Source organism: Danio rerio, chromosome 16 (assembly GCF_052040795.2).
Source record: "Danio rerio strain M-AB ecotype USA chromosome 16, GRCz13ab, whole genome shotgun sequence".
Lineage (NCBI taxonomy): Eukaryota > Metazoa > Chordata > Actinopteri > Cypriniformes > Danionidae > Danio > Danio rerio.
The window spans coordinates 2379880-2507500 of NC_141036.1; the positions used below are offsets into that span (position 1 = coordinate 2379880).

The 127621-nt window shown below is 38.7% G+C and overlaps 1 long non-coding RNA gene and 1 pseudogene across 3 annotated transcripts; one reads left to right on the plus strand and one right to left on the minus strand.

The window, feature by feature from the left end:
• Positions 1 to 40395: 40395 nt before the first annotated feature.
• LOC147840101 (uncharacterized) lies at positions 40396 to 114747 on the minus strand. 3 transcript variants are annotated; one of them, XR_015510790.1, is made up of 5 exons: positions 114592 to 114747; positions 49337 to 49510; positions 45224 to 45318; positions 44949 to 45117; positions 40920 to 43860 (listed from the first exon to the last, which is right to left on the minus strand). It is a non-coding gene; the product is annotated as an uncharacterized LOC147840101 (long non-coding RNA). The 3 variants fall into 3 exon arrangements; XR_015510789.1 differs by lacking the exon at positions 114592 to 114747 and adding an exon at positions 51536 to 55997 and having other exon boundaries at positions 40966 to 43860; XR_015510788.1 differs by lacking the exon at positions 49337 to 49510 and having other exon boundaries at positions 40396 to 43860.
• On the plus strand, positions 109756 to 109874 carry LOC137488007 (5S ribosomal RNA; annotated as a pseudogene).
• Positions 114748 to 127621: the final 12874 nt, after the last annotated feature.

Here is a 127621-nt window from a genome sequence, read left to right on the forward strand (position 1 = left end):
GTTGCGATTTGAAAGACATCCACTGCATGAAACATATCCTGGATGAGTTGGCGGTTCATTCCTCTGTGGTGACCCCTAAGAAATAAAGGAACTAAGCCAAAGGAAAATTAACGAATGTTTCATAGGGCATGCAATGGTATTTCCTGTTTTTTTGGGGGGGTTTTTTCTGGAGAAAGACTTATTTCTTTGTTTGGACATACATATATATATATATATATATATATATATATATATATATATATATATATATATATATATATATATATATATATATATATATTTTTTTTTTTTTTTTTTTTTTTTTTTCAGGGACAAATGTTAGCAGGAATGGCGCTACCCACTGCACCACTGCGTCGCCCGTGCTTTCATCATAGCAAAGATAAAAGAAATCAGTTATTAGAAACAGAAATCTGGGAAAAGGGCTATGCAGTGGCGCAGTGGGTAGTGCTGTCGCCTCACAGCAAGAAGGTCGCTGGTTCGAGCCTCAGCCAGGTCAGTTGGCATTTCTGTATTTAGTTTGCATGTTCTCCCTTCGCATGGGTTTCCTCCGGGTGCTCCGGTTTCCCCCGACAGTCCAAAATTGGCTAAATTGTCTGTAGTGAATGAGTGTGGGTGAATGTTTCCCAGACATGGGTTGCAGTTGGAAGGGCATCCACTGCTTAAAAAAATAATAAAAATGGGGTGGATAAGTTGGCGGTTCATTCCGCTGTGGCAACCCCTTATTAATAAAGGGACTAAGCCAAAAAAAATAATGAACGAATGAATTTTACAGGGGGGCTAATAATTCTGACGTCAGCTGTTTATCTTGTGTAAAAGCATACACAGCAGCATCATAATCACTTTCAACTTTGACTTGCATTGTCGCACGGCCTATAGCATGAACAGAATCTGAAATATTGTTGTGGATACGTGAAACAATGTGCGCCATGGAGTCCATATAGGATGAATGTGACTCCATTGCTCATTAGTACAATCCTTGAATAATATGTCTTTATTTCAGGAAGGCTGTTTGAGAAACCTGCGGGGCCAGAACGCATTGTTCTATAGTTCATTGTTAGTGGCTCTTTTGAACAGCGGTGCATTCAGCCCTATAGTCCACATTCCTCAGTGTATCCTTCATCATTAAGAGCACACACTTCTGCGGGTCCGACTGCTAAGCTTTTCTTTCTTCAGAGTCATTTGCGCTGCCGGCGGAGAGCTCTATTCATCATATTTGCCTAGAAATTATCGCATGTTCACGTTCTATTGAGGTTGCTTTGCATAGTGATCAAGGGGTCAGCGGTGGGAGTATTACCTACAGCAGTCATTATTGCAAAAGTGAAACATGCTATAATGAATTCAGCATCGAAGCACTGAATGTTGCACAACAGGTTCTTGATGAAACGGTTTTCATTGTGAGCCAAATGAAACTGCAGCTTTAAAGTCAATTGTATAAGGTTTACTGACATTATTGATTTTGACATGGAGATTAAGGGCCTTATCATACAATCTGCGCAATAAGGCGCAGGAAGCATTTGCTGCAATTTTTTGGTTTCGTTTGGCATGATTTGTTGCTATTTTCATACCAACGCAACCTTGATTTGTGGGGCGTTGTTTAAATAGTAAATACATTTGTGTTGCTTTGTAGACTCATAGGTGTTCTGGCCTTTAAAGGAGGTGTGTTAAGGCACATTGTTGGTGCATTGCTATTTTGAGGAACTGAATTAAACTGAGCAAACTGAAAGCTGCTCTACAGTCCAGCACAGAGCATGCTAGTTGTGCGCCTTAAACACTTACGCTGTGCTTAAAACACGCAGGATGTACAATAACACAAAAATATCTTTACAAATGAAAAAGAATTAAAAGATTTAAATGTTACACAAATTATTAATTTCTACACAAATATAAAAACCACTGCCTCCATGCCTTCTTCATCTGGAGGAGCTTTTTTCAGTTCATTCACAATGACATGACAATCTGCATATATGTATAAAATAGTATTATTATTATTATTATTATTATTATTATTAGCATTATTATTATTAGCATTATATATTTTATTAATATTATTATTATTATTACTACTACTACTACTACTACTGTTATTATTATTAAATATTATTGTTATTATTATTATTATTATTATTATTATTATTATTATTATTGTTGTTGTCATCATCCTTATTATTATCATCACATATTTTATTGTTATTATCTTAATTAGTATTATTATTAATATTATCATTATATGTTTTGTTGTTATCATTATTATTACCATTATTATTATTATTATTATTATTAATATTATTATTATTATTGTCCTCATCATTATTATTATCATTACATATTTTATTATTATTATTATTATTATTATTATTATTATTACTGTCTTCATCATTATTATTAATAATAATACTAATAATAATAATAATAATCATATTAATAATATTTTTGTTATTCTTATTACACATTTTATTGTTATTATTATTATTATTAGTAGTAGTAGTATTATTAATATTATTATTATTATCGTTATTATTGTCATCATCATAATTAATATTATCATTATATATTTTATTTTTATTATCATTATTATTATCAGAACGTAAAGAGGCTGAATGGAGGAGGCTCGTTCTTTATCCTCGCGCTGCAGATGCTCTGTTTAACTGTTTTCTCGCTGAACTGAAGCGTTCAGTTTTTACACTTATAAACCATTTAAACCGCCATGTAAATAGCAAATGCGCCATGGCTGCACTGACTCTTAAAGGAAATGGGAGATGAGACTGTGATTGGTTTAATACACGTTATTCTCAATGCACACCCAGAACTCATTAAGAGAATAAGCACAGCCCTGTTAGACCATGCGCCGGGGCACAGATCGTATTTTTCTGTCCTTTGAATAGCAAAAGTGGATTCGGACCCGCCCTAATGCTTTTGCACCCTGCGCTTTAGACTTTGCACCTAGAACATCAAAATAGAGCCCTAAATTGTCACCATTGTCTTAGTTACTGAAAAATAGTAACTAGTTACAGTTACTAGTTACTTCATTCAAATAGTAACTCAATTACGTTATCGAGTACTTACACCAAAAAGTAATGCATTACAGTTAAAACGTAATTTTGAACTTTTTTTAATCTCCCATTAATGCCCTTTATAACGTCACTTCAGCTCTGCATGGAGAATAAACTGTTCATCAACTTCATTCATTCATTTCCTTTTTGGCTTAGTCCCTTTATTAATCAGGGGTCACCACAGCAGAATGAACCACCAAGTTATCCAGCATATGTTTTACGCAGCGGATACCCTTCCAGCTGCAACCCGTGTTCAGGGTTTTGGACCTTGGATCTTGTGAGAATCATTGAAAAGGATGAAAGATCGCTTCCTAGTGAATTATAACAAGTAAAGCTATTAGTTATAATTCACCTGCAGCCGCTTGTAGCCTTCGACTGGTCTTTAAGGTCACACATCAGGATCACAGTGAGAATACACAAGAGTCTCTTGTCTTTAAGTTGCATAATCACAATAAGCTCCTCTCAAACTGTACAAGTTACCACATTTGTGTTTCCTAGAGCAGTGTTTCCCAGCCTTGTTCCTGAAGGCGCACATATAGCACACATTTTCAAGTGTGGTGGATTCGCGAAAACAAATACTGCAAAAAAAAAAAAGCGTACATCTAGGGGCGAATTTGGTGCTCATTATTATATAGAGGGGTACAAAATTAGAATGAGCCTGCAATGGAACCATGCAATGATTACTTGTTTCACAAATATCACAAGAATAAATGAAAAGTATTTTATTATGATATATTTTTTTCTGACAAATGGTGTTCAACGTAGTTTGAAGAAGACTGGGAAAGCCTAAAGTAGCATAAAAAAGTACAATAAAAAGGACATGTATTGTTATATTATATAGGTCAAATTTTACAATAAGGTTTCTTTAGTTAAAGGTGCTGTGTGTAAGTGTTTGACTGTTCTAAATCATACAAATACCATAATATGTTTGCAGATATTACAGAAAAATGCTGAGTGAGCATTCTTGTTTATCTGAAAAACAATGCTGGAGTCAGATATTCTGCTTTGAACGTGTGCGTTACGTGCCGGAATGGCTGTCTTTTAGCCATTTTAACCTGCCCAATGCCAGTTTAGCATTATATTTCAGCACCCGGGTTGCCTTGGTGGAAAACTGCATATTACGTTCAGTCAGTCAGAAAGGCTCTGAAAGCATGCATCTGTGACCAAAATGCAACCTCAATAGATAGTAGCAGACTCTGAAATGAGATGGAGATTCAGAGTTCCACATGAGGTTATTAATTAGCAATTTATATGAATATTACGAGCGTAAACATTAGGTGAGCAGGTTACATTGTAACCCCGTGTCCTAACAACACGCTACGTGACCAGTTTTGGCTGTTTGCAGCTGGCGAAACATGACAAAAATGTAAAGGTTTTAAAGGTAAATGGTGAAGTTTATAATCTAATGAGTTCATATTAACCCTCTTTACATTATTAAATGTACATGCTGAGTCACTCATATGTGTTTAGTTCTAAAGTTCAATTTCAGACGTTTATTTTACATTAAACTCAAGTGCTATTTTGGGATTTCCGCCTGGATTTTGCCTACCCACATTTAAAAGCTTCCCAAATCCACATGCAGAGGTGTAAATGCAAAAATTTGATTTCATTTTAAAGAAAACCATTTTCATAAAACACCATTGAAAGTGTTTAAAATAACTGTATGTGTCGCCTGTGTTACAAAAAACACCTAAAAAAGAGGCGCTTTTTGTATTTTTTTTATAAACTCAAATTTGAAAGTGTACTTGTTAGGTTGTGTGTGGTCTAGCGTGCTGTAATTAATTTAGTTGGTTCCTGCACGTGTCTGTAATCATAGGAGAAAAGAAAAATAACTCCACCATAATCTATGCAAAAGTTATTGTATTCCAACTGATGAGAGGTGCTGTACAAGCCACAGGGATCGATCATTGTTTGCATTTTTCACTATTCCTTTGTTTCATCAAACATAATTCACTGTGTTTGGAGCACGTCAGACATATAAAAGGATTACTTATGCTCATGCACAGCATAAGGTAAGAGATGAGCTGTCTGTGCTATCTGGGGCTGCTTATTGATCATAAATGTATTGTTTTCACTTCTGCGCCATGGAAACACTGTGATTAATTCAACTACTGTTTAAATTGTGAATATAATTCAGTCAAAAGAATGCAAGAACTGTATGAGCACCGGCAAGAGCTTTCATTTGAGCTATAACTTGTACATGTGTCATATGAAAAATATACAAATGAACCAATGTAAAATACCCAGCTTGGGTATTTAAAATACTGTGTATTTAAGTGTAAATAACTTTTGTACAGTAGAATAAAACCCAAAGTGATGCATATGTGCATAAAATATAGATTCTACACTTTCAAACGAAACCACTTAAGTGGGTCTGGTGCAATGCTAGGCCTTTAAATCTTAAAGCGAGAGTCGATGACGTCACGGACCCTGGTTTTTAATGCACCGTGAGTTAACATGAACTAACAATGAACAACTGTATTTTCATGAACTAACATAGGGAAGTACTGTAATAAATGTATTGTCCATTGTTTGGTCATGTTAGTAAATGCATTAACTAATATAACCCTAATGTATAATGTTAACATTTTAAAGCTGTATTGTTTACAAACCTATCTTAGGAGTCTTTGACCGCTTCATGATTGATCACAGAGAGATTTTCCTAGTTTGTTTGTTGAAATCCTCATGGCAATCTTTCAGCAATAAACATTTCCAAGGATTTGTCCCAACAGCTGGACTGTTCCTTCAAACACATTTATCCAGCTCTGAAACACATACCAGTAGCTTTTGATTTCAGTGATCCATGTTATTAGCTTCCACTTTCTGTGACAGGCTATTAATCTTTTTTTCTTCTTCTTCTTTTGTATTTATTCTATTTTCCCTCCCTCCAGCGTTACCTCATTCAAACAGCAGCTAAACTAGAGTTCCCGTGTCCTCACCTCTTTCTAAAATCCAGCATCATTGCCCTATTCATCATTTTGAATCATTTGCCAGAGGGTCAAAGTCTAACCGTTTAGCGCAGTAAAATTAACCCCAGTTGAAAAATTCATGCTGTTTCTTGCATTTAAAAAATAACATGCAGTTCAGTTGCTAAATGCATAGTTAACTCACCGTTTTCTAGTTAGAATATTTAAAGTCAAACACAAAATATGCCTAGTTGAAGAAGCTTACTCTCTAAAACACAGCAGTCAACTTTATCAAATGAAATGAGTGTAGTTAAGTCAAAATTGACTGAAAGTTAACTCTACTTATTTGAAAAGAGTTTTCCCTGCTGAAAAATCCAGCTTAAACCAGCCTAGGATGATTGGCTGGTTTTAGCTTGTTGACCAGTCTGGTTTTAGAGGGGTTTTGGCCACTTCCAGGCTGGTTTCCAGCCTGGTCTTAGCTGGTCAGGCTGGAAAGTGAACAGCTAAAACCAGCTTGACCATCCTAGTTTAAGTTGGACATAGTTGGTTTTGGCTGGGCTCCCAGCCTGGCTAGACTGATCAAGCTGGTTATCTCCCAGCCTATCCAGCTAAAATCAGGTTGGAAATGGCTGAAAACCAGCTTGGAAGTGGCCAAAACCCCTCTAAAATCAGGCTGGTCGACCAGCTAAAACCAGCCAACCATCCTAGGCTGGTTTCCCTACTAAAAAATCCAGCTTAAACCAGCCTAGGCTGGTTGGCTGGTTTTAGCTAGTCGATCAGCCTGGTTTTAGAGGGGTTTTGGCCAATTCTAGGCTGGTTTCCAGCCATTTCCAGCCTGGTCTTAGCTGGTCCAGCCAAAACCAACTATGTCCAGCTTAAACCAGGCTGGCCAGGCTGGTTTTAGATGGTTTAACCTGGTCACTTTCCAGCCTGACCAGCTAAGACCAGGCAGGAAATGGACAAAACCCCTCTAAAACCAGCCTAGTCGACCAGCTAAAACCAGCAAACCAGCCTAGGCTGGTTTAAGCTGGATTTTTCAGCAGGGTTGAACTCAGTGTTAAGGGTTATGAGTTAATTAAATACCTTATTACTTCAACTTAAATGGAGTAAGTTCACAGTACTCATATAGATGAGTTTTTTTAACTCAAATGATTTGTAACAATTGGTTTTCTCAAACGGTTTGAGTTGCTTTAACTTATCGGGTTTTACAGTACTCAGTTGGTTTGAGTTCTCTTCATTTATTGGGTTTTACTGTGCTTAAAATACTTTGTTTACTCAAATGGATTAAGTTCACGGTACTCAGTAGGATTGGTTCATTCATTCATTCATTCATTCATTCATTTTTCGGCTTAGTCCCTTTAATAATCAGGGGTCGCCACAGTGGAATGAACCGCCATCTTATCCAGCACGTTTTTACACAGCGGATGCCCTTCCAGCCTCAACTAATCACTGGGACATCAGTAGCATTAGTTTTTGAACTTAAATGATAAGCAACAAGCAGACATACCTAAGATTACGTATTTCGTTGTCCCCAGAAATGTAGACCTGGGGCCTCATGTATCAACGCTGCGTACGCACAAAAACTTTGCGTACGCCAGGTTTCACGCTCAGAATCGCTCACGTTTGGATTTACTAACAATGAACTGAACGTGGGAATTTGCGCAGGTTCACGGCAGGTTTCTGGCAGGCGTACGCACATTTTTTGTGCGTGTCTGTTTTATTTCCATTGGCGACTCCTAGAGGCAGTTGTGTTAAATTCTTCTCTACAAAGTGTCTGAGCCTTGCAATGGCAGCTGTATGAGACGGGTTCATATAGTAGGTATGTAAGATTTCCATACGATACAGTTGACCAGCTAAACATTAAAGCACAATTTGCAGCGGTCGCCTGTTTTCCCAATGTAATCTGAGCGATCTACTGCACGCACATTGCTATAAAGACACTATCTGAAGATAAATTTGCATGCGTGAATCAGAAACATTTCCATTCAATAAATGTGCAAATAAAATATGATGCACAAACTTATTAATGATTCCTACTTGTCTTTCTCGTGATAAATTGTGGGCAAAATCTGATATGTAGCGGGAAAAAAAAAAGACAGAATTCATCAGACGCTGGATTCGAACCGAGTTTGTGCTCGAACATGCCAGTACATGATCATATGCTTCTTATGAGGTGCGCCACTGAGACTGCTAAGAGAACTGCAACATTTTGCAGATATAAACCACACTATTTCTTTTTTAAATGCACTCAGTGCGATGTTCAGACCCAACTGTGTTAACCGTATCAGCTAAACTCTCCCACTCTATTTTTTTCTTTTGTTGTTAATTCCGGAGAACAAACTTGCAAATAACACCGCTTTTCTCCGTTCTACCTCCGAAAGCAGCACCTCCAATTCACATTCTGTTCAAAGTTTCTCTTTTTGTTTGATTTTGCCTTTGCTTTTTCGTTGGGTTTTTCCATTAGCATAGTCATTAGCATATTCATACGGGGGAGGAGGCAGGGAGGGGTTTTGCGCTCGTGCATGTTGCGCGCAGTTTCACGTTCATTCGGATGTACAAAAGAATATGCGTGAGATTCGGCGTACGCAGTGTTTCATACATCTGAATTTTTTTCTGCGTACGCACATTTACAGCTTTGTGCGTACGCAATGTTTTAGTAAGATTTCCACGCAAGTCTTCGTACATGAGGCCCCTGGTTATGTATCCGCAATGAGCCTGGGTTGGTTTATACAATCGGTGGCACTTTATTAGAAGTCACAATTCCGGCTATTAACTAACTAAGATTTTACCTCAATAAAATACTAATTAGCTGTTTATTCTTAGTTAGTAAGGTGGATTTAGGTATTGTGTAGGATGGGAGATTCCTTATTACTTCAACTTAAATTGAGTAAGTTCACAGTACTCATACGGATTAGTTTTTAACTCAAATGGTTTGTAACAATCGGTTTCCTCAAACTGTTTGACTTGCTTTAACTTATTGGCTTTTACAGTACTTGGTTGGTCTTAGTTCTCTTCATTTATTGGGTTTTACTGTGCTCAAATTTCTTCATTTACTCAAATTTATTATGTTCACAGTACTCATTAGGATTAGTTTTTGAACTAAATGGTTTGTCGCAATTGGTTTCCTCAAATAATTTGAGTTACCTTAACTTATTGGGTTTTACAGTAATAGTGTATGAGTGTGTGTGTGTGTGTGTGTGTGTGTGTGTGTGTGTGTGTGTGTATGAGTGTTTTTCAGTACTGGGCTGTGGCTGGAAGGGCATCTGCTGCATAAAACATATGCAGGACTAGTTGGCGGTTCATTCCGCTGTGGTGACCCCTTATAAATAAGGGACTAGGCCCAAAAGAAAAAGAATGAATGATTTTATATACACTCACTATTGCATAAATAAAAAATCATGCTGATTCTGACTTTCTGACTAGATTTATTTCTATAATTTTATTTAAGAAGTGGAACTTGTGTAGTGAATACATTCATTCCACACAGACAGACATATTTCAAGTGTTTATTTCTGATGATTTTGATGACAACTAATGAAAACCTCAAAATCAGTACCTCTGAAAATTAGAATATAGTGATTAACATATTGTCTAAATTTGCATCTTATTGGTCCTAAGAACAGGCTTTCCCCAGCTGAGGCAGCGAGCAATAATAATGCGCAGCACTGTACCTTTAGCACGCAATTAACCGAGGCTCTGCGAATTCATTCTGCCAACAGTTCAATATGATGTTAAGCAATAATCAAAGTGGAGGTATCGATCAATGCTCTGAGAGCTGGCCCTGCATGTAGTTCAATCTGAAGCCAGATTAAAGCTGGCCCGCGTGCACCGCTGATGGGCCTTGGGAGAGACACATTAAAAGCGCTTCCATTCAATCGCTGCTTCTATTTGCCCAGGGTTGAAGCACAAGGCTTTGAGCAAGGACAAAACGCCTATAAATCTGAACATGGGTGAAAGCTGTTAAAAATGAATAAAGTCACTGCTGATGACAGATAAGGCATTTCCACACTGTGACAGATAAGCTCCCGGAGAATCACCTATATGTGGCGTCCGGAGAAAAAAAATTCCATTTCTTCTCTGCGATAGTAGACAAGTGATAGAAGATAGCAATCTGTGTCAACACAAACTAAATTAAAAATGGGGAGACTTAAGGATTGATACTATTTTTGGCCTGTGATGCAATTTATTGTGCAGACACAACATGTTTAACTTGCAGACGGGCTGGCGAAGTTCAGCAGATTTTTTTTTCTCTTTTTTTTTGTATTATTATAATCCTAGATCTATCTATCTATCTATCTATCTATCTATCTATCTATCTATCTATCTATCTATCTATCTATCTATCTATCTATCTATCTATCTATCTATCTATCTATCTATCTATCTATCTATCTATCTATCTATCTATCTATCTATCTATCTATCTATCCATCCATCCATCCATCCACCCACCCACCCACTTATCCATCCATCCATCCATCCATCCATCCATCTACCTATCCATCCATCCATTCACCCACCCACCCACCTACTTATCCATCCATCCATCCATTCATCCATCCATCCATCCATCAATCCATGCATCTATCTATCTATCTATCTATCTATCTATCTATCTATCTATCTATCTATCTATCTATCTATCTATCTATCTATCTATCTATCTATCCATCTACCTATCCATCCACCCACCCACCCACTTATCCATCCATCCATCCATCCATCCATCCATCTATCTACCTATCCATCCATCCATTCACCCACCCACCCACCTACTTATCCATCCATAAATCCATCCATCCATCCATCAATCCATGCATCTATCTATCTATCTATCTATCTATCTATCTATCTATCTATCTATCTATCTATCTATCTATCTATCTATCTATCTATCTATCTATCTATCTATCTATCTATCTATCTATCTATCCTGTAAACAAATATCTGTTAATTTACAGTTTTTGTATTTTGTGATTCACTAGCAGTTTCTTTTTGTTTACGGTTGTGAATTGTATTATTAATGCCGGCAGCTAGCTCTCTGCAACTCCCACATGGTCGCCCACTGAAGCTAAGCAGGGCTGCGCCCGGTCAGTACCTGGATGGGAGACCACATGGGAAAGCTAGGTTGCTGCCGGAAGTGGTGTTAGTGAGGCCAGCAGGGGGCGCCCAACCTGCGTTCTGTGTGGGTCCTAATACCCCAGTATAGTGATGGGGACGCTATACTGCTCAGTGAGCGCCGTCTTTTGGATGAGACGTTAGTGAGACGATGTGGTCATTAAAAATCCCAGGATGTCCTTCGAAAAAGAGTAGGGGTTTAACCCCGGCATCCTGGCCAAATCTGCCTACTGGTCTCTGTCCATCATGTAGCAACGCCAAGGTCATGAGTTTGATGATCGCATGAGATGGTAAAGTGTAAATCTTTAATGCAATGTAACTTGTTTTGGATAAAAGTGGCTGTAAAGTACTGCAGGTAGAAAAAAATAATTATACTGTGCATAAAAACTCGTGGTTTGGTTTGGTTGGCTGGTGGGTGGGTTGGATTGGGTTGTTAGGTGATTTGGTTTGTTGTTTGATTTGGTTTGATTTGGTTGTCTGGGTTTGTTTTGGTTTGGTTGGTTGGTTGGTTTATGTGTGGGTGGGTTGTTGATTGGTTGATTTGGTTTGGTTGTTTGGGTTTGGTTTTGTTGATTGGTTTATGGGTAGGTTATATTGTTGGGTGGGTGGTTGGGTTGATTGGTTGGTTTAGTTTGGTTGTTTGGGTTTGGTTGGTTTGTGGGTGGGTGGGTGGTTGATTGGTTGATTTGGTTTGGTTGTTTGGTTTTGTTAATTGGTTTGTGGGTAGGTAATATTGTTGGGTGGGTGGTTGGGCTTTTTGGTTTAGTTTGGTTGTTTGGGTTTGTTTTGGTTTGGTTGGTTTGTTGTTTGGTTTGGTTGTTGGTTGGTTGGTTGGTTGGTTGGTTCGGTTTGTTTTGATTTGTTTGGATTGATTTTGTGGGTGGGTTGGATTGTTGTTTGGGTGGTTTTGTTTTGGTTGAACATCACAATTACATTGAACAAACCATTTGTTTAACAGACTTACTAAGTTTCAACTAGTGTTCAGTGGATACTTGTTGTTTAACACATTTATTAAACACAATACTTAAAACTTCAAAACATAAACAATACATAATATTTTAAAAATATAACAATATACATGCATAACTATAATTATGTACATGCAAAAACCTGTCAAAGGCTGCTTGATCAAACAATAAAATAATAAGACTATTTCTGTATAAAAACTGCTGTTTTGTTTTAACCACATTTGAAGTACTCTAATAAAGACATTTACTTTATTTTCTAATTTCATGATAAGAGGGTTTTGAGGAAATTCACAAGAGATTGTATCAGTTTTCTAAATATGTTTAATGAAAAAAAAATTGTCTCTAAAGGTAAAATGTAAATTCATGTGTAACTCACGCCTTTACCCAATGAAACGATAGCCCGAGTCTGACATGTAAAAAGAGTTCACATCCTTGTAGAACTTATAATTACTTGCAAAACCTTACACTTCCTCAGAGCTTGTTTTCACACGATCTTAATTTGACCAGTCTGACCGCACCAACGTCATGCAAAATACTTGAAATGGCGTGTTGCTAGGCTCCCATAGGAATGAACTGAAAACAGCCACTCCATTCTGTTGAATTCATGTCAGTGTGAATACTGAACTCCTTATATATACATTCTGCTCCATCTCACACACTATACTTCAGTGCATGACCATGGGTGGATGTGTTGACTGAAATCACATTATCAGGGCTTTGCAATTTCAAGATATACAGCTGAAGTCAGAATTATTATCCAATCCCCCATAATTATTAGACCCTCTGTATTTTAATATCCCCAATTTCGGTTTAATGGAAAGAAGATTTTTTTCAACACATATTTTAAATATGATAGTTTTATTAACTCGTTTCTGATAAATTATTTGTTTTATCTTTGCCATGATGGTGAACTTATTCAGTCTAACACAATAAAATGTTGAGTTTGTGTAAGTTGCTTCTATTAACATCAATGAACTTTTATTAAAACATTTAAGTCAAGGGAACTGGTTTCATTAATTAATTGCACTGCTAAATTTTACTGTGTGATTATTTACCCCTGAATCGTCTGCTATTAAAAACATCACTGTCTGTAACAATGTTATCTCTTGTTTAATCAATGGTGGACAAGGTTCATGTATTGTACAGAGTGTTCCAGATGGGTTTTGCATTTCTAAGCACACAACAGTGAAATGACAAGAAATGCAGTCAAACGCTGCACAGTTACTGATTCACATCTGCTGACACAAAGATGCAATTTTAATGTAAAACATTGTTTGCTGTGCGAGATTTTAACTTGTGACCTCTTGCACTCCTCTTGACTCCTTTTTACAAGGTGTAAAAATAAATCTCAGACGTCTTCTGTATGTTTCTGTGATGTTTGAGCTCTAAATACCTTACGGATATCTTTAGTAGGCTGTAAATGTGCACTTCTGAATAATATATATGTATATATATATATATATATATATATATATATATATATATATATATATATATATATATATATATGTATGTATGTATGTATGTATAAATATATATATATATATATATATATATATATATATATATATATATATATATATATATATATATAATGTATAAATATATATATATATATATATATATATATATATATATATATATATATATATATATATATATATATATATATAATGTATAAATATATATATATATATATATATATATATATATATATATATATATATATATATATAATGTATATATATATATATATATATATATATATATATATATATATATATATATATATATATATATATATATATATATATACACACACACACACACACACAATATATTTATTTATACAACAGTTCTGTCTAGTTCTTGAATCTGATTGGCTGATAGCCGTGCGATATTCTGCCGGTAACAGCACTCGTCCAGCCTCTAAACCCTTCACCCTTGTGTATTACTTCGCCCACATACAGCAACAAGCAGAGGACACTCTACAGTTTGACAAATATTGCAGCTGTGGGACAACATAATGCACTTTTGAGGCTTTTTTAGTCGAGAATGTAGTTATTTAGATTGCAGCCATGCAATTTATTTATAAGAATAGTGCCTACTTTAAATATTTATAATTTCGGAGAGACAGCTCGTCAGTGGCCATTATTCTATCTAATCCATTCATCCATCCATCCATCCATCCATGGTTCTATCTATCTATCTATCTATCTATATATATATATATATATATATATATATATATATATATATATATATATATATATGTGTGTGTGTGTGTGTGTGTGTGTGTGTGTGTGTGTGTGTGTGTGTGTGTGTGTGTTTATTTCATTTATTTTTTTTATTTTATGTTAGAAAACCACAGTGATGTAGATCAATGTAAGCCCACCAACTTTATACGGTGGGTGTTTGCTGAAATGGTTGAGAATAGTGTTCTGGGTTGTTGCTCAAGAGTTCTGAATGCCTGACATTTAATATTCCAGTCTAGATATGACCAAAATCCCATTTAAGGAAAGTCTATATTTAAAAAAAAGCCTCCAGGCAGGCAGCTATTCTGACATCCTCAACCAAGTCCAATCTAATTTAACTCAGAAACTCTGGATTCTCAAAAACTGCTTGCCTCAAATACATTTGAGTATCATAAGAAGGTGTTTCTTTATAAGGTTTGAATCCTAAATTATATGAGTGGACTATCTTTAAGTCTTTAATTTGGTTCAAATGTGGAAGAAATTACATGGGAAGTAGGCTGGGTTTGGTGTACTGTAGTAGGCATTAAATAAAACATACCAGGTTACTGTGAGGTGGGGTTAAGGGTTGGCGTTGGTGTGGACATTCATAAAACACTATACTGTAGGTTAGACTACATTTCACGTACAAGTAATTAAATAAGTGAAACCTCCAGAAGGTTTGTACAGCCCACTTGGAGCTCAAGTCCCACAGACTTGAAGCTGGATATACCCTTCTCCATATATAGTTTTGGCTGGCAGCTTATTATGAAATATTGTTGGGTTTTTTTCATTAAGTGTTTTCTAGTGGCAGTAATACCATTAAAGTTGTATGATGTGTGTATTTTGCAAGGCTTTGAAACATGATTTAAAGGGGACCTGTTGTACCAAAATTACTTTATAAGAGATTTAAACAAATTGGTGTGACAATATCGTGTGAATATAACCAGCTTCTTATCGTAAAAATGTATTACTTCGATTCTTTATAATCACACTTGATAAAAAAAACAGTCTGCAAAAACACTTTGATTGACATTCTCCCCTTGTATGATGTCATCAGAGGGGGAAAGCCCAGTGTCTGAATCTGCCACTATGCTGAGGCATCTGCATTTGTAGCTCCGCCCTCTTTTGAAAAGAGCACAATCTCATTTGAATTTAAAGTGGCAGCCACCAAAACGCCACTATTAGGATCAAAGCCTAAAACAGTCAGATTCAGAGAGTTATAAAACATTATTAGTGGTGTATTTTGAGCTGAAACTTTACACACACACACTCTCTAGAGACACCAGAGAGTTATCTTGTAAAATAAGGCATAATAGGTGCCCTTTAAGGCTCTAATATACTTCTGATAATAAGTATATTAGGGCTAATTTACTGAAAATTGCATTGAATCTTTCAAGACAAGATTACAAACATCCATTAATCATTTTAATGACTAGAGACTTACAATGCCAGAAAAAAAATCCATATGCTTTCCTACCTAGACACCTACTGTTATCCTTACAAAATCTGAAGCGATTTCAGACACTTTCTCGCAAATAGATCTCTTGAATGACTGCCCAAATGATGGTACCAGAGGGCCCACTGAAGATACAACAACACAAGCGAACACACACAAACACCGACGGCCCAAATTGTTTTTCTCCTGATAACCATACTGTCTGAAGCTATTTTTTCAATCAGACAGCGAGATGAGAACTGTAAAGGTGGTCATTTCCTCCAAATGGACTGCCACACAAGTGTTCTGAATGGAGTGCTGAAAGCAGCGATTTAAAATTGGGGGAGCCAAAACACCCAAACTAAAAACAGAGTAATAAATAAAAAGGCACGAAATTGTACATTCGTCCTTGGCGATGATTGGGAAGGTCTTGGAGGAATCGCAGATTGACAGCTAAACTACTTTTGCACAGTCTGCAGTCATTTTATAATTGCATCACTGGCGTTTTTCTCCACTCTCTTGCTCTCGCACTGATGGCTTTTGTTTTTAATCTGAATTTTGAAATTGCCTTAACTGCACACTCAGCCCCTCCTATTTCTCTCCTTTCAGTCTCCTTCTCTGTCTCTGTATTAGCCCAATGTGAGCCTCATAAGCAGTGCGTCATGCTGCTTTCTGCTGGGGATCGATCCAGGAGGCATGTTAAAGTCTCAACATGACTTTATTACATGAAGGAGAGCCTCGTGTTCAATCCACAGCAAAAAAAAGGCCTTCGCTATTCAGCACAGTTGCGCTTTCAAGTGTGTTCAATTTGAGTGAATTCAACTCCATATGTAGGATAATCTTGATTTGTTCATTTGACTTATCTGTAAAGTTTCAAAGCTGGGGTGTCAGATTCAGTTCCTGGAGTGCCACAGCCCTGCTGAGTTTAGCTCCAACCCTGCTTTAGGTTTCAAGCAAGCCTGAAGGACTCAATGAGTGTCTATGTGTTTAGAGGTGGCCGTTTTGACCATAAAATAAACTAAAATCCATATAAATATTATACCCTGGCTTTCCCTAAATCCCTAAAACATTGTTATTATTAAAATGACAAAAGAGTTCTGAGTACTTCTACCTTAAATTACCATAGCGGTCTAATTGACAGCGTGCATTTCAGTGTTCGCTACTTATTCCTGTGCCTTTGAATATGCATGGCTCTGTTGCCTAGCAACTTCTTGTTAACAAAGACATAACTTTTAGATAGTGAAATGTTAGATATGTACACTAGATTTTGCATGAAGGCCCTGAGCATGCGTCCTCACTTAGCAACTGTGCTCACAATCTTAGATATGTATATATGTGTATATGTCTACAGTATGGCTCCCTGTACCAAGATGGTGGTTCTGTTGACAGATTCCTTCCAATAGACAATAATAGACTACGCAACATATATATTATATATATATATATATATATATATATATATATATATATATATATATATATATATATATATATATATATATATATATATATATATATACACATACATAAATACATATATATACATATATATATACATACATATATATATATATATACATACATACATATATATGTATGTATGTATGTGTAAATATATATATATATATATATATATATATATATATATATATATATATATATATATATATATATATATATATATATATATTTACACATACATACATATATATATATATATATATATATATATATATATATATATATATATATATATATATATATATATATATATATATATATATATATACAGAAAACCCCCAAAATAATTTCGCATAAATCTACAGATTTTACCAAGATTCTGTGCTGAAGTGATTTTTATTTATAAACTAATTTTGAGAGGATCACATGCTTATGATTGTCCACAGCTGGTCCTGCATTAGCTAATCCGTGATGCACAGGGCCGGCGTGTCCATAGAGGCGACCTAGGCGGCCGCCTAGGGCGGCAGTATAGAGAAGGCGGCATCCGCTACACCTCCCTTACCTCCCGCGTCCTCAGATATATTTGTGCATAGACGACAGAATAGAGAGGGCGGCATCAGCGACACCTCCATCAGCACCCGCGTGTCCTCGGTTATATCCGCGCATAGGGTGGCAGAATTGAGGTCTGCGACACCCGCGCGTCCTAAGTTATATCCACGCATAGGGCGGCAGAATAAAGAGCGCAGTGTCCGCGACACCTCCCTCCCTCAGGACCCGCGCGTCCTCAGTTATAAAAGTGTCGGAAAAGAGGTCCGCGACACCTCACTTCATTTTCATCATCACTTTCGTTTTCACATTGGGGTTGAGGGCGCCGTGATCATCCTCTGCCTAGAGCGGCAGTTCAGCTTGCTCCGGCCCTGGTGATGCACCAAACAGATGAATCATTCTAAGGCGGCACGGCAGCCCAGTGGTTAGCACTGTTGCCTCACAGCAAGAATGACACTGTTCCAAGTCTCTAACAGGCCAGTCAACGTTTCTGTGCAGAGTTTACACATTCTCCCTGTGCTCGCGTGGGTTTCTCCCAGGTTCTCCGGTTTCCTCCCACAGTCCAAAAACTTGCGACATAGGTGAATAGACCAAACCAAATTAGCACCAAAAACGAGCTCTTAATCAGCAGTATATCTCTCTGTAGCATCCCTAATTTGTCATTAGCCATAAATAACGGGGGAGATCTCGAAACCCTCAAGTTCAAACTCCCCTCTCGCTCTATAAATGGGAGGGAGCCCCTGACTCGAAGATCTTATGAGCTCAGGGCTCTCTACTGGGACAGCATGCCAAACACGCTTCATTATCAATCATTAGCTAAGGGTGAACTCTTGAAAACGCAAAAAAATGTCTGCAGATTCTGTCTGGCCCTGCTTAAAGTATATAATAAACTACAAAACTAAATTCTGTAAAGCAGAAATGGCTTTATTTCTTGTGTAAAGCTGCAGCTCCGTTACGCAACATAATGTCTGTCAGCATGAAAGCACAACTCCTGTAGCAGTGACGCTTCGGGCTGCAGATGTGCTGCAGACGCACTGGTGCTGATGCTTCCTTAAGTCTATTAACCGGAAACCGTTCAAGTATGTGTTTTAAATAAGGCATAAAACCTACCTACTCCAACAGTGCGCTTTATTAATATTTATTAAGAATGTCTTAATTAACAAAACATAACAGAGGATCCCTTAAGCACACTGATGTGCCTTTGAAGTGGCGCTTGAGCAAGCAAGAATATTCTGTTTTACAAATGTGTCTTTGGTTCAGTACCTCCATCCTCATCCTAGCACCCTAAGAGGGAAGGATGGAAAGTAAACAGGACTGTACAATACACAATGAGACGCAGTCGTTCACCCATTCACAATACTGCAGTTCATGCCAGGTCTTGAATCTGATTGGATGAGTGGTCTTTCTATCCACCTTTATGTGGTTTATTCATAAACTAATTTCGAGAGGATCACGTGCTTATAATCAACACGGCTGGCTCCTTGTTAGCTCCGTAATTAGCCCTATTAGATGATTACGGAAGCATTATAAATAACCTGACTTTTTCACTCCAGTTATCTTCGTCTTGAAGCTCCCCCCCTTTCCACCCCTACATCCTCTCACTTTTTCTGATCGGGCGACACGGTGGCCCAGTGGCTAGCACTGTTGCCTCACAGCAAGAACACCGCCAGTCCAACCCATCGGGCCGGTTGGTGTTTCTGTGTGGAGTTTGCATGTTCTCCCCGTGTTCGCGTGGGTTTTCCCCGAGTTCCCCGGTTTCCTCCCACCGTGCAAAAACATAAACCATAGCCAATCGACTAAAACAAATGATCACCCAATACAACCTGAGTTTACACTTCTTACGGTGACAAGCAGGGGAGTTCTCGAGACCTACCTGACCTTGAATTCCCCTCTCGCCCTTCTAACGGGAGGGAGCCCCGGGCTCGAGGATATTACGAGCTCAGGGCTCTCTCCCGGGACAGCATGCCAAATACGCTTTATTGATTATCAGCTAAGTGTGAACTCTTGAATAGTAATAAAGCATAAACATATTTACTATTTTATTTACTCTAGATCAGTGGTCCCCAACCTTTTTATCACCGCGGACCGCATCAAATACAAAACATCTGTGCCAAACATTTCAACTGACGAACATATTAACAATAATACAACCGTATAGCCGAATTAAATGTGTGCATTGGCATGTTACAGCCCTAATAAGTATGATTATGTGAAACTCCATATGGATACACATTGCAATGATTTCGGGTACTTACTTAGCAATGCACGCACACATATGTAACCCCGCCGGTCCTACGCCACCCAACCCGCTCCGAGCTGGTATCGAACCGGCGACCTTCCGCAGTTGGGTGCTCTACCAAGGAGGCTAAAGACCACAAGTGGTGCTCGCTGCAGAGCCATTTGAGGAGAGCTGAGCTCCAGCGAGGGGGAGCTTAAGCTTGAGCTCCACCTTTTTTGCATTTCTTCTACGAGTGATGTCACTGGGGGTAGGGTTAGGGGTGGGGTTGGTGTGCGCATTAAAACAGCTTACAGGAGGAGGAGCGACAGCTCATGCTCCCCCTCGCTGGAGCTCAGCTCTCCTCAAATGGCTCTGCACCCTCTCAAAGACCATGGCCTCTAGTGACTGTCGCTAGAGCACCTTTAGAGGTCAGAGGAGTGAGGTTTACCTGCACAGCACTTACTAGCTGGCCTACGTTACACATATATGCACAATCCTTAAATGCTCTGCTGATTTGGACTCTATAATACCTGTTTTATAACTTTAAACTATCAACAACCACCACTGAGCTATATTCCAGCGATCGTTCTTCCCGCTCCGTGGTGGATTTTGGCATAGTCCATTTCACGTGAGATGGTGGGGCTGAGTGGAAGAAACCAAGTCGCGGGGGGAATATTTTCTACAGAAATAATTTATGATTTCTTATGTGGCCCGGTACCGGTCCGCGGCCCTGTGGTTGGGGACCACTGCTCTAGATACCTCCAATCTTGTATTTGTTAATGAGGATACTTTTATTTGAACATTTGTGAATTGTGTTCATGAATATTCATTATGAGCAAACTGTGTGTGAATGGGCCTTGACTACTAACAGCATATGTATTCATTTTACATGATTTCAGTTGCACTCAGAGTAAACAGATTTGCTGAGAGTGTACACAAAAGCTGAAAAGTGTTGATTATCAACAAAATATCCTATTGTGTATGTGCGAGTGTGTATGTGCAAGTGTGTGTGTGTGTGTTTTGGTACTGCTCTTGACGGGCCTTTTAAGTCTGATTACCAAATGGGCTTATTTTCATTGCTTTATACTCGTGTATTATTGAATGTTTTTGAACACGGGCTTGCAAGGTGACATAAGTGGCTATTCACAGGCTTTTAATCATTAAAATGAGCTCTAATGAATCTAATTTTATTGTTCAATGGCATTTAACGGGAGGCAGGAATCAATGCTGTCAACTAGAAACACTCTAATCATCATGAAACAAAGCAACTTTTGTGTGCCAATTCAAAGTACATCAGAGGTTCACGTATACAGAATCCGTATGTAAATTCAAGCCTTTCTCTGCTCCACATAAACGAACAGTGACCCACTTAGGAGTAAATAACCGCAGTGTTATTTAGTTGAAGATTAAGGGCAGTGTCTCCTGTAATAAATAGATATGATTGATTGAATCAACCCAGGCTCGTTATGGATATGTACCCCTATATAGATTTTTGGAGAGCGCCAAATACGTCCCAGGGGGTGTACATTTTTTGTGAATCCGCCAGAGGCCGCTGTGTACACTTTTTGAGATCCTAAATTTCTCTCGCGACTGCCATCTGTGCCTGCTGTTCTTATGTAAATCCACCAGAGGCCGCTGTCCACTTACTGACTGACCAACAAACCAATCCCTTCACCCACCACCATCCTTAAACCCAACCGATAATGTTTCCAGAGATGTATATAGGAGTACGTATTCATGATGAGCATGGGTTTCCTATTAGATACAAAAAGAGACTGTGTGTGTGTTTGTGTGTTTATGTGCGTCATAAACACGCTTGCCCTAACATGTTTTTTTAAGTGACTAATGCGTTGCTAAAATCTGCATTTTTTATGAATGGAACCATAGTTTATATTGGATTTTACTGGTGAAGATTGTACGCTTCTCTCTCTCTCTTTATCATTTGTTCTTCAGTGAAGCTGACCTTGAGAAAGTCCTCCGTTTCTCTAGCCTAGTTTTCAAACACCCACTCTCTCTTCATGCTAATGTCTTACACAAGCACTCCATTCAAATAAAAGTTGCTCCATTTCCTTCTTTCTCTGTATCTATCGTTTTTTTGTTCCCATCCCTGCTCCCTGTGAAGTTCTTTCGTGAAGCATCAAGAGCCATATATTCATTATCTGGCATCATATTCATTTCTATGCTAATGAGGACCATACCCACTGAAATCTGTCCTTCAGATAGGAATAAGTGGCAATCAGGTTTTGTTTGTTTTCAGACTTCTTTCTGGAGCGAGAGAACATATTTCCTGCATTATTTTTGAAAAATATGGTTCCCAGCCTGGCGAAGCAGTGGCGCAGTAGATAGCGCTGTCGCCTCACAGCAAGAAGGTGGCTGGGTTGCTGGTTCGAGCCTCAGCTCAGTTGGCATTTGTGTGTGGAGTTTGTATGTTCTCCCAGCGTTGGCGTGGGTTTCCGCTCCGGTTTCCCCCATAGTCCAAAGACGTGCGGTACAGGTGAATTGGGTAGGCTAAATTGTCCATAGTGTGTGCGAATGTGTGTGTGGATGTTTGCCAGAGATGAGTTGCGGCTGGAAGGGCATCCGCTGCATAAAAACTTGCTGGATAAGTTGGCGGTTCATTCCGCTGTGGCGACCCCAGATAAAGGGACTAAGCCGACAAGAAAATGAATGAATGGTTTCCAGCCCTAGTATTGAACACTATAACCCTAGTTCAATAGTTCAATGTTGATTCATTCGATAATGTAGAGAAACTATAACGTCACCTTATAGGCTAATCGGCTGCTTGCATAAAACTGGTTCCCGCGTTAAAATCCCTTTAGGATTCTCCCATAGGCTTTTTAAAGATTGCAAATAATAAGCTCTGTGTTCAAACACTGTTCATAACACTTACATCAGGGGTGTCCAAACTTTTTGGGCCGAGGGCCAGATACAAAAAAAAAAAACGTTGTCCCGGGCCAAATTTTACATACATCACACAGACATGCATATATATATATATATATATATATATATATATATATATATATATATATATATATATATATATATATATATATATATATATAGATGGATGGATGGATAGATGTGTGTGTATATTATTATGGAATTATTTTATTTCGTAATCTAACTGTGTCTCTAAAAAGACCTAAGTTTTTAAAAAACTTGAATCTTCTCTGGGCAAATTACAGTTGCAACACTCATCCTTTATAAATTCTCCTTCAGTGAAGGGTTTTCTGTGCTGTGCCATTAGCTGAGCTACCTCATAACTAGCCACACTGCAAAAAATGCTGATTTTTTTTGTCTTGTTTCGAGTCCAAATATCTAAAAATTCTCAAATCAAGAAAACTTTTCTAGACATGCAAAACATATATTCTTGTTTTGAGAAATATTATGCTAATATTAAGTGAGTTTTTCCTTAAAACAAGCAAATGAATCTGCCAATAGGGTAAGCAAAATAATCTCATGTCAAAAGGAAAAACAAGATTATTTTGCTGACCCCATTGGCAGATGGACAAGACATTGTCTCAGAAAAATAATTCCAGAAATTTAATTTTGCATGATATTGGCATCAAATTCAAAACATATACTCAGGAGATGTGTAGCTTTTGATTGTGTTGCTCCAGAACAAATTTCACATATTTGTTTATGAAATAATAAAATGTTTAGTGCGGTGAATTTTTTTTTACATTACTTAAGCATCTATAACTTTTTTTCATTTTGAGTATTATAAACTCTACATGATGGATAACAAAGCCCAGAGTGTCTTCTTTCCAAAGATGCATAAACTTTGAATGTAGACCAAATTATTCAGCAACTGTACATGTTTAAACTTGGGAAGATGATTTTTGAGAAAGTGCTTCTGACGGTGAGGAAGAGAAGGACATCGACATAGCCTCAGAAAACTTTTTACAGTAATCTCATTTTGCATGCTATCTTCATCAAATTTAAAATGTTAACATATGAAATACTTGGCTTTCAATTCATATGTTTTCTAGGACATTACATTAATGTTTTCCTGTGTTTCTATATGGAAAACTAAAATTAAACACAATAAAAAAAAATTTCCTCATGACTTAGTAATGTATAACTTTTTATATTTTTTAACATACTTCTCCTTTTACCACAGTAAAGCTCAAAGTGTCTTCTTTCCAATGATACATAATTTGTGTTTGTAGCTTACTGCAGTCAGGAACTGTTACTATTTAAAGTTAGGTAGGTGTAAAACCCCAAAATTGAGTGCTGACTAACAGGTTTTAAGTACAAATGTGTACCTTAAGAAAAGATACCACCCTAGTGACAGCTAATGTACCTTGATTACTGAGAGTGTACCTTGATAAAAAATGTTCCAGATTTAACTTTCTAGAAAAGCCCAATAGATCAAACTGTCTTTACAAAACACAACACAAGTGCTGTACAGAAGTCTACGACTCAACAGGACATAAAAGACGTCAAATCAAATAAATAAGTAAAATGTCAACAGGTGTCAAAGGCCAAAAAGAAGAGCTGGGTTTTAAGATGTGACTTTAAAAGCAGACAACGATGCTCTGCTGGATATGTACTCCCCGTGTATCTTCACCTATGAAAAGTGCAAGTTGTTTGTATCTCTCGCCAAGCAGAAAAGTCTAACTTTTCCATCGACGCGCCTCCTCGAGCTAAAGCGTCTGAAACGTGACATTTTCACAGCACGACGAGAGCTGCCACTCTCTCTCTCTCTGTAATTATTTCAGCGGCGCTCGCTTGCCCCAAATTGAAAGAATGAATATCAGCCTATATTTCCTCTGAATCACATCATTTAAGAGGCTTTTTATATGTTTAATAAAGCACAGCCGCCTGCCTCTGTCACTAAGGAGCGAGTGATTTCCTGGGGAGGGAGAAACATCTGTTCCCAATTGAAGGGCTTGCTGAGGGGAAAATAAGGCCTTTTTTGCTGTATTATAATTGAGGATAGAATAGTTTTAAACGGCACATTAGAGGCAGCACAATCTAAAGGATTGAGAGGCGGGAGTCAACGCTCCAGCAGAGGTGAGGACATGTGTATAATACTGACCCACCTGTTCACAATCATTAGACGGTATTTATAGGGTATATGCACTAGTGATGGGAAGTGCAGATCATTTTACTGACTCGGATCTTTGAGTCTCGTTCATCGAGATGAACGAATCGTTTTTCGAGTCATTTCGTTCATTTGGTTCAATTTGCCAAAATATTATTCAAATGTTACGAGTTGCTTCCAAACACATCTACAACTAGCCCAAAAGGTTGATCACATGACAAATAAGTCATAAATAGACTATAAGAAGGAGAAAATAATAATTCAGTGTTTGCCTGCTCTTTTGTCTATATAGGTAATGTTGTCTTTTTGCTCAGCTCACCTCTACATGTCTTCAAATGTCAGTGGTTTGTTCACGTTACACTGACAGTCACATATAATCTGATAATCTCGTTTATCACGTGACAGAATGACTCAAACCCGAGGACTCGAGAGTTGAACGGTTTAATTCTTTTTCAGTCTCTAAACGCGTATGATCGGCTTCTGCCTTTCCGCGATGAACGACTCAAAAGACTTGAAATGAACGATACCAACTGCAGAAATGTGCGCACGCACGGATGAACAAATCACTCCCTGAGAGGACTCATAGGCTGCGTCCGAAACCGTATACTTCCATACTATATAGTACACCAAAATCAGTATGCGAGTCGAGTAGTATGTCCGAATTCATAGAATTCGAAAATCAGTATGCGAAAAGTACCCGGATGACTTACTACTTCCGGCGAGATTCCGGAGTGCGCATCCCATGCATGCTGCACTATCCCATGATGCCCCGCGAGCGAATTCATGAATGGAAGTAAAGCAACGCAACTGACGCACGTAGGTCACGTGACCATGACAAAATGGCGGATGTAGTACGTCCGAATTCCATTCATACTTTTCACATTCATACTGTATAGAGCGCACTTTTCTAACGGCCAAGTAGTACGTTTAAATTCAAATGCAGCACCTACTGAGTAGTAGGCGGTTTCGGACGCAGCCATGGGCTGTTTCTCAATATGCGTTCTTCAGCGGTCTTGCGTCCTCGTGTTCTCGTGCAACGTCATCATCAGCTGCCTAAGTTCTGTTCCAATACTCAAGACCGCAAGTACGGAGGACGCGTGAAACTTCCCGGATGTGTTCTTGATATCGAGGACGCACTGATGCAGACTTGAGCACCGAACTCGCTCTGGAAGTCCCAGAAGTCATTGCGACTGGATGTGAGAAGCGCTGCAGTTTAATTTAGATTTATTATTAAAGTTCAGAGATATCACTTATTTACCTCAGGAGTTTCCCTAAATGAAACAGTAAAAGTAAACATTACCATGAACAACTTAATGAAGAAATAAACACATTAAGGGTGTTTGTTTGCTGAAATTCGTATTAAAATGTGGTTTATTTATATTGTGCAGACTATATTTATAATGTTTTTATGCAAAGTATATATTTTGAAAAGGGGGAAAACAATAAATCGTTGTATGAAGGCTGTAATGTTTAAATAATTTACTATTTAAAACACATGAAGGTCATGTGACCATCAGGAAGAACGCAGCATCTCAATTCTCAAAGGACGCGTTGTCTGCCCTCGCAGTCTTCTGAGTTCGTTCTACCGAGGACACCTGGCAAGACCGGTCTCCACAAGAATGTAAGTCCGTTCTCTGCGTTTTTGGAATTGAGAAACAGCCATAGTTCCCGAGTCATATTAAAGAATCGTTGAAAATGAACGAATCGTTCAAGAACGACCCATCACTTATATGCACAGGTATTCATTATTCATCTACTGATAAACTTTTACCGAAATTTCCACACCTATGGCTGTTTCTCAATATGCGTTCTTCAGCGATCTGGTATCCTTTTGTTACGTTATTATCAGGGTCAGACGGGATCTGTGGACGTTTTTTGCTATTTCTGCAGAGAATTTAGGTAAAAATCGGTGGATTTCTGCTGAATTATTTTGGGAGTATCCAGCGGAGTATCATAACTAAAACCTTAATATATTAAATAAAAAGTAATAAATTACTGAATAAATTCAGATTTACACATTTACTCAAGTATATAAACAGAATTAATAATGGGCTAAAAATCTGCAAAAATTTCCGGAAAATCTGCAGAATTCTGCGCGCGCAGATTCCGTGTGGGCCTAGTCATTATTAATTATAATTAATTATTTATTTTGTATCATCCTTATTAACGTCATTTAATTCCAAAACTCAAGACCGCAGAAATTGAGGGTGCATAAAAACCTCCCGGATGTGTTCCTGATATCGAGGATTCACTGATGTAGACAAAACTCGCTTGAGGAGTCCCAAAAGTTTTTGGCCGCTGAATACAGAAGGTGGAAAGCACAGCATTTTAAATAGATTTATTTTTAAAGTTCAGAGTTTACACTACCTGACAAAAGTCTTGTCGTGGATACCAGTTGTAAGAGCAACAGATAATAACTTGACTTCTAGTTGATCATTTGGAGGAACCCGCATGGAGCCAAGATTCTCACAGAAATCAGTCAAGTCTGGTAAAGGAAAATTCATTGTTTGGGGTTAAATTCAGTATCAAGGCATGCGAGAGATCTGCAGAGTGCATGATCAACATCAACAGCCTGAGGTATCAAGACATTTGTGCTGCCCATTACATTACAAACCACAGGAGAGGGACAATTCTCCAGCAGGATAGCACTCCTCATACTTCAGCCTCCACATCAAAGCTCCTGAAAGCAGAGAAGGTCAAGCTGTTTCAGGATTGGCTAGCCCAGTCACCAGACATGAACATTATTGAGCATGTCTGGGGTAAGATGAAGGAGGAGGCGTTAAAGATGAACACAAAGAATCTTGATGAACTCTGGGAGTCCTGCATGTACGATGTGAAACTTCACATACATGCTCATCAGAGACTTGTTGTACATCATTTAAAAAGGCTTAATAGCTTATCTTTAACATCGTGTAACCATTCATTCATTCATTTTTTGTCGGCTTAGTCCCTTTATTAATCCGGGGTCGCCACAGCGGAATGAACCGCCAACTTATCCAGCATGTTTTTACTCAGCGGATGCCCTTCCAGCCGCAACCCATCTCTGGGAAAATTGTGTAACCAAATGAGCTTAATTGATTGATTGATTATCGGACTTATCTCTGCATTATTTACAGTTAGTGTGTTCATATTCAGCTCTAACATATAATGTCATCATCACAACATGCTTTAGGAAGATTGTGTGAAATCCCGGTACTATTTTCCAGTTTACATTCCTCGCCTGCCACAGTTGTTGGTTAAGACACCTGTGTTTCGCACCATAAGTTTGACATATTACGCTTCTCCCCGACGCTGTTGACAATTTTAACAGCGTCATCACTTCCTGTTGGCTCTTCCTGAATGGGAGTCCTTTCACAGCTGCCGCTACACTGGAGGAGGGAAGTAAATCCCACTCATATAAAAGTGCAGTCACACGAGAGGCAATCATTTTGCGATGGTCGGCTGCCCAGACTCTTGCATCGCCCCAGAGCCACACACGGACACACTCCCCCTCTGTCTCACTCCTCTCTGTGCTTCAGTTCCCACCTAAATTACAGTAGACTCCAGCGCAGAAGCTAAACTACACCTACAGGCTTGACTGCAAAAGGTCAACAAGCTGCTTAAAATGAAAAATAGTGCAGGAGTAATCTACTAGCCTATCTTCTTTCCCAGAACCGCCTCTCCCTCTCCTTTCCATTCCCCCTTTTCGATTCTCTCTGCTCTTTTATACCTTCTGCTCCTCCTTTTGTTAGGAAATAGTGGTGTCCTTAGAATCCATGACAATTGCAAAACACAGTTGTCTTCATAAATCTACCTGGATAGAAACATTCATGTTCCTGTACAGTTGAAGTCAGAATTATTCGCCCCCTTTTGATTTTATTTTTCTCTTTTAAATATTTCCCAAATGATTTTTAACAGATCAAGGAAATTTTGATAATATTTTTTCTTCTGGAGAAAGTCTTATTTGTTTTATTTCAGCTAGAATTAAAGCAGTTTTTAATTTTTTAAAACCCATTTTTGGGACAATATTATTAGCCCTTTTAAGCTATTTTTTTCCCGATAATCTACAGAACAAACCATCGATATACAATAACTGGCCTAATTACCCTGACCTGCCTAGTTAACCTAATTAACCTAGTTAAGCCTTTACATGTCACTTTAAGCTGTATAGAAGTGTCTTGAAAAAAAAAAAAAAAAAACAAGTAAAATATTATTTACTGTCATCATGGCAAAGATAAAATAAATGAGTTATTAGAAATAAGTTATTAAAACTATTAGGCTTAGAAATGTGCTGAAACAATCTTCTCTCTGTTAAACAGAAATTGGGGAAAAAATAAACAGGGGCGCTAATAATTCTGACTTCAACTGTATGTGTCTCTTTTTCTCTTTTACCCCTACACCAAGTGTTATTTGGGTCATTTTATCCTAAATTGGGTAAAATATTGACTAACCTTAACATTAGGTTAAATCTGCTTCTATACATTCACTCATTCATTCATTTTCCTTCAGCGTAGTCCCTTATTTATTAGGGGTCACAACAGCGGAATGAACCACCAACTATTCCGGCATATGTTTTACGCAGTGGATTCCCTTCCAGCCGCAACCAAATACTGAGAAAGTATGTATGAAGCACAATGTACTTTTCAGCATTAATGGTGCCATCACAGAAGTGCAAATTACCTTTGCCAAAGGCACGGACACAACCCCATACCATGACAGACGCTGGCTTTTAGACTCATTGCTGGTAACAGTCTAGATCAGTGGTTCTCAAACTGTGATACATGTACCACTAGTGGTACGCAGGCTTCCTTCTAATGGTACGCGGAGGAATGAAATATGTCATGTATGCTACACACATTTCAAAATGTATCAAAAATGATGTATATAATATGTCATTTATGACATATAACCTATATTTCTGATGTAATCTGCCACGTTTTTTAACTGTGCAGAGTTGTAGCTGCTTTACTGGGCCTACTGCGCTACTTTATTTCAACACTGCTCATTTTGGTGGTACTTGGAGAGACAATATTTTTCTGAGGTGGTACTTGATGAAAAACGTTTGAGAACCACTGGTCTAGATGATCCTTTTCTTCTTTGGCACACGGCGTCTATTTCTCTCTCTCAAAAAAACAACAACCCTAAAATACTGATTCATCTGACCACAGTACATGTTTTCCACTGTGTGATGGTTTATCCCAGATGAGAAGTCAACAGCGCTTCTGGACACTGTTAACATAGGGCTTTCCTTTTGGCACAGTACAGCTTTAATGGTCCTATTCTTTTAATAATAAAAAAATTAACCCAGTTTTTACTTTCAACATAAACGTAGTTGCTGACTGTAGAAAGGCTTGCTAAATTATATTTGAATTGGTCCACATTCTGTTTGTATGACCTTCCTGCCCTTCATCCTACTTGACTCTCACTTCAAAGTTCAGGTCAAGGTTGGATGAACCTTTTCTTTTTTGGTTCAGAGCACAAGGCATCTATTTTTCCCAAAAATACCAGAAACACTGATTCTGACCACAATACATGTTTCCACTGTGTCATGGTCCATCCCAGATGCCTTCAGATGCCATCACAGGTGCTTCTGGACACTGTTAACATAGGGCTTTCTTTTGGCACAGTACAGTTTTAATGGGCGTTTGTGGACGAAACTACAAAATCAAAACTCAATTCAGATTCACTTACGTCATAACAGCAACAATCCAACCACACTTGGTCACATTATTTACATGTGGTGAACAGTTAAAACATTGCAATAGGTAAAAATATTCATTAATTTTTTAGCATAAAAATTATACACGACTTTCAAAGTCGTAAATCATAAATCTACTTAAATACAAACCTTCATCTTACTGTATGTGTTCTCTTTTCCTCTTTCTTTTTTAATATTTCTTTTACCCATACATGGAGTGTTATTTAAGTCATTACAGCCCAAATTGGGTAAAATATGGACTAACCTAAACAGTAGGTTAAATTTGGTCCTATTCATTCATTCATTCATTCATTCATTTTCCTTTGGCTTAGTCCTTTATTTGTCAGGGCTTCACATGCTTTACACAGCAGATGCCCTTCCAGCCGCAAACAAGTACTTTTTTTTTTTTTACTTTCATCATAAATGTAGATGCTGACTCCAACGTTGTAGGAAGGGTTGCTACGTTATATTTTAATTTGTCCACATTCTGTTTGTATGACCTTCCCGCCCTTCATCCTACTTGACTCTCAACCTAAAGTTCAGGCCAAGGCAGTCATAAATTCCTAAAGTCCGCCCAGATGCTGTATATTCATTTATACAAATGCAGTGGCAGGAACAAAACAATAATAACAATAAATATGATACGTGTCCACACACTTTCTGCTGATATTCTTTATTCCTGTATTCTTATTGACAGCTATTGGTTGAACAATGGTACATATAAATAGAACCACTACTCCAAAACTTACAAGGTTCAGAGACTCTGCAAAAAGCACGGACAGCATAATTGTATGCACAGCATTACTGGGGCACTCATCAAGTTTTGTGAGTTAATTATGTTTCTGATGATTAAAAGAGTGAGGGATTCTGCTGGCTTTTCTCGAATGTGACGTTTGGAATCATTGGTGGCTTAATGAATAGTTCTGCTCTTTTTACCATATTTTATTTCATGGGTGTAAATGCATTGGTCAGTTTCACCTGCCAGACTTCAGAATGCATATTAAACAACCAAAAGTATATGTAGTGTGAATCAAAACTCAAGTTCAGTAACTTTATCTTAAAGTCTTCCTTTATGGTTCAGTTTATTCCCTTTCACATCACTTAACAGAAGTTTAGCGACTGATGACACCAAGGGATGAAGTTGTTTCAGGTGTAATTTGGTCCCATTCTTCCTGTAAACAAGTCTTATGCTGTGTTCACACCAGACGCGGAACGCGCGGATAAATCGCGATATTCTTGTGTAAGTAGCCGCGTGAACATTTGAGTTTACTCGCTTCATTCGCGTGTCAAATTCACTTCAGAACAGACGCGGATTCGCGTGATGGGCAGGGCTTCTGCCTGCTCGGTGACTCTAGCTTCATAGCTAAATGGCTAACATGGATTTTATTGAGAAAATAACAGTGTTTATGTGCTTTATGAAGACTGAAAAACAGCGTCGATACATTTAGGGTCGTGTCTGCGTCCACTTCATCCTTTCAGAGGTGCATCCAGCTCTGTGAGCTCATAGACTCCTCCAGAAACTGAACCTGCATGACGGAGGCTTTCAGCGGTGCTTCTGACTGAGCCCAGCCCAGTTTGATGAACTGTTGTCGGTGAAGGCTGGAGGATTTCCCCCGGGACACCAACAACAGGCCCTACGTCACAATCCCGCCCCCACAAGAGCAAGCTCCTGATTGGTTAACGCGGCGCGAATGTCCGCTGAAGTTCAGATTTTCGAACTCGAGTGATTTGCGCGAAACGCTCGTCAAACGCACAAAACGCTCAATTCGTGCCGTGCCATTCGCGTGTATCGTGCCATTCGCACCGTGCCATTCGCGCAATTTGCGTCATTCGCGCTGCGCCATTCGCGCCGCAGGATGTCTATCCAAGCGTTTGCATTGACCTAACATGTAAATCACTCGCGCTTGACGCACGTTCCGCGTCCGGTGTGAACGCAGCATTATGGTGGGAAACAGAATGAGGTCTTCATTGTCGCTTTAAAATGCGCCACATTTACTCTATTGGAGACAGGTCGAGACTGCAGGCAGGCCAGTCAAGTACCTGTACCTGTGTTGAAAAATATCATGGGCTTCCCTGGAAAAGAAGGCAGCATATTGTGCTCCAAAATCTCTTCAGCATTAATCATGCATCAAAGAAGTACAAGTTACCTTTGCCAAGGGCACAGACACAACCCCAGACCATGACGGACCCTGGCTTTTGGACTTGTTGCTGGAAACAGTCTGGATGATCCTTTTCTTCTTTGGTCCGGAGTACACAAAGTCCATTTCTCCCAAACATCACCTGGAATAATGATTCATCTGATCACAGTACACGTCTCCACCGTGTGATGGTGCATCCCAGGTGCTTCCGAGCCCAGAGAAGTTAACATTGCTCCTGGACACTGTTAACATAGGGCATCTTTCAAAGTTATTCGCAATACACAATACACACATTAGACCACAAAATCAGTCATAGGTGTATTTTTAGGGGTATTAATGTTTTTTTTTTTTTTTTTTTTAATACAGTCTTACATGTATATTTGGCTTTCCTTTGACGTATTTACCTATAGCGCATGTGTTTGAACTGTAGGGGAAACAGGAGCACCCAGTGGAAACCCACGCCAACACGGGGAGAACATGCAAACTTCCCACAGAAATGCCAATCGACCCAGCCGGGGCTTGAACCAGCGACCTTCTTGCTGCAGGCGTTGCTGATTTGCAACAGTTAAAAGCATAGATTTTGCCTGTTTCTAAAATTTAATTTGAGCCTGAAAGGGTTAAAAGTAGGGATGTAACGGTATTGTAAATACCGTCATACCGCAATATTAATTTTTTTCGATATTACCGAAGTCGCATGACTCGGTAAAACTATAGGTCTTCTGAGAAAATTTGCTCAGGCGAATGAAGCGAACGGGAGGTAGCGAAAACTACAATTCCCATCAGCCCATGCTTGACCATCATCCCTTGCGGTCTGTTGTCGCTACAGATCCAGTAATGCGGAAATGGAGTGTGCTGCTAGAAGCGGGGATGAAAAAGAGCTGGAAAACTCTAAAGCGGGTGTTGTCGCCGCGCGCGTACTGAATAGCGGTGTTGTCGCGCGCGTACTGAATAGCGGTGTTGTCAGCACACTGTTCAGATTGATGCAGACATGAGATCTCTATCTCACTCATGGTTTGTCCTCTTAAGTGGGGGAAAGACAATGCACAACGTTACCCACTGCTGTCAACCTGGGCCAAGTCATATCTCTCTTGTCCCAGAAACCTCAGTCCCAAATGAGAGGGGTTTTTTCTGTTGCAGGGGACATTGTAAATGCCCAGAGATACCAGCTTTTACCAGATTATATTTATATGATAATTTTCCTTTAAACCCATCTCTATCTAAGTGAGTGAGTGATTAAATGTTGAATGTGATGAGTTTTCAACAATACTAAATTGAAACTTTATTTTTTTTACATGGTTTAATATTTTTTTGTTATTAAAATTGAAGTTCCTGTTTCAAAGCTTACAGATAGATGACTAATTTGTATGTCATTGACACTTTTGGCACTTTTTTGGAGTATTTTCATAAGTTTTGTGTTTTCCTGTAAATGATTCAATAAATACCGTACCGTGACATTCATACCGAGGTATTACCGTACCGTGAAATTCTGTTACATCCCTAGTTAAAAGTCATTTAAAATTAAAAATGAAATGCCAACAGGTTGTTTATTTCACTCTCTGTAGGAAAAAAAAGAAACCTCCCCTACAAATCACCACAAAATAAACAAGAAGGGATTTCTTTGTCATCCAAATCAATGCATCTTGCTGCAATGTCACAGCTGAAGCACACAAACACACATTTCAAGCATTCTCAGTCAGGACTCAGTCTTGTACCATTAAAAGAAAAGCGACAGTGTTTTAATTAATTACAAATGAGCTAGATAAAAGTCTAAAACCAAACTTTATGTTATTAAGATGCACTCGTGTTGGCAAGAAGCATAGAATGATGTTGCCCCCTGGTGTCCGCTCGAGACTCTGCCAGCCACGGGAACAGCTGCTGGAAAATAAAGAATGCAATTTGTCTTTGTTACTTTGATATGAACATCTATTTCACTTTGGCGTGGACGTGGCATCGGTATTGACTTTGTATGAATTCCGACTACAAGGACAGATGAGGGAGCATTCAGAGGAGAAGAAAGAGAGGAAGGTAGAATCAGACTGTATGAATAAGTCATCGTGTGCTTCCACACCCTTTCTTCTATTTTCCAGTCCATGTGAAGTGTGAGAGAATCCTTCACCCTGCCCGCTAGGCGAGGTGTGATCTCAAAGGCACAAAACACACACTCGCCAACACAAACGCCCTCTCGACGGTAGTGTGATTTCACGAGTGTGTGTCCGTTTGAGTCTTTCGATCCAGTCGATTGAACAGATTGCTTCAAATGGGACGGCTGTTCGCTCATGTCACCCTGCGTTGTTTATCACTTTCTTCTACTCGGTCGGTCCACCTTCAATGCTGATAGAAGGGGGTTAAGGTTTGACTGGTTGTCAGTGGACGTTACAGGAACAGATCCGTTAAAAGTAGATATGCTGTTCAGAAATAGCCTCGTGTTGCTCCGATCCTGTCAAATATGTACAAGTCATCCTTCCTCTGTCTCACTATTAAAAAACAATATCTGCTTTTTTTACTGTAGCATCTGATTTTTATCAGAACATTCTACACACACACGCACACACACACACACACATACACACATACACACACATACACACGCATAGCTACAGTATCTTAAAAATTAACTTTAGGTTTATCTACCCCCTTTTTGCAAACCTCAGAAAATAAAGTTGGCTTTTTATTAGGCATGTCCCCGGGGGTGGATTTAGTGATTTGGCCCAACAGTCCTAAAATGCACCCTTTGTAGTTATTTTTTTTTATTTATTTATTTAGCAGTTGTTGTTGTTTTTTTCTGATATCACTGAATCTCCTTTTTCATATGTTATCTTAAAGGAATCTCAACATTTTAAGTGATTTGTTTTCTTAAAATTAATTTACAAAAAATAAATAAATAAATAAAAAATAATCATTTGTTTTTTAAAATTAAATCTTTACCTGACTTGACTGCTGAACTGCTTCATTATTGGGACAAATTTGCGTAGATGTTATAATTACGTTAAAATGTAATTTCTTAGACCCTTACCATACAAAGTATGACAGAAAATCATGTTGTGTGTATAATTTACACTTAAGGTATTTATTGTAGGCCCACAAATTTCCAGAGGCCCTAAGCGACTGCTTACTTTGCTTAATGGTTAATTCCGCCTCTACATGTAACTATAAGATTTTTTTCTGATACTGATAACCTTTAATATACGAGAGCTAATGACTAAAACATACACATATGCAATAAGTGTTTATATGAAGTGTTCAGATGTAAATACCCCTAAGTGCTGTCTGTTATTTTCTACTAAAAAGAGCATTTCTATTTTTATTTCAGTTTTTCTCTGTAAAAGTAATAAAAATAATCTATTCTTTGGCAAAAAAAAAAAAAAAATTGAAATTACTGAATCTACATACATAAGCCTACATATATATATATATAATGTACACTCTCAGAAAAAAGAAACTAAATTTTTCACTAGGATTGTCCACATTTGAACCTTAAAGGTATATAAAAATACTTAAATGTAAAAATTTGTACCTCATAGTACCTTAAAGGTACAAAAGTGTAGCGTTACTGTAAACATTGACTCAAACAATAGTTGACTCAACTTTAAACTGTAAAGCAACTTGCTTCAGAGCTTTTTTTAGTTGACTCAACTTAAATCAAGTCAATTGCAGTACTTGGGTTAAAAGCTGAGTTTTAACTGACTCAAATTGTTAAGTGCAGTAGTTGGGTTAAAAGTTGAATTTGAGTTGACTCAAATTAAAATAAGTCTAGTACAGAAATTAGGCTAAAAGTTTAGTTTTAGCTGAATCAAATTGGGTTAAGTGCAGTACTTGGGTTAAAGGTTGAATTTGAGTTGACTCAACTTAAATCTGGTAAAATCCAGTACTTGGCTTAAAAATACAGTTTGAGTTCAATCATCCTAAATCGGCTCAAGTGCAGTACTTGGGTTAAATGTTGAGTTTTAGCTGACTCAACTTAAATCGGCTCAAGTGCAGTACTTGGGTTAAATGTTGAGTTTTAGCTGACTCAACTTAAATCGGCTCAAGTGCAGTACTTGGGGTAAAAGTTGTATTTTACTTGACTCAACTTAAGTCAAGTCAAGTGCATCTGGCTTAAAAATTGAGTTCGAGTTGACTCAACTTAAGTCAAGTGCATCTGGCTTAAAAATTGAGTTCGAGTTGACTCAACTTAAGTCATGTCAAGTGTAGTACTTGGGTAAAAAGCTAAGTTTTAGCTGCCTCAGATTGGGTTAAGTGCATTACTTGGGTTAAATATTGAGTTTGAGTTGACTCATCTCTAATCGGGTCAAGTGTCACACTTGGGTTAAAAGCTTAATTTGAGCTGACTCAACTTAAAATAAGTCTAGTACAGAACTTAGGTTAAAAGTTTAGTTTTAGCTGATTTAAATCGGCTCAAGTGCAGTACTTGGGTTAAAGGTTGAATTTTAGTTGTCTCAACCTAAATCGAGTTAAGTGCCATGCCTGGGTTAAAGTTGATGTTTGATTGACTTAACTTAAATCAAGTTAAGTGCAGTGCCTGGGTTAAAGTTGAGGTTTAGTTGACTCAACTTAAATCTGGTTAAGAGCAGTACTTAGGTTAAAATTTGAGTTTTAGTTGACTCGACTTAAATCAGGTCAAGTGCAGTTTTTGGGTTAAAAGTTGTCAACCCAAAAAAAAAACTTTGCAGAAAGTTGCCTCACAATTTCTTTTTACAATGTATCAATAAGCACCTATTTTTGCAGATTTGGAAATCTGAGCAGAAGAAAAGACCAAAAAAAAATTTATTTAATTACTTATTATTATTTGGTATTTATTATTTATTTTTTATTCATTTTTTATTTGTTGGTTCATACTTTTGTTAATTTGCATATGTACATTTTATAAAAATTTGGAAATTTGAGCAAAAAAAACAAAAACAAAATATTATTGATTGATTGATTGATTGATTGATTGATTGATTGATTGATTGATTGATTGATTGATTGATTGATCTACTCGTTCTTTTTGCATATTCAAGTTTTATACCGATTTAAAAATTTTGTTTGTTTGTTTGTTTGTTTGTTTTTTGTCTGTCTGTCTGTCTGTCTGTCTGTCTGTCTGTCTGTCTGTCTGTTTGTTTGTTTGTTTGCTTGCTTGTTTGCTTGTTAGTTTGTTTGTATGTGATAGTGTGATAATGTCAAACTCTGTAATGGACTTGCCCAAATTATTTATAAGTTATGTTATATAAAAACAGTTATGACTGCAGTATAAAACTTAGAAAATATGTGTACATAAAATAAGTTTCAGTCTCTTGTATTGCAGAGTTTTGCACTTTGACTTTTCAGGGCATTTATTTGTCAAGAAATAAATGATACAAGTTAACCTTTGCTTTCTTTCATCCATTTTGAAAGCACGTGTACACTTATGACATTACCAAAGCAACCCATCCACATGCACTGGCTAAGTGTGGAAACACAAATCTGATTTGATCACTTCCAATTAATAGTGTGGGCCATCTGCCAGAAAAGGTTTGATATCAGGGGGAAAATTGCCTGCAGTCTTAACATAGCCTTTGGATGGTGTCACATTTAATTAGTTAAAAGGCCAGAAAGATCCTTTTTCTTCTAAACAATCAGTGGTTAACGTGTATTTTTAACACGGTTTCTCTCTGCAGAACAAACACAGCCTCATATTATCTTTTCACCATTTCTAACAACTTATTCCTGGAATTGCAGATCAATGCCTGACAGTGTGTAAACAGAGAGATTAAACGATAATAACATCACAATCTATTTATATGTGAAGTGTAATGTAGTAGCAATTATAGTTATAATAAAAAGCATCAAACATGCTTGTGAAATTAGTTTCCATCTATAAACATTTAACTCAAACTAAACAGGAAAAAAACTGATCTTTGATGTTTGTTCAACCACTTATTTAAAATGAGCTGAATCAACACAATTCTTGAGTTTGTTGGTGGTCAAATGAATTGTTTTATGTCCACTTAAATTTGTAAAATTAATTAATTAATTCATTCATTCATTCATTTTCCTTCAACTTGGCCACAAATGGGTCTTCCAAACAGACCATGACCCTAAGCATACTGCTAAATTAGTTAGAATGTGCTTTAAGGACAACAGAGTGAATATTTTGGAGTGGCCATCACAAAGCCCTGATCTCAATCATATAGAAAATTTGTAGGCAGAGTTTAAAAAGGTGTATGAGCAATACAAATCTGATTCAGTTACACTAATTCGGTCAGGAGGAATGGGCCAAAATTAAACTAAAATAAATACCAAGGAAATGTTTGTAAACTTTTGACTAGAAATTAATAAAAAATTCTCAAAAAAAAAATTTCTCTCATTATGTGAAGATTATTCATAAACTAATTTCGAGAGGATCACGTGATTATGATTGAACACGGCTGGTTCTGCATTAGCATGCGTGATCCACCAATCAGGCCATTCCTAACCTACTATAAAGAGCCAGGGTTTTTTCACTACAGTCATCTTCGATTTGAAGAATCCCCCCTTCCACCCCTACTTCTTCACCTTTCCCTCCATAGGGCAGCACGGTGGCCCAGTGACTAGCACTGTCGCCTCACAGCAAGAACGTCACCGGTTCTAGTCCTTTAACAGGCCGGTGGTCGTTTCTGTGTGTAGTTTGCATGTTCTTCCCGTGCTTGCGTGGGTTTTCCCCGGGTCCTCCGGTTTCCTCCCACATTCCAAAAACATGCACAACAAGTAAATTGATAAATCTAAATTTTGAATACAGGTAATCTCATAATGCAGCATATCTTTTAATAGCATTCAATTTTTAGTGAACAGCTCTTATCAAGGGTGAGTTCTACCTGAGCTCAAGGCTCCCCTCTCTTCCTCCAAACGGGAGGGAGCCCAGGGCTCAAGTACCTTCGAGCTCAGGGCTCTCTCCCGGTACAGCATGCCAAACTTGCTTATAATCAATCATCAGCTAAGTGTGAACTCTTGAAGAATCATTTAGGTAATCTTAACAGACCTAAAATAGTAAGCGTTTAGTATGATTTACCATCAGACTTTTTTTTTTTTATGTTTATGTTCCTTTTTTAAAGTATGTGTAAACTTCTGCTTTCAGCTGTATGTATGAACTAGTCTACCTGGACATGTTTGTATATTTTTGCAATTCAAATAAAATCAATCGATCATTTGGGAAATATTTGAATATTATTCTCAGGAGGGCTAATAATTCTGACTTCAACTGTATCTCCCAAATGAGCACCACAGCTTAGAGTGTCTGGAACATGTGTATGAACCACTAGGCTGCGACTCAACACTCTGGATCTTTCCTTTTTTTTTTTGGTGCAGGAAAGGATTTGGCACAAATAAAGGGGTGGCAGGGGTGCAATTTGGAGTGGGACACAGGCATCTTCTCCAATCAGATTGGCAATTAGCTAAGACTCTGATGCCAACAGTGACAAATTTTGCTTTTAACGTCCTGCTGTTCTGCATTAATTGTGTTTCGCTAGATTCTGAATGCCGTCACAGGGAGCGTCGCGCCGAGAGACCGGTTGCCGTGGCAATTATCGCCAGGCGGGATGATGCTGCGATCGGGCCTTGCGCTTGGCAGGGTGAGACTGAGAGCAGAAGTCATGTGAACCAGCATGTAGAGCAGGGCAGATGGTCAATAAACCAACAACAATGCTTCTACCAGAGTCTCGTCTCCCACTGCTTAAGGAACTAAGCGTGCCAAATTCTAGCTTTTGAAGGGGGCGCTTTTAAACATTTCTGGGCTTCTCAGTAGTAAAGTCGTCATAGTTGGTAAACTCAGAGTGAATGGGAGAGTACAACTAATCATTGGAGAACAGGCAAACTCAGAAATTAACAGACATTCATTCTAGTTTCTTTTTTTTTCTCAATTAAAAGCATTTTAGCATTTTGTCAGTGCAGTTCAGACCATTCAGACGGACTGGACAGAATCTTTCTTAAAAGAGAGGTTTTTAATGTAGGGAAAGAGTGAGTCAGAGACGTGCAATATGCCCATTATAATATCATACCCACTGTGAGATTGTGTTTGTTTATTAGTTAGTTAGAAGGCTTGTTAAGTCGTTAGATAGTTAATTGGTTAGTTCATTTGTTTATTAGTTCCTTAGTTAGTTTGCTCATTAGTGTTTTTTTTTTCATTTCATTCATGTACGGTTGTTAGTTACTTTGTTAGTTTTTTGTTAATTCGTTTGTTTGTGAGTCAGTACATTTGTTAGTTCATAAGTTAGTTATTTCATTAGTTTGTTAATTTGTACATTCATACATTAGTTCCTTAGTTAGTTAGCTCACTAGTTAGTTTGTTTGTTCATTCATTCGTTCGTTTGTTAGTTCGTTATTAAGTTCGTTATTGCGTTAGTTTGTTAATTTGTACATTCGTACATTAGTTCCTTAGTTAGTTAGCTCACTAGTAAGTTAGTTTGTTGGTTCATTCATTTGTTTGTTCATTCATTTGTTTGTTAGTTTTTTGTTATGTCATTAGTTTGTGAGTCAGTAAGTTTGTTAGTTTGTAAGTTAGTTATTTCGTTAGTTAGTTTGTTTATTCGTACATAAGTTCCCTAGTAAGTTAGCCCGTTAGTTTTTTTGTTTGTTTCATTCATTCGTTAGTTAGTTAGTTAGTTAGTTAGTTAGTTAGTTAGTTAGTTAGTTTTTTGTTAATTTAATAGTTTTATAGCCAGTAAGTCCGTTAGTTAGTTTATAACTTAGTTATTTTGTTAGTTAGTTTGTTAGTTAATTTGTTTGTTTGTGAGTCAGTAAGTTTGTTAGTTAGTTATTTCGTTAGTTTGTTAATTTGTACATTCGTACATTAGTTCCTTAGTTAGTTAGCTCACTAGTTAGTTAGTTTGTTTGTTCATTCATTTGTTTGTTTGTTAGTTTTTTGTTATTTCATTAGTTTGTGAGTCAGTAAGTTTGTTAGTTTGTAAGTTAGTTATTTCGTTAGTTAGTTTGTTTATTCGTACATTAGTTCCTTAGTTAGTTAGCGTGTTTTTTTGTCTGTTTCATTCATTCGTTAGTTAGTTAGTTAGTTAGTTAGTTAGTTAGTTTTTTGTTAATTTAATAGTTTGTTAGCCAGTAAGTCCATTAGTTAGTTTATAACTTAGTTATTTTGTTAGTTAGTTTGTTTATTTGTTAGTTAGCTCGTTAGTTAGTTAGTAATTTATTTAGTTTGTTAGTTATTTCAATAGTTTGTTAGTTAGCTCATTAGTTAGTTATTTTGTTTATTCGTACATTAGTTTCCTAGTTAATTAGCTTGTTAGTTAGTTCCTTTGTTTATTCAATAGTTTGTTTGTTTGTTAGTTAGTTAGATCGTTCATTATTTGTTCATTTAATAATTTTATAGCCATTAAATCCGTTAGTTAGTTTATAACTTAGTTATTTTGTTAGTTAGTTAGTTTGTTTGTTAGTTAGCTCGTTAGTTAGTTAGTAATTTATTTAGTTTGTTAGTTATTTCAATAGTTTGTTAGTTTGTTAGTTAGCTCATTAGTTAGTTATTTTGTTTATTCGTACATTTGTTTCCTATTTAATTAGCTTGTTAGTTAGTTCCTTTGTTTATTCAATAGTTTGTTTATTTGTTAGTTAGTTAGATCGTTCATTATTTGTTCATTTAATAATTTTATAGCCATTAAATCCGTTAGTTAGTTTATAACTTAGTTATTTTGTTAGTTAGTTCATTAGTTAGTCAGTTCGTTCGTTAGTTAGCTCATTAGTTTAGTTCGGCAGTTGCTAATTAGTTTGTTTGTTTATTAGTTAGTAAGTTAAATAGTTAGTTTCATTATTAGTTCGTTCAAACAAGCGCTACTGCTATGTATTTTGCTATAAAGTGTTGTTTTTATATTCATTAAACGTTAAAGTAAATGACATTACAGTTTGTATAATTTCACAATGTAGGTTCAGGGGACGGCACGCTGGCACAGTGGGTAGCATGATCGCCTCACAGCAAGAAGGTCGCTGGGTCAAGCCTCGGCTGGGTAAGTTGGCATTTCTGTGTGGAGTTTGCATGTTCTCCCTGTGTTGGTGTGGGTTTCCTGTTGGGGGTTCATTCCGCTGTGGAAACCCCAGGTTAATAAAGGGACTAAGCCGAAAAGGAAAAAAAATGAATGAATGTTCATGGATGTTTATGACAGATTTATGACAAGTTAAGATGCATTTGCTTATGTCAAGTTGTCATAACATCTCAAACAGTGTCATTTTAGAATGTCACGACTATAAGGGTGTTATAAAGGCTTGCTTCAAAGAAAAGCATTATCTTTATTGTTTAGCTGCATTTACAGTTTAAATTAAATGGAGTAACATTCAACTTCATTTGTTTGTTTCGATTAAGCCCAAATAAATAGTTTAAAAATGGTAGCAAATCCAATTAATCATATTATTCAAAGTGGGTCGTTAGACATGTGACTACTGTGCTTATCTTATACATAAATACTTGATAAATACAATGAATTAATAAATAAAGAAAGAAGCCTAAGTACTGAGCTGTCGCAGAGGTGAAATCATCTATGCTGATGTTTTCCTGCTGACATGAGAAAATTGAAGCTAGTTTGACGGCCGCAGATTCCTGGCTGGTCTTTTCTTGCAGTTCAGTGCACGCTTGAGATTCGGAGTGTCATGATTCGCTGTCAGTCGCAAACCAAGCAAACCACAACATGGACAAGGAGTGTGCATAGCTGGACATATTAGATGAAGAGAGCACATTTTCCATGCATACTTTCCTTCAAGCTCCATGGAGCTTCCCGGCGATGGTGTCAATAGTTCAAGTCCCCTGGAACATTTAGTCGGCGAAGCATTTCTCGCTTCTGGGACTCGATTACAAAAGCAAAGGGTGAATTTGATCAAAATGGGAAGAGATAATAACGGTGTTATGATACAGTGTTTTTGTTCTGCGGGTCAGTTTTACGCCCAGGAGTATTTGCCATCTTCTGCCTCTCGGTATCACAGCATGCCGATATCATTGTCATCATGTGAAACACACATTTTCATGCTTCCCTGTTTGATATCAAGCTGTAATTTGGCGTCCCAGACGGGATGAGCACCTGCAGAACAATTACTTTCTTCAGCACAGCAACCGTCTCGCAGCAGTTTCCTGTTGAAAAATGAAACTGTTATAAAAAAATGGATAAAACTGATAGCTAGCCGTTAGCGGATGCAAGAGAGTCTCTCAACTAGTGGGTCTTGACCTAAAACGAGCAATATGAGAACAATATAATGCAATTAACACATAAACAATTGTGCTTATATTACACATTTAATGAATAACAAGACATGAGAAAACACTTTTGCTATTGATGTGGATATCCAATCAAACTTGATGCTAATTTGGCCTAATCTGGGTGTTATTTGTACTAATACAATAATAACAACAGTTGCTTTGTTTAATTTTTGAGTGTGCATGTCATCCAACAGGCCAAAAAAACCCTGCTATAGTAAAGTGCACTCACCGGCCACTTTATTAGGTACATCTCTCTAATTGTTAGTTAAAGCAAATTTCTAATTAGCCAAGGCAGCAGCTCAATGCATTTAGGCATGTAGACATGGACAAGACGATCTGCTGACCATGCATCAAAATGGGGAAGAAAGGTGATTTAAATGTGGCATGGTTGTTGGTGCCAGACGAGCTGGTCTGAGTATTTCAGAAACTGCTGATCTACTGAGATTTTCATGCACAACCATCTCTAGGGTTTACAGAAAATGCTCCGACAAAAAGGAAATATCCAGTGAGCGGCAGTTCTGTGGGCGCAAATGCCTTGTTGATGTCAGAGGTCAGAGGAGAATGGCCAGACTGGTTCCAGCTAATAGAAAGGCAACAGTAATTCAAATAAGCACTCGTTACAACTCTTACGACTTTTAAGATTTGATCTTGGGCTTAACGAGGTAACATTTGATGATTGATTGTTTGTAGTGAGTTAGTGGCAAGATAACAAAATAACAACTAAATAATGCAAAAATAAACTTTGTTTTGAATTTAAAAAAATGTATAATTTATGTTATGAATAGGGAAAAGAATTTCAATTTGTGCCAAATAAAATAAAGCAACATTATAATAACCCCAAAACTAGCTGAAAATGACTCTCTCAACTACCTAATAAAAAATAAACTAACAAAACATCATCAGCATTTGCACGCTATATCTAATACTGCTCTTCTAACAAAATATATACATAGAAAACTTACAGCAGGTGGCGCTCACTTCCAAACTAGTGTGTTTAGACAGTGAAGTTATCTGCATGTTGCGAGGTGTGTGTCACGTGACAATTAAACTCATCGACTCCCAGGGGAATTCGGACACCAAAGATCAGGGATCGTAGAATACGCACATACAAAACGGTAACCGAGACCAAACCTGAAACAAGAACAAAATCAAACTCTAAAATCAAATCAACATAATAACTCACAACACAAGCCAAAACACAAACAAGAGAGAACGAGCTTCCCAACTTTGTGCTTACTCCTGATTGGCAGCTAAGGTGATGATGTCAAAGGGAGATTGACGTCTTCATGGGCGAAAAGAAAACCGGAGTGGTCCATTCTAAGAATTTAGACACTGAAAGAGAGAGCGAGAGCAAGCGTGCGAGTGAGAGAGAGCACACACACAAGCAAAACACACAGGCACATAGTTATGGCCGTAACACAACAGAGGTCTGCAGAAGAGCAACACACAACACATCCAAACTTGAGGCAGATGGGTTACAGCAGCAGATAACCACATTTCCAGTACCTTGCTGAATCTATGCCACAAAGGATTAAGGCAGTTCGGAAGGCAAAAGGGGGTCCAACCCGCTACTAGTAGGGATTTCTGAATTAATTTCATCTGTAAATATACATCCTTTCCTGTCGTTCAGACCTGCAGCACAGTCCAAAAAGACGTTGCGACAGGAGCCGTTTAGGGCTGGTAATCAGGTAAATTGGTTAAATAATGATGTGATTTGAAACAGGTTTTGTCAACAGGTGACTATATGTATGATTTGGTACAAAAGCAGCAGCATCCAAGAAAGGTTTAGTCCTTTAAGAGCAAAGATTCGCAGAGGATCGCCAGTTTGCCAACAAATATGTGAGAAAACGATTGAAATGTTCCCCAAAGAAAGATAGGAGGACATTTGCATATTTCAGCTTCAACAGTGAAAAACATTAATAAAAGATTGAAGAAATAAGGAGGAATTTCAGTGCGTAAAGGACAAGTGTGCAAGCCTAAGCTGAACAACCGTGATCCCCGATCCCTCAGGCGGCACTGCATCAAAAATCCTCATTTATATATGAGCCAGATCACCACTTGAGCTCACGACTACTTTGACAAACCTTTGTCAAGTACCACAATACAGAGTTAAATCCACAAATGCCAGTTAAAACTGTACTCTGCCAAAGGGAAGCCCTATGTTAACATTGTCCAGAAGTGCCGTCGACTTCTCCGAGCTCGGAGGCATCTGGGATGGACGTATTTGATTATTCTTTTATGTTGGATTAAAAATACAAGTCATGGGCAGCACGGTGGCTCAGTGGTTAGCACTGTCACCTCACAGCTAGAAGGTTGCTGGTTCCAGTCCCAGCTTGGCCATTTGGCATTTCTGTGTGGAGTTTGCATGTCCTACCCATGTTGGCGTGGGTTTCCTCTGGGTGCTCAGGTTTATCCCAGTTCAAACACATATGAGGTATAGACGAAGATGCGTGTGGGTGTTTCTCAGTACTGGATTGCAGCTGGAAGACCCTTTGCTGCATAAAACATATGTTATAGTTGTCTTAAAACATACGGAATAGTTGGCAGTTCATTCCGCTGTGGGACTAAACCAAAGGAAATTTAATTAATGAATGATAAATTGTCCACATTTTTCAGAGAAAATACGCCGCTAGAATCTGAGTCTTAAAGCAAACCCTTTGAGACTATAGCAGGCTACTGAAAAAAGGAAAAACAGTCACAAAGTAAAGCATGGAAGCTCTGCTATGACACGAAGCAAGAGATGCCAGCAACAGGAGATGTGACAATATAATCTAAGAGTGCTTTCGGATGTCAGCGAGAGTGTGCAAAGAGTCCTCCGCTTTATTTGTGATTGATGTCCAAGCTTGCAGTGGGATGAAGGACAGGCTTTGTCAGCAGCTTGCAGTGGCTGAAATGCGGTCGTACCCTTAGCTGAACGTCAAGGCCCACAGGCTGCGGATCAGATTAGCGCTCCATCCATCCATCCATCCTCTTTCCAGTCCCTCATTCAACTTTGCAGACCGATTCAATCTTCGCTCGGCCCATGAATGGCTCCAGCAACAGCAAACAGCACAAATCCCACAGACCAGCGGTTCTCAGTACTAAGCCTGGTTGCATGAAAATCCTTAAAGTACACATGAAATCAAAACTAGCCATTTTGATTTTGTTGGCTAACATTGCTAGATTTGTGCTGAACTATTCATCTGTGCATGTCATCTGTGCATATACATATATATCGCATACTTCCATTCAGTATAGTATGCAGTGTAATTCTACGGTGTGCGGAGGCGCAAAACTTGAACCCACATACCCCTTCAGTACATGTGCAGTTGCGCCCCTGTGTGTGTGTGTGTGTGTGTGTGTGTGTGTATATATATATATATATATATATATATATATATATATATATTCATTAATTTTCTTGTCAGCATAGTCCCTTTATTAATCCCGGGTCGCCACAGCAGAATGAACCGCCAACTTATCCAGCAAGTTTTTACGCAGCGGATGCCCTTCCAGCCGCATCCCATCTCTGGGAATCATCCACACACACACACAAACATACACTACGGACAATTTAGCCTACCCAATTCACCTGTACCGCATGTCTTTGGACTGTGGGGGAAACTGGAGCTCCCGGAGGAAACCCACACGAAGGCAGGGAGAACATGCAAACTCCACACACAAATGCCAACTGAGCCGAGGTTCAAACCAGCGACCCAGCGACCTTCTTGCTGTGGGGCAACAGCACTACCTACTGCGCCACTGTGTGTGTGTGTGTGTGTGTGTGTGTGTGTGTGTGTGTGTGTGTGTGTGTGTGTGTATATATATATATATATATATATATATATATATATATATATATATATATATATATATATATATATATATATATATATATATAATTATTATTATTTTTTTTTTTTTTTACCTTATAAGGAGCTGAGCCCCGCTAATTTGAAAATCCTAAAATTGTCGCTGACTGTCAGTGAGCGCCGTCTTTCTTATGAGAGGTTAACCCAAGGTCCTGACACTCTGTGGTCATTAGTAATCCCATGGCACTTCTCGTAAAGAGCAGATGAGTTTCCCTGGCCAAATTTCCTTCATCAGCCTTTACCCCTCATGACCTCCCGATCCACTGAAATGACTGTATCACTATCTGTCCAGTCCCTCAATGGTGGTGTGGAGAGATCCCTCTCATGATTGTGAAGCACTTTGGGTGTTTGGCCATACACAATAAATGCACTATATAAATACTAAGGGTGTCACGATCCTCCAAATCCTCGATTTGATTACGTTTTCGATTCTAAAGTCATGATTCGATTTTCGATTATGAATAATTAATTAATTATTAACAAATTAATTATTAGTAGCCTACCGTTTAAACTACCTGACTTGCATGGTCTTCGTTTTACCCATAAACAAATCATACAGTAAATGAATAAAGGTAAGTTACACACATAATTACCACCTGTCAATCACTTTTTTCTGCGGGACTCGTGAATAGGCAGTGACCTGTGTCGTTATAATGGCGTCGGTAAAAAAGGTGCACAACCAACAGGAACCAGCCAACAGTATCTGAGGTGTGCGCTAAAATGACTGAGTACTTGTGTGAAAGTAAAAGATGGAAGCAGTCTACTGACCCGCTGACTGCCTTGACCTGCTGTCTCGAGCGCATGACAATGTGTGTGCGTCTGTGTCTGTGTGTGAATGAGTGTGTATGGTCTCGTGATGTGCGTTTTCAGTGGTAGTGAGGAAGGAGGGCTGCTCAGAAATGCTGCACGCCAGTGTTGATGTGGATCGTCGTCGTTCTAAAATGCCATTTAAAAACAAAGACATATTAGTGTAAAGAGGGCCTGAGTGTGTATTTTTCGCGAGCGGATTTGCAACGGGTGCGGGGCGGAGGATCGCAATGCGCCCATCGTCTATCATCCCAACCGTAATACGTACATAGCAGAGCTTGCAAACTGTGTTTTTTTGTCGACAACACGAACGTTGTCAACATAACTAACTGGAAATCCAAAATACTTCCACACCACACAGGGTTTAAGCTCTGTCGACGCTTGCGTCTGCAGTTTAACAAGCACTTCAACAAGCGTGTTTTTTCCCGCTTGGCAAGCCAAGCTAACGTGACATGGGGGCGTGGCAGCATCGACGATTCTAGTTTTTGATTCGATAATCGAAGTTGAGCATAAATTTCGATCGATTTAGATTAAAAATGGAAATCGTGACACCCCCAATAAATACACATTACACTATATTACATTACAAGAATCTGCACCTTTTGTAAAGCCGCTTTGAAACAATAGTTGTGTTATACAGTACAAATAAACTTGAATTGAAGTCACATCTTTACTCTTTGAATTAAACACACTTTTCTGTGATATATCGTGATGTCCACTTTGCAGGGCACTTATACGGTCTACTGGAGCAAACCTCAGAAGTGGTAAGAAAAACATGCGAAATGCGCAAAGCGTGGACGAGGATTGAGAACCGATCCCGTAGACCAACCAAGAGAGTGTTGAGAGGTCCATCCATTATCCTGCCACTGCGGAGAACAGAAGAAGGGAAAAAAAAAATCAGGATTTGTGTTTCATTTAATCAGCGTGCCCATGGAGATCTGCAGAATGGAATGAACAGATGTGATTGAATCAGAGGCACTGTGCGGGTCTATCTCGGGTCGGAAAGGCAAGGAAAGCAGCCTGTGACAGCGAAAGCGTTTGGACGTATCCCTGCCGAGAGTTCAGGCCCATCAGTCTAATGCGCAGTGACATCACATTACCAGCAGCACTCAGCACCTCTCCTCTCCCGCTGCCTGCTCCATTAATTAGGTTAGGGCCTGCTAATGGCACACCTCACTGTGAGGGAATGCAAAACAGGAGCCGTTTCACATTTCCGGGTTTCTCAGTAGCGGAAGTCGTCATAGTTGGGTAAACTGGAAGAGCACAACAAATCATAATGTTACGGTTCTATTCGCCGAAATAATACAGACCCTCTAATTGTTGGGGGGGGGGGTTTGAGAGAGCCCTGAGCCCATAAGATCCTCAAGCCCTTGGCTTCCTCCTGTTAACAGGGCAAGAGGGGAGTTTGAGCTTAGGTAGATCTCGATGAACTCCCCTGACTTATTTCTGGCTAATAGAATGGCTAAGAAGAGATGTACACTTGCTAAGAACTTGCCTTTGGTATCGATTTGGTATGTTCAATTTGCTTCGGTTGCTTGATTTTGGACTTTAGGAGGAAACTGGAGAACCTGGGGAAAACCCCCATGAGCGTGGGGAGAACAAGCAAACTCCTCACAGAAATGTCAACTGGTTTAGTAGGGACTTTCAAACAGAGACATCTTGCTGTGAGGCAACAATGCTAATCACTGGGCCACCGTGTCATCTATCTGGAAGGGAGGGGGAGCAGGGGTGGATACTTCAAGACGATGATACTGATATAAGAATACTCTGGTTATTTATAGTGAGTTAGGAATCATATGATTAGTGAATCAATTGTGAGCTGATGCTGGACTAGCTGTGAGCAATCATAAGCACACAATCCTCTTGAAATTAGTGTATATATAGACTTCACTTGTGGTGGTAATTTACAGAAATTTGCAAACAATTTTGCATTTAAAAATATATAAATAAATATAAAAATTATATATATGAATATATGATATCTTATTTACCATGTTAGGTAGCCTGCAATGTTAGGTGTGCAATCTGACATAAATCACTTAAATACATTGCGTGCGCTGCATCTATAAGTCATGTAAAACAATTTGTTGCAAACTGAAATGAATATAATTTAATTATATGGTTTGGAATTGGATGTTTTATGAGATTATTAAAATTTTTGGCAATTATTTTGCGTTTAAATTAAGCATTTTGCAGGATTCCAAAAAATTGAATCTTTTTGTTGATTTTGCTTTGGATTTCGGAAAATCATGAAAAAATAGGGGGTCGGATAATAAAAGGAAACTCCACTATAGTGTTATCAAGACTTTCAGAAAAAAATGGGTGAGACTGATAATGGCAACCAGAAAAGCAACATAGGCTCATTCTGAAAATAGAGCTGTCTCTATAGATTGTGAATTATGCAGCCAGAAGAACGTATTTCACATTTCATCTTTAAAATGAATGATATGAGGCAGTGTGACGCCGTTCCTTTTTGCGATTACCAGCTGACCTCTTATATGGACAGCTTTTCTGCTGTTACAAGTGGCTTTGAGAACCCAGTGGCTTGCCATGTACGTCGGTGGGCTTGAGATGCAGAGCGAAGTTGACTGTCATTCGGTGCTTTTTAAAACACTATCGGTTGGGTTTAGGGAAGGAGGAGGGTGGGTCAGTCAATCGGTCAGTCCAACACAATCTCACAGCAATTCGTAACTTTTTGATTTAGTGGCTGATTCATATGAATTTGTACGATCTAATTCATACAATTTACTACAATTTGCTCATCCCCCAATGACGGTTGGGTTTAGGGGTGGGGTTAGATGCCACACCTCCTTTTTTAAAATCATACAATTTTGTGCAATTGAACTAGCCACTGAATTAGCCACTAAACTGACAAAACGTAAAATACTTACGTTTTCTCGTGAGATCAGGCTGGACAGTCAGTCAGTCGACAGTGGCCTATGGTGGATATACAAGGAAAGAGTAGGCATGAGTGGCGCTCGTGAGATAAATTTGAGATCTCAAAAAGCAAACACAGCGGCCTCTGGTGGATTCGCAAAAACTGCGAAAAAACGTAGCTCCTGGGATGTATTTGCCGCTCTCCAGAAATGTATATAGGGGCATGTTTTTTGTAATTTTATGCAAGAATGATAAAATACATACATAAACACATAAATATACGTACATTTTTATCTAAATCTTTAAAAATCTCCAGGATTTAAGATGCTGATGACCAAAAGCAAGTCTTGTGAAAAGGGTCCATGATTCACCTGCAAGTGCAAACGGCTCCGTCTTGTCTGCGCAGATGTGCTGGCAAACACCTACATTGAGTCAGCGTCTTATCTTCCGATTGTGCTTTAAAAGTTCTTGTGTGGTGAGAGGAGGACAACCAAGAAATCAATAGTCTATTGCTTGAGTTAATGGCCATTTTATCGATGAATTAAAGGCCTGTTGGGTGGGATTCTTTCAGCTCTGGTGTGTCTACAACTAAGGTTTGTAAAAGCCGTGGAGAACTAAATGTTGCGTTTTGTCTGCACACTGCCTTCTTTGATTGTGGATGATCTCTTATTTATTTTTACTAATATCTCTCCCAATTACGTTGTCATTTAGCAGACGCTTTCGTCGAGGAGGCATTCAATAATAAGAAGCAATACACAACAACAAATGCTCATTAAACAGAGGAACTGTTTGTGTTCAGAGAATTAAGAGCTTGAGATAAGAGCTCTTTTTTATAAAGAATGTCATACCCACTCACCTGTATAAAACACTTCATAAGTGCACAGTAATTTTTTAAAGATATGCATAATGATTGTAAGAAAGTGTCTGGTGTAAATGTGCAAAACTGGTGCAATTGTCAATTAAAGTAGCAGAGAGATGAATGAGTGAGCTTTCTACAGGTGGTTTGTCAAGTCCACTCGCCTGTGTGAGGCACACTCATTTTGAGTTTGTCATGTGGCGAGGTTAATTCTCAAGTTTCATAAAGAGGTCTCCTAAACTGATCCCTACACTGCAGAAAAATGCACATCACGCACTTTGTATTACTAAATTTTTCAATCGGAAAAATGCAATGGTCAATATTGATGGTCTCGCGAAGGAAGCCCCGCCTTCTAGTAAAGGAGCCAATCATTGATCACTACAGACTGGCAATTCTTTTGAAATCTCTAGTTAAACAAAATACATTCATTCATTTATTATTCGACTTAGTCTCTTTGTTCATCAGGGGTCACGACAGTGGAATAAACCGGCAACTTATCCAGCATATGTTTTACACAGCAGATGCCCTTCCACCTGCAACCCAGTACTGGGAAACGCCCATGCACTCCCTGCATTCACACACACTTATGCACTATGGCCTATTTACTTCATCATTTCCCATATAGCGCATATGTTTAGACTGGGGGAAACTGGAGCACCGGTATGGAGCTGATTATATGCCAAAACAATCTGAATTTGAATTGTGTTCATTTGAATTATTGTTGTAATTTAATAAATCTGAATTTGAATTTCTCAATTTGAATTTGAATTTCATAACTTGAATATTGAATATCTGACATTTAAGACAACTGAATATTTCAAGACAGAAGTTTCGCCTCCTCTTCCCTGTTGATCACCCCTGACCTACTTTCTGCTGAATCTGAATTACACAATCTGAATTTCTGTTTTTAATTTTAGAATATTGAATTTGACGTTAAAAATGTTGTTTTCTTAAATTTCTGTTGTCCAATATTTAAATTATGAAATTAAAATTCAAGTTAAGAAATTTAAATTCAGAATTTTTTAAAGGCATATAGAAATTCTCATTTATTAAATAACAAGCGTCAACAATTCAAATTCAGATTGTTTTGGCATATTATTAGCTCCATACACCTGGAGGAAACCCTCACCAACACGGGGAGAACATGCAAACTCCGCACAGAAATGCCAACTGGCCCCGAACCAGCGACCTTCATGCTGTGAGGCAACAGTGCTAACCACTGAGCCAACATGTTGCCTATCATATAGACTTGTCTTGATTGTTATTTTGCCAAAATGTTTCTTCAGCGAAAGCCAAAGATAAAATGTGAAAAATGCAGCAAGGCTAGAATTAGCAGGTAGGCCAATGCATTAAATCAGTCATTCTGGGTCATTTAGATAATGTCCTGCTCGTTTTAGATTGATGGCCTGTAATTTCACCCATGCCGGCTCCATCGACCGTATCTCTCAGCTTGTGACAGTTCTCTTCCTCCTATTCATTGATGTTTTCTTACTGGTTCATTTACTTCATGACAGTGTGGTATTCATACCTGGGCTATACTACACTGCTGCCAAAAAAGGCAACAATAAATAGAGGTAAAATGAGTGACGCCTCTCTGTCTAATTTATTTGAAGAGTTCACACTTAGCTAATGATTGATTACAAAGATTGTTTGGCATGCTGTCCTGGGAGAGAGCCCTGAGCTCATAAGATCCTCAAGCCCAGGGCTTCCTCCTGTTTGCAAGGCGAAAGGGGAGTTTGAGTTTAGGTAAATCTCAAGAACTCCCCTGCTGTAGAAGCTCATGAACAGATAGTGATCGCTCTTAAGAGATAACTACTTACTAGGAGCATGTCTATGGTGCTGATTTGGATTAGTCAATTAACTTCAGTTGCATGTTTTTGGACGCTGGGAGGAAACCGGGGACTCCGGGGGAAACCCACGTGAGCAAGGGGACAACGTGAAAACCCCACACAGAAACGTCGGCTGGCTTGGTAAGGACTAGAACCAGTGACAATCTTGCTGTGAGGCAACAGTGCTAACCACCGTGCCGCCCATCTAGAAAAGGTGGAGTAAGGGTGGAAGGGGGGAATCTTCAAAATGAAGATGACTTTTATATGGAACTCAGTTGGTATTTATAGCGGCTTAGGAATCGTCTGATTATTGAATCATAAATTGGATAATGCGCTAGGCTGGTTGGCTGGTTTTAGCTGGTTGACAAGCCTGGTTTTAGAGGGGTTTCCAGCCATTTCCAGACTGGTCTTAGCTTGTCAGGATGGGAGATGACCAGATAAGATCAGCCTAACCAGGCTGGGAGTCCAGCCAAAACCAGTTATAGCCAGCTTAAACCAGGCTGGTTTAGCTAAACTTGAGCTGGATTTTTCAGCAGGGAAGAAAGTTGAGGAGGAATTGTTAATTCCCTTTAAACCCAGATGAGCAAATATGTACATTTTCTACCCCATTGAAGGCTTCTTTCTCATTATGATGTTAATAACAAAAGATATGCTGCGTGTTTTTGGCTGTGAGACGTAGTTTGGACGAAGTTGTTGGTGATTTTTTCTATTGTAAAGTCATGCAATGTGAAAGCCCCTGTCGCCGATCCATCTTGCAGTGTAAACAAAGCAGAGACGAAACGCTAGCCCAGATAGTCATACAGTGTGAAAACATCTGTGACACGCCTACTTTGAAAATCATGCAGTCTGAACTCGCCATTAAGCTCTCTCGGTCACTGTAAATTCACCTATAGTGTGTGTCTTTAGACTGTGAGGGAATCTGGGATTCATATTAATCTTTTTAGAAGTTGTGAGGCTGCACTGTAGGGTTTTTTTTTTTCAGAAAGTAAGTCAGCTTTGAGCAAAACAATGTCGCCGTCTGTCTGCATTAATTATTGTTTTGTAAATAATATGCATAAAATTCCTAATCCTTGACCCGAGATGCGAAAGTTATGAAAACTGCTTTGTTTTTCTTTCTGCTAAGGGAACCAGACTTTGCCGTTTCCGCGAGCACCAGATGATTTAGATTTATCCTGCTCACAAACAACAAAAGTCACTCAACAGTCTGGGCTTTACCACTTAATTCCCGTGTAAATACACTACTGAAAAATAACACCTGCTGTCCCTTTGCCTCTCACACTCCAGACATTTTCCAGGAACGATTTTAGAAACAAGTCATTAAACAGCCAGTTCCCTTTCGCCCAATGAGAGTGGCATGCCAGCGCCGTGCATTCATTAGTTGTATTTTTGCCGAGGTCACAGTCAGATCTCCCGGTGTGGGAGAAAAGACTTCAAAGATGCAGGACCGCTTTCACTTAGAGAATGATCTCTTTCCCTCGTGCTTTTTCCGATTCATCTTAAAATAATTGAAATGCACAGCTTCACCGGTTACGTTTTTTGTTTACCTTTAGATTTCCCACTTTCGAGGTGAAGTGCGCAATTTCGCCTCCTCAACAGAATTGAAAATAATGAGCATTTTCAAACCGGCTCATTGGTCATTAAACCTGGCACCATCTCTTCATCCTGCTAAATTTCATGAGATTCTCAAGGTATTTTTGAAGAAGATGTAGATGATGGCATTTGATTTGTTGTTTGTTATGTGGTGTAGTAAAGGCTGATGTGTCGTTAGGAATGAAGCCATTGGCTGAGGGCGCAGGTAACATGGCGAGACACACGTGTCCCAGAGGCACTGCCTGTGATCTGCTCATCACAGAGAACCAGCCGCTGGATCCACTCGCTGTGCATTTATGTCAAATGGAATAACAGTAGGATAACATAACCAAGAGTGAAAAACACAAACAAACACTTGTAAAAGAGCTATTCTTGTTTCAAGCTACTTTAAGTTGGTATGAGCAGTTTATGCTGTGAGATGCTGGGGTCCACACAATCCAATTGTGTTGGGACAACATGAAGGAATTAAGTTCATTCATTCATTTTCTTGTCGGCTTAGTCCCTTTATTAATCCGGGGTTGCCACAGCGGAATGAACCGCCAACTTATCCAGCAAGTTTTTACGCAGCGGATGCCCTTCCAGCCGCAACCCATCTCTGGGAAACATTCACATACACTCATTCACACACACTCATACACTACGGACAATTTAGCCTACCCAATTCACCTGTACCGCATGTCTTTGGACTGTGGGGGAAACCGGAGCACCCGGAGGAAACCCACGCGAACGCAGGGAGAACATGCAAACTCCACACAGAAACGCCAACTGAGCCGAGGATCAAACCAGCGACCTTCTTGCTGTGAGGCGAACGTGCTACCCACTGCGCCACTGCGTCGCCCTAGGAATTAAGTAATTATAGTTATAGTTAATATAGTAATTAATTTATATAGTTTTGAATGGGAAAAAGTGTAACAGTTAATATGGGGACTGAAGTACAGGAGCCAATCAACGATCACTAGAGACCAGGGCTATTCAATTGGCGGGCCACGGGCTGAATCTGGCTCTCGAGGCAATTTGTTCTGGCCCTCTAAATAGTGCGACCAAAACATCAAAAATAAATTTAGTTCATTCAAAAACCGGACGCTATAGTTATGAAGTGACGTGCGTCTGTTCAATACAGCATGAGCTGCAGTTGAAGGCTACGCAGAGCGTGAGTCAGCTGACATTAAGCGAGTGGATATGTTTGTAGAAAAGGCCTTTTGTTCAATGCACTGATATTATCCGTAGCGATGCAATGATTAGCCGATTTCACTATTAACCGTGCTTTTAATTTAGTCGTAAAGGCTTCTCAACGCCACGTATCTGTTGCACAGAACAAAACTGCTGCAACTAATCAAAGTTAAACGTAGTCCCGCTGATGTTTCTGGAGACCGCAAAATACGTCCCGGGAGGTACGTATTTGTGTAGTTTTTGTGAATCCGTGCTGTTCTCGCATAAAGCCGCCAGAGGCCTCTGTCAAGTGACCATCTGTCCAACTGACTGAATGACTGACTGGGCGACTGGCCAATCGGCCGATCCACCCTTCCCCTCCTCCTTCTATAAACCCAAACGATTGACCCGTCCGCCCACCCACCCACTCGCTTGCTTCTCTAAACCCAAGCAACGATATACAAAAACCGTCCAGAAAAAGAAAAGCCCTCGTCTGATTTTGACCACGTTTTCGAATTTCACCACAATCTCGCCCCGTTACGAACTTGTTCACTTTATTTTTTGGATTCTGTTTTTGTCTTACCTGATTACTGATACCACTCTTCCCCAGACTTACCTGGTCTCCCTCCGGGCCACCGCTTTGCCAACGTACACGCTGAGCTAACCAGACAAACTGGTTGCTGCGGGAAAGCCCGCCACACGGAGGTAAGCTGTCAGCCGGTGAGCGCGAAGAGGAACGGTGTCACATCGCCCTGTAGAGTTCGATTAAAAAAATGAAATGCAGCCATACGTACCTCCGGCTATGTAAATCAGGGTCTCCAGAAACGTCTGCGGGACTACGTTTTTAGAATGAGCTTGGGTTGAAACCTAGGCTGCGTCCGAAACCGCATACTTCCATACTATATAGTACGCTAAAATCAGTATGCGAGCCGAGTAGTATGTCCGAATTCATAGAATTCAAAAATCAGTAGGCGAGAAGCACCCGGATGACTTACTACTTCCGGCGAGATTCTAAAGTGCGCATCTCATGTACGCTGCGCTATCCCATAATGCCCCGCGAGAGAATTCATGAATGGAAGTGAGGCGACACAACTGACCCAGGTAGGTCATGGGACCATGACAAAATGGCAGATGTAGTACGTCCGAATACCATTCATACTTTTCACATACATACTTTATAGAGCGTACTTTTCTAACAGCCGAGTAGTACGTTTAAATTCAAATGCAGTACCTACTGAGTAGTAGGCGGTTTCGGACGCAGCCATAATGTATTTGAATTGTACTTTACTAAATCCAAGCTGGCCTGCTTTGCATTCTTTCTGTTTTGGGAGGTGAACTCACTAAATAAATGTGAATATATGTTCTTTACTTGGATCCTGCTCTGGTCTGCTCTGTGGCTTGGTCATCTACTTTATAGTGCTTTCTGTGGATAAACGTTGCAGTGGTTTATTTGGGTCATTTTGTTTAGGTCAACCAACTGCTGTTCAAGCAGCCATTCTAATAATCCTAAATGTGTGCTCCAGAGCAGTCCCGCTGAGGAGTGATAGCTTTAGTAAGGGTTTAGGGAGTCTTGTGTTTTCATTCTCCCTTTTTTTTCTCAGCGTGCTGTTTGGTTTTTAGTGTGACACTAACCTTTGTGCACCTTTGTGATTGACTGATCCTAGACTTACCTTGCAAGTAATTTCACTTTCTATTGCTCTTTTTCCTCTCTTCTTCTGTCTTCCATCCAAGCAGCAAAGCAATGTGACACCATTTATTTTAAACCATTCAAGCTCGCTTGATTTCCACAATAGAAGTGTGGTTGACTATTAAGTGACAGAATGGATGCATCTTTAACTCTATGCAAATGAAGACTGACATGTTCATTTTGGGGAAATCTGATTACTTCGGATTACTTCAAAATGACTTTTTTAATTGTTCGCAGTGAGAGTGTTCAAAGATTGCTAAATCATTAACCAAATGAATGATATAGTGCACTAGGCACTACTGGAGCTTCTCTTTAAAATCAAAAATGAGTCCCACTTCATATTAAGTGGGCTTATTTACCATGTAGTTCCATCAAAAACCAAATACAATGTACAAACTGTGTCCATAATGTATTGCAGAACACTTCTGGTGCTCTTGAGGTTGGATACGGGTAGGGTTAGTGGCAGGTTTGGTGGTACGTTTAAAGGTGAGTTAAGGTGTAAGGGATGGTCAACAGAGTAATTAAAGATGTAATTATGGATTTTTTTTTACAGATGTAACTACCTGCATGTATTTATTCAATTGAACTCAATTAATCTTTCAAGATTCACACTTAGCTGATGATTGATTATTCAGCGGGTTTGATATGCTGTTCTGGGAGAGAGCCCCGAGATCCCTGATCCTAGGGCTCCCTCCCATTTGCAGTGTGAGACGGAAGTTTGAGCTCAAGTAGGTCAATAGAACCAGTGAAACCAGTGACATTCTTACTGTGAGGCAGTTATCATAAGCATGTGCTCCTCTGGGAGATTGTTTCTCTTCTGCTTTTACAATGTAGATTGTGCCAATGCAGCTTAACATAGAAGTTTTGGTAAATGTAAACTGTGTCAGTCAAGTTTTCAGAGATGATCCTGGACCATCAAGATGATAAATTTATTAATGTTGATCCTGGACCATCAACACTAAAATGCACCGATGTTGATCCTGGACCATCAAGATTAAAATTCACCGATGTTGATCCTGGACCATCAAGTTTATGAATTCACCGATGTTGATCCTGGACCATCAAGTTTAAAATTCACTGATGTTGAACCTGGACCATCAAGATTAAAATTCACTGATGTTGATCCTGGACCATCAAGTTTAAAATTCACTGATGTTGATCCTGGACCATCAAGATTAAAATTCTCTGATGTTGATCCTGGACCATCAAGATTAAAATTCTCTGATGTTGATCCTGGACCATCAAGATTAAAAATTCACTGATGTTGATCCTGGACCATCAAGATTATAAACTCACTGATGCTGATCCTAAACCATCAAGTTTATGAATTCACTGATGTTGATCCTGGACCATCAAGATAAAAATTCACTGATGTTGATCCTGGACCATCAAGATAAAATTCACTAATGTTGATCCTGGACCATCAAGATTGAAATTCACTAATGTTGATCCTGGACCATCAAGATTAAAATTCTCTGATGTTGATCCTGGACCATCAAGATTAAAATTTACTGATGTTGATCCTGGACCATCAAGATTAAAATTTACTGATGTTGATCCTGGACCATCAAGATTATAAACTCACTGATGTTGATCCTAAACCATCAAGTTTATGAATTCACTGATGTTGATCCTGGACCATCAAGATTAAAATTCACTGATGTTGATCCTGGACCATCAAGATTGAAATTCACTGATGTTGATCCTGGACCATCAAGTTTATGAATTCACTGATGTTGATCCTGGACCATCAAGATAAAAATTCACTGATGTTGATCCTGGACCATCAAGGTTAAAATTCACTGATGTTGATCCTGGACCATCAAGATTAAAATTCACTGATGTTGATCCTGGACCATCAAGATTAAAATTCACTGATGTTGATCCTGGACCATCAAGATTATAAACTCACTGATGTTGATCCTAAACCATCAAGTTTATGAATTCACTGATGTTGATCCTGGACCATCAAGATTAAAAAATTCACTGATGTTGATCCTGGACCATCAAGATTGAAATTCACTGATGTTGATCCTGGACCATCAAGTTTATGAATTCACTGATGTTGATCCTGGACCATCAAGATTGAAATTCACTGATGTTGATCCTGGACCATCAAGTTTATGAATTCACTGATGTTGATCCAGGACCATCAAGATTGAAATTCACTGATGTTGATCCTGGACCATCAAGTTTATGAATTCACTGATGTTGATCCAGGACCATTAAGATTATAAATTCACTGATGTTGATCCTGGACCATCAAGATTAAAATTCACTGATGTTGATCCTGGACCATCAAGTTTAAAATTCACTGATGTTGATCCTGGACCATCAAGATTAAAATTCACTGATGTTGATCCTGGACCATCAAGTTTAAAATTCACTGATGTTGATCCTGGACCATCAAGATTAAAATTTTCTAATGTTGATCCTGGACCATCAAGATTAAAAATTCACTGATGTTGATCCTGGACCATCAAGATTGAAATTCACTGATGTTGATCCTGGACCATCAAGATTGAAATTCACTGATGTTGATCCTGGACCATCAAGATTGAAATTCACTGATGTTGATCCTGGACCATCAAGTTTAAAATTCACTGATGTTGATCCTGGACCATCAAGATTGAAATTCACTGATGTTGATCCTGGACCATCAAGATTGAAATTCACTGATGTTGATCCTGGACCATCAAGTTTAAAATTCACTGATGTTGATCCTGGACCATCAAGATTAAAAAATTCACTTATGTTGATCCTAGACCATCAAGATTAAAATTCTCTGATGTTGATCCTGGACCATCAAGATTAAAATGCACTGATGTTGATCCTGGACCATCAAGATTAAACTTTTTTAATGTTGATCCTGGACCATCAAGATTAAAATTCTCTGATGTTGATCCTGGACCATCAAGATTAAAATTTTCTAATGTTGATCCTGGACCATCAAGATTAAAATGCACTGATGTTGATCCTGGACCATCAAGATTAAAATTTTCTAATGTTGATCCTGGACCATCAAGATTAAGATTCACTGATGTTGATCCTGGACCATCAAGATTAAAAATTCACTGATGTTGATCCTGGACCATCAAGATTAAAATTCACTGATGTTGATCCTGGACCATCAAGATTAAAATACACTGATGTTGATCCTGGACCATCAAGTTTAAAATTCACTGATGTTGATCCTGGACCATCAAGATTGAAATTCACTGATGTTGATCCTGGACCATCAAGATTAAAAAATTCACTGATGTTGATCCTGGACCATCAAGTTTAAAATTCACTGATGTTGATCCTGGACCATCAAGTTTAAAATTCACTGATGTTGATCCTGGACCATCAAGATTGAAATTCACTGATGTTGATCCTGGACCATCAAGATTGAAATTCACTGATGTTGATCCTGGACCATCAAGTTTAAAATTCACTGATGTTGATCCTGGACCATCAAGATTGAAATTCACTGATGTTGATCCTGGACCATCAAGATTGAAATTCACTGATGTTGATCCTGGACCATCAAGATTAAAAAATTCACTGATGTTGATCCTGGACCATCAAGATTAAAATGCACTGATGTTGATCCTGGACCATCAAGATTAAACTTTTTTAATGTTGATCCTGGACCATCAAGATTAAAATTCTCTGATGTTGATCCTGGACCATCAAGATTAAAATTTTCTAATGTTGATCCTGGACCATCAAGATTAAAATTCTCTTATGTTGATCCTGGACCATCAAGATTAAAATGCACTGATGTTGATCCTGGACCATCAAGATTAAAATTTTCTAATGTTGATCCTGGACCATCAAGATTAAGATTCACTGATGTTGATCCTGGACCATCAAGATTAAAAATTCACTGATGTTGATCCTGGACCATTAAAATTATAAATTCACTGATGTTGATCCTGGACCATCAAGATTAAAATGCACTGATGTTGATCCTGGACCATCAATATTAAAAATTCACTGATGTTGATCCTGGACCATCAAGATTGAAATTCACTGATGTTGATCCTGGACCATCAAGATTAAAAAATTCACTGATGTTGATCCTGGACCATCAAGTTTAAAATTCACTGATGTTGATCCTGGATCATCAAGATTGAAATTCACTGATGTTGATCCTGGACCAACAAGATAAAAAAATTCACTGATGTTGATCCTGGACCATCAAGATTGAAATTCACTGATGTTGATCCTGGACCATCAAGATTAAAATGCACTGATGTTGATCCTGGACCATCAAGATTAAAATTCTCTGATGTTGATCCTGGACCATCAAGATTAAAATGCACTGATGTTGATCCTGGACAATCAAGATTAAAATTCTCTGATGTTGATCCTGGACCATCAAGATTAAAAATTCACTGATGTTGATCCTGGACCATCAAGATTGATATTCACTGATGTTGATCCTGGACCATCAAGATTGAAATTCACCGATGTTGATCCTGGACCATCAAGATTGATTCTCACTGATGTTGATCCTGGACCATCAAGATTGATATTCACTGATGTTGATCCTGGACCATCAAGATTAAAAATTCACTGATGTTGATCCTGGACCATCAAGATTAATATTCAATGATGTTGATCCTGGACCATCAAGATTGAAATTCACCGATGTTGATCCTGGACCATCAAGATTAAAATATTCACTGATGTTGATCCTGGACCATCAAGATTAAAATTCTCTGATGTTGATCCTGGACCATCAAGATTAAAATGCACTGATGTTGATCCTGGACCATCAAGATTAAAATTCTCTGATGTTGATCCTGGACCATCAAGATTAAAATGCACTGATGTTGATCCTGGACCATCAAGTTTAAAATTCACTGATGTTGATCCTGGACCATCAAGATTAAAATTTTCTAATGTTGATCCTGGACCATCAAGATTAAAATTCTCTGATGTTGATCCTGGACCATCAAGATTAAAATTTTCTAATGTTGATCCTGGACCATCAAGATTAAAAATTTCTAATGTTTATCCTGGACCATCAAGATTAAGATTCACTGATGTTGATCCTGGACCATCAAGATTAAAAATTCACTGATGTTGATCCTGGACCATTAAGATTATAAATTCACTGATGTTGACCCTGGACCATCAAGATAAAAATTCTCTGATGTTGATCCTGGACCATCAAGATTAAAATGCACTGATGTTGATCCTGGACCATCAAGATTAAAATTCTCTGATGTTGATCCTGGACCATCAATATTAAAAATTCACTGATGTTGATCCTGGACCATCAAGATTAAAAAATTCACTGATGTTGATCCTGGACTATCAAGATTAAAAAATTCACTGATGTTGATCCTGGACCATCAAGATTGAAATTCACTGATGTTGATCCTGGACCATCAAGATTGAAATTCACTGATGTTGATCCTGGACCATCAAGATTAAAAATTCACTGATGTTGATCCTGGACCATCAAGATTGATATTCACTGATGTTGATCCTGGACCATCAAGATTAAAATTCTCTGATGTTGATCCTGGACCATCAAGATTGAAATTCACTGATGTTGATCCTGGACCATCAAGTTTAAAATTCACTGATGTTGATCCTGGACCATCAAGATTGAAATTCACTGATGTTGATCCTGGACCATCAAGATTGATATTCACTGATGTTGATCCTGGACCATCAAGATTGAAATTCACCGATGTTGATCCTGGACCATCAAGATTGATATTCACTGATGTTGATCCTGGACCATCAAGATTGATATTCACTGATGTTGATCCTGGACCATCAAGATTAATATTCACTGATGTTGATCCTGGACCATCAAGATTGAAATTCACCGATGTTGATCCTGGACCATCAAGATTAAAAATTCACTGATGTTGATCCTGGACCATCAAGATTGAAATTCACTGATGTTGATCCTGGACCATCAAGATTAAAGAATTCACTGATGTTGATCCTGGACCATCAAGATTAAAATTCTCTGATGTTGATCCTGGACCATCAAGATTAAAATTCTCTGATGTTGATCCTGGACCATCAAGTTTAAAATTCACCCATGTTGATCCTGGACCATCAAGATTGAAATTCACTAATGTTGATCCTGGACCATCAAGATTAAGATTCACTGATGTTGATCCTGGACCATCAAGATTGAAATTCACTGATGTTGATCCTGGACCATCAAGATTAAAATTCACTAATGTTGATCCTGGACCATCAAGATTAAAATACACTGATGTTGATCCTGGACCATCAAGATTAAAAAATTCACTGATGTTGATCCTGGACCATCAAGATTGAAATTCACTGATGTTGATCCTGGACCATCAAGATTAAAAAATTCACTGATGTTGATCCTGGACCATCAAGATTGAAATTCACTGATGTTGATCCTGGACCATCAAGATTAAAATGCACTGATGTTGATCCTGGACCATCAAGTTTAAAATTCACTGATGTTGATCCTGGACCAACAAGATTAAAATTCTCTGATGTTGATCCTGGACCATCAAGATTAAAATGCACTGATGTTGATCCTGGACCATCAATATTAAAAAATTCACTGATGTTGATCCTGGACCATCAAGATAAAAAAATTCACTGATGTTGATCCTGGACCAACAAGATTAAAAAATTCACTGATGTTGATCCTGGACCATCAAGATTGAAATTCACTGATGTTGATCCTGGACCATCAAGATTAAAAAATTCACTGATGTTGATCCTGGACCATCAAGATTAAAATGCACTGATGTTGATCCTGGACAATCAAGTTTAAAATTCACTGATGTTGATCCTGGACCATCAAGATTAAAATGCACTGATGTTGATCCTGGACCATCAACATTAAAATTCACTGATGTTGATCCTGGACCATCAAGTTTAAAATTCACCCATGTTGATCCTGGACCATCAAGATTGAAATTCACTGATGTTGATCCTGGACCATCAAGATTAAAAAATTCACTGATGTTGATCCTGGACCATCAAGATTGAAATTCACTGATGTTGATCCTGGACCATCAAGATTAAAATACACTGATGTTGATCCTGGACCATCAAGTTTAAAATTCACCCATGTTGATCCTGGACCATCAAGATTGAAATTCACTGATGTTGATCCTGGACCATCAAGATTAAAAAATTCACTGATGTTGATCCTGGACCATCAAGATAAAAAAATTCACTGATGTTGATCCTGGACCATCAAGATTAAAATGCACTGATGTTGATCCTGGATCATCAAGATTGAAATTCACTGATGTTGATCCTGGACCAACAAGATTAAAAAATTCACTGATGTTGATCCTGGACCATCAAGATTGAAATTCACTGATGTTGATCCTGGACCATCAAGATTAAAAAATTCACTGATGTTGATCCTGGACCATCAAGATTAAAATGCACTGATGTTGATCCTGGACAATCAAGTTTAAAATTCACTGATGTTGATCCTGGACCATCAAGATTAAAATGCACTGATGTTGATCCTGGACCATCAAGATTAAAATTCTCTGGTGTTGATCCTGGACCATCAAGATTAAAAATTCACTGATGTTAATCCTGGACCATCAAGATTGAAATTCACCGATGTTGATCCTGGACCATCAAGTTTAATATTCACTGATGTTGATCCTGGACCATCAAGATTGAAATTCACCGATGTTGATCCTGGACCATCAAGATTAAAATGCACTGATGTTGATCCTGGACCATCAAGATTAAAAATTCACTGATGTTGATCCTGGACCATCAAGATTGATATTCACTGATGTTGATCCTGGACCATCAAGATTGAAATTCACCGATGTTGATCCTGGACCATCAAGATTAAAAATTCACTGATGTTGATCCTGGACCATCAAGATTGATATTCACTGATGTTGATCCTGGACCATCAAGATTGAAATTCACCGATGTTGATCCTGGACCATCAAGATTAAAAAATTCACTGATGTTGATCCTGGACCATCAAGATTAAAATTCTCTGATGTTGATCCTGGACCATCAAGATTAAAATGCACTGATGTTGATCCTGGACCATCAAGATTAAAATTCTCTGATGTTGATCCTGGACCATCAAGATTAAAATGCACTGATGTTGATCCTGGACCATCAAGATTAAAATTCTCTGATGTTGATCCTGGACCATCAATATTAAAAATTCACTGATGTTGATCCTGGACCATCAAGATTGAAATTCACTGATGTTCATCCTGGACCATCAAGATTGATATTCACTTATGTTGATCCTGGACCATCAAGATTGATATTCACTGATGTTGATCCTGGACCATCAAGATTAAGATTCACTGATGTTGATCCTGGACCATCAAGATTAAAAAATTCACTGATGTTGATCCTGGACCATCAAGATTAAAATTCTCTGATGTTGATCCTGGACCATCAAGATTAAAATTCTCTAATGTTGATCCTGGACCATCAAGATTAAAATGCACTGATGTTGATCCTGGACCATCAAGATTAAAATTCTCTGATGTTGATCCTGGACTATCAATATTAAAAATTCACCGATGTTGATCCTGGACCATCAAGATTAAAAATTCACTGATGTTGATCCTGGACCATCAAGATTGATATTCACTGATGTTGATCCTGGACCATCAAGATTGAAATTCACCGATGTTGATCCTGGACCATCAAGATTAAAAAATTCACTGATGTTGATCCTGGACCATCAAGATTAAAATTCTCTGATGTTGATCCTGGACCATCAAGATTAAAATGCACTGATGTTGATCCTGGACCATCAAGATTAAAATTCTCAAATGTTGATCCTGGACCATCAATATTAAAAATTCACTGATGTTGATCCTGGACCATCAAGATTGATATTCACTGATGTTGATCCTGGACCATCAAGATTGAAATTCACTGATGTTGATCCTGGACCATCAAGATTGATATTCACTTATGTTGATCCTGGACCATCAAGATTAAGATTCACTGATGTTGATCCTGAACCATCAAGATTAAAATACACTGATGTTGATCCTGAACCATCAAGATTAAAAATTCACTGATGTTGATCCTGGACCATCAAGATTGAAATTCACTGATGTTGATCCTGGACCATCAAGATTAAAATTCTCTGATGTTGATCCTGGACCATCAAGTTTAAAATTCACCCATGTTGATCCTGGACCATCAAGATTGAAATTCACTAATGTTGATCCTGGACCATCAAGATTAAGATTCACTGATGTTGATCCTGGACCATCAAGATTGAAATTCACTGATGTTGATCCTGGACCATCAAGATTAAAATTCACTAATGTTGATCCTGGACCATCAAGATTAAAATACACTGATGTTGATCCTGGACCATCAAGATTGAAATTCTCTGATGTTGATCCTGGACCATCAAGATTGAAATTCTCTGATGTTGATCCTGGACCATCAAGATTGAAATTCACTGATGTTGATCCTGGACCATCAAGATTAAAAATTCACTGATGTTGATCCTGGACCATCAAGATTAAAAATTCTCTGATGTTGATCCTGGACCATCAAGATTGATATTCACTGATGTTGATCCTGGACCATCAAGATTGAAATTCACTAATGTTGATCCTGGACCATCAAGATTAAGATTCACTGATGTTGATCCTGGACCATCAAGATTGAAATTCACTGATGTTGATCCTGGACCATCAAGTTTAAAAATCACTGATGTTGATCCTGGACCATTAAGATTATAAATTCACTGATGTTGATCCTGGACCATCAAGATTAAAATTCACTGATGTTGATCCTGGACCATCAAGATTAAAATTCACTGATGTTGATCCTGGACCATCAAGTTTAAAATTCACTAATGTTGATCCTGGACCATCAAGATTGAAATTCACTGATGTTGATCCTGGACCATCAAGATTAAAAAATTCACTGATGTTGATCCTGGACCATCAAGATTGAAATTCACTGATGTTGATCCTGGACCATCAAGATTAAAATTCTCTGATGTTGATCCTGGACCATCAAGATTGAAATTCACCGATGTTGATCCTGGACCATCAAGATTAAAAAATTCACTAATGTTGATCCTGGACCATCAAGATTCAAATTCACTAATGTTGATCCTGGACCATCAAGATTCAAATTTACTGATGTTGATCCTGGACCATCAAGTTTAAAATTCACTGATGTTGATCCTGGACCATCAAGATTAAAATTCTCTGATGTTGATCCTGGACCATCAAGATTGAAATTCTCTGATGTTGATCCTGGACCATCAAGATTGAAATTCACTGATGTTGATCCTGGACCATCAAGATTGAAATTCACCCATGTTGATCCTGGACCATCAAGATTAAAATTCACTGATGTTGATCCTGATGTTGATCCTGGACCATCAAGATTAAAATTCACTGATGTTGATCCTGGACCATTAAGATTAAAATTCACTGATGTTGATCCGGGACCATCAAGATTAAAAGTTCACCGATGTTGATCCTGGACCATCAAGTTTAAAATTCACTGATGTTGATCCTGGACCATCAAGATTAAAATACACTGATGTTGATCCTGGACCATCAAGATTAAAATACACTGATGTTGATCCTGGACCATCAAGATTAGGATTCACTGATGTTGATCCTGGACCATCAAGATTAAAATTCACTGATGTTGATCCTGGACCATCAAGTTTATAAATTCACTGATGTTGATCCTGAACCATCAAGATTCAAATTTACTGATGTTGATCCTGGACCATCAAGTTTAAAATTCACTGATGTTGATCCTGGACCATCAAGATTAAAATTCTCTGATGTTGATCCTGGACCATCAAGATTGAAATTCTCTGATGTTGATCCTGGACCATCAAGATTAAAATTCACTGATGTTGATCCTGGACCATCAAGATTGAAATTCACCCATGTTGATCCTGGACCATCAAGATTAAAATTCACTGATGTTGATCCTGATGTTGATCCTGGACCATCAAGATTAAAATTCACTGATGTTGATCCTGGACCATTAAGATTAAAATTCACTGATGTTGATCATGGACCATCAAGATTAAAAGTTCACCGATGTTGATCCTGGACCATCAAGTTTAAAATTCACTGATGTTGATCCTGGACCATCAAGATTAAAATACACTGATGTTGATCCTGGACCATCAAGATTAAAATACACTGATGTTGATCCTGGACCATCAACATTAAGATTCACTGATGTTGATCCTGGACCATCAAGATTAAAATTCACTGATGTTGATCCTGGACCATCAAGATTAAAATTCACTGATGTTGATCCTGGACCATCAAGATTAAAATTCACTGATGTTGATCCTGGACCATCAAGATTAAAATGCACTGATGTTGATCCTGGACCATCAAGTTTAAAATTCACTAATGTTGATCCTGGACCATCAAGATTAAAATACACTGATGTTGATCCTGGACCATCAAGATTAAAATTCTCTGATGTTGATCCTGGACCATCAAGATTAAAATTCTCTGATGTTGATCCTGGACCATCAAGATTAAAATTCTCTGATGTTGATCCTGGACCATCAAGATTAAAATGCACTGATGTTGATCCTGGACCATCAAGATTAAAATTCTCTGATGTTGATCCTGGACCATCAAGATTAAAATGCACTGATGTTGATCCTGGACCATCAAGATTAAAAATTCACTGATGTTGATCCTGGACCATCAAGATTAAAAATTCCCTGATGTTGATCCTGGACCATCAAGATTATGAATTCACTGATGTTGATTCTGGACCATCAAGATTTATATTCACTGATGTTGATCCTGGACCATCAAGATTGAAATTCACCGATGTTGATCCTGGACCATCAAGATTAAAAATTCACTGATGTTGATTCTGGACCATCAAGATTTATATTCACTGATGTTGATCCTGGACCATCAAGATTGAAATTCACCGATGTTGATCCTGGACCATCAAGATTAAAATTCACTGATGTTAATCCTGGACCATCAAGATTATGAATTCACTGATGTTGATCCTGGACCATCAAGATTAAAAATTCCCTGATGTTGATCCTGGACCATCAAGATTGAAATTCACCGATGTTGATCCTGGACCATCAAGTTTAAAATTCACTGATGTTGATCCTGGACCATGAAGATTATGAATTCACTGATGTTGATCCTGGACCATCAAGATTGAAATTCACCGATGTTGATCCTGGACCATCAAGATTGAAATTCACCGATGTTGATCCTGGACCATCAAGTTTAAAATTCACTGATGTTGATCCTGGACCATGAAGATTATGAATTCACTGATGTTGATCCTGGACCATCAAGATTGAAATTCACCGATGTTGATCCTGGACCATCAAGATTAAAATTCACTGATGTTGATCCTGGACCATCAAGTTTAAAATTCAATGATGTTGATCCTGGACCATCAAGTTTAAAATTCACTGATGTTGATCCAGGACCATCAAGTTTATAAATTCACTGATGTTGATCCTGGACCATTAAGATTCAAATTTACTGATGTTGATCCTGGACCATCAAGTTTAAAATTCACTGATGTTGATCCTGGACCATCAAATTTATAAATTCACTGATGTTGATCCTGGACCATCAAGATTGAAATTCACTGATGTTGATCCTGGATCATCAAGATTCAAATTTACTGATGTTGATCCTGGACCATCAAGTTTAAAATTCACTGATGTTGATCCTGGACCATCAAATTTATAAATTCACTGATGTTGATCCTGGACCATCAAGATTAAAATTCTCTGATGTTGATCCTGGACCATCAAGATTGAAATTCTCTGATGTTGATCCTGGACCATCAAGATTGAAATTCACTGATGTTGATCCTGGATCATCAAGAGTAAAAATTCACTGATGTTGATCCTGGACCATCAAGATTAAAAATTCACTGATGTTGATCCTGGACCATCAAGATTAAAAATTCCCTGATGTTGATCCTGGACCATCAAGATTGAAATTCACCGATGTTGATCCTGGACCATCAAGATTGAAATTCACTGATGTTGATCCTGGACCATCAAGATTGAAATTCACTGATGTTGATCCTGGACCATCAAGATTAAAATGCACTGATGTTGATCCTGGACCATCAATATTAAAAATTCACTGATGTTGATCCTGGACCATCAAGATTAAGATTCACTGATGTTGATCCTGGACAATCAAGATTAAAAATTCACTGATGTTGATCCTGGACCATCAAGATTAAAATACACTGATGTTGATCCTGGACCATCAAGATTAAAATACACTGATGTTGATCCTGGACCATCAAGTTTAAAATTCACTAATGTTGATCCTGGACCATCAAGATTAAAATACACTGATGTTGATCCTGGACCATCAAGATTAAAATTCTCTGATGTTGATCCTGGACCATCAAGATTAAAATTCTCTGATGTTGATCCTGGACCATCAAGATTAAAATTCTCTGATGTTGATCCTGGACCATCAAGATTAAAATGCACTGATGTTGATCCTGGACCATCAAGATTAAAATTCTCTGATGTTGATCCTGGACCATCAAGATTAAAATGCACTGATGTTGATCCTGGACCATCAAGATTAAAAATTCACTGATGTTGATCCTGGACCATCAAGATTAAAAATTCCCTGATGTTGATCCTGGACCATCAAGATTATGAATTCACTGATGTTGATTCTGGACCATCAAGATTTATATTCACTGATGTTGATCCTGGACCATCAAGATTGAAATTCACCGATGTTGATCCTGGACCATCAAGATTAAAAATTCACTGATGTTGATTCTGGACCATCAAGATTTATATTCACTGATGTTGATCCTGGACCATCAAGATTGAAATTCACCGATGTTGATCCTGGACCATCAAGATTAAAATTCACTGATGTTAATCCTGGACCATCAAGATTATGAATTCACTGATGTTGATCCTGGACCATCAAGATTAAAAATTCCCTGATGTTGATCCTGGACCATCAAGATTGAAATTCACCGATGTTGATCCTGGACCATCAAGTTTAAAATTCACTGATGTTGATCCTGGACCATGAAGATTATGAATTCACTGATGTTGATCCTGGACCATCAAGATTGAAATTCACCGATGTTGATCCTGGACCATCAAGATTGAAATTCACCGATGTTGATCCTGGACCATCAAGTTTAAAATTCACTGATGTTGATCCTGGACCATGAAGATTATGAATTCACTGATGTTGATCCTGGACCATCAAGATTGAAATTCACCGATGTTGATCCTGGACCATCAAGATTAAAATTCACTGATGTTGATCCTGGACCATCAAGTTTAAAATTCAATGATGTTGATCCTGGACCATCAAGTTTAAAATTCACTGATGTTGATCCAGGACCATCAAGTTTATAAATTCACTGATGTTGATCCTGGACCATTAAGATTCAAATTTACTGATGTTGATCCTGGACCATCAAGTTTAAAATTCACTGATGTTGATCCTGGACCATCAAATTTATAAATTCACTGATGTTGATCCTGGACCATCAAGATTAAAATTCTCTGATGTTGATCCTGGACCATCAAGATTGAAATTCTCTGATGTTGATCCTGGATCATCAAGATTCAAATTTACTGATGTTGATCCTGGACAATCAAGTTTAAAATTCACTGATGTTGATCCTGGACCATCAAATTTATAAATTCACTGATGTTGATCCTGGACCATCAAGATTGAAATTCACTGATGTTGATCCTGGATCATCAAGATTCAAATTTACTGATGTTGATCCTGGACCATCAAGTTTAAAATTCACTGATGTTGATCCTGGACCATCAAATTTATAAATTCACTGATGTTGATCCTGGACCATCAAGATTAAAATTCTCTGATGTTGATCCTGGACCATCAAGATTGAAATTCTCTGATGTTGATCCTGGACCATCAAGATTGAAATTCACTGATGTTGATCCTGGATCATCAAGAGTAAAAATTCACTGATGTTGATCCTGGACCATCAAGATTAAAAATTCACTGATGTTGATCCTGGACCATCAAGATTAAAAATTCCCTGATGTTGATCCTGGACCATCAAGATTGAAATTCACCGATGTTGATCCTGGACCATCAAGATTGAAATTCACTGATGTTGATCCTGGACCATCAAGATTGAAATTCACTGATGTTGATCCTGGACCATCAAGTTTAAAATTCACTGATGTTGATCCTGGACCATCAAGATTGAAATTCACTGATGTTGATCCTGGACCATCAAGATTAAAAATTCACTGATGTTGATCCTGGACCATCAAGTTTAAAATTCACTGATGTTGATCCTGGACCATCAAGATTGAAATTCACTGATGTTGATCCTGGACCATCAAGTTTAAAATTCACTGATGTTGATCCTGGACCATCAAGATTGAAATTCACTGATGTTGATCCTGGACCATCAAGACTGAAATTCACTAATTTTGATCCTGGACCATCAAGTTTATGAATTCACTGATGTTGATCCTGGACCATCAAGTTTAAAATTCACTGATGTTGATCCTGGACCATCAAGATTGAAATTCACTGATGTTGATCCTGGACCATCAAGATTGAAATTCACTGATGTTGATCCTGGACCATCAAGATTAAAATTCTCTGATGTTGATCCTGGACCATCAAGATTAAAATTCTCTGATGTTGATCCTGGACCATCAAGATTATAAATTCACTGATGTTGATCCTGGACCATCAAGATTGAAATTCACTGATGTTGATCCTGGACCATCAAGATTGATATTCACTGATGTTGATCCTGGACCATCAAGTTTAAAATTCACTGATGTTGATCCTGGACCATCAAGTTTATAAATTCACTGATGTTGATCCTGAACCATCAAGATTCAAATTTACTGATGTTGATCCTGGACCATCAAGTTTAAAATTCACTGATGTTGATCCTGGACCATCAAGATTGAAATTCACCGATGTTGATCCTGGACCATCAAGATTAAAATTTACTGATGTTGATCCTGGACCATCAAGATTCAAATTTACTGATGTTGATCCTGGACCATCAAGTTTAAAATTCACTGATGTTGATCCTGGACCATCAAGTTTATAAATTCACTGATGTTGATCCTGAACCATCAAGATTCAAATTTACTGATGTTGATCCTGGACCATCAAGTTTAAAATTCACTGATGTTGATCCTGGACCATCAAGATTGAAATTCACCGATGTTGATCCTGGACCATCAAGATTAAAATTCACCGATGTTGATCCTGGACCATCAAGATTAAAAATTCACCGATGTTGATCCTGGACCATCAAGATTAAAATACACTGATGTTGATCCTGGACCATCAAGATTAAAATTCACCGATGTTGATCCTGGACCATCAAGATTAAAATTCACCGATGTTGATCCTGGACCATCAAGATTAAAAATTCACCGATGTTGATCCTGGACCATCAAGATTAAAATTCACTGATGTTGATCCTGGACAATCAAGATTAAAATTCACTAATGTTGATCCTGGACCATCAAGATTAAAAATTCACCGATGTTGATCCTGGACCATCAAGATTCAAATTCACTAATGTTGATCCTGGACCATCAAGATTAAAATTTACTGATGTTGATCCTGGACCATCAAGTTTAAAATTCACTGATGTTGATCCTGGACCATCAAATTTATAAATTCACTGATGTTGATCCTGGACCATCAAGATTAAAATTCTCTGATGTTGATCCTGGACCATCAAGATTGAAATTCTCTGATGTTGATCCTGGACCATCAAGATTGAAATTCTCTGATGTTGATCCTGGACCATCAAGATTGAAAATTCACCGATGTTGATCCTGGACCATCAAGATTAAAATTCACTGATGTTGATCCTGGACCATCAAGATTAAAATTCACTGATGTTGATCCTGGACCATCAAGATTAAAATTCATTGATGTTGATCCTGGACCATCAAGATTAAAATTCACTGATGTTGATCCTGGACCATCAAGATTAAAATTCACTGATGTTGATCCTGGACCATCAAGTTTAAAATTCACTGATGTTGATCCTGGACCATCAAGATTAAAATACACTGATGTTGATCCTGGACCATCAAGATTAAAATACACTGATGTTGATCCTGGACCATCAAGATTAAGATTCACTGATGTTGATCCTGGACCATCAAGATTAAAATTCACTGATGTTGATCCTGGACCATCAAGATTAAAATTCACTGATGTTGATCCTGGACCATCAAGATTAAAATTCACTGATGTTGATCCTGGACCATCAAGATTAAAATACACTGATGTTGATCCTGGACCATCAAGTTTAAAATTCAATGATGTTGATCCTGGAATATCAAGTTTAAAATTCACTGATGTTGATCCTGGACCATCAAGTTTATAAATTCACTGATGTTGATCCTGGACCATCAAGATTCAAATTTACTGATGTTGATCCTGGACCAACAAGATTGAAATTCACCGATGTTGATCCTGGACCATCAAGTTTAAAATTCAATGATGTTGATCCTGGACCATCAAGTTTAAAATTCACTGATGTTGATCCTGGACCATGAAGATTATGAATTCACTGATGTTGATCCTGGACCATCAAGATTGAAATTCACCGATGTTGATCCTGGACCATCAAGATTAAAATTCACTGATGTTGATCCTGGACCATCAAGTTTAAAATTCAATGATGTTGATCCTGGACCATCAAGTTTAAAATTCACTGATGTTGATCCTGGACCATCAAGTTTATAAATTCACTGATGTTGATCCTGGACCATCAAGATTCAAATTTACTGATGTTGATCCTGGACCAACAAGATTGAAATTCACCGATGTTGATCCTGGACCATCAAGTTTAAAATTCAATGATGTTGATCCTGGACCATCAAGTTTAAAATTCACTGATGTTGATCCTGGACCATCAAGTTTATAAATTCACTGATGTTGATCCTGGACCATCAAATTTATAAATTCACTGATGTTGATCCTGGACCATCAAGATTAAAATTCTCTGATGTTGATCCTGGACCATCAAGATTGAAATTCTCTGATGTTGATCCTGGACCATCAAGATTGAAATTCACATATGTTGATCCTGGATCATCAAGAGTAAAAATTCACTAATTTTGATCCTGGACATTCAAGATTAAAAATTCACTGATGTTGATCCTGGACCATCAAGATTAAAAATTCCCTGATGTTGATCCTGGACCATCAAGATTATGAATTCACTGATGTTGATCCTGGACCATCAAGATTAAAATTCACTGATGTTGATCCTGGACCATCAAGATTGAAATTCACCGATGTTGATCCTGGACCATCAAGTTTAAAATTCACTGATGTTGATCCTGGACCATCAAGATTGAAATTCACTGATGTTGATCCTGGATCATAAAGATTGAAATTCACTGATGTTGATCCTGGACCATCAAGATTAAAATTCTCTGATGTTGATCCTGGACCATCAAGTTTAAAATTCACTGATGTTGATCCTGGACCATGAAGATTATGAATTCACTGATGTTGATCCTGGACCATCAAGATTGAAATTCACAGATGTTGATCCTGGACCATCAAGATTGAAATTCACTGATGTTGATCCTGGACCATCAAGATTGATATTCACTGATGTTGATCCTGGACCATTAAGATTATAAATTCACTGATGTTGATCCTGGACCATCAAGATTAAAATTTACTGATGTTGATCCTGGACCATCAAGATTAAAATACACTGATGTTGATCCTGGACCATCAAGTTTAAAATTCACTAATGTTGATCCTGGATCATCAAATTTATAAATTCACTGATGTTGATCCTGGACCATCAAGATTAAAATTCTCTGATGTTGATCCTGGACCATCATGATTGATATTCACTGATGTTGATCCTGGACCATCAAGATTAAAATTCTCTGATGTTGATCCTGGACCATCAAGTTTAAAATTCACTGATGTTGATCCTGGACCATCAAGTTTATAAATTCACTGGTGTTGATCCTGGACCATCAAGATTCAAATTTACTGATGTTGATCCTGGACCAACAAGATTGAAATTCACCGATGTTGATCCTGGACCATCAAGTTTAAAATTCAATGATGTTGATCCTGGACCATCAAGTTTAAAATTCACTGATGTTGATCCTGGACCATCAAGTTTATAAATTCACTGATGTTGATCCTGGACCATCAAGATTCAAATTCACTGATGTTGATCCTGGACCATCAAATTTATAAATTCACTGATGTTGATCCTGGACCATCAAGATTAAAATTCTCTGATGTTGATCCTGGACCATCAAGATTGAAATTCTCTGATGTTGATCCTGGACCATCAAGATTGAAATTCACTGATGTTGATCCTGGATCATCAAGAGTAAAAATTCACTAATTTTGATCCTGGACCATCAAGATTAAAAATTCACTGATGTTGATCCTGGACCATCAAGATTAAAAATTCCCTGATGTTGATCCTGGACCATCAAGATTATGAATTCACTGATGTTGATCCTGGACCATCAAGATTAAAATTCACTGATGTTGATCCTGGACCATCAAGATTGAAATTCACCGATGTTGATCCTGGACCATCAAGTTTAAAATTCACTGATGTTGATCCTGGACCATCAAGATTGAAATTCACTGATGTTGATCCTGGACAATCAAGATTAAAAATTCACTGATGTTGATCCTGGACCATCAAGATTGATATTCACTGATGTTGATCCTGGACCATCAAGATTGAAATTCACCGATGTTGATCCTGGACCATCAAGTTTAAAATTCACTGATGTTGAACCTGGACCATCAAGATTGATATTCACTGATGTTGATCCTGGACCATCAAGTTTAAAATTCACTGATGTTGATCCTGGACCATTAGGATTATAAATTCACTGATGTTGATCCTGGACCATCAAGATTAAAATTTACTGATGTTGATCCTGGACCATCAAGATTAAAATACACTGATGTTGATCCTGGACCATCAAGTTTAAAATTCACTGATGTTGATCCTGGATCATCAAGATTGAAATTCACCGATGTTGATCCTGGACCATCAAGATTGAAATTCACCGATGTTGATCCTGGACCATCAAGTTTAAAATTCAATGATGTTGATCCTGGACCATCAAGTTTAAAATTCACTGATGTTGATCCTGGACCATCAAGTTTATAAATTCACTGATGTTGATCCTGGACCATCAAGATTCAAATTTACTGATGTTGATCCTGGACCATCAAGTTTAAAATTCACTGATGTTGATCCTGGACCATCAAATTTATAAATTCACTGATGTTGATCCTGGACCATCAAGATTAAAATTCTCTGATGTTGATCCTGGACCATCAAGATTGAAATTCTCTGATGTTGATCCTGGACCATCAAGATTGAAATTCACTGATGTTGATCCTGGATCATCAAGAGTAAAAATTCACTAATTTTGATCCTGGACCATCAAGATTAAATATTCACTGATGTTGATCCTGGACCATCAAGATTAAAAATTCCCTGATGTTGATCCTGGACCATCAAGATTATGAATTCACTGATGTTGATCCTGGACCATCAAGATTAAAATTCACTGATGTTGATCCTGGACCATCAAGATTGAAATTCACTGATGTTGATCCTGGACAATCAAGATTAAAAATTCACTGATGTTGATCCTGGACCATCAAGATTGATATTCACTGATGTTGATCCTGGACCATCAAGATTGAAATTCACCGATGTTGATCCTGGACCATCAAGTTTAAAATTCACTGATGTTGAACCTGGACCATCAAGATTGATATTCACTGATGTTGATCCTGGACCATCAAGTTTAAAATTCACTGATGTTGATCCTGGACCATTAGGATTATAAATTCACTGATGTTGATCCTGGACCATCAAGATTAAAATTTACTGATGTTGATCCTGGACCATCAAGATTAAAATACACTGATGTTGATCCTGGACCATCAAGTTTAAAATTCACTGATGTTGATCCTGGATCATCAAGATTGAAATTCACCGATGTTGATCCTGGACCATCAAGATTGAAATTCACCGATGTTGATCCTGGACCATCAAGTTTAAAATTCAATGATGTTGATCCTGGACCATCAAGTTTAAAATTCACTGATGTTGATCCTGGACCATCAAGATTGAAATTCACTGATGTTGATCCTGGACAATCAAGATTAAAAATTCACTGATGTTGATCCTGGACCATCAAGATTGATATTCACTGATGTTGATCCTGGACCATCAAGATTGAAATTCACCGATGTTGATCCTGGACCATCAAGTTTAAAATTCACTGATGTTGAACCTGGACCATCAAGATTGATATTCACTGATGTTGATCCTGGACCATCAAGTTTAAAATTCACTGATGTTGATCCTGGACCATTAGGATTATAAATTCACTGATGTTGATCCTGGACCATCAAGATTAAAATTTACTGATGTTGATCCTGGACCATCAAGATTAAAATACACTGATGTTGATCCTGGACCATCAAGTTTAAAATTCACTGATGTTGATCCTGGATCATCAAGATTGAAATTCACCGATGTTGATCCTGGACCATCAAGATTGAAATTCACCGATGTTGATCCTGGACCATCAAGTTTAAAATTCAATGATGTTGATCCTGGACCATCAAGTTTAAAATTCACTGATGTTGATCCTGGACCATCAAGTTTATAAATTCACTGATGTTGATCCTGGACCATCAAGATTCAAATTTACTGATGTTGATCCTGGACCATCAAGTTTAAAATTCACTGATGTTGATCCTGGACCATCAAATTTATAAATTCACTGATGTTGATCCTGGACCATCAAGATTAAAATTCTCTGATGTTGATCCTGGACCATCAAGATTGAAATTCTCTGATGTTGATCCTGGACCATCAAGATTGAAATTCACTGATGTTGATCCTGGATCATCAAGAGTAAAAATTCACTAATTTTGATCCTGGACCATCAAGATTAAATATTCACTGATGTTGATCCTGGACCATCAAGATTAAAAATTCCCTGATGTTGATCCTGGACCATCAAGATTATGAATTCACTGATGTTGATCCTGGACCATCAAGATTAAAATTCACTGATGTTGATCCTGGACCATCAAGATTGAAATTCACCGATGTTGATCCTGGACCATCAAGTTTAAAATTCACTGATGTTGATCCTGGACCATCAAGATTGAAATTCACTGATGTTGATCCTGGACAATCAAGATTAAAAATTCACTGATGTTGATCCTGGACCATCAAGATTAAAATTCACTGATGTTGATCCTGGACCATCAAGATTGAAATTCACCGATGTTGATCCTGGACCATCAAGTTTAAAATTCACTGATGTTGATCCTGGACCATCAAGATTGATATTCACTGATGTTGATCCTGGACCATCAAGTTTAAAATTCACTGATGTTGATCCTGGACCATTAGGATTATAAATTCACTGATGTTGATCCTGGACCATCAAGATTAAAATTTACTGATGTTGATCCTGGACCATCAAGATTAAAATACACTGATGTTGATCCTGGACCATCAAGTTTAAAATTCACTGATGTTGATCCTGGATCATCAAATTTATAAATTCACTGATGTTGATCCTGGACCATCAAGATTAAAATACACTGATGTTGATCCTGGACCATCAAGTTTAAAATTCACTGATGTTGATCCTGGACCATCAAATTTATAAATTCACTGATGTTGATCCTGGACCATCAAGATTAAAATTCACTGATGTTGATCCTGGACCATCAAGATTGATATTCACTGATGTTGATCCTGGACCATCAAGATTAAAATTCACTGATGTTGATCCTGGACCATCAAGATTGAAATTCTCTGATGTTGATCCTGGACCATCAAGATTAAAATACACTGATGTTGATCCTGGACCATCAAGATTGAAATTCACTGATGTTGATCCTGGATCATCAAGAGTAAAAATTCACTAATTTTGATCCTGGACCATCAAGATTAAAAATTCACTGATGTTGATCCTGGACCATCAAGATTAAAAATTCCCTGATGTTGATCCTGGACCATCAAGATTATGAATTCACTGATGTTGATCCTGGACCATCAAGATTAAAATTCACCGATGTTGATCCTGGACCATCAAGATTGAAATTCACCGATGTTGATCCTGGACCATCAAGTTTAAAATTCACTGATGTTGATCCTGGACCATCAAGATTGAAATTCACTGATGTTGATCCTGGACCATCAAGATTAAAATTCTCTGATGTTGATCCTGGACCATCAAGATTAAAATTCTCTGATGTTGATCCTGGACCATCAAGATTAAAATTCTCTGATGTTGATCCTGGACCATCAAGAGTAAAAATTCACTAATTTTGATCCTGGACCATCAAGTTTATGAATTCACTGATGTTGATCCTGGACCATCAAGATTAAAATTCACTGATGTTGATCCTGGACCATCAAGACTAAAAATTCCCTGATGTTGATCCTGGACCATCAAGATTATGAATTTACTGATGTTGATCTTGGACCATCAAGATTAAAATTCACTGATGTTGATCCTGGACCATCAAGATTGAAATTCACCGATGTTGATCCTGGACCATCAAGTTTAAAATTCACTGATGTTGATCCTGGACCATCAAGATTGAAATTCACTGATGTTGATCCTGGATCATCAAGATTGAAATTCACTGATGTTGATCCTGGACCATCAAGATTAAAATTCTCTGATGTTGATCCTGGACCATCAAGATTAAAATTCTCTGATGTTGATCCTGGACAATCAAGATTAAAAATTCACTGATGTTGATCCTGGACCATCAAGATTGATATTCACTGATGTTGATCCTGGACCATCAAGATTGAAATTCACTGATGTTGATCCTGGACCATCAAGATTGATATTCACTGATGTTGATCCTGGTCCATCAAGATTGATATTCACTGATGTTGATCCTGGACCATCAAGATTAAAATTCACTGATGTTGATCCTGGACCATCAAGATTAAAATACACTGATGTTGATCCTGGACCATCAAGTTTAAAATTCACTAATGTTGATCCTGGACCATCAAGTTTATAAATTCACTGATGTTGATCCTGGACCATCAAGATTAAAATACACTGATGTTGATCCTGGACCATCAAGTTTAAAATTCACTGATGTTGATCCTGGACCATCAAATTTATAAATTCACTGATGTTGATCCTGGACCATCAAGATTAAAATACACTGATGTTGATCCTGGACCATCAAGTTTAAAATTCACTGATGTTGATCCTGGACCATCAAATTTATAAATTCACTGATGTTGATCCTGGACCATCAAGATTAAAATTCACTGATGTTGATCCTGGACCATCAAGATTGATATTCACTGATGTTGATCCTGGACCATCAAGTTTAAAATTCACTGATGTTGATCCTGGACCATCAAGATTGAAATTCTCTGATGTTGATCCTGGACCATCAAGATTAAAATTCACTGATGTTGATCCTGGACCATCAAGATTGATATTCACTGATGTTGATCCTGGACCATCAAGATTGAAATTCACTGATGTTGATCCTGGATCATCAAGAGTAAAAATTCACTAATTTTGATCCTGGACCATCAAGATTAAAAATTCACTGATGTTGATCCTGGACCATCAAGATTAAAAATTCCCTGATGTTGATCCTGGACCATCAAGATTATGAATTCACTGATGTTGATCCTGGACCATCAAGATTAAAATTCACCGATGTTGATCCTGGACCATCAAGATTGAAATTCACCGATGTTGATCCTGGACCATCAAGTTTAAAATTCACTGATGTTGATCCTGGACCATCAAGATTGAAATTAAATGATGTTGATCCTGGACCATCAAGATTAAAATTCTCTGATGTTGATCCTGGACCATCAAGATTACAATTCTCTGATGTTGATCCTGGACCATCAAGATTACAATTCTCTGATGTTGATCCTGGACCATCAAGATTAAAAATTCACTGATGTTGATCCTGGACCATCAAGATTGAAATTCACTGATGTTGATCCTGGACCATCAAGATTGATATTCACTGATGTTGATCCTGGACCATCAAGATTGATATTCACTGATGTTGATCCTGGACCATCAAGATTAAAATACACTGATGTTGATCCTGGACCATCAAGTTTAAAAGTCACCCATGTTGATCCTGGACCATCAAGATTAAAAATTCACTGATGTTGATCCTGGACCATTATGATTATAAATTCACTGATGTTGATCCTGGACCATCAAGATTAAAATTCACTGATGTTGATCCTGGACCATCAAGATTAAAATACCTTGATGTTGATCCTGGACCATCAAGTTTAAAATTTACTAATGTTGATCCTGGACCACCAAGATTAGGATTCTCTGATGTTGATCCTGGACCATCAAGATTAAAAATTCACTGATCCTGGACCATCAAGATTAAAAATTCACTGATGTTGATCCTGGACCATCAAGATTAAGATTCACTGATGTTGATCCTGGACCATCAAGATTGAAATTCACTGATGTTGATCCTGGACCATCAAGATTAAAATTCACTGATGTTGATCCTGGACCATCAAGATTAAAATTTACTGATGTTGATCCTGGACCATCAAGATTAAAAATTCACTGATGTTGATCCTGAACCATCAAGATTAAGATTCTCTGATCCTGGACCATCAAGATTAAAAATTCACTGATGTTGATCCTGAACCATCAAGATTAAGATTCTCTGATCCTGGACCATCAAGAATAAAAATTCACTGATGTTGATCCTGGACCATCAAGATTAAGATTCACTGATGTTGATCCTGGACCATCAAGATTAAGATTCTCTGATCCTGGACCATCAAGATTAAAAATTCACTGATCCTGGACCATCAAGATTAAAAATTCACTGACGTTGATCCTGGACCATCAAGATTACAATTCTCTGATGTTGATCCTGGACCATCAAGATTACAATTCTCTGATGTTGATCCTGGACCATCAAGATTAAAAATTCACTGATGTTGATCCTGGACCATCAAGATTAAAAATTCACTGATGTTGATCCTGGACCATCAAGATTGATATTCACTGATGTTGATCCTGGACCATCAAGATTAAGATTCTCTGATCCTGGACCATCAAGATTAAAAATTCACTGATGTTGATCCTGGACCATCAAGAATAAAAATTCACTGATGTTGATCCTGGACCATCAAGATTAAGATTCACTGATGTTGATCCTGGACCATCAAGATTAAAATTTACTGATGTTGATCCTGGACCATCAAGATTAAAATTCACTGATGTTGATCCTAGACCATCAAGATTAAAAATTCACTGATGTTGATCCTGGACCATCAAGAATAAAAATTCACTGATGTTGATCCTGGACCATCAAGATTAAGATTCACTGATGTTGATCCTGGACCATCAAGATTAAGATTCTCTGATCCTGGACCATCAAGATTAAAAATTCACTGATCCTGGACCATCAAGATTAAAAATTCACTGACGTTGATCCTGGACCATCAAGATTAAGATTCACTGATGTTGATCCTGGACCATCAAGATTAAAATTTACTGATGTTGATCCTGGACCATCAAGATTAAAATTCACTGATGTTGATCCTAGACCATTAAGGTTATAAATTCACTGATGTTGATCCTGGACCATCAAGATTAAAATTCACTGATGTTGATCCTGGACCATTAAGATTATAAATTCACTAATGTTGATCCTGGACCATCAAGATTAAAATTCACTAATGTTGATCCTGGACCATCAAGATTGAAATTCACTGATGTTGATCCTGGACCATCAAGATTATAAAATTCACTGATGTTGATCCTGGACCATCAAGATTAAAATTCACTAATGTTGATCCTGGACCATCAAGATTGAAATTCACTGATGTTGATCCTGGACCATCAAGTTTAAAATTCTCTGATGTTGATCCTGGACCATCAAGATTAAAATTCTCTGATGTTGATCCTGGACCATCAAGATTGAAATTCACTAATGTTGATCCTGGACCATCAAGATTAAAAAATTCACTGATGTTGATCCTGGACCATCAAGATTAAAAAATTCACTGATGTTGATCCTGGACCATCAAGATTAAAATTCTCTGATGTTGATCCTGGACCATCAAGATTAAAATTCTCTGATGTTGATCCTGGACCATCAAGATTGAAATTCACTAATGTTGATCCTGGACCATCAAGATTAAAAAATTCACTGATGTTGATCCTGGACCATCAAGATTAAAAGTTCACCGATGTTGATCCTGGACCATCAAGATTAAAATTCTCTGATGTTGATCCTGGACCATCAAGATTGAAATTCACTAATGTTGATCCTGGACCATCAAGATTAAAAAATTCACTGATGTTGATCCTGGACCATCAGGATTAAAAAATTCACTGATGTTGATCCTGGACCATCAAGATTGAAATTCACTGATGTTGATCCTGGACCATCAAGATTGAAATTCACTGATGTTGATCCTGGACCATCAAGTTTAAAATTCACTGATGTTGATTCTGGACCATCAAGATTAAAAAATTCACTGATGTTGATCCTGGACCATCAAGATTGAAATTCACTGATGTTGATCCTGGACCATCAAGATTAAAATTCACTGATGTTGATCCTGGACCATCAAGTTTAAAATTCACTGATGTTGATCCTGGACCATCAAGATTAAAATTCACTAATGTTGATCCTGGACCATCAAGATTGAAATTCACTGATGTTGATCCTGGACCATCAAGATTAAAATTTACTGATGTTGATCCTGGACCATCAAGTTTAAAATTCACTGATGTTGATCCTGGACCATCAAGATTAAAATTCACTAATGTTGATCCTGGACCATCAAGATTGAAATTCACTGATGTTGATCCTGGACCATCAAGATTAAAATTCACTGATGTTGATCCTGGACCATCAAGATTGAAATTCACCGATGTTGATCCTGGACCAGCAAGATTAAAAATTCACTGATGTTGATCCTGGACCATCAAGATTGAAATTCACTGATGTTGATCCTGGACCATCAAGATTGATATTCACTGATGTTGATCCTGGACCATCAAGTTTAAAATTCACTGATGTTGATCCTGGACCATCAAGTTTAATATTCACTGATGTTGATCCTGGACCATCAAGATTAAAATTTACTGATGTTGATCCTGGACCATCAAGATTCAAATTTACTGATGTTGATCCTGGACCATCAAGTTTAAAATTCACTGATGTTGATCCTGGACCATCAAGTTTATAAATTCACTGATGTTGATCCTGAACCATCAAGATTCAAATTTACTGATGTTGATCCTGGACCATCAAGTTTAAAATTCACTGATGTTGATCCTGGACCATCAAGATTGAAATTCACCGATGTTGATCCTGGACCATCAAGATTAAAATTCACCGATGTTGATCCTGGACCATCAAGATTAAAAATTCACCGATGTTGATCCTGGACCATCAAGATTAAAATACACTGATGTTGATCCTGGACCATCAAGATTAAAATTCACCGATGTTGATCCTGGACCATCAAGATTAAAATTCACCGATGTTGATCCTGGACCATCAAGATTAAAATTCACTGATGTTGATCCTGGACAATCAAGATTAAAATTCACTGATGTTGATCCTGGACCATCAAGATTCAAATTCACTAATGTTGATCCTGGACCATCAAGATTAAAATTTACTGATGTTGATCCTGGACCATCAAGTTTAAAATTCACTGATGTTGATCCTGGACCATCAAATTTATAAATTCACTGATGTTGATCCTGGACCATCAAGATTAAAATTCTCTGATGTTGATCCTGGACCATCAAGATTGAAATTCTCTGATGTTGATCCTGGACCATCAAGATTGAAATTCTCTGATGTTGATCCTGGACCATCAAGATTGAAAATTCACCGATGTTGATCCTGGACCATCAAGATTAAAATTCACTGATGTTGATCCTGGACCATCAAGTTTAAAATTCACTGATGTTGATCCTGGACCATCAAGATTAAAATACACTGATGTTGATCCTGGACCATCAAGATTAAAATACACTGATGTTGATCCTGGACCATCAAGATTAAGATTCACTGATGTTGATCCTGGACCATCAAGATTAAAATTCACTGATGTTGATCCTGGACCATCAAGATTAAAATTCACTGATGTTGATCCTGGACCATCAAGATTAAAATTCACTGATGTTGATCCTGGACCATCAAGATTAAAATACACTGATGTTGATCCTGGACCATCAAGTTTAAAATTCAATGATGTTGATCCTGGACCATCAAGTTTAAAATTCACTGATGTTGATCCTGGACCATCAAGTTTATAAATTCACTGATGTTGATCCTGGACCATCAAGATTCAAATTTACTGATGTTGATCCTGGACCAACAAGATTGAAATTCACCGATGTTGATCCTGGACCATCAAGTTTAAAATTCAATGATGTTGATCCTGGACCATCAAGTTTAAAATTCACTGATGTTGATCCTGGACCATGAAGATTATGAATTCACTGATGTTGATCCTGGACCATCAAGATTGAAATTCACCGATGTTGATCCTGGACCATCAAGATTAAAATTCACTGATGTTGATCCTGGACCATCAAGTTTAAAATTCAATGATGTTGATCCTGGACCATCAAGTTTAAAATTCACTGATGTTGATCCTGGACCATCAAGTTTATAAATTCACTGATGTTGATCCTGGACCATCAAGATTCAAATTTACTGATGTTGATCCTGGACCAACAAGATTGAAATTCACCGATGTTGATCCTGGACCATCAAGTTTAAAATTCAATGATGTTGATCCTGGACCATCAAGTTTAAAATTCACTGATGTTGATCCTGGACCATCAAGTTTATAAATTCACTGATGTTGATCCTGGACCATCAAATTTATAAATTCACTGATGTTGATCCTGGACCATCAAGATTAAAATTCTCTGATGTTGATCCTGGACCATCAAGATTGAAATTCTCTGATGTTGATCCTGGACCATCAAGATTGAAATTCACATATGTTTATCCTGGATCATCAAGAGTAAAAATTCACTAATTTTGATCCTGGACATTCAAGATTAAAAATTCACTGATGTTGATCCTGGACCATCAAGATTAAAAATTCCCTGATGTTGATCCTGGACCATCAAGATTATGAATTCACTGATGTTGATCCTGGACCATCAAGATTAAAATTCACTGATGTTGATCCTGGACCATCAAGATTGAAATTCACCGATGTTGATCCTGGACCATCAAGTTTAAAATTCACTGATGTTGATCCTGGACCATCAAGATTGAAATTCACTGATGTTGATCCTGGATCATAAAGATTGAAATTCACTGATGTTGATCCTGGACCATCAAGATTAAAATTCTCTGATGTTGATCCTGGACCATCAAGTTTAAAATTCACTGATGTTGATCCTGGACCATGAAGATTATGAATTCACTGATGTTGATCCTGGACCATCAAGATTGAAATTCACAGATGTTGATCCTGGACCATCAAGATTGAAATTCACTGATGTTGATCCTGGACCATCAAGATTGATATTCACTGATGTTGATCCTGGACCATTAAGATTATAAATTCACTGATGTTGATCCTGGACCATCAAGATTAAAATTTACTGATGTTGATCCTGGACCATCAAGATTAAAATACACTGATGTTGATCCTGGACCATCAAGTTTAAAATTCACTAATGTTGATCCTGGACCATCAAGTTTATAAATTCACTGATGTTGATCCTGGATCATCAAATTTATAAATTCACTGATGTTGATCCTGGACCATCAAGATTAAAATTCTCTGATGTTGATCCTGGACCATCATGATTGATATTCACTGATGTTGATCCTGGACCATCAAGATTAAAATTCTCTGATGTTGATCCTGGACCATCAAGTTTAAAATTCACTGATGTTGATCCTGGACCATCAAGTTTATAAATTCACTGGTGTTGATCCTGGACCATCAAGATTCAAATTTACTGATGTTGATCCTGGACCAACAAGATTGAAATTCACCGATGTTGATCCTGGACCATCAAGTTTAAAATTCAATGATGTTGATCCTGGACCATCAAGTTTAAAATTCACTGATGTTGATCCTGGACCATCAAGTTTATAAATTCACTGATGTTGATCCTGGACCATCAAGATTCAAATTCACTGATGTTGATCCTGGACCATCAAATTTATAAATTCACTGATGTTGATCCTGGACCATCAAGATTAAAATTCTCTGATGTTGATCCTGGACCATCAAGATTGAAATTCTCTGATGTTGATCCTGGACCATCAAGATTGAAATTCACTGATGTTGATCCTGGATCATCAAGAGTAAAAATTCACTAATTTTGATCCTGGACCATCAAGATTAAAAATTCACTGATGTTGATCCTGGACCATCAAGATTAAAAATTCCCTGATGTTGATCCTGGACCATCAAGATTATGAATTCACTGATGTTGATCCTGGACCATCAAGATTAAAATTCACTGATGTTGATCCTGGACCATCAAGATTGAAATTCACCGATGTTGATCCTGGACCATCAAGTTTAAAATTCACTGATGTTGATCCTGGACCATCAAGATTGAAATTCACTGATGTTGATCCTGGACAATCAAGATTAAAAATTCACTGATGTTGATCCTGGACCATCAAGATTAAAATTCACTGATGTTGATCCTGGACCATCAAGATTGAAATTCACCGATGTTGATCCTGGACCATCAAGTTTAAAATTCACTGATGTTGATCCTGGACCATCAAGATTGATATTCACTGATGTTGATCCTGGACCATCAAGTTTAAAATTCACTGATGTTGATCCTGGACCATTAGGATTATAAATTCACTGATGTTGATCCTGGACCATCAAGATTAAAATTTACTGATGTTGATCCTGGACCATCAAGATTAAAATACACTGATGTTGATCCTGGACCATCAAGTTTAAAATTCACTGATGTTGATCCTGGATCATCAAGATTGAAATTCACCGATGTTGATCCTGGACCATCAAGATTGAAATTCACCGATGTTGATCCTGGACCATCAAGTTTAAAATTCAATGATGTTGATCCTGGACCATCAAGTTTAAAATTCACTGATGTTGATCCTGGACCATCAAGTTTATAAATTCACTGATGTTGATCCTGGACCATCAAGATTCAAATTTACTGATGTTGATCCTGGACCATCAAGTTTAAAATTCACTGATGTTGATCCTGGACCATCAAATTTATAAATTCACTGATGTTGATCCTGGACCATCAAGATTAAAATTCTCTGATGTTGATCCTGGACCATCAAGATTGAAATTCTCTGATGTTGATCCTGGACCATCAAGATTGAAATTCACTGATGTTGATCCTGGATCATCAAGAGTAAAAATTCACTAATTTTGATCCTGGACCATCAAGATTAAATATTCACTGATGTTGATCCTGGACCATCAAGATTAAAAATTCCCTGATGTTGATCCTGGACCATCAAGATTATGAATTCACTGATGTTGATCCTGGACCATCAAGATTGAAATTCACCGATGTTGATCCTGGACCATCAAGATTAAATATTCACTGATGTTGATCCTGGACCATCAAGATTAAAAATTCCCTGATGTTGATCCTGGACCATCAAGATTAAGATTCACTGATGTTGATCCTGGACCATCAAGATTGAAATTCACCGATGTTGATCCTGGACCATCAAGTTTAAAATTCACTGATGTTGATCCTGGACCATCAAGATTGAAATTCACTGATGTTGATCCTGGACAATCAAGATTAAAAATTCACTGATGTTGATCCTGGACCATCAAGATTAAAATTCACTGATGTTGATCCTGGACCATCAAGATTGAAATTCACCGATGTTGATCCTGGACCATCAAGTTTAAAATTCACTGATGTTGATCCTGGACCATCAAGATTGATATTCACTGATGTTGATCCTGGACCATCAAGTTTAAAATTCACTGATGTTGATCCTGGACCATTAGGATTATAAATTCACTGATGTTGATCCTGGACCATCAAGATTAAAATTTACTGATGTTGATCCTGGACCATCAAGATTAAAATACACTGATGTTGATCCTGGACCATCAAGTTTAAAATTCACTGATGTTGATCCTGGATCATCAAATTTATAAATTCACTGATGTTGATCCTGGACCATCAAGATTAAAATACACTGATGTTGATCCTGGACCATCAAGTTTAAAATTCACTGATGTTGATCCTGGACCATCAAATTTATAAATTCACTGATGTTGATCCTGGACCATCAAGATTAAAATTCACTGATGTTGATCCTGGACCATCAAGATTGATATTCACTGATGTTGATCCTGGACCATCAAGATTAAAATTCACTGATGTTGATCCTGGACCATCAAGATTGAAATTCTCTGATGTTGATCCTGGACCATCAAGATTAAAATACACTGATGTTGATCCTGGACCATCAAGATTGAAATTCACTGATGTTGATCCTGGATCATCAAGAGTAAAAATTCACTAATTTTGATCCTGGACCATCAAGATTAAAAATTCACTGATGTTGATCCTGGACCATCAAGATTAAAAATTCCCTGATGTTGATCCTGGACCATCAAGATTATGAATTCACTGATGTTGATCCTGGACCATCAAGATTAAAATTCACCGATGTTGATCCTGGACCATCAAGATTGAAATTCACCGATGTTGATCCTGGACCATCAAGTTTAAATTCACTGATGTTGATCCTGGACCATCAAGATTATGAATTCACTGATGTTGATCCTGGACCATCAAGATTAAAATTCACCGATGTTGATCCTGGACCATCAAGATTGAAATTCACTGATGTTGATCCTGGACCATCAAGATTAAAATTCTCTGATGTTGATCCTGGACCATCAAGATTAAAATTCACTGATGTTGATCCTGGACCATCAAGATTAAAATTCTCTGATGTTGATCCTGGACCATCAAGAGTAAAAATTCACTAATTTTGATCCTGGACCATCAAGTTTATGAATTCACTGATGTTGATCCTGGACCATCAAGATTAAAATTCACTGATGTTGATCCTGGACCATCAAGACTAAAAATTCCCTGATGTTGATCCTGGACCATCAAGATTATGAATTTACTGATGTTGATCCTGGACCATCAAGATTAAAATTCACTGATGTTGATCCTGGACCATCAAGATTGAAATTCACCGATGTTGATCCTGGACCATCAAGTTTAAAATTCACTGATGTTGATCCTGGACCATCAAGATTGAAATTCACTGATGTTGATCCTGGATCATCAAGATTGAAATTCACTGATGTTGATCCTGGACCATCAAGATTAAAATTCTCTGATGTTGATCCTGGACCATCAAGATTAAAATTCTCTGATGTTGATCCTGGACAATCAAGATTAAAAATTCACTGATGTTGATCCTGGACCATCAAGATTGATATTCACTGATGTTGATCCTGGACCATCAAGATTGATATTCACTGATGTTGATCCTGGACCATCAAGATTGAAATTCACTGATGTTGATCCTGGACCATCAAGATTGATATTCACTGATGTTGATCCTGGTCCATCAAGATTGATATTCACTGATGTTGATCCTGGACCATCAAGATTAAAATTCACTGATGTTGATCCTGGACCATCAAGATTAAAATACACTGATGTTGATCCTGGACCATCAAGTTTAAAATTCACTAATGTTGATCCTGGACCATCAAGTTTATAAATTCACTGATGTTGATCCTGGACCATCAAGATTAAAATACACTGATGTTGATCCTGGACCATCAAGTTTAAAATTCACTGATGTTGATCCTGGACCATCAAATTTATAAATTCACTGATGTTGATCCTGGACCATCAAGATTAAAATACACTGATGTTGATCCTGGACCATCAAGTTTAAAATTCACTGATGTTGATCCTGGACCATCAAATTTATAAATTCACTGATGTTGATCCTGGACCATCAAGATTAAAATTCACTGATGTTGATCCTGGACCATCAAGATTGATATTCACTGATGTTGATCCTGGACCATCAAGATTAAAATTCACTGATGTTGATCCTGGACCATCAAGATTGAAATTCTCTGATGTTGATCCTGGACCATCAAGATTAAAATTCACTGATGTTGATCCTGGACCATCAAGATTGATATTCACTGATGTTGATCCTGGACCATCAAGATTGAAATTCACTGATGTTGATCCTGGATCATCAAGAGTAAAAATTCACTAATTTTGATCCTGGACCATCAAGATTAAAAATTCACTGATGTTGATCCTGGACCATCAAGATTATGAATTCACTGATGTTGATCCTGGACCATCAAGATTAAAATTCACCGATGTTGATCCTGGACCATCAAGATTGAAATTCACCGATGTTGATCCTGGACCATCAAGTTTAAAATTCACTGATGTTGATCCTGGACCATCAAGATTGAAATTAAATGATGTTGATCCTGGACCATCAAGATTAAAATTCTCTGATGTTGATCCTGGACCATCAAGATTACAATTCTCTGATGTTGATCCTGGACCATCAAGATTACAATTCTCTGATGTTGATCCTGGACCATCAAGATTAAAAATTCACTGATGTTGATCCTGGACCATCAAGATTGAAATTCACTGATGTTGATCCTGGACCATCAAGATTGATATTCACTGATGTTGATCCTGGACCATCAAGATTGATATTCACTGATGTTGATCCTGGACCATCAAGATTAAAATACACTGATGTTGATCCTGGACCATCAAGTTTAAAAGTCACCCATGTTGATCCTGGACCATCAAGATTAAAAATTCACTGATGTTGATCCTGGACCATTATGATTATAAATTCACTGATGTTGATCCTGGACCATCAAGATTAAAATTCACTGATGTTGATCCTGGACCATCAAGATTAAAATACCTTGATGTTGTTCCTGGACCATCAAGTTTAAAATTTACTAATGTTGATCCTGGACCACCAAGATTAGGATTCTCTGATGTTGATCCTGGACCATCAAGATTAAAAATTCACTGATCCTGGACCATCAAGATTAAAAATTCACTGATGTTGATCCTGGACCATCAAGATTAAGATTCACTGATGTTGATCCTGGACCATCAAGATTGAAATTCACTGATGTTGATCCTGGACCATCAAGATTAAAATTCACTGATGTTGATCCTGGACCATCAAGATTAAAATTTACTGATGTTGATCCTGGACCATCAAGATTAAAAATTCACTGATGTTGATCCTGAACCATCAAGATTAAGATTCTCTGATCCTGGACCATCAAGATTAAAAATTCACTGATGTTGATCCTGAACCATCAAGATTAAGATTCTCTGATCCTGGACCATCAAGAATAAAAATTCACTGATGTTGATCCTGGACCATCAAGATTAAGATTCACTGATGTTGATCCTGGACCATCAAGATTAAAAATTCACTGACGTTGATCCTGGACCATCAAGATTACAATTCTCTGATGTTGATCCTGGACCATCAAGATTACAATTCTCTGATGTTGATCCTGGACCATCAAGATTAAAAATTCACTGATGTTGATCCTGGACCATCAAGATTGAAATTCACTGATGTTGATCCTGGACCATCAAGATTGATATTCACTGATGTTGATCCTGGACCATCAAGATTGATATTCACTGATGTTGATCCTGGACCATCAAGATTAAGATTCTCTGATCCTGGACCATCAAGATTAAAAATTCACTGATGTTGATCCTGGACCATCAAGAATAAAAATTCACTGATGTTGATCCTGGACCATCAAGATTAAGATTCACTGATGTTGATCCTGGACCATCAAGATTAAAATTTACTGATGTTGATCCTGGACCATCAAGATTAAAATTCACTGATGTTGATCCTGGACCATCAAGATTAAAAATTCACTGATGTTGATCCTGGACCATCAAGAATAAAAATTCACTGATGTTGATCCTGGACCATCAAGATTAAGATTCACTGATGTTGATCCTGGACCATCAAGATTAAGATTCTCTGATCCTGGACCATCAAGATTAAAAATTCACTGATCCTGGACCATCAAGATTAAAAATTCACTGACGTTGATCCTGGACCATCAAGATTAAGATTCACTGATGTTGATCCTGGACCATCAAGATTAAAATTTACTGATGTTGATCCTGGACCATCAAGATTAAAATTCACTGATGTTGATCCTGGACCATTAAGATTATAAATTCACTGATGTTGATCCTGGACCATCAAGATTAAAATTCACTAATGTTGATCCTGGACCATCAAGATTGAAATTCACTGATGTTGATCCTGGACCATCAAGATTATAAAATTCACTGATGTTGATCCTGGACCATCAAGATTAAAATTCACTAATGTTGATCCTGGACCATCAAGATTGAAATTCACTGATGTTGATCCTGGACCATCAAGTTTAAAATTCTCTGATGTTGATCCTGGACCATCAAGATTAAAATTCTCTGATGTTGATCCTGGACCATCAAGATTGAAATTCACTAATGTTGATCCTGGACCATCAAGATAAAAAAATTCACTGATGTTGATCCTGGACCATCAAGATTAAAAAATTCACTGATGTTGATCCTGGACCATCAAGATTAAAATTCTCTGATGTTGATCCTGGACCATCAAGATTAAAATTCTCTGATGTTGATCCTGGACCATCAAGATTGAAATTCACTAATGTTGATCCTGGACCATCAAGATTAAAAAATTCACTGATGTTGATCCTGGACCATCAAGATTAAAAGTTCACCGATGTTGATCCTGGACCATCAAGATTAAAGTTCTCTGATGTTGATCCTGGACCATCAAGATTGAAATTCACTAATGTTGATCCTGGACCATCAAGATTAAAAAATTCACTGATGTTGATCCTGGACCATCAAGATTAAAAAATTCACTGATGTTGATCCTGGACCATCAAGATTGAAATTCACTGATGTTGATCCTGGACCATCAAGATTGAAATTCACTGATGTTGATCCTGGACCATCAAGTTTAAAATTCACTGATGTTGATTCTGGACCATCAAGATTAAAAAATTCACTGATGTTGATCCTGGACCATCAAGATTGAAATTCACTGATGTTGATCCTGGACCATCAAGATTAAAATTCACTGATGTTGATCCTGGACCATCAAGATTGAAATTCACTGATGTTGATCCTGGACCATCAAGATTAAAATTTACTGATGTTGATCCTGGACCATCAAGTTTAAAATTCACTGATGTTGATCCTGGACCATCAAGATTAAAATTCACTAATGTTGATCCTGGACCATCAAGATTGAAATTCACTGATGTTGATCCTGGACCATCAAGATTAAAATTCACTGATGTTGATCCTGGACCATCAAGATTGAAATTCACTGATGTTGATCCTGGACCATCAAGATTAAAATTCACTAATGTTGATCCTGGACCATCAAGATTGAAATTCACTGATGTTGATCCTGGACCATCAAGATTAAAATTCACTGATGTTGATCCTGGACCATCAAGATTAAAAATTCACTGATGTTGATCCTGGACCATCAAGATTAAAATTCACTGATGTTGATCCTGGACCATCAAGTTTAAAATTCACTGATGTTGATCCTGGACCATCAAGATTAAAAATTCACTGATGTTGATCCTGGACCATTAAGATTATAAATTCACTGATGTTGATCCCGGACCATCAAGATTAAAATTCACTGATGTTGATCCTGGACCATCAAGATTAAAAGTTCACCGATGTTGATCCTGGACCATCAAGATTAAAATTCACTAATGTTGATCCTGGACCATCAAGATTAAAATTCACTGATGTTGATCCTGGACCATCAAGATTAAAATTCACTGATGTTGAACCTGGACCATCAAGATTAAAATTCACTAATGTTGATCCTGGACCATCAAGATAAAATTCACCGATGTTGATCCTTGACCATCAAGATTAAAAATTCACTGATGTTGATCCTGGACCATCAAGATTAAAAATTCACTGATGTTGATCCTGGACCATCAAGTTTAAAATTCACTGATGTTGATCCTGGACCATCAAGATTAAATATTCGCTGATGTTGATCCTGGACCATCAAGATTAAAATTCACCGATGTTGATCCTGGACCATCAAGATTAAATATTCGCTGATGTTGATCCTGGACCATCAAGATTAAATATTCGCTGATGTTGATCCTGGACCATCAAGATTAAAATTCACTAATGTTGATTCTGGACCATCAAGATTAAAATTCATATTTAAAATATCTTTAAAACTTCACAGGAGGACAAATAATGTAGACTTTTACTGTAGTTAACGCAATATTTAAGTGCAATACACAAAAGCATTAATGTGTGTTTTAGATGTGCTGGGTAGCTATGGATGAATTAATTGCATTGTGAGTATATTTAGCCACTGTTTCTCCACTTCTATACCAGGATCAGTGTTGAATCCGTGAGCAAGGTCAGGTCTTGACAGGTCTGCGGGGCAAACCTAAATTGGAGAGGCAATTAGAGCAGACGGGGTAGAGGGGGAACAGAGAGGAGTGATGAATTACTGGAGGCTCACAAACGGACACAAAAAATGGCCTCTGGTGTATTCCCCCCACAGACTCACACATAGCCCGATGCTGAGATATGACAGCAGGTCTTTGCAGACGTTCACAGTAAAACGCTCCTGGAGGATTTAAGAGAAACGTACCTTCCGAGCATCATGCCAACCCTCTTTGATCATATCTGTAAATAAGAGCCCTTTCATGCTAGTTTAAAGGATCGTCATTTTGTTTTGTAGGTCTCCTACAGTGGGTTTACATGCATCAGCGGTCAAACACAATTTCATTTTCTCATATATTTCAAATAAATCTTCTGAGGGTCTCAGAAGATTTATTTGAAGACTTACACTCTATAAACTGCTTTCAGGGAGAGTTTAAACGTATAAAAGGTCTGTGATGCAGCTAATACAGTCAGCTGAACTGACATCAATGGTCGCCAAGAGTTTTCAACAGTCAAGGGAAATTTTAAACATTTTCAACAGAGCAAGTGAGCCAAATACATCCCAGAAGGTATGTTTTATTGCAATTTTGTTTTTGCAAATCCACCAGAGGCCGCTGAGTGTGCTTTTTCAGAACTCAAATTTCTCCATTCGTGCCTGCTGTTCTCACGTAAATCCACCAGAGGCCGCTGTCTGACTGACTGACTGACTGACCAATCGACTGACCCACATTCCTCCGTCCCTAAACCCAACCGATAGTGTTTTTAAAAGCACAGATTGACCAATCACCCCCTTCCCTAAACCCAACCGACAGTGTTTTCCAACCCAGGCTCTAGTGTTGGGCAGTAGCGTCGCTAAAAGTAGTCGCTACAACACTACTTTCTAAATCAAACAGCATTTTAGTAGCAAATCTTTTTTTATTCGTCAAGTAGCGCAGTAGCGTCCACAGAAGTTACGTTTACCAATCGCAGATCAGTAAGTGACGGCACCGATATTCACTGAGCTGTAAGGCCGGTGTCTAGCCCATGAAAGTAAATCCATATGATGGCGAGAATGATGATTTCTTCTTCTTCCTGTTTTACGGTGTTCGACACTGTACACTGTAAAAATGTGTTGGTGCATTACTGCCAGCTCTGGTTGGCGACGTTGCCAACCGAGTCATGCTTCATGGAAAGATGACTGAGGGAGAGGAGTTATTTCTGAAGCAGGATTCCTTGTGACCATACATCAAGAAGTACACGTTAAGATGCTTCTGATGCTGTTCTCAAAAAAATATTTGTTATGTATTTTTATATATATATATATATATATATATATATATATATATATATATATATACATATATATATATACATATAATATAATATAATATAATGCTTATTCTAAATAAATATTTCCCTTTACTATAAATGACTATATTTTAAATGCTTTTAAATAATGTAAATATTTTAAATAATGTAACACCTGATTATATTGGATTTTTTTGTTGTAGCTGTTATATACTATAATTTGTTTCTGTTTAGTACAGCATATAATTTACAGTAAATAACTGAACTGAACTATTAAGCCTCATATGTGTCATTGACAGTTTTATTGATCACTAAGATATGATTGACTTGGATTTAAGTTGCTTCTATTTAAAAATGAAAGTTGTAAAAATAGCTTAGATGTAGTTAAGCTACTCTTTTGCCATGTAGCTTTTAGCTTAGCTTGATACATTTCCCAGGGGGTAGCTTTTAATTTAGTTCAGCTACATTTTGAGTAGAGTAGCTAATAGCTTAGCTCACTACATTTTTCAAGTAGCTTGCCCAACACTGCCAGGCTCATTCTGATTATGTACCCCTGTATACATTTCTGGAGAGAGCAAAATATTTTTTGCAGATTTTGTTTTTGCGAATCTGCCAGAGGGCGTTGTGTACACTTTTTCAGATCTCAAATCTCTCTTGTGAGTGCCATTCGCGCTTATTGTTCTCGCGTAAATCCACCAGAGGCCGCTGTTTACTGACTGACAGACCAACCGACTGATAACCTCACCCTCCCCCTTCCCTAAACAACCGATAATGTTTCAAAAAGCACCTATTTACTATCCCACCCCCTACCCTAAACCCAACCACAGTGTTGTGAAATGCAATCCAGAAATGGGAAAAGCCTGATTTTTTTCACATTCTACCACATTCTCACCCTGTTATTTACTTGTTTATTTTAATTTTAGTCTTTTCGTTTCAATATTACCTCCTTTCTGAAATCGTTCTTCGCCGAACTCAAACACCATCATCGTGGTCAACTCCTCCCTGCATCTCAAGTCCAACGACGTACATGGCGAGCTACTGGACAAACTGGTAACAGCGGGAAAGCAGTCCATACTGAGGTAAGCAATCAGCTGGTAGCGCGAATAGAAACTGTGCCATACCGCACCAAAGCGTTCGTTTTAAAGATGAAATGCAGCCATACGTACTTCTGGCTATATAATTCACGATCTCCAGAAGTGTGTATGGGGCTACGTCTATAGAATGAGCCTGTGGTGAATATTTTCTTTTATTGCTGTAACATCATCTACAGATTGGGCATATTCAGTGACATAAGAATTAGTTATTAATGTCAAAATTAAAGTTTGGGTGAATTATATTTTAAAGCTAAATGACTGACAGTCTTAAAACAGGCCAAACTCGCTGCATTTTGTGCATATATTTCTAGATTTTTTATTTATTTCCGCAGCGTAACCCAGATTTGATATGGCAGTAATTGGAATCATTCAGTGCATCCGAGCTCCCCTTTGAATGACTGCTATTTAGAGGCTGCTAATCCTGTTTTTCAGGCAGTGCTCAGCGCTGTAAGTAGAGGGGTATGTATGCGAGACAAATGGAGCAAATTGGTGGGTCTTAATTCAGTGCCGCAATGGGTTGTGTGACCCACAGATCAGCACACATGCCATTATCAGACACTCGCCTGCTTTTGTCAGATCGCTTTTGGACAGCACTTCACCTAGAAAGGTACTATCGCCTCCTGAAAAGGTGCAATCAGTGTGTTGATGAAACTTTTCATCGTTATTTTGACTCTAATAAATGTTTTCTTTTGCACAAAAGCTCTGTACGCTACCAACAAAAAAGCTTCGGCAGGCAGAATATCTTGTGTATACTTTAATAACTTTATTACCTGCCTGTTATTAAAACATTGTGTATTTGTAAAGTACATATTTTTCATATTATTGTACATTATTAATCCCAATCCTACCCAAACCCAAGTGCTACAATAACAATCTAACTCAAGCTCATTCTGAAAACGTAGCCCCACGGATGTTTCTGGAGACTGCGATTTACGTGGCTGGAGGTACGTATGGCTGCATTTCGTTTTTTCAAGCGAACGCTACGGGGCGGTGTGACGCCTCTCTTCGTGCTCGCTGGCTGGGCTGACGGCTCACCACCTCCGTGTGGAGAGCTTTCCCTCTGCAACCAGTTTGTCCAGTTAGATCGTCATGTTACGTCGGCGGAGCGGAGGCCCGGAGGAGGAGGAGCCGGCTGCGTTCGATTCGAGTCCGGAGAAAATTGGTTCGAGAAATCACGTAAGACAAAACACAGAATCCAAAAAAATAAAGAGAACGAGTTCGTAAGAGGGGTGAGAATGCGATGAAATCCGAAAAAGCAATCAAAATCGGACGAGGGCTTTTCTTTTTCTGCACGGCTTTTGTAAATCGTCACTTGGGTTTAGGGAAGAAGGAGGAGGAGGAGGAGATTGGCCGATTGGCAGGCCGCCCAGTCAATCGTTCAGTCATTCATTCGGTCAGTCGGATAGACGGTCGCTCGACAGCGCCCCCATCGGCCTCTCATGGATTTGCAAAAAACAAAATCTACACAAATACATACCTCCCAGGACGTATATCGCGGTCTTCAGAAACGTCCGTGGGGCTACGTTTCCAGAATGAGCCTGGGTTATAATAATCATAACCAACCCAAGCCCATCCAAAAAATAAGGGCGAGAACGCGGCGGGATCCGAAAACGCGGTCGAAATTGAAGACGAGGGCTTTTGCTTTTTTTTTTTTCTGGATGGCTTTTGCAAACAGTCGCTTGGGTTTAGGGAAGGAGGAGGAGGAGGAGGAGGAGGAAGAGGAGGGCGGCCGGGTTGGCCAATCCGGCGGCTTTTCGCACGAGAACAGCGCGGGCGCGAACAGCGCCCGGCTGGCCTCTCGCGGATCCGCAAAAACAAAAATCGCTCGAATACGTACCTCCTGGGACCTATCTCGCGGTCCGCAGAAACGTCCGCGGGGCTACGTTTCCACAATGAGCCCGGGTTGATCATAACACGTTAGTTTAAGTCACAGTTCAAGGTTTTAACAAACCATTACAAACTTAATAAGCTACTAATTAGCTGTTTAATAATCGCTAGTAAGATGTATGTTGGGTTTAGGTTTTGGATTAGTAATCTAGAATAAGATCATACTTTATTATTACAAATAAAGAGTTAATAATAAGCGGGTAATATGCCAGTATTAATAGCAGGTATTGAAATTATGATCAGGTATGAAATTGAGATCAAATTAAAAAAAGATCCCAGTCTTTCATTTTGGGACTCCCTTCTAAAACACAAGCAATGTCATTGACCCTTGACCCAAAAGGTTATAAATAGATAAACTGCTACTTGTGGCAAGAAAATGCATCCTAATTAGATAGATAAAAAATGTAAACAATAATTCCCTAACCTGCCTAAAGACTAATATTTAAAACTATTTTACAAAGCTATTTAAATGCCAATTCTCCTATTTCCGCCAGCACAGACTCAGCAAGCGCTGGTCATTTCTGGTATGTATCAGTAAGTTCAATAAAAGCAAGTGTTCGGGTCACAGACATTTAAGCTCACACTACTTTGAATATGAACAGATCTGAAGAGAAGTGTTAGGGTGCAGTGAAGGTGAAAATAACACTAATATCTAATTCAGATATCGCCCTGAAGCCGATACATTAAGCAAATAGTGACTAAAAGAGCACAATGACTATTGAGAAGGTAAAGAGGAACTACCAACAGACCACGGGTGACCAATCTTTTGGAGAGCAAGAGTAATGTGAATCCCAAATGTTTTGTAAACCCCCCCAAAAGTCTTATTTAAGATGTATATGTGTATGCATATGTAGGTTTAGGAGGCAAAGGGCTAATATGATATGAGTAAATGAGCAGTTTTCAATATTTTGATATGCACTACTTAACTAAAATATTGTCGTCAATCTTAGTTGTAAGAGCAACAAATAATAACTTAATGTATTCTAGTTGATCATTTGGAAAAGTGGCAGAAAGTCGAATCATCTGTTTAACTGCATCACAATCATCACAAATACTGCAGAAGACCTACTGGAACCCACATGAACCCAAGATTCTCATAGAAATCAGTCAAGTTTGGTGAAGGAAAAATCATGGTTTGGGGTACTTCATACCCTGGTTGAAAGACACCCAATTTGATTTTAGAACTGCAGCGGTAAACAGAAAATAGATGCATGAAATGATTTACTGAGCCATGGTTTTAACTGCTTGTCTTACACAGAGATACAGCTTTTCTGGATCTCAGCGTTCTGGGTCATAAGCAGGCCTGACCTGAACAGATGGTCAGTGCATGCACACTTTGACTGAGTCTGGCAATTGTGTCTCCTGTGACCAGCATGTGTTTTAATTCTGGGAGAAACCAGAGCGCTGGGAGAAAACCAAGAGGAGAACATGCAAACAACATACAACTGGGACTTGAACCCTAGACCCTCTTGCTGTGAGCCAACCATTTCATTATAAACAATACAGTAATAACCACTTTATCCCTTGTGTGTTGGTCAAATTGACTACACTTTCCTTATGTTTGTGATGGTTTTTGCACCACTGACTTTCATTTTATTCACAGTTTTGATTTAAATCAAGCAAAATAATCAGCCAATGGGGTTAGCAAAATAATCTTGTTTTTCGATTTGTGATAAGATTATTTTGCTTACCCCATTGGCTGATTATTTTGCTTGATTTAAGGAAAAACTCACTTCATTTTGGCATATTATTTCTTAAAACAAGACAATATGTTTCAGGCCCGGATTGGCTAATCGGGAGGACCGGGAGAATTCCCGGTGGGCCGGTCCGTTTTTTGGCCGCGAGGGCCGGTCTCCCTAGCTTCAGAATCTGTTGCTCTCAGCAGTCACACTTTTTAAAAGTAATTTATTCATTTGCTTGACCACAGCCTTCTTATTTATTATTTTACCGCAGTTCTGCTCTATTTATCTATTTTTTCGTAGCCTCGTAAGCAAGATGGAGCCTACAGGTTAATGATGATATAACTAGATAAGTCATCGTTCAGCACTTGTGGTAATGGTTAGCACGTTAAGTAACGACGCCGCCATCCCAGGTTCGGTCCTCGTCAGAGAAACTTTTTTTTTTTTCATTTTTATTGTTAAGACATATAATGCTGTAAGGGTTGTTGAATATTTTAAGTTCTAAAGCAGCTGTTTTCTCAAAAAAAGACGTGATAGTGTAATTAGAAACTGAATTGGAAATGACCTTATTTTAATACAGTCAGTGGTGAACTGAGGTGGGCCGGTCTAAGGCTTGAAACTCCAGGGCTGAAAAAGAGTCCCACTCCGGCCCTGATATGTTTTGCTTGTGTAGAAAATGCTTCTTGATTCGAGAACTTTTAGATATTTGGGCTAGAAACAAGACAAAAAAAATCAAAGAAAAGCATTTTTTGCAGTGTGTGGCTGCCGTCGCATTATCCAAGTGGAGGATGCACACTAATGGTGGTGTGGAGAGACCCTCCTCATGATTGTACAGCACTTTGAGTGTATGGCCATACACGTTAAATACGCTATACACATTACTTACTTACTTACCTAGAGAGATGTTCCAGGCATGTCCCATTGTGAGGAGGCCTCGGGGAAGACCCAGGACATGCTGGAGGGAATATGTCTCTCGGCTGGCCTGGGAATGCCTTGGAATCTCCCCAAAGGAGCTGGAGGAAGTGTCTGGGGAGGGGGAAGTCTGGGGTTCTCTCCTGAGAACAGTTGATGATAATGAATGAATGAATGAATGAATGAATGATTTAACTAAAGAAGAACAATTCAAGCTAGCAAAATAAACAAAGTAAATTTTGGATTTACTTTGACTTTAATGTATAATTAGTGAAAGACAATCAAGATTGTTTGCCCTATACTTCGATTTGAATGGCGTTCTGATCGATAGATAATTAAACTGGAGGATGTATGGGTTTGTTATCAGGTGTGTGTATGTGTGTGTGGGGGGTATGTGTTCCTCAGTGGTGCCATGATTGCAGCAGTAATGGATTAAGCGGCTCTCTGTGTGTTTCTCTAGATAAGACCGGCCTTTTCCGACTCTTTATGGCTCACCAGGTTTCATGTTATCTATACCGCAGTTTCACTCACGCAGAAGCGACAGTGAGTGCCAGACTTGTTTCCAGTATTCCAGTGCTGGGGTGTCAGTGACAGCTTCTTTAATGCAGATAAGCTGCTGTCGGAGGGAAAGAGGAAGGTCTGGCCATAGAAAGAGGTGGGAGAGGGAGGTAGAAATGGCTGCGGGGCGAGTGTGAATAGAAAGCATTCTTCATCAGCGCCGTCTGTAGGCTTAACAGCAGATGCTTTGAAGTGTGTGTGAGCGAGGAGACGCAATGCTTTTTATCACACAGTAAACTAGGATGCTATCTTATACTTTAAATGTGTAGCGAATTAGCTCAAGGGGAAATATGAATAATTAATCATAATTACACTGTTAACGATTTCCTGTAGAATCTATAGTAGCTTAGTGTAAATCAATTACAGCAAAAATGCTGTATTTACATTTACAGCACCATTTGACTTGATGTATACGTATTGTCAATACTGTATATCTTTACTGTGTAATTTTTTAAAATGCCATTTTTAAAATATGATAACATACCGCATAGTTTTTTTCTAGTTAAATACAGTTGATATTACAGTTAAAAGCTGTGTAATTTGCAAAAATTGTGAACAGTGTAGTTATAATTAATTATAAATATTTAGATAAGCTATATGCTTTTACTTGGCATCTTTGGGTCAAGTGTTTATTCATTTAAAGAATGTTCATTTATATAAATTAACCTTGTTAAAATACAAAATTACACAGAGCATGTTGCAAAAAAAAAACTAATACTGATTAGGGTTTGTTAACAACACTTAACACTTAATCTAAACACTTAACTCAGGCATGTCCAAACTCGGGACTTGAGGGCCCGTGTCCTGCACAGTTCCAACCCTAATCAGCTCTTACTAGGCTTTCTAGAAACATCTTTGCAGGTGTGTTGAGGCAAGTTGGAGCTAAAATCTGCAGGACACCGGCCTTCCAGGTCGAGTTTGGACATCTCTGACTTAACTAATCTAAGGTTACGTTCACACTGTGAAGCTTACTGCTTAAGTATGTTTTTTTGCAAATCCACAAGAGGGCGCCATGTGCGATTTTTCAAATCTCTCTAGCGCAAATCTACTAGAGGCCGCTGTCGACTGAATGATTGACTGAGCAACCAGCCAATCGACCGACCCACCATCCTCCTTCCCTAAACCCAAACAATTTTACCGATTGACTCACCCGCCCACTTACTTCCTTAAACCCAACGATGGTTTACAAAAGCCGTGCAGAAAAAGAAAAACCCTCGTCTCATTTTTACCACGGTTTCAGATTTGACCACATTCTCACCCTGTTATTCACTCATTTTTCATTTTTTGGGATTCTGTTTTTGTCTTACCTGATTTCTGGAACCGCTCCCCTCTGGACTTGAACCCAGTCATCGTCATCATGATCAACTCCTCTCTGCGCCTCAAGTCTGCCAACATACACGACTAGCTAACTGGACAAACTGGTTGCGGCAGGAAAGCCCTCGACATGGAGGTAAGCGGTCAGCCGGTAAGCATCAAAAGGAACAGCGTCATACCGCCCCATAGCGTTTGCTTAAAAAAATTAAATGCAGCCATACATACCTCCGGCTACGTAATTCAGAAACATTCTCGGGACTAGGCTTTCAGAATAAGCCTGTGTTGTCCAGAGCACATGGTGTCTATTTCTCTCAAACATCTTTGCTGAAGTTAGCTGATGAGAGGGAACCATTTTGAGTCCAAGGATCAATGCAAAATCACAGCAAATGTCTTTACTGTTATGTTTGATCGTATTAATGTGACCTCAATAAATAAATATATTTGTTCCATTGATGAAAGACACTTGATATTCACAGTAAAGCATCGAGCACTTTTTAATGTTGCAATTCCTTTTCACGTCACTTAAAACACATTTAGGTACTGAAGACATCAAGTGATGAAGTGTTTCATGTGTAATTTTGTCCCGTTCTTACTACAAACAAGCCTTAAGTGGAGCAGCAGTATGGGGTCTTCGTTGTCGCACTTTGCGCTTCAAAATGCACCATATATTCTCTATTGGAGACAGGTCGGGACTGCAGACAGGCCAGTAAAGTAGACCCGACCAGATTTCTGCGGTGTGGGAATAAATTTCCGAATAATTTGCGGGAGCGGTCGGTAACGGGTTTAATTTGGGATGGGAGCGGGCTGTCTAGCAATATCGCTCCCGACTCCCGAGCGACCACGCGTATGTATGTGTGTAAATGAAACACAGCGCGATGCTGTGTTTAGCTTGTTTGTTGCTGTGTGTGTGTGTGTGCACGCGTAAATGAGAGGTGTGTGTGTGTGTGTGTGTGTGTGTGTGCGCGCACGCTAATGAGAGAGAGAGCTTTGCCTGTGTGTGTGTGTGTGTGTGTGTGTGTGTGTGTGTGTGTGTGTGTGTGTGTGTGTGTGTGTGTGTGTGTGTGTGTGTGTGTGTGTGTGTGTGTGTTAGTGCACGCGCGCGGGAATGAGAGAGAGAGCATTGCCTGTGTGTGTGCTTGGTGCTTATGTGTGTGTTAGTGCGCGCGCGCGAATAAGAGAGAGAGAGAGAGCTTTGTCTGTGTGTGTGTGCTTGGTGCTGTGTTTGAGTGTGTTTATGCAGACAGCTTGTTATAGGCTGTCTGGACTGTATAGTTGGGTGATTTTCGATTTTGTTCTCCACCCCGCTCTTTAGCGGGATCGGGTGCGGCGGGTAGAAAACGGGGCGGATCGGGCAGCGGGACAACATATGCTTAATATAGGCAGGAGCGGTCGGGTTCGGGCTAAAACCTGGCGGGTGCGGGTGGGTGCGGGATACAAAATTTATTCCCGTGCAGATCTCTACAGTTAAGTACCTGGAGCCTCTTCCTCTGCAGCCAGGACTTTGGAATGTGTTCAGTTTTACATTGTCTTGTTGAAATATGCATGGGCGTTCCTGGAAATTATGCTCCAAAATATCTGTACTTTTCAGCACAAATGGAGCATTACAGAAGTGCAAGTTACCTTTGCTAAAGGCACCGACACAACCACATGCCATGACAAACCCTGGCTTTGGACTTGCGGTCTGGATGATCCTTTTCTTCTTTGGTCTGGAGCCCACAGCATCCATTTCTCCCAAAAATCTTTGCTGGTGTTTCATTTATGATCACTTTTATATTATATACAGTAACATCAGATACCTGTCCTGATCCCAGGGGTTTTGTGTATGATGACTTTAAATTAAAATAGAAAATAAATATAAGTTATGTTAATTAACTAAGATCGAGAAAGAAAAATTAACCACGGTTTATTACAGAAAAATGTGGTATTTATTTGTTTAAACATGACTGAATAACATATTTTAAACTACAAAAACACGGTTAATCTTACCACAACCATTATTATTTGGTTTACCATGGAAGTTAGTTGGTTTGAGAAAACCAATCTTAATCCAAGAGTCAACACGAAAGCGATGCAAATGTCTTTGCAAACGTTCAATCATATCTATGCAACATTGTTAAATAAAAGCATTTATTCCATTGACCAATGCCACTTGATATTCATTCAAACGTCTTCCAAAATTCCCAGAGCAAATAATTTAAGTTTGTTGATGTTACTTTGACATCACCGATCGAGATGTGCAACAGACTTGATCTCAATTAAGAAGTGGTAAACCTGGACTGAGAGTGCAATAAATATCTCAGAGTGAAATCAATGCTGAGCATGAGCTAGGTCATATTGATGAGCTTCCTCCACTCTAAAACTTCTCAATCTCTCTAACACCACCGGTCGAACTTTTCCATGGAAGGAGCTTTTTGCCGGCTGCAGACACATCATTTGTATGCCCACCAATCGTCTTCCTCAACAGGTCTTCTGTACGGTCTGTTACTCTGAGATCCTACTGCATTAAACACTACAACTACAGAAAGTCCTGCATTTCTGAGTCCGTGGACATTTTGAACATTGTACTGTATGTGGGCAGAGTTTGTGAATTGTTGTAGGATATAAACCAGGAGCTGCATTGCAGTTTTTTTAATGGTATATCCTAAAAGCTTGAAAATGTGGAATCTATCAAGGGTCCCTTTTTAGGTATGATTCCTAACCCTAACCTATGTTTATGTCCATGCTAAAGGTGTCACAATTCATGAGATTAACAAACCCTTAACTGATAATAACATACGCCCATACCACCCTGAATATACCCGTTCTCATCTGATCTCGGAAGTAAAGCAGGGTTGGACCTGGTTAGTACTCGGATGGGAGACTGCCTGGGAATACCAAGTGCTGTAAGCTTATGGGCGACGCATTGGTACAGAAGGAAGTGCTGTAGTGATGATCCTTGAGCCCGGGGCTCCCTCTCGTTTGCAAGGCGAGCGGGGAGTTTGAACTCTGGAGAACTCCCCTGATGTAGTTGCTAATGAACAGATAGGGATCGCTCTTAAGAGAAAACTACTTACTAGGAGCATGTCTATGGTGGCGATTTGGATTAGTCAGTTACCTTAAGTTGCATGTTTTTGGTCGGTGGGAGGAAACCGGGGAACCCGGAGGAAACCTACTTGAGCATGGGGAGAACAAGTAAACTCCGCACAGAAACATTGGCTGGCTTGGTAAGGACTAGAACCAGTGTCATTTTTACTGTGAGGAAACAGTGCTAACCACTGGGCCACCGTGCCACCCATCTTGGAAAGGAGGAGGAGTAGGGGTGGAAGGGGGGATTCTTCGAAACGAAGATGGCTGTTATATGAAACTTGGGGTGTTTATAGTGGCTTAACACTAGAACCACCATGGGGTCAATTTCACCCATCACTGTAATTCAAATGTACAGAACATCAATAAAACATTTAAGCCTCCCAGTCATTGATTTTTACTAAAATTGCCTTATTTACAATTCCTATATATAAAAAATTGTTTATATAAAAAATTGATTAAAAAAAAGTGGGATATTTATTCCTATAAGCGCCAGCTTGGGTCAAATTTACCCACTATAAACAATGCTTGTATTTATGCACTGCTTACTTTTGAATTTTTTCACCAGTGACTTTTACTTTTAATTTAGCTCACTGAATTCGCGGTAAGGGCGAGGCAGTGGCGCAGTGGGTAGCATGTTCGCCTCACAGCAAGAAGGTTGCTGGGTCGCTGGTTCGAACCTCGGCTCAGTTGGCATTTCTGTGTGAAGTTTGCATGTTCTCCCTGCCTTCGCGTGGGTTTCCTCCGGGTGCTCCGGTTTCCCCCACAGTTTAAAGACATGCGGTACAGGTGAATTGGGTAGGCTAAATTGTCCGTAGTGTATGAGTGTGAATGTGTGTGTTGATGTTTCCCAGAGATGGGTTGCGGCTGGAAGGGCATCCGCTGCGCAAAAACTTGCTGGATAAGTTAGCAATTCATTCCGCTGTGGCGACCCTGGATTAATAAAGGGACTAAGCCAACAAGAAAATGAAATAGCGGTTATAATAAATAAATAAAGTCACAACTAAAGAAGAAGAAGGCGATTTGTAGAGCTATTAAAACCCCTAAATGCAATGAATGATGGAGAGTCTGGAGAAATGTTATGCATCAGAGTATGATTGCTCAAATTTAGATATTTTAACCTAACCTAATTGTTATTAATGGTGAAAAACAGTAAAATTGTGTTTTTTTTAGCAATTTCTTAACAAAATTTGTTCTGGGGAAAATTTACCCACACTGCTGATTTTAGGTATACAGTTTTCTCTGGTGGTTCTAGTGTTAGGAATCGTCTGATTGGTGAATCATAAATTGTATAATGCTGGACCTTGGATAAAACGTGATCCTGTCGAAATGAATTTATAAATAAACTTCAATTATTTGGCCACAGTATACCAGACTTTGTCCTTTATAATCAGTGTGAACCTGATGTTTAGCTGTCATCACCCATAAATGACATTTCCAAAGACCTTTGCGAAATAATGTTGTTGAAGTGTTTCAGTGGAGATGCAAAGACATTTATTTAGCTTTAGTGGCTTAACCAAACCTCAAATCAGCTGGTGGATAAAGCAAAGAATTGTTACCAATCTGCCAATAAGTTTGTTCCATGAAAAACACATACAATTAATGATGACTCTTAAATCCCAGACATCTTAGTGGATTAGAAATCCTGGCCTGGCAAATTTTGTCCCAAAAGAAGACATTTCCAAGAGGATGTATGGTCACGCCAGTAAAAAGTCTAAACGCTAACAAATTAGAGTTAAATCCAATGTGCCCTCATCGACTCAGTAGTGATCAGCCTTTTATTTCATCTTGCTTTGGCCAGAATAACAAAAACTTTGTCCACAACAATCAGTGTGAACCCTGATGTGTAGTTGTTGTGTCACAAAAGAAAGACATTTCCGAAGATCTTTGTAAAAACAGCTGTTGAAGCCTTTCAGTCAGGAAGTTACACAGCCATTTATTAAGCTTTAGTGGCTTTAACAAACCCCAATCAGTTGGTGGAAAAAGCTTCAGATTGTTTCCAATCTTCCAAGGAGTGGTTGTTCTCTGAAAATCTCTCTAGGAGCTAGGCACAAAAGCATCCAGGAAATCGCAAACATCTAAAGATCTTCTCTTACTGCAATTAAGGTCAGTGTGCGTGCTTCAGAAAGCCACCGCATGGGCACAAATGGGATCCATTTTAGCAAAGTGGTAACCATTTTGGTTCACTAAGAAATCTTTTGTGCTGTATTGATAGATGAATCAAACGTGCCACTCTTTGGTAACAAGAGTCACTTTAGGTTAGGAATGAACCAAACTTTTTTTGTTTTGATAAACTTTATATCTGCTGTTATAATGGATGTTGCGTAAACGCTGAAAGAACTCTGTGACTGAGAATTTCTAAGAAGAATATCAGACCATCTGTTTGGGAACAGAGGCTGGGTAATGTAGCAAGACCATGATTTAAAGTCAGCGGAAGATTCTGAAAACAAGAAAAAGTTTTGAAAATAGCCTAATACGCTCGCTTCAGCTGTATATACATCTAGCCCTGCTTGAATTGATAGGATTAGTTTATTTCATGGTGTGTTTCAGACCTGTCCCTTAAAGCAGGGGTGTCAAACTCAATTCCTGGAGGGCCGAAGCCCTGCACAGTTTAGTTCCAACCCTGCTCCAACACACTTACCTGTAGGTTTCAAACAAGCCTGAAGGACTCAATTAGTTTGATCAGGTATGTTTAATTAGAGTTGGAACTAAACTGTGCAGAGCTGCGGCCCTTTTGGAACTGAGTTTGACACCTTGCCTTAAAGGAATAGTTGACCAAAAATACATGTACTCTCTCTTTACTTGTTTCAAAGTTTCTTTCCTCTGTTAAACTTCATTCATTCATTTTCATTCATGAGGTTGCCACATCGGAATGAACCGTCAACTATTCCAGCATTGGATGCCCTTCCAGCTGCAACCCAGTAGTGGGAAACACCCATACACACTCATTCTCACACACTTATGCACTATGGCTAATTTAGTTCATCCAATTTCCCTATCTTCCCTTGACCAGCCTGGTTTAAGCTGGACATAGCTGGTTTTGGCTGGGCTCCCAGCCTGGCTAGGCTGGTCAAGCTGGTTTTAGCTGGTCATCTCCCAGCCTGACCAGCTAAGACCAGGCTGGAAATGACTGGAAACTAGCCTGGAAATGGCCAAAATCTATCTAAAACCAGCCTGGTCGTCCAGCTAAAACCAGCCAAGCAGCCTAGGCTGGTTTAAGCTGTTTTTTTCAGTAGGTTGATATTTAATTTTGGGTTTATTTTTGAATCAAAACGTCCATAAAGATATTTATATATGATCTCCTTACACTAAAACGCACACTCATAAAGACGGTCTTTGTGGAAGGGATCTGTCTGTACTGTATGTTGAGATGCTTTGTGCCTGCACCGCAGGTTACCTTTCATTACCTGCTAGCGGGATGAGAGACTGCCTCCAACATTGTGTTTAATAGTTTTCATGAAGAACCAAAATAGCCTCCAGGCTCCCAAAGCATATTGCAGTCTGAACCCTAACCTTTCTGTTGCCATGGCGACTTGGGCTAGTGTTTGTGCCGCCCAATTATCTCCCATATTTAGGGGACGGATCTGGGATACCTGCTGGCTCTGACCTATCAAGGTGTAGTGTCAGCCATTAAAATGACATCTGCTCTGTGTGTTTTTGTTCATGCGTTCATGACAGAACGCTGAATTCTGTGCTAAAGGTGTATAAAGTGCCCTTTTCGGAAAGGTATGAAAGATGATAGGCACAAAAATAAATGGGCACAATAAGCCACTGTGTGTGGGGATTTCACAGCGTGACCTTGCGAGATTATATGAATACTCCCGGAGAGGAGTGAGAGACTGATATGCGAGGTGTGAGAAGCAGACAGACAGGCGCAAACCCATTGAGGGGAAAGCGGGTTCTCTGTTCTCTGCTGTACCGCTAACAAGCTACTAGATCAAAAGATTTGAGCTGGAGGATTTGGTCGTCCCTCCATTACACTGCCCTTCCTTCTCAGCAGCGATCTTCCACCTTTTCATCTTGCTTTTGACAGACAACCCCAACGGAAGTCAATGGAGTGGGAGAAGCAGGCACACACATGTAGAAATACTGTCTCAGGATGTTGTTGAGGAAAAGGTTCAACGCCAATGGAAGCAGAACGCAGGTTTACTTACACTCTCAGAAAGGTAGCTTTTGGTAGTAGTTCTACCAGGAAGACATAATGTCAAGTCACTCATCACAATCAGTTGATTGATCACAATTAGTTACCCTGCTAAAAAATCCAGCTTAAACCAGCCTAGGCTGGTTGGCTGGTTTTAGCTGGTCGACCAGGCTGGTTTTGGAGGGGTTTTGGCCACTTCCAGGCTGGTCTTAGCTGGTCAGGCTGGGAGATGACCAGCTAAAACCAGCTTGACCAGCCTAGCCAAGCTGGGAGTCCAGCCAAAACCAGCTATATCCAGCTTAAACCAGGCTGGTCAAGCTGGTTTTAGCTGGATTTGGCTGGTCATTTTCCAGCCTGACAATGCAATATGTATGTCAATATGTATGTATGTGACCTTCTTACCTGTCCGCTTCGTCCAAGCCGATAAACTAAGAATGATGTATGAATAACGGACGGATAACGTGCACACAGAAACGGGCAACAACAAAAACACAGTTAAATGAGTTATATCTAAACTCACGCAGAGAAAGCAGAGAAAGAGAAAAATGCAAGGAAGGGAAGGCGAGTGGTCTGGCGCGCACTTTTAACACGGGTGGTCTTTGCTTATTGGATGTGACGTAAGAGTGACGTTACCGGGGAGGACTGACTGACAGCTGAATGGACCAATGAATGGAACCTAAGAATACATGAGAGCAGATATGGGAGAACAGAGCGAGAGAGAGAGAGAGAGAGAGAGAAAAACAGAGAAACAGAGCACAAATAACACAAATGCATAACACAGCCGCACTAGGCGCGGAAATAACTGAAGACGCGGGTGGTAAAAGGGGTGTCGCGGACGCCACCCTCTCTATTCTGCTGCCTTAAGGCTGATTTATACTGCTGCGTCAAACACCGGCGTATGCTACGGCGCTGACGCATAGCCCTTCACCGTGGCCGTCACTGACGTGCACCTCTCAAAAAATGTAACTACACGTCGCAACGACGCGTAGCGCAAGCTCTGTGATGGCTTGGTAGCGCTGACGTGATGGGACGGGACCGAGAGCCGCGCGATGGCGCAAACCCAATGTAGCGATTGTTTACAAGTGTGGAGTCCCGTGAAGGAGCTCCGGATGGAAAGTTTTGTTTTGTGTTTACCTCATAGTTAAAGTTGTTGCACTTCCGCCAGTTGCTGCATCAAAATGAGCGAGTTTGAGCCACTTGTACATCCCGGAAGTAATCATGAAAAGCAAAAAAGCAGCGAAGAAACTCGACACAGAGGAACATTTACACCTCACTGCCAACTAGCGTTTCGGAAGTGTTAATGCAGACCAACAGAGACGGCACGCAGAAGTATAAATGCACAGCCACGCGCGTTGCATGCGCCGTGGGTTACGCCGGTCACTTGACACAGAAGTATAAATCAGGCTTTAGGCGGCCGCCTAGGTCGCCTCTATGAATGCGCCGGCCCTGGTTGCAACTGAAATCCGCAGGAAGGTGGCTCTCCAGGAACAGGGTTGGCCACCCTTGATGTACTGTGTAGCTTACACTAAAAATGCTTTAGATCATAGATATGATTCCAACAGACACATAAACAGGTAAAATATGTATTTTGAATGTAATTTACATGTAATATCAATTTTAAGAGATCCTTCCAAGCTCCTTTTCTGTTTATTTTTATTATCACTAGCGACCAACGACTCCACACCTACTCACAATAAAACATTCTCTACTCTAGCTATTCCCCTAAGATGTTCTCTACACTGTGTGAATACAAGTCCGAGCCCTTTCTGTTTAATTCATTCACTGTACAATATCATGAACTCCGGAGAGTCCGAGAGCGAACCGTGCAGTATCATAAGCTCACTGCTGGACCCTCAGAACAGAAAGGAGCAGCACTCCTGATGCAGAAGGTCAAGACAAGCTTGCACGGAAAACATATCAAACCACACTCTGTCACACACACACAAACCCACACCCTGGCATGCTCTCCCTCCCTCGTCTGGCAAACTTCACAGTGGCCTCTTTGCACCCTGCCTGCACTCAGACCTACAGCCCTGCAGCTTCTTATGCCTCATTAATGGACTCAAACCCTTAGTATTCAAAGCGTACCCTGCTGCAGTAGCAGGATTCCAGCATCACTCCACCCGGAAATGTATCCGGCTCATTAAAACACTGTTCAGGGCTACTGTTCATAAAGACCTCTTTACACCAAGAACAAAAAGGAAAAACCTAATCAAATCTCTGCCCAAAGGTCTATTCACATCAAGACCAAAAAAATAAAAGTTATTGCAGGCTTTGAGGCAACGTGACACTAGCATATAACTGTTTTATTGCAGTTGTCACTGTACAAAATGCTGGGTTCCACACAATCCCTTCATGTCTTCTCAATGCAAACTGAGTTAGCTTAATGGTTTTTGCAATTTTTGCACATCACAAATATTTGTAATATAAGGGTTTTAAATGTAAGTGAAGTTTAGTTTTAAACTAATTTCGAGAGGAGCATGTGCTCATGATTTACCCAGCTGGTCCACATTAACTAATTATGATCCTCCAATCAAAGGATCCCAAATCACTATATATATCCTCATTTCCTTTCTACAACTATCTTCGTCTGGAAGAAACCCCCCTCCTCCCCTTCTTCCTCCTTTATCCAGAATGGGCGGCACGGTGGCCCAGTGACTAGCACTGTTGCCTCACAGCAAGAATACCAATGGTGTTGGGTCCTCGCTGAGCCATCTGGTATTTCTGTGTGGAGTTTGCATGTTCTCCCCGTGTCTGCGTGGGTTTCCCCCGGGTTCCCCGGTTTCCTCCCACCATCCAAATGTGCTCTATATTATAGATAAAACAAGCCTAAACCTTTTTTATAATGTCTTACTCTCAGGAAGTTCGCCTTGGCCTCAGCAGCGGGGGAGTTTGAGATAGACCTGAGCTCAATTTCCACTCGCCCTGCAAAAGGGGGGGAGCCCTGGGCTCGAGGATCCCTTGAGCTCAGGGCTCTCTCCCGGGACAGCATGCCAAACAAGCTATGTATAAATCATGAGCTAAGTGTGAACTCTGGAAATATCTAATATCTATCTTACATTCTGCTAGCGGTGTGCGCAAGTAGCCTATGGACCCAAAAATGGCTCTATTGCCCCCAGAAGACAGGTCAAATCCACACCCACCTTAAATTTCATTGGTCACCAACTTATTATTAGACTTTTTTTTTTTTTGTGAAATTTTATTTTTAAAAATTTAAAGGGTGGTTTTGTGAGCTAAAAAATCGATTTGTTGCCTGAGGGCAACACCATGCCATAGTGTTAATATTTATGGTGCAAACATGTATATATATATATATATATATATATATATATATATATATATATATATTTACGTTGTCTATTATTTTAGTTAGTATTATTTTTTTAAGATACAGATTAGAGCAAACCATTTCTTAATTATTAAGGGGCTTACATCTTATTTTGATGATTTTCAGGGGGGATAAAGCGTTAATTAGGTTTGCAATTAAAAAAAGTTTATTCATAAACTAATTTCGAGAGGATCACCTGCTTATGATTGACACGGCAGGCCTCAAGTCAAGCTAATGTACGATCCACCAATCAGACGATTCCTATCTTAAATAACCAAAGCATCTTACCTTAGTCATCTTTGTCTTGAAGAATCTCTCCTTCCACCCCCTGTCCTCCTCTTTTTTCTCTATAGGGCAGCACGCTGGCCCAGTGGCTAGCACTGTTGCCTCAAAGCAAGAATGCCTCCGGTTCCAAAGCAATCTCATGGCAATTCGTAACTTTTTGCTTTAGTGGCTAATTCGTATAAATTCGTGCAATCTAGTTCGTACAATTTAATATGATTTGCTCATCACCCAATGACGATTGGGGTTAGGGGTGGGGTTAGGTGCCATGCCGTAGCCACTAAACTGACAAAACGTAAAATATTTATGTTTCCGCGTGAGATCAGGCTGCCGGTTCGGGTTTCTACCCAGCCAGTCGGCATTCCTGTGCAGAGTTCATCTTCTCCACGTGCTTGCGTGGGTTTTCCCTGGGTCCACCGGTTTCCTCCCACAGTCCAAAACATGAGACATAAGTAAATTGACTAAACCAAATCAGCACCATAGTCAATTCCACCAGCAGCTCACCCTTATAGCAATCCTTAGGCAGGGGGGGGCTCCCTCCTGGGACAGCATGCCAAACTAGCTTTATTACCAATCATCAGCTAAGTGTGAACTCTTAAAATAGCCAGCAGCTAGCTCTTTGCAACTCTCACATGGTCAAGCTAAGCTAAGCAGGGCTGTGCCCGTTCAGTACCTGGATAGGAGACCACATTGGAAAGCTAGGTTGCTGCCGGAAGTGGTGTTAGTGAGGCCAGCAGGGGGCTGTGGTCTGTGTGGGTCCTAATGCCCCTGTATAGTGACGGGGACTCTATACTGCTCAGTGAGAACCGAGCTCCTGACTCTCTGTGGTCATTAAAAATCCCAGGATGTGCTTGGAAAAAGGGATTTAAACAAATCTGCCCATTGTCCTCTGTCTATCTTGGCCTCCTAATCATCCCCATATCAGAATTGGCTTCATCACTCTGTCTGTGTGGTGTGCGGTCTGATGCAATAAGGCTGCCATCCAGGTGGATGCTGCACACTGGTGGTGGATAAGGAGATTCCTCCAATGTGTAAAGCGCTTTAAGTGTCTAGAAAAGTGTTAAATAAATGTATGAATTATTAATTAAGGGGGTCAGACCCCCCTAAATCCCACTTATAATTCACAACATGTATACAGTATCTGCCAGGCCTCAAAAACTTTGATTAAATTAGATTAAATTCAAATTCATTCAAACCCCATTTCCTTTGGTTCATTCCCTTCTTTATCAGGAATCAAAAATTGCCATATGCAACCCCCAATGTTGGGAAACACTCACACACTTTCTCATTAACCCATATACACGCATTACGACCAAATTTGCTTTATCCAATTACCAATACACTGCATGTTTGGGTTGTTGGGTAACCCAGAGCAAACCCCTCGTGGAGGGACATGGAGAACATCCGCACAAAAAGACTTAAACCAGGAACTTTTTTGCTGTAGGGCAATCTTGCTAACCATCAAGCCAAAATCAGAGTCACTTCAAGGCCATCCCACACAATGTGAAATTGTGCTTGATGGTTGGAAAAATACCCTTCACAGATACTTTACTTGGGTTGGTCACACAAAAAGAGCCTGTAGTAGATTAGATAGTACAACCAAACCAATAACCATTATCTTTTGGTGGCTGTCTCAATGCTGGAATCCAATTTTAGACCAGAGATAACTGTTCTCGAGAATCTGAGGTGAGTTTACCGTAATAATAGCTGGCTTTCGATCTATGGAAGAGTAAGTGTAAATGTATTCCCAAAACACAGGGAGGAAATGTACATTAAAATCAGTTTAAAGCAAAGCAAATCCCAATGCTGAACCTCACAGCATTCCGTCTTGTTAAAAACTGCTCTTGATGTTCTCTCAAATTGTTAAATGTTAGATTAGATCTTGGTCAGGACTCCCAGCAGATACTGCAAACATGTCTTAAAGGTGCAATAGGTTTGTTATGCTGGTTGAAATCTCTTCACATCCACATTGCAATCATTAAATGGAGTGGTGCAAATGTATCCAACAGGCACACAACATCATAAGACGTTAAAGGGCACCTATTTAATTTTACGTTAAAGGGCACCTATTTTGTGTGTTCAGAATGTATCTGTACAGTTTCAGCTCAAAATACCCATCAGATTATTTATTATGGCCTCCAGAATCTGCCCATTTTGCTGCCTGAGGACATTGTAGCTGTTTTTGTAGCCTGTGGCTTTAAATGCAAATGAGCTGCTTCTCCCCACACGCCACTCCCATGTCTGCTTCTCATGTGTTTCGTCAGATAAACGACACTCGGATGAAGCTGAATTAAGGTCATTAGTCAAAAATACCAATTTATGTATCTATGGTGGAGTTTATTCAAGCCTTTCTGACACGATAAGTCTCGTATTTACTAACACCATGTGGCCATGTTGAATATAGCGGTTAAGCATTAGATAGCAATCTTACAATCTTTATTGCAAACTTGCTCTGTTTTAAAAATGTTTTTAAATTATAAAAAATCACAGATTGACGCCTGTCAATCAATTTGGTGGGCGGGGAAAACCGCACTCCTACGAACACACTTGACCTACACACAGTTCTGTCCAAACAGCTTACAAAAGGTGACCAAAATTCAATGTCTAGCCAGCGTCTAGGAACAACGTTATTTTGATGTCCAATAAAATTTGGTTGATTTTAGATTGTGTTGATTGGAGACTAAAATCCAATGTCGAGCCAACATCTTAAACCAACGTCATATTGATGTCAAACACTGACATTTATTCCTCAGGTCCTCAACGTCTGATAGACGTCATGGGGGTAACATCAAGATGTAACATCATTAGACATTGATATTTGGTTAGACGGTGGACATTAACGTCAACCTGATTTTAATTTCCAAACAAAATGCAACGTCCCACGATGTTGGGGTACATGGTCAATCTGACGTCATGTTGACGTCCTGTGCCTGCTGGATACTTATATGTATTTTAATACTCTGTGGAAGTTGGCGGACCAAGAAAAGTTTGTCCACTAGAAAGGTTCCATCCGAATTTCATTATAGACTGCCCTACCTTTCTGTCAAAATGTGTGATTGCAGACCTCTGCACACCCTGTTCACACAGAACGCATTATGTAAATGTCATGTTCATGGATGCAGTTCAGACAGAAAACTGAATGTCATTTTTTAGGTTTGGTATTGTAGTTACTATTTGTACTGTAAAGTTTTATGTCTGATAAAAGTTACGTGATGCATTGAAGTGATGTTGTCTAGTGCATCTTCGTGCATTCCTGAGGCATGGCTTTGGATACGATTTGCAGGGTGTGGTGTAGGCTTTCTGTGCTCCAATGTTCCATGGTGCAATTTTAAAGGAGAAACATACGAGTTTGTTACGACCAGGCTGAAAAAGCAAGGAGCAGAATGAGGTCTGGTAGTCTAGAAGTCCACAAGACTGAGGCCCCGTTTACACTAATGCATTTTCGTTTTAAACGCATAAGTTTTGCTATGGTTACGCCATCCGTCCACAATACGCCAGAGTTTTCGAGCGCCGAAAACAGAGCGTTTTGGAAACGCTGAAGAGAAAGTTTTCATTCTAAAACGCTGCTGCTCCGTCTCAGTGTGGATGGGGAAAGACGGAGACATCTGAAAACGGAGGCGGGGCTGCCGACGTTCGCCTATCTGATTGGGGCTTTTCCTAAATATTAAGTAGCCCACACACACAGTTCAGTCTCGCATCCTCTTCTTGTAAGTTCAGACTTCTCAAGTTTGATCAAGGCTGCAGTCTCCCCCTTCTCAGTTTAATATGGAAAACATACAGAGGACACGCGTAAATCTTCAAAGGGAACCGTGTACTTTATAACTTCATTCACATCACCTTGGCTACGTTGTTTCACTTTCTCAACAATAAAATGTAAACATGGTTAAAGGGACTGCCTATTTACATTTTAATATTAGCAACAAATATAAGCAGAAATGTTGAGGCGTCGTGCTGCATATATGAGCGTCATCTTCACTGTGTGTATATCAAAACGGAGCCTATAACAACTGCCACCTTTCAATTTCAGTGAAAATACGAAACACACCCTCTCGTGCGAAATATCAGTTTTAATTTGGCCATTATAAAAGTATAACATACAATAAGTTTATACATTGTAGGAAATAAAGGCAAGCGATCAGTCAATGTACATGGATTAATCATTAACTTCTCTTTGTGCTTAACCAAAACACGTTACCTGTGAACAAGTAATAGATTCCAATGACCAAAGTCAGGGAATAGGCCTATGTCGTTAGATAAAGACAACAACATGAATGAAATATCACGTTTAGCAAATATAGCGAGATTAGATCCAGCCGGAGATGCTTGATGAGCAGTCCGACTAGCAGAGCTCTCGTCTGGGTAGAAGTGCTGCAGCGCTTAAGAGTGTGTGTGTAGTCACGTGATGTGCGTTTTCAGCGTTTTGGTGTGGACGGAGAGCAGTTCAGAAACGCTGGGTAAAACGCAAGTGTGGACGCGGATCATTTTCATAATAAAACGCCGTTTTAAAACTAAAACGCACTAGTGTAAACAGGGCCTGAGAGAGGAAATGGTTGAGTGCACAAAAAAAAAAAAGATGAAACTGAAATTCATTGCTGTGACAAAGCAGATCAGGTTACAGAGGGAAAGCAGGCTGAAGAGAAGTGACGGTTGACCTTGCATTGCTGTTGGCTCCAGGCATTAGGTGGCAAATCAAGCTGATTGAGATTTGGATCCCATTTGAAGAATCTGCCAAAGAACTGGTCAACCTGAGGATCATGGAGGGCCAAAAATAAAAAGCCAAGAATCAGCTGAGAATCTGATCTACAAGATGGAACACAGAACTTACTTGGCTGTTGGTCTTTTCCACTTGATGTAAACAGATTAATTGCTCCCCTGCCTCCTTTGCTGTGCCAGGAATACCAAAAAAAAAAAAAAACACATCAAATTAAGTTGGCTCTCCAACAAATTGGAAGATTGTTTTATTTATGGTCCTTTCTTTCTTGTTTATTCACTGGAAATGCTGAAGGCTGAAGTGAATAAATTGAACATCATAACAGAAATCCTCACGGTAATCAGATTCATTATATTTCTTTAGAAAATCCAGCCAACTTTGATCAAATACTGCTTCAGAATTCATTATAGAGGCCGACTTATGGTTGTCTAGACTTATTGTTGTTGGTGTGATATCCTCGTGGCAGTTATGCAAAGTTTCCGTTGTTTTCTGTTGCTGATGGTGAGGACCGATGATGATATTCGTAGTACAGAGATTACCTAGATAGAGTTGAATGAAGTAAGCCTGATTTATATGCGCTGCACTATTATTTAACCAGTGTTATTGTTTAGCGTTATAACGGCAAAGCCATTATTCTCTTAGAAATCAAAGTGAACGGCTAAAAGGTAGTCGCAATCAAGCAAAGTTCAAATCTAACAATGTTTAGGTCACAGCAAGGCAACGTCAATATATCACAGAGACAACATCTGAACAAGGTAGTTAACAGGTAGTGAATTACATTAAAGAAGTGGTGTTTGTTAATCAGTGTCAGGGGATCAATATTATTGGTAGTGGGATTTCTGCAGCCTGGACTGAGAATTAGCAGATGTAGATGTAGTGACATTAGGGTCCAGCAGGAGCAGGTAAGAAAAGTAATGCTACTGAAAATCAATGCTTTATGTCAAAGATGATGTGAATTTATGCTGTTAATACATTCATCATTTTTGTCATTTTAATGTTATGCAATGGAGTTTGCATGTTCTCCCTGTGTTGGTGTGAGTTTCTTCTGGGTGCTCTGGTTTCCTCCACAGTCCAAATACATGCGCTATAGGTCAATTAAATAAGCTAAATTGGCCGTAGTGTGTGTGTGTGTGTGCATGGTTCAGGATTGGTAGAGCTACGCATCGATGAATTTGCTCTTCAGTGTTTGAACTCTCAGTAATGATTAAATCACACTGAACTGAGCTAAACTGAACTGAACTGAACTTAAACACTAAAACCTGAACCACACTGTTCCAGTTACTATGACCATTTATGTGAAGCTGCTTTGACACAATCTACATTGTAAAAGCGCTATACAAATAAGAGCTAAATTGAATTGAATTGTGTGTGTGTGTGTGTGTGTGTGTGTGTGTGTGTGTGTGTGTGTGTGTGTGTGTGTGTGTGTGTGTGAGTGAATGAGTGAATGAGTGTGTATGGATGTTTTGTTAGCACACCCACCCATGCCAAAACTGCTAGTTCCTATCTCACCCAGAACAGGGCAAGTAGAAGCAGATGGTTTACACCAGGGGCACATAAATCTTGGAAGACCACAAGCCTTGCAGAGTTTATCTACCACCCTGTTCCAAACACATATTTGCAGTTTTCAGATAAGCCTGAAGGACTTGATTAGCTGGATCAGGTGTGTTTAATAAGAGTTGAAGCTAAACTCTGCAGGACTGTGGCCAGCAGTGTTTTTCACCCCTGGGTCACAATAAGACACAAGGTTAAGAAGTGAGGTTTGTAAATAAGGATAAGAAATGGGAAGCACCATTGGGTCTTTAGAAGATGGGAACTCCTTTTTTGTCTTTTGAATATTGTAGTGTTTGGGTGCACTGAATGATTCTTTGTGAATGATGCACTGTGTTCAGATCAGTGAAGTGAAGTTTATTTATAAACTAATTTCTAGAGGATCACATGCTTATGATTGACCACAGCTGGTCCCTCATTAGCTACTTGATGCTTGACACTTGATGCATCAAACAGACCATTCCTATGTCATTATTAATAACCAGAGGCTGTTTCTCAATATGCAAGGTCTTGCGTCCTTGTGTTCTCATGCAACGTCATCATCATCTGCATAAGTTCAGTTCCAATACTCAAGACCGCAAGGATGGAGGACGCGTGGAATTTCCCGGATGCATGGATGCAGACTTGAGCACCGATTTCGCCCTGGGAGTGCCAGAAGTCATTGCGACTGGAGATGGGAAGCGCAGCATTTCATATAGATTTATTATTAAAGTTCAGAGATAAAATTTATTTACCTCAGGAGTTTCCCCAAATGAGACCAAACATTAACATGAAAATCTTAATAAAGACATAAACACATTAAGGATGTTTATTTTCTAAAATTCGTATTAAAATCTGTTTTATTTGTGTTTTGCAACTTATAGTTGTAAAGTCTTTATGCAAAGTATATTGTGAAAAGGGGAAAAACAAATGAATTGCTGTATGAGTGCTGTAATGTTGAAATGATTAAGGTCATGTGGCCATCAGAAAGAATGCAGCATCTCATTTCTCACAGAACATGTTCTGTGTTCTCGCGCTCTCCCAAGTTCGTTCTTCCGGGCTGATCTGGCAAGACTGGTCTTCACAGAAATGCAAGTCCGTTCTCTGCGTTCTTGGAATTGAGAAACAGCCGATGTTTCTAGAAAGCCTAGTAAAAGCTTGAATAGCTCGCCCAGCTGTGACTGATTGGGGTTGGAACTAATATCTGCAGGACAGCGGCCCTCTAAGACAGAGTTTGGACACCTCTGTCCTAAAACATGCTAGCAGTGTGCTAAATTATTACAAATATGCTAGCAACGCATGCCAGGCTTTTTTGAGCCAAACTTAAAGTATGTCTAGACATTTTTTATCAAGTTTCAAGCCTCTGCTACATCTACATATATTTGTAAATGGAGGTCCGTTGTCCTGCCGATTTTAGCTCCAACTTGCCTCAACATACCTAAAAGATTGACTGTTTCTCAATATGCGTTCATAAGTGATGTTCATCGTCCTCGTGTTCTCGTATAATGTCATCATCAACTGCCACAGTTCAGTTCCAAATCTCAAGACCGCAAGAACGGAGGACTTGTGAAAGTCTTTATGCATAGTATATATTGTGAAAGGGGAAAATGAATGAATGAATGCTGTAATGTTGAAATAATTAAGGTCATGTGGCCATCAGGAAGAACGCAGCATCTCATTTCTCACAGGATGTGTTCTGTGTTCTCACGGTCTCCCAAGTTCGTTCTTCAGAGGTGACGAAGGAAGAACAGTCTTCACAAGAACCCGTCTGTTCTCTGCATTCTTGGAATTGAGAAACAGCTGATGTTTAAGAAAGCCTAGTAAGAGCTTGAATAGCTAGCACAGCTGTGTCTGATTGGGGTTGAAACTAATATCTGCAGAACACCAGACCTTCAGGACCAAGATTGAGAACCCGTGCTACACATTCAGTATACAGAGTTGTAAATTGAAATGTAGTGGAAAATGAAGGTACATCAAAATGTGAGGGTAATTGTGTTGTTAGATTTTTAATATATTTTAAATGTCTCGATAATCAGTGTAGACAACATGCATGAAAGTGTTCCTTTCATCAACTTTGTACCCACAGTTTGCTAATGAGATGATACTCGTGAATCATTTTACTGTTATTCGTTGTGCTGAAAACCCCTGAATGTTCCCTTGAGTCAAACTCTCGATGACAGCATATTATAAAATGCTAAAGCAACAGCGATGGTTTTATTGCCGTCGTATTGCTCTGTGCGGGTTCTGTAAATTATAACCATCATTGTGACTGGAAAGCACCTGGGATCTCCAGCCTTTTGTGTACGTTTTTCTATTGGTCTTTTTTGTTTCAGCGATATGAAAAGCATAATGAATACTGGTCCATAGCAGAATGAAACAGATGTCTTTAATGCTAAGCGCCACATTGTGCCCTGACAATTATGGGCTGATGTTTTACAAGCTGAGCTGTTTCCAAAGCCCTCCGCTCTCTTAATCGTGTCTTGGCCTGGGGCTATGATAAATCTCGGTGTAACAAATTTCATGGTAATACCACAACTTCCCTAAGTATTGATCATTTTTCTAAATGTCACTCTTTGCATATGGCTCTCATCTGGGTTTTAATAGGAGACTGGTTCTTAGGCCAGGGGCTTTTGAATTAGGGTCCAGGGAAATGTTTGGATAAAAACCATTAAAACTGTAAGGGGACACTTAATTGAAGGGGTCATGAATATTAGGATTTTATGCATTCTTATGACAATGTCATTAAGGATGCTTTCACACCTACACTTTTGTTTCGGAACGTGTCTCGTTTGCCCAGTTAGCGCGGTTCGATTGGCATATGTGAACAGGGCAATCGCGCTCTGTTCCGCGCCAAAGTAATCGCTCCGAGATCGCTTGAATGAGGTGGACTCGGCTCGATTGAAACGAACCCTGGAGCGGTTCGATTTGCAATGAGAAAGCGATCCGATCCGAGCGCGGTTATATCTCTGTGTTTTATGGATATGTAATAGGCTTACGGCTATATGAAGAGAGAAATATGAGTAGGGCGGGAAGTTTCGAGAGTCTCCGGATGCCCGCAAACGAGTGATGATCTCCCGGTAATCTTGCATCTCTCTCCCAGTCCTCAAATAGGCATCGTCGCGCACCCTTCTCACCCCTCCACACCGTGTCTCTCCTCAGACACGTCACGCGCGCGCACCCTGTCAATCACCACCAAACCACCACCTCTCCTGACAGTTTAGCGGGACGCTGCAAAATAAACCCTGACACTCTGACCAATGTGAGGAGAGTTTACTCACACATGACTTGTTTTAGCTCTTTTGGTCCGATTAGAAACTTTGCAGTGTGAAAGCGAACCGCTCCAAGAGCAAAGAGCAACAATGTAACAATTATAATCTCTGTTTTGGAACAACTGAATCGATTCACAGGTGTGAAAGCACCCTAAGTGTAATGTGCTCAGATTTTAGATTAAATTTTTTGAGATGACAAGTTGACATAGACAAAAACATCATAGCTTTGTCTTGGTCACGACAACTTGACATTAACGAAACAACATATCTCATCATAAACAACCTCAACTACATTGGTACAAATTGAGCTTGCCA